The sequence below is a fragment of the Mobula hypostoma genome, chromosome 23 (genome assembly GCF_963921235.1).
Source record: "Mobula hypostoma chromosome 23, sMobHyp1.1, whole genome shotgun sequence".
NCBI lineage: Eukaryota > Metazoa > Chordata > Chondrichthyes > Myliobatiformes > Myliobatidae > Mobula > Mobula hypostoma.
This window is the reverse complement of record NC_086119.1, coordinates 4,142,962-4,262,353: the sequence shown is the minus strand read 5'-3', so window position 1 is coordinate 4,262,353 and position 119,392 is coordinate 4,142,962. Positions and strand designations below refer to the sequence as shown.

Below are 119,392 nucleotides of genomic sequence, written 5' to 3'. Positions count from 1 at the left end.
CCCGCTTCCCTGACCCACAGACAGATAGATAGAGCACTCCGCTACCCACTTCCCTGACCCACAGACAGATAGATAGAGCACTCCGCTACCCGCTTCCCTGACCCACAGACAGATAGATAGAGCACTCCGCTACCCGCTTCCATGACCCACAGATAGATAGATAGAGCACTCCGCTACCCGCTTCCCTGACCCACAGATAGATAGATAGAGCACTCCGCTACCCGCTTCCCTGACCCACAGATAGATAGATAGAGCACTCCGCTACCCGCTTCCCTGACCCACAGATAGATAGATAGACCACTCCGCTACCCGCTTCCCTGACCCCTCAGCTACCCGCTTCCCTGACCCACAGACAGATAGATAGAGCACTCCGCTACCCGCTTCCCTGACCGATAGATAGATAGAGCACTCCGCTACCCGCTTCCCTGACCCACAGATAGATAGATAGAGCACTCCGTTACCCGCTTCCATGACCCACAGACCCTCCCTGACCCACAGATAGATAGACAGAGCACTCCGCTACCCGCTTCCATGATCCACAGATAAAGAGATAGAGCACTCCGCTACCCGCTTCCCTGACCCACAGACAGATAGATAGAGCACTCCGCTACCCGCTTCCCTGACCCACAGACAGATAGATAGAGCACTCCGCTACCCGCTTCTCCTGACCCACAGACAGATAGATAGAGCACTCCGCTACCCGCTTCCCTGACCCACAGACAGATAGATAGAGCACTCCGCTACCCGCTTCCCTGACCCACAGACAGATAGATAGAGCACTCCGCTACCCGCTTCCCTGACCCACAGACAGATAGATAGAGCACTCCGCTACCCACTTCCCTGACCCACAGACAGCTATCTGACCCAGTCTGGTAACTCCGTTTGTTCACACTTGTCCAAGTGTCTGACAGCGGCTACACATCTGGCTAAGCATTCTGCTCCGGATACACGTCTATCGGAGTGTCCCGTATATGCCTCTGGCCGAGTGTCCGGCTGCAGTTACATACCTGGCCTCTTCCGGAGCCCGGCCAACTACTCTGCCTCCCCTTACAGGTGGTACCTCCGGGCCGTTCCGCACTGGTTTTCACTGGAGTGGGCTTCCTGCCCGGATAGATTCGGCGATGATCGGGAAACTCTTCAGGAACCGTAAGCTGATTGAGCGGCACCGCTGGAGGAAGCCGTACTGGCACGGTAGGAAGCTGCGTCGGCGCGGCAGGAAAGGATGGTCGAACGGCTCGCGGTGGAGGTACTCGTCCAGCGACGAAGACGACTCCTACATCTTTATGCCCAGCCAGAGTGTCTACTTCTTCTCCGGAGGTAACGGCTCCACCTCCTCCCCGCGAACTCCCTCCCCCCACTATCTAACACTGGGGCTGCCGCAGATCGATAGACAGTAGTGAACGTAGTCGCCAGCTGGGCGGGGTGCTCGTCACAGCCGGATTCTGGAAGCTGAGGCTTGGCTGACGTTGGAGGAGATTAAAGGGATCAGCAGAACGTCACGGGCAGAAAGGCCTGTGCTGTGTTGCTCTGTGCAACACACACACACAAGGCTGGAGGAACTCAGCAGGCCAGGTCGTATTTATGGAGAGGAATAAACAGCCGACGATTCGGGCCGAGACCCTTCACTAGGACTGGACAGGAAGGGGAAGGAGGTTAGAGGGATGAGTGGAAACGCCAGGCGGGCGGGGGAGGGAAGGGAAGAAGAAGCAATTTGTCAGGGAGGGAGAGTGGACCATGGGGAGGTGGGGGGGGGGCACTAAAGCGTGGATATAGACAGGCAGGTGAAGCGAAGCCGTAAAAAGTGGGGGAATTGAAGAAGAAGGAAGGGGGAGGGGAGAAATTACCATTAGTTTGAGAAATCGATGTTCATGCCATCAGTTCGGAGGCTAACCAGACCGAATATAAAATGTTGTTCCTCCAGCCTGTGAGCGGCCTCATCGTGACAGCCGAGGACGCTATGGACCGACGTAAAGGCCCTGCGAACGCAGCGATCCTGATAAATATGGGTGGAAGGGAGACCCCAATGATCCGCTCATCCGTCCCTGCATTCGTTCGTAGGGTCTAGTGGTTAGATGTGTTGCATTTCCGTGCGAGACGGTCAGGACGCTGTCAGTGACGCGCCTGTACTAAGCAGGGTGTTTCACTGCGATTTCAGGTGACTATTACCGGGTTGACCTGGGGACCAAGATGGTGGCATTTGCTCGGCCCAGGTATCCACGATCCATCGCCAAGTACTGGTTCAAGTGCAAGGACGTTTTCGAGTAACGACGGCCGTGGCAAGCAGCGTCACAGGCTAAGCCGCAGATTCCGGGAACGTAGCGGGGCAAAGGGTAGGCCGCGGAGGCGTGAGGGGCAAGGAGGTTACTAACGAGAAAATAAAATGTGAACTATCCTGTCTCCGTGATGGTCATTATCTCCATCTACCGTATCTCGGGCTCAGTGACCGCTGGAACGGGTAACACGTAAAACCGCACAAACTAGGAGATAATCCGGTGGACGGAGTCAGGGGGTCAGAGGTGGTGACTGACTCACTGAGGTTTCCCAGCGGTTTAAATCTTTAACCACGGCGATGGGGATTCACTATGCTGGGAGCTCTGGAACAGGATTGGGAGACAATATACCAGTGGGTCACAGAACACAGAACAGTACAGCACACGATGTTGTGCTGACCTTTGAACCTACTGTAAGATCAATCTAACCCTCCCCTGCCCCCAAAACGTTTTGTTTTTTCAAATAATCCACGTGGCGGGGAGCGTGACTCTATTACAGTTCGATGCGTTTCTCAGTCCCTCCGCTGTCTGTAAGGAGTTTGTACGTTGTCCCGTGATCACGTGGGTTTCCTCCGGGTGCTCCGGTTTCCTCCTACATTCCAAAGACCTACTGCTCAATCGGTCCTTTGCCCCATGCTATGGATGAAGGAGCTGTGGGCTTTGTGAGAAAGTTTGTAGGTGATACCGAGATAGGTGGGGGGGGGGGCGGGATGGGGGGGACGGGTAGCGTTGAGGAAACAGGGAGTCTGCAGAAGGATTTTGACAGATTGGGAGAATGGGTGAAGAAGGAATATAGTGTAGGGAGGTGAATGGTCATGCACTTTGGTAAAATAATAAAGAAGTAGACTATTTTCTAATGTAACCACGAGAAAATCTGCAGATGCTGGGAATTCAAGCAACACACACAAAGTGCTGGTAGAACACAGCAGGACAGGCAGCATCAATAAGAAGAAGTACAGTCGACGTTTCGGGTCGAGACCCTTCGACTTTCAAATCTCTTACTATCTCTTTTTTCCGTTAGTCCTGACGAAGAATCTCGACCCGAAACGTCGATTGTACCTCTTCCCATTGATGCTGCCTGGCCTGCTGCGTTCCACCAGCATTTTGTGTGTGTTGCTTGACTATTTTCTAAACGTGCAGAAAATTCAGAAATCAGAGTTGCAAATGGTCTTGGGAGTCCTGGTACAGTATTCTCTGAAGGTTAAATTACAGGTTGAGTCAGTCGTAAGGAAGCGTTCATTCTGAGAGAAATAGAACGTGAAAGCAAGGATGTGCTCCCAGTGTTTTAAGGTGTTAGTAAGACTACTGTTAGAATATTGCGAGACGCTGGCCGCTGTTCGAAGGAAGAATGCTCTGACCTCGGAGAGGGTCCGGAGGAGATTCACAAGAATAAAAGGGGAATATTCGCGGGATTAAAATGGGAGAGTTTGATGTCTCCGGGTCTGTAGTCGCTGGAGATCAGAAGAATGATGCGGCAGGGGTCTCATGGAAACCTATCGAATGTTGAAAGGCCTCGATAGAGTGGACGTGAAGAAGATGTTTCCTAAAGTGAGGGAGTCTAGGACCAGAGGGCACAGTCTCAGAATAGCAGGGCACCTCTTTAACACAGAAATGAGGAGGAACGAATTCAGCCAAAGATGGTGAATCGGTGGAGCTCGCTGTGGGAGCCAAGCCAAGGTGGGGACTGTTAGATTTTTGATCGGTAAGGTGGTTAAGGGCTACATGTGGAAGATGAGAGAATGGGACTGAAAACAAAAAGAAAGGCAGCCTGGCGGGGTAGAATCATTGTGTTAAGTGGTCTGATTCTGCTCATTTGACTCGCGGAGTTATGACACCCACGGTCCTGTCGAAGTTGTTAATGACAAACAGGAGATCCCTATAGCACACCACGGTCACAGGCATCCAGGCTGAAAAATCAACCCTCTGCCACCACTCCTGCTCTTACCACCAATTGTATCCGTTTGGCTAGCCCACCTGGATGCCAGCTCAAAGTACCAAGTTGGACCCTGACAGAGACAACATCTACCATATTGCCCTAATGTACCTTCAATCAGATTGGTGAGGACCGATTTCACAAAGCCACGCTGACTCTTACTAATCAGTCATTGCCTCTCCAAATGCAGGTACAGTAGGTCCCATCTATCAGAGTCTGTCCCAATAGCAATAGATGTCGGGCTCAGTGGTCTATTAGTTATTTAAGCCCATCACCCCTGGTGGGACACAGCAGCTCACCCGAGTCCACTGTCCAGCACCCCTACTGGGGCACAGGATACTGACAGCAACTCACCGGAGTCCTCTGTCCATAGAATAGTACAGCACAGTACAGGCCCTTCGGCCCACAATATTGTGCCGACCCTCAAACCCTGCCTCCCATATAACCCCCCACCTTAAATTCCTCCATATACCCGTCTAGTAGTCTCTTAAACTTCACGAGTGTATCTGCCTCCACCACTGACTCAGGCAGTGCATTCCACGCACCAACCACTCTCTGAGTAAAAAAACCTTCCTCTAATATCCCCCTTGAACTTCCCACTCCTTACCTTAAAGCCATGTCCTCTTGTATTGAGCAGTGGTGCCCTGGGGAAGAGGCGCTGGCTATCCACTCTATCTATTCCTCTTATTATCTTGTACACCTCTATCATGTCTCCTCTCATTCTCCTTCTCTCCAAAAAGAAAAGCCCTAGCTCCCTTAATCTCTGATCATCATCCATACTCTCTAAACCAGGCAGCATCCTGATAAATCTCCTCTGTACCCTTTCCAATGCTTCTACATTCTTCCTATAGTGAGGAGACCAGAACTGGACACAGTACTCCAAGTGTGCCCTAACCAGGGTTTTATAGAGCTGCATCATTACCTCGCAACTCTTAAACTCTGTCCCTTGACTTATGAAAGCTAACACCCCATAAGCTTTCTTAACTACCCTATCTACCTGTGAGGCAACTTTCAGGGATCTGTGGACATGTACCCCGAGATCCCTCTGTTCCTCCACACTACCAAGTATCCTGTCATTTACTTTGTACTCTGCCTTGGAGTTTGTCCTTCCAAAGTGAACCACCTCACACTTCTCCGGGTTGAACTCCATCTGCCACTTCTCAGCCCACTTCTGCATCCTATCAATGTCTGTCTGCAATCTTTGACAATCCTCTACACTATCTACAACACCACCAACCTTTGTGTCGTCTGCAAACTTGCCAACCCACCCTTCTACCCCAACATCCAGGTCGTTAATAAAAATCACGAAAAGTAGAGGTCCCAGAACAGATCCTTGTGGGACACCACTAGTCACAATCCTCCAATCCGAATGTTCTCCCTCCACCACGACCCTCTGCCTTCTGCAGGCAAGCCAATTCTGAATCCACCTGGCCAAACTTCCCTGGATCCCATGCCTTCTGACTTTCTGAATAAGCCTACCGTGTGGAACCTCGTCAAATGCCTTACTAAAATCCATATAGATCACATCCACTGCACTACCCTCATCTATATGCCTGGTCACCTCCTCAAAGAACTCTATCAGGCTTGTTAAACACGATCTGCCCTTCACAAAGCCATACTGACTGTCCCTGATCAGACCATGATTCTCTAAATGCCTATAGATCCTATCTCTAAGATAGGATCACCCCTACTGGAGCACAGGCCACCGATAGCCGCTCACCAGAGTCCCCTGTCCTGTGTCAGCCTTTCAAGTTGTCCCCGGTTGTATGCCATTTTTCCTGGTGTCAGCTTCAAGGTCGCGTCGTCAGGAGTTCTTTGGCCGGCTTCTCTTCCGCTTTGCCACGACACCGCGTGCCTGGTGATATTGCTACTTGGCTTTCGGTGAACGTGTTCTACCCATTGTCCCGGATGACGATCGGCCACGTGTCTTTCGGCTTTCACCACACCACTTCGTACGTCTTCTAGGCGAAGATTTTCCCTCGTCCTGGGATGAAGTATTTGGAGCTTCTGTTCCCGTTTCTGTAGCTCTGTGTTTCTTTTACGCAATGGGGTTGCTAGTCCCATGCCGAACCCTCCTCCTCTCGCAGCCGGGCTTGGATCCGTCCATGGTGAACGTAAACTGGTTATTAATTCCTAGGATTTTCCTTGCAGCCTTTCTTAACAAGAGCACAACCGTGGTCCCCGTGTCACCTCACCATGGTTAACGATGATACAAACATCTCCACACGGCGGCCTAGAAAATTCACCAAATCCTCTACTTCCTCAGGAGCGGAAAGAAATGTGGCGTGTCAGTGTCAGAGTTTACCAATTTTTAATCAACGCACCCGAGAGAGCATCCTTTCCAGATGCACGGTCTGGCTCTACCTGTGGTCACAAAATAAAACTGCAGAGTCACAATGACAGCTCAGCGTATCATCGAAACGGGATCCTTCTCCGCCGACTCTGTCTGCACGTCTCCGAGCGGGCGGAATAATCAAACCCCTCCCACCCCGGCTATTTTCACTTCTGCTCTCTCCCTTCAGGCAGGCGATACAAACGCCTGAAAGCACGTCGCACCAGGGTCGAGGGCTTGCGCTGCACTTTTTCGGCAGCCTTCGAGTTCAAGTTTATCGTCATCTGACTGTCAAGCGAGACAACGTTCCTCCGGACCGCGGTGCGCCCACGATACGTTTATCACACACCACATCAACAAAACATTTTCGCAAATAAGTTTATAAAATATAATTCAAGGTACATGTAGTGTACAGCACAAGTAAACAGTTTGCTATCCGAGTGACGAGACCTCGGAGGTGATACGGAAATTTCACAGTGAATTTCATGATCAGTAGCCCAAAATCAATAAGATACACCCAAAAGTATTCGGGAAGCAAAATCTTTATTCTCCAGTGTAATCTGCGTACATTGGCAATGGAGCGAATGGCCCCGCATTTGCCCAGACTGAAATTACGTTGTCAGTGGACAGAACGATTGGGTTCCCCCTGTATTCCGAGTTAACACGAGTGCGGGATCCGCTTTTCGGTTCCGCTTCCAGCAGCGGATTTTTCACCGCATCCAATGACATCATACTGCGGCTGCGCACTCGTTGCGGAGCCTTTGTCCCTGCCGCTGTCCGTGGTTACTGGAGGCAGCCGCTCCCGTCCCTGGGCTGTCCGGAGTCCGGCCGCTGACCCGACAGAATCCACCTTCCAGCCAGGGTTGTCCAAGCTCTCTTCGGGGCTGACTGTCCGGTCCCGGGTGAATGTTAATTCTGACCTGGTCCTTTCGGGTGTCCGTGGATCCCGTCCCGTCCGGTCTCGGTCCTGATCTGGGTTATCAGTGCGTCTTGTCCCGGAGTGTGTGTGTATTCTCTCCGGTCCTCTCCCGGAGTGTCCGTGGGTCCTGCCTCGGGCCTGACCCGGTTTTGTCTCGGGTTTCTACGGCTCCTGCCCCGGACAGGCTGGGTGCTATCCCGCTCCCACGGACCATGCTGAGCCAGAGTCGGCGGAAGAAGCTGGTGAGCCCGCCGGGCCCGGACAGCGGATCGGCGCAGGACCTGCGGGAGGCTCTGTCCGCCCTGCGGAGCGACCGGACGGAGGAGGAAAAGCGCACGCACTTGGCCTACATCCACCATCTGGTGAAGGAGGCCTGGCAACTACCGGGACAGGGCAGGGAAGTGGCCTCAGCCATGTGCCGAGAGATCCGGCTGCAGGGAACCTTGGAGCTGCTGGTGGAGATGATGCAGTCTCGGGGCACTGACACCCGGTATGAGGCGGGCAAACTCCTGGAGCAGGTGCTCATCACGGAGAACCGGTGAGTGGGGCAAGGAAAGGAGTCACAGAGAGAGAGAGAGGTGCTTCCCCTCCCACCCCTCCAATTCCCCCTTCTCCTTCTTCCCTTCACCCACCACCCTTCGCATCGCACTCCGCCGTCCCCATTCCCACATCCCTTCCCCCGCTCACCACCCTTCGCATCCTCTTCCTCTCCGCTCCTTCTTCCTCTCCCCTCTTCCTCTCCCCTCCATTCCCCTCCCCTTCCTCTCCACTTCCCATCCTTCCCTATGTTTTTATGATATGGACCAATACCATTAAACAAGAGGTTTGTGGACCCTAGATTTCCAGGGATATGGGCCAATGTGCAGGGATATGAAATTGCTCAAGTTCATTCTGTCGGGACCTCGGTAGGTACCATTGAAAGTTCAGAGGAGGAACAAAACTTGGGTTGTTTTCACCTGAACTTCGGACGCTGCGGAGACCAGATGGAAGTTTAAAAATCATGACTGGTACAGAGAGGGTAAGCGGTCAGAATCGCTCTCCCAGGGTCGAAATGTCAAAGACGGGATACGAGAGGACGTAAGGGGTGGCACGACAGCGTAGCGGTTAATGTAACACTTCACAGCGCCAGTGACCCAGGTTCCATTCCTCCGCTGTCTGTAAGGAGTTTGTACGTACTCCTTGTGACCGCGTGGGTTTCCTCCCACACTCCAAAGGGTTGAGATTAAGATTATCAGCTTGATTTGTCACATACATACACGTTGAAACATCCAGTGAAATGCAGCAATTGCATCGTCAAATCAGCAAAGGTTTGCTGGGGCAGCCCACAAGTATCCAGGCTTCTGACTCCAACATGGCCTGTCCACACCTCACTAACCCAGGGGTTCCCTGTCCGCAACTCACTGACCCAGGGGTTCCCTGTCCGCAACTCACTGACTCAGGGGTTCCCTGTCCACACCTCACTAACCCAGGGGTTCCCTGTCCGCAACTCACTGACTCAGGGGTTCCCTGTCTGCAACTCACTGACCCAGGGGTTCCCAAAATAGCCTGTCCACACCTCACTAACCCAGGGGTTCCCTGTCCGCAACTCACTGACCCAGGGGTTCCCAAAATAGCCTGTCCACACCTCACTAACCCAGGGGTTCCCTGTCCGCAACTCACTGACCCAGGGGTTCCCAAAATAGCCTGTCCACACCTCACTAACCCAGGGGTTCCCTGTCCGCAACTCACTGACCCAGGGGTTCCCAAAATAGCCTGTCCACACCTCACTAACCCAGGGGTTCCCTGTCCGCAACTCACTGACTCAGGGGTTCCCTGTCTGCAACTCACTGACCCAGGGGTTCCCAACCTTTCTTACGTCATGGACCCCGATCAATAACCAGGGGGTCCGTGAGCAGCAGGTTGGGAACCCCTACTCTAACCCTAAACCATACCACTATGGAATATGTGAGGAAACTGGAGCACCCGGAGAAAACCATGACTAAGGTTACCCATGTTCTTGTAAAGTTGATCAATCTCACAGTGCAGTGTGACCCTCCCCCAGTAACACCCCTCTCACAGTGTGAACCCCTCAGTACCACCCCTCCCACAGTGTGACCCTCCCTCAGTACCACCCCTCCCACAGTGTGACCCTCCCTCAGTAACGCCCCTCCCACAGCGTGACCCTCCCTCGGTACCACCCCCTCACAGTGTGAACCCCTCAGTACCACCCCTCCCACAGTGTGACCCTCCCTCAGTACCACCCCTCCCTCAGTACCACTCCTCCCACAGTGTGACTCTCCCTCAGTACCACCCCTCCCTCGGTACCACACCTCCCACAGTGTGACCCTCCCTCAGTAACGCCCCTCCCACAGTGTGACCCTCCCTCAGTACTACCCCTCCCACAGTGTGACTCTCCCTCAGTACCACCACTCCCTCAGTGTGACCCTCCCTCAGTATCACCCCTCCCACAGTGTGGCCCTTTCTCAGTACTACCCCTCCCACAGCGTGACCCTCTCTCAGTACCACCCCTCCGTCAGTACCACCCCTCCCACAGCGTTACCCTCCCTCAGTATCACCCCCGACGGTGTGACCCTCCCTCAGTACCACCCCTCCCACAGTGTGACTCCCCCCAGTACCACCCCTCCCAAAGTGTGACTCCCCCCAGTACCACCCTTCGCAAAGTGTGACTCTCCCTCAGTACCACCCCTCCCACAGTGTGACCCTCCCTCAGTACCGCCCCTCCCACAGTGTGACCCTCCCTCAGTAACGCCCCTCCCATAGCGTGACTCTCCCTCAGTGTGACCCTCCCTCAGTACCACCCCTCCCAGTGTGACCCTCCCTCAGTATCACCCCTCCCACAGTGTGACCCTCCCTCAGTACCACCCCCCCTACAGTGTGACCCTTCCTCAGTACCACCCCTCCCAGTGTGACCCTCACCCAGTACCACTTCTCCCACAGTGTGACCCTCCCTCAGTACCACCCCTCCCACAGTATGACCCTCCCTCAGTACCACCCCTCACAGTGTGACCCTCCCTCAGTACCACCCCTCCCACAATGTGACTCCCTCCATTACCACCCCTCCCAAAGTGTGACTCTCCCTCAGTACCACCCCTCCCACAGTGTGACCCTCCCTCAATACCACCCCTCCCTCAGTACCACCCCTCCCAGTGTGACCCTCCCCCAGTACCACTTCTCCCACAGTGTGACCCTCCCTCAGTACCACCCCTCCCACAATGTGACCCTCCCTCAATACCACCCCTCCCACAGTGTGACCCTCCCTCAGTACCACCCCCCCCCACAGTGTGACCCTCCCTCAGTACCACCCCTCCCACAGTGTGACCCTCCCTCAGTACCACCCCTCCCACAGCGTGACCCTCCCTCTGTACCACCCCTCACAGTGTGACCCTCCCTCAGTACCACCCCTCCCACAATGTGACTCCCTCCATTACCACCCCTCCCAAAGTGTGACTCTCCCTCAGTACCACCCCTCCCACAGTGTGACCCTCCCTCAATACCACCCCTCCCTCAGTACCACCCCTCCCAGTGTGACCCTCCCCCAGTACCACTTCTCCCACAGTGTGACCCTCCCTCAGTACCACCCCCCCCCACAGTGTGACCCTCCCTCAGTACCACCCCTTCCACAGTGTGACCCTCCCTCAGTACCACCCCTCCCACAGCGTGACCCTCCTTGAATATTGAACCTCCCTCATTATAAGAAGGATGTGGAAGCTTTGGAGAGGGTGCAGATGAGATCGACCAGGATGCTGCCTGGTTTAGAAAGCATGTCTTATGAGGATAGGTTGAGTGAGCCAGGGCTTTTCTCTCTCGAGTGAAGGAGGACGAGAGATGATTTGAGAGAGTTGTACAGGATGGTAAGAGACATATATCAAGTGGACAGCCAGAGCCTTTTTCCTAGGGTAGGAATGACTAATACCTGGGGGGTAATTTTAAGCTGGTTGGAGGAAAGCAGACGGATGACAGAGGTAGTGTTTTTTTGACAGACAGTGATGGCTGTGTGGAGTTTGCTGCAAGGGTAATAGTAGAGGCAGATAGTTTAGGAACTTTTAAGAAACTCTTAGATAGGTACATGAATGAGGGAAAATTGGAGGGCTCTGTAGGAAGGGAGGTTTAGATTGATCTTGCAGTAAGTTAAGACATTGCCACAACATTCATAAGGCATGCTCTCAATACAGATGGCATCTTAAGAATCTCCTCTGCACCCTCTCTAAAGTTTCGACATTCTTCCTACAATGAAGGGATCAGAACTGAGCGCGCTGTGGAGGCCAAGTCTCTGGATGCTTTCAAGAAAGAGATGGATAGAGCTCTTAAAGATAGCGGAATCAAAGGTTATGGGGATAAGGCAGGAACTGGATACTGATTGTGGATGATCAGCCATGATCACAGTGAATGGCGGTGCTGGCTCGAAGGGCCGAATGGCCTACTCCTGCACCTATTGTCTATTGTCTGTTCACCGTAAGGTTCCTCTGTTACTTTGGATCTGCCATTAACCCTGTACTCTGCCTTCAAATTTGGCCTTCCAAAGTATACACCTGACACTTCTCTGGATTGAGCTCCATCAGCCACTTCTTAACCCATCTCTGGGCCTGCCCTGTGTCTTCCAGCACCCCATCCCATGTTTTACATTTGTACCAGCATGTACCACTGTACAAAACCCTCTGGCTGCCCTCCCTCCCCCTTGAGAAATTTCTGCAACCTCTCGGAGACATCTTTGAGCCTGGTGCCTGGGAGTCCACGCACTCTCCTGGCATCTGTTCTGCGGCCACAGTATGTCCTGTCTGACTCCTTCACCCAGTGGCCAGAACCCCACGTCTGCAGATCTCTGGGAATCCACTGGGAAGGTCATAGGCCCAATGTCTGCAAGTCTGTGTCTGATGGCGACTGGAGGCTGAAAATGGCCTGCCTGAACCTGGAGAATGTGTATGGTCTCAGATGGCTGGGAGGGAGAACAAGGGCTTGTTTTGTTGCCTTGCAGCTGCAAAATGCTGAAGGAACTCAGCAGCTCCAGCAGCATTCAAGAAATCAACCAGTTCAAGATCGTTTAATGCCATTTCCAGAACACAGGTGCAAAGGAGAATGAAATAATTTTCTTTCCATAGATGCTGCCTAACCTACTGAGTTGCTCCAACATTTTGTTCAAAGTTCAAGGTAAATTTATTATCAAAGTACTTGTACGTCACCCACAACCCTGAGATGTATTTTCTTGTGGGCATACTCAATAAATCTACAGAATAATAACCACAACAAAATCAATGTAAATCTGCTCGGCTAGGGTATTCGAACTAGAGTCCAGAAGATAACAAACTGTGCAAATACTACCAAAAAGAAAGAAAGAAATATTGAGAACTTGAAATGAAGAATTCTTGAAAGTGAGTCAGTAGGTTGTGAGAACATTTGAATGATGGCACAAGTGAAGTTGAGTGAAGTTATCTCCTCTGGTCACGGGTCCGATGGTTTTGGAGTAATAACTGTTCCTGAACCTGGTGGTATGAGTCCTGAGGCTCCTGCACCTTCTTCCTGATGGCAGCTGTGAAAACAAAGCATGTCCTGGGTGGTGGGGGTCTGTAATGGTGGATGTTGCTTTCTTACGACAGTGTTTCTGTAGATGTGCTCAATGGTGGGAGGGCTTTACCCATGATGGACTAGGCCATATCCACTGACTTTTGTAAGATCTTCCATTCAATGGCATTGGTGTTTGCATAGCAGGCTGTGATGCAGCCAGTCAATATATTGTCCACTACACATCTTTAGAAGTTTGGAGAAGTTTTAGATGTCATACCAAATCTCCCCTAACTCCCAAGGAAGTAGAGGCGTGGTCCTGCTTTCTTTGTAATTGCACTTATTTGTGGGCCCTGGACAGGTCGTCTGAAATAGTAACACCTAGGAATTTAAAGTTGCTTACCCTCTCCTCCTCTGATCCTCTGACAAGAACTGCTCAAGCACCTCTGGTTTTCCTTCTCCTGAAGTCTATGATCAGCTCCATGTGAGTGTTCCTCTGGATTTCCAACTTCTGCACAATTTCTTGTTGTTTGTGTTTGCTGGGCATTGTGGCCGTGCCATGTTGACACTGGAATGTGTGCTGACACATGCACAGCACATCTTTGGGTGTGTTGCTTGTGAACACAGATGAGGCATCTCACTCGATGTTTCAATGTACAGGTGATGAAAACAGTAAATGTGAGTCTTAAATTGCGATTGTGCCTCCAATCACTATCCGTCATGCTGATCCTGATTAGAGATTGCTCTTACTCGATACTGCTTAACTTGCTTTTGTTCAATCAGAACCTGAATTGGTTTAATAATGGGGTCCGAGTCCGTAGGACACTCAAAGCTGCTGCACAGGTTGACTCTGTGGTTAAGAAGGCATATGGTGTATTGGCCTTCATCAATCGTGGGATTGAGTTTAAGAGCTGAGAGGTAATGTTGCAGCTATATAGGACCCTGGTCAGACCCCACTTGGAGTACTGTGCTCAGTTCTGGTCGCCTCACTACAGGAAGGATGTGGAAACCATAGAAAGGGTGCAGAGGAGATTTACAAGGATATTGCCTGGATTGGGGAGCATGCCTTATGAGAACAGGTTGAGTGAACTCTGTCTTTTCTCCTTGGAGTGACCGAGGATGAGGGGTGATCTGATAGAGGTGTATAAGCTGATGAGAGGCATTGATCGTGTGGATAGTCAGAGGCTTTTTCCCAGGGCTGAAATGGCTAGCACGAGAGGGCACAGTTTTAAGGTGCGTGGAAGTAGGTACAGAGGAGATGTCAGGGGTAAGTTTTTTACGCAGAGAGTGGTGAGTGCGTGGAATGGGCTGCCAGCAGCGGTGGTGGAGGCGGATACGATAGGGTCTTTTAAGAGACTCCTGGATAGGTACATGGAGCTTAGAAAAATAGAGGGCTATGGGTAACCCTAGGTAATTTTTAAGGTAAGGGCATGTTTGGCACAGCTTTGTGGGCCGAAGGGCCTGTATTGTGCTGTAGGTTTTCTACGTTTCTTTCACAGGCATATGTTGTGAAATTTGTTTTGTGGCAGCAGTATATTGCAATACATAATAAAAAACTATAAATGACACTGTGTACATACAGTACATATATCCTGTATAAAATTAAATTAAATGAGATAGGCAAAAATAGTGAGTTGGTGTTCATAGACTTACTGCCCATTGGGAAATCAGTTCTATGTTCTGTAAGGAGTTGATTGCCTCCCACAGGGATCGCCTGGCGCGGACTGAGCTGCCCGCCATTTTGCAGCTGGCCATGGAGCGGGAGGACGTCACCCTGGCAGCCATCGTCTCAGGGGTTCTGCAGCACATGTTCAAGCACTCCGAGGTGACCACCCATCTCCTCATCACCAATGGCGGCCTGGACTTCATACTCTTCTGGTGCCGTAGTGCCGATGTCATCGTCCTGCGCCACTGCGCGGCTGCCCTTGCCAACTGTGCCATGCATGGGGGCCACAACAACCAGCGGCTGATGGTGGAGAAGAAGGCGGCAGACTGGCTCTTCCCGCTGGCCTTTGCCACGGACAGGATGGTGCGCTTCCACGCCTGCCTGGCCGTCACTGTCCTGGCCACCAACAAGGAGGTGGAGAAGGAGGTGGAACGGTCGGGAACGTTGGAGCTGGTCGAGCCCTTCGTCGCTTCCTTGCAGCCCGACGAGCTGGTGCAGAGCTGGCTGGATAGCACGGAGCACTCGCAGGGCCGAACGGCCTGTGAGCTGCAGAGGCTGGTTCAGCTGCTGGACAGCTCCCGACTGGAGGCCCAGTGCATGGCAGCCTTCTACCTGTGTGTGGAGGCCGGCGTGAAGGCCCAACAGAATAAGACCCAGGTACCTGGCGGGCAGTGGGGAGGGGCAGGGAGGGGAGGGAACTTGGGCGTTGGAGGAGGGAGGTCAAGAGGGTGGAGAGGGTCTTGGAGTGAACAGGAGTGGGAGGGAGGAGGGAGGGGAAGGGGAGAGGGAATGGGTATCTGAAGAGGGTCTGAGGGGGAACAGGAGTTGGAGGGGGAGGAGGAAAGAGGTCAGAAAGAATGGAGAGGGTGGAATTCTCTCACTGTCTCCATTCCATCCTCTCATCCAGTGAAAAATTCCCTGGATCCGAAGACCGGAGCCGAGGCATCACCCCCCACCAACAAGACATTGTTCCCTCCCCTCCCATTCCAGGGTCTCTGCTTCCCCACCCCTACTTTTCCTTAACTCTGATTAACCCCTCCCTCCCCCTGTGCCTCGATGATCCCCACCACCCTTTTCAATTTAAGTCATCTTCACTCTTCCCTCCGTCTTCACTGGCAGCCATGGTACATCAACCTTGTGAAGGGTCTCAGCCTGAAACATTGATTGTATTCCTCCTGCACAGATGCTGCCTGACCTGCTGAGTTCCTCCTCCTTCGCTTTTCCTCACCCCTCTCTTTTCCCTCAACCCCCTCCTCCCTCCTCGCTCTTCTCCCTCACCACCTGTCCTCCCTCAACTGCCCCATCTCACCTCCCCCTCCTACCTCACCTCCCCTCCTCACTCACCTCCCTCCTCTCTCACTGTCTTCCTCTCCCCTCAGTATTTCTCATGAGAGGGTGGGAAGGATTAAAAGGACATTCTGTACGTCCAGTGAGAGCAGGGGGAGAACAGCACTCAGGGATAAAGGAGAGTGTTTATGCCTGGAGCCGGAGGATGCAGGAGAGGTCCGAAGTGAGTTCTTTGTGCTGATGTTCAGCAGGAGGAGAGTGGTGTGGGGGTGTGATAATGTCCTGAGTTATTTTGAGATCAGGAAGTAGGTGATGCTGGGTCATGGGAGAGCACCAACTTGCGCAAGTCCCCAAGAGCTGATGGGGTCTCTCCCAGGTTGGCCAAGGCATGGGGGGCGGGGGGAGAGATTGCTGGGGCCTTGACCAAGTCTTTGTGTCCTCACTGACAACGGGTGAGGTGCCAGAGGACTGGAGAGTAACAAAGTGAGTTCTTAGAGAGGATTCTTCAGGATTGGACTTCCAAGCATTAGGAAAAACATGATCTGATTAGGGACAGTCACCACAACTTTACGTGGCCAGGTCATGACCTTTAACATGACTGAGATTTTTGAGGAGATGATTGCAGAGAGTAGGGCTGTGAATGTTGTCAACATAGCCTTTTGACAAGGTCTCGCCCGGAAGGCGGATCTGGGGGTGAGGATGCATAAGACTGACAGTGACACTTGGTAGTTTGAATTCAGAAATGCCTTGCCCATTGAAGACAGGGTAGTAGTGCAGGGTGTTATTCTGACTGGAGGCCCATGATCGGTGTGTTCCACAGGGATCAGTACTGGGACCTCTACTATTTGCGATGTATAATAGATGACTTGGACAAAAATGCAGATGGGTGGGTTAGTAAGCCTGCAGATGGTCCAAAGCTTGGTGGATTTGTGGATAGTGTGAAGGACTGCCAAAGGATCTCCCTCATCACTGCATCATCCCCCTCCCCGCCAGTAGGTCTCTCCCCCCTCCCCACCCACCCATCACTCCATCTCTCCCTCCGCCACTACTGGACCCTCTTCCCAGGGCTGGGTGAGACTGGCTGGGGTCAGTGCACTCTGTGATGGGGGTGGTGTGTCTGTCTCCAGGTCCTGCATGAGGTGGGGGCCACACAGAGCCTGAAGCGGATCGTCAGCTACTCGGGCTGCGGCACCGTGTCCGCCCTGGCCAAGAAAGCTCTGTGCTTGCTGGGAGAGGAGGTCCCGCGCAGACTCTCCCCAACCGTCCCGAACTGGAAACCTGTCGAGGTCCAGACCTGGCTGCAGCAGGTCGGATTCGCCGAGTACTGCGAGAGGTTCTGGGTGAGCTGGGGTGCTAGCACAGGGAGAGTGGGCCGAGTGGTCGGTGCCCCGTCTAGCTTGTGTGGAATTCACTCGGGGAACTCGTGAGAAACGGGCAGGAGTCACCTATCTGACCCATCGAGCGTGCTCAGCCATTCAGTAAGATCATGCTGATCCGGCTTGACCGACCTTCCTTTTCCCCAGAATTACTTCCACAGCTGCGCAAAAATCTATCGAACCATTTTAAATGTACTTAATGAGGTAACCTTGACTGCTTCCCTGGACAGAGAATTCCACAGATTCATTACTCTCTGGGAAAAGCAGTTTCCCCTCATCTCTCTCCAAAATCTATTCCCCTGAATCTTGAGGCTGTATTCCCTAGTTTTAACGATAAAGATTAGCCTTATACGATGTTTGCATCAACCGCCAACACAGCCCGAAGATGCACTGGGGTGACCACACTTCTGGCACCAACGTTGCATGCCCACAACATACTAATTCCAAATTCAAAGTACCATTTATGACCAGAGTACATCGGTGCATGTCACCACATACAACCTGGAGATTCTTTTCCTTGTGGACACACTCAGCAAATCTATAGAATAGTAACTGTAAACAGGATCAGCTAATCCTAACTCGTACGTGTTTGAAATGTGGGAGGAACCCACGTGGTCACGGGGAGAACTCTATACACATGGCGGCAGGAATTGAACCCCCATGACAGGTGCTACAAAGCGTAACACTAGCTGTTTGTATTTCAAAACGCAAACACGAGGAAATCTGCAGATGCTGGAATCTCAAGCAACACACATCAAAGTTGCTGGTGAACGCAGCAGGCCAGGCAGTCCTGACGAAGGTTCTCGGCCCGAAACGTCGACTGTACCTCTTCCTAGAGATGCTGCCTGGCCTGCTGCGTTCACCAGCAACTTTGATGTGTGTTGCTAAGCATTTCCCCTGGTTCCAGTTTCACTTATCAGTGGAAATTATGATCCCGTTCATAATTTTATATGCTTCTACAGATTCCAATGAGAAGAACGTCAAACAGAACAACTCCAACCCCTTCCCCTCCACAATTCCAGAATGACTACAACTCCTCTCCCTTCACAAATCTGGAATGTCTGTCCCCCTCTCCACAATTCTGGAACAGCCCCAACTCCTTCCCCTCCACAATTCTAGAATGACATCTTCCCCTCCACCATTGGATTTCTGAACAGCCCATGATCTCATGAACAGAACAATGTTACTACTCCATTTTGAAATTTATAGATTTTATTAGACCATTAGACATGGGAGCAGAATTAAACCATTCGGCCCATCATATTGGCTCCACTATTCTATCATGGCTAATTTATTATCATTCTCTCCGTAATCTTTAACACCCTAACTAATCAAAAACCTATCAATCTGCACTTTAAATAAACCAAATGACTTGGCCTCCACAGCCATCTGTGGCAATGAATTCCACAGATTCACCACCCTCTGGCTAAAGAAATTCCTCCTCATCATTGTTCTAAATGGTCGTCCCTCTATTCTAAGGTTGTCCCCTCTGGTCCTAGAACCCCCACCATAGCAAACATTTTCTCCACTCACTCTCTCTAGGCCTTTCAACATTTGATAGATTTCAATGAGATCCCCTCCCCCCTCATTCTCTTAAATTCCAGTGAGGCCCAGAGCCATCAGTTTCCCCTCCTCCTCAGTCTTTCATTCAGGGCGTCTCCCTCCAATGTCAACACATCCTTTCTTAGATATGGGGCCCAAAACTGCTTTTGATACTCAAGTGCGGTCTGACCAGTACCTGACAAAGTCTCAGCATTATATTCTGTTATTTTGTAGTCCTCTCCAACATTATATTGGCCATCATTACCTCCGTCTTCCTATCGTGACACACCTTTGTTATAGTGTTATGTCTGGACTGACTGTGGTCATGTTACTGTGACGGGCTTCCACCATGCAAATAATTGTGGTTCATGTCAGGGAATTCTGTGTCAACTGCTATGTGTCCACTAAAGCTACTGCTTCAGCCACAGTTGGATCTCTGTCCCCACCAGGACCTGCAAGTTGATGGAGACCTCCTACTGTTGGTGTCTGAATCAGAATTAAAGGAAGACTTGGGAATACAATCCAGCATCACTCGAAGAAGGTTTGAGAATCTTTTTCTTACTTCCTCATTGAACAACCCATTATGTAGAGTAGAGGGAGCTTCACTCTGTCCAACGCCGGGAGTGTGCAATGAGACAGTGTAGAGGGAGCTTCACTCTGTGTCTGACCCTGGGAGTGTGTGATGGGACAGTGTGGAGGGAGATTCACTCTCTCTGACCTTGGGAGTGTGTGATGGGACGATGTGGAGGGAGTTTCACTGTGTCTGACCCCGGGAGTGTGTGATGGGACGGTGTGGAGGGAGATTCACTCTGTGTCTGACCCCGGGAGTGTGTGATGGGACGATGTGGAGGGAGTTTCACTGTGTCTGACCCCGGGAGTGTGTGATGGGACGGTGTGGAGGGAGTTTCACTCTGTGCCTGACCCCGGGAGTGTGTGATGGGACGGTGTGGAGGGAGTTTCACTGTGTCTGACCCCGGGGGTGTGTGATGGGACAGTGAGGAGGGAGTTTCACTCTGTGTCTGACCCCTGGAGTGTGTGATGGGACAGTGTGGAGGGAGCTTCACTCTGTGTCTGACCCCGGGAGTGTGTGATGGGACGGTGTGGAGGGAGCTTCACTCTGTGTCTGACCCCTGGAGTGTGTGATGGGACAGTGAGGAGGGAGCTTCACTCTGTGTCTGACCCCGGGGGTGTGTGATGAGACAGTGTAGAGGGAGCTTCACTCTGTGTCTGACCCTGGGAGTGTGTGATGGGACGGTGTGGAGGGAGATTCACTCTCTCTGACCTTGGGAGTGTGTGATGGACGGTGTGGAGGGAGTTTCACTCTGTGTCTGACCCCGGGAGTGTGTGATGGGACGGTGTGGAGGGAGTTTCACTCGGTCTGATTCTGCTTATGTGAGCGGACGGTACTAAGACTGTGATGTTTTAAACCAGTTCACTGAGGGGTGAATTTGCTTTTCCATAGATTTCTACGGGAACTGCGGGAGTTAAAGATAAATGCCAACTACTCCACCTGCGACCCCGGTAACCTGGCTGACTGGCTGGCCGGCATCGATCTGTACTTCCGACAGTATACCTACCATCTGGTGCACTGCGGGATTGGGAAGGAGACGTTATCCCGAGTGACAGAGGAGCAACTGAGAAGGGATTGTGGGATCGAGAACGGAGTTCACCGGGCCCGGATCTTTGCCGCAGGACAGGGTAAAATGCCGGACACTCACCGGGACATAGGTGAATGCTCTACAGGTGGGGAATCCCCCTCCTCCCTCGGACGTTCCTGTCCTTGTCGGAGTGCTTCTGTCTCAGGCTCCTTCTGTCCTCAGGTTACCGATTTCTCACACGTACACAACATCGAAGCGCGGAGTGAAACACGTCCTTTGCGTTGCCGACCAACACAACCTACCCGTGTGCAGGGGCAGACCGCAAGTGTCGCCACGCTTTCTGGCACCAACATAGCATGCCCACAATATCAGAAACAACAAGATGGAACGCAATAAGGAATAAACAACAAAACAACACAACGAACCCCTCTCCTCCGTCCCGGCCACCCACCCACATACACTGTCCTCTCACCCCAGGACGGGCCGTCTTCTGCAGCCTCCTCGTGACTCGCAGACGCTGGGCCCGACTTCCCCCGTGATTCGACTTCACTTCCGATCGGCTTCCAGGCGTCAATTCGAACCCGCTCTGCCTCCTGTCTCTCTGCCCTTCCCGCTTCCAGTGTCCTGTAGCTGCCGCTTGCCTTTCTGTTTTGCCTCTGGTCAGCTGAGTCCGTCTGCCTTCACCTCTCTACCCAGCCCTGTCAGGCTGCAGGGCAGCCGTTCACCCCCTGCTCTCTCTGACAGACAGTGCACCCCCGCCATAGGCAGGCCCTCCCCTCTGCCCCCTTGGGCTCTGCAAGTATTGGGCATTGCTTGCTCTCCTGCTGATCGATGTGCTCCTACCTCTCCTTGTCTTTTGCTGCTGAGGTTTGGAGGTCTGGGTGTGGCGACGCTGTTGGAGACCGAATCCTTGCCATGGCTGTGCTCAGATTTATAAACTAGGTTTGTGCCCATGGATCGCTACAGCACAGTGCAGGACATTCAGCATGTCATGTTGTGGGATAGTCCAGGCTATTCGGACCATCCTGTTGTGGGATAGTACAGGCTATTCGGCCCACCATGCGGGGCCAACCCGTTTCTCTGCATCTCATCCTCTCCACGTAGAACATAGCACAGTATAGGCCATTCGGCCCACCATGCGGGGCCAACCCGTTTCTCTGCATCTCATCCTCTCCACGTAGAACATAGCACAGTATAGGCCATTCGGCCCACCATGCGGGGCCAACCCGTTTCTCTGCATCTCATCCTCTCCACGTAGAACATAGCACAGTATAGGCTATTCGGCCCACCATGCGGGGCCAACCCGTTTCTCTGCATCTCATCCTCTCCACGTAGAACATAGCACAGTATAGGCCATTCGGCCCACCATGCGGGGCCAACCCGTTTCTCTGCATCTCATCCTCTCCACGTAGAACATAGCACAGTATAGGCCATTCGGCCCACCATGCGGGGCCAACCCGTTTCTCTGCATCTCATCCTCTCCACGTAGAACATAGCACAGTATAGGCCATTCGGCCCACGGTGTTGTGCCGATCTTTTAACCTACTGTCAGAACAATCTAACCTTTCCCTGCCAGATAACCCTCTATTTTACCAACATGCATGTGCCTTCTAAGATTCTCTTAAATGTCCCTAATGTATCTGCCTTTGCCAGCAGCCTGGCAGCATGTTCCACACACTCACCTCTCTGTGTCAAAACCTTCCCCTGACATCTCCCCTACTCTATCCTCCAGTCACGTTAAAATTATGCCCCCTTACATTAGCCATTCTTATTCCTAGGACAGAGTCTCTGACAGTCCACTCTATCTATGCCTCTCATCATCTTGTATACTTCTATCCTCCTTTGCTCCAGAGAGAAAAGCCCAAGCTCACTCAACCTGTTCTCATTTGGCACCCTCTCTAATCCAGGCAGCATCCTGGTAAATCTCCTCTGCACCCTCTCTAATCCAGGCAGCATCCTGGTAAACCTCCTCTGCATCCTCTCTAATCCAGACAGCATCCTGGTAAATCTCCTCTGCACCCTCTCTAATCCAGGCAGCATCCTGGTAAATCTCCTCTGCACCCTCTCCAATCCAAGCAGCATCCTGGTCAATCTCCTCTGCACCCTCTCTAATCCAGGCACATCCTGGTAAATCTCCTCTGCACCCTCTCTAATCCAGGCACATCTGGGCAAATCTCCTCTGCACCCTCTCTAATCCAGGCACATCCTGGTAAATCTCCTCTGCATGCTCTCTAATCCAGGCACATCCTGGTAAATCTCCTCTGCACCCTCTCTATTCCAGGCAGCATCCTGGTAAATCTCCTCTGCACACTCTCTAATCAAGGCAGCATTCTGGTAAATCTCCTCTGCATGCTCTCTAATCCAGGCACATCCTGGTAAATCTCCTCTGCATGCTCTCTAATCCAGGCACATCCTGGTAAATCTCCTCTGCACCCTCTCTATTCCAGGCAGCATCCTGGTAAATCTCCTCTGCACCCTCTCTAATCCAGGCAGCATCCTGGTAAACCTCCTCTGCACCCTCTCTAATCCAGGCACATCCTGGTAAATCTCCTCTGCACCCTCTCTAATCCAGGCAGCATCCTGGTAAATCTCCTCTGCCCCCTCTCCAATCCAGGCAGTATCCTGGTAAATCTCTTCTGCACCCTCTCTAATCCGTGCAGCATTCTGGTGAATCTCCTCACCACCCTCTCTAATCCAGGCAGCATCCTGGTGAATCTCCTCTGCACCCTCTCTAATCCAGGCACATCCTGGTAAATCTCCTCTGCACCCTCTCTAATCCAGGCACATCTGGGTAAATCTCCTCTGCACCCTCTCTAATCCAGACAGCATTCTGGTAAATCTCCTCTGCATGCTCTCTAATCCAGGCACATCCTGGTAAACCTCCTCTGCACCCTCTCCAATCCAAGCAGCATCCTGGTAGATCTCCTCTGCACGCTCTCTAATCCAGGCAGCATCCTGGTAAATCTCCTCTGCACCCTCTCTAATCCAGGCAGCATCCTGGTAAATCTCCTCTGCACCCTCTCTAATCCAAGCAGCATCCTGGTAAATCTCCTCACCACCCTCTCTAATCCAGGCAGCATCCTGGTAAACCTCCTCTGCACCCTCTCTACACTTCCACCACATCCTTCCTGTAATGAGGTGACCAGAACTGAGCACAAAATTCCAAGTGTGGTCCCACACCACCCTGACTTGGGGATCTGTCACATGCCTTTGTTACTGGTTCTAGCTGCTGGAAGATGGTAGGGCAGCAGTTAGCGTGACACAATTACAGCTCGGCATGTCAGAGTTCAGAGTTCACTCTGTAAGTGTGGTCCCCTTGGAATGCATGCACTTCCTCTGGTTGTTACAGTTGCCTTCCGCAGTCCAAAGATGTAGTGGGTAGGTGAACTGTCCTGTGGTTGTGTTAGGGTTAAATTGGGGTTGTTGGGGTTAAAGGCCGGAAGGTCCTATTCTGCAATATATCTCTAAATAAATGAAATGTGTAACTCCTTCCCCAACAGTGGAGTGGGAACTGTCACCATGTGCGCTGGAAGTGTGAGACCCTTAGTGTGGAGGGAAGACAGACTCCGCTGCAGAGATGGTGCCCAGAGTTTATTCATAATCATTCCAACAGAACATCGCTGGCGCGGCCAAGTGATGACGCGAGAGACATCGTATTCTCAAAACTAGGACCCTGCGATTAGTGCTAATCAGTCGTCCACTTAAATAATACAAGTAACGCAGAATCCCAGAGCCTACAGGAGACTGTGTTACACAGAGCAGGTCACTCGAGAAAAACACACAGAACTCCTCAATAATTAACAACTCTCAATTAACCAATCAGGGGCTCTGACAGCCTCGGAGCCCAACACTGTCTGGCTGCCCCACACAGGCCCGAAGAACTCAGTTCAGGGAACAGCTCCACTACAATGATGACATGAGCTCTAGGAGGCAGCCCACCTCTCTGCCACTCCACCGACTCAAGGGGACAGGATATATCAACTAGCAGAGGCCACATCCTGAGCACTGCAGTCCTTGCCTGATGCGAAGGTCTTACTCTCCCCCCCCCCACTCAACCCAGTCCGCTAAAGCTCGTCTTTTCTTGCTTTCCAGATCTGCAGCCCAACCTGCCCTGCGACCTGGTGGAGGCCAAAGACAAAGCTCCCGATGTCTTCATCAGTTACCGCAGATCCACGGGTTCACAGCTGGCCAGGTTTGTGTTCAGTCCGTGAAGCTGAGGACAACTTGTTGAGTGGGCCCAGGGGTAAGGCCGAGGGGTCGATTGTCCCACTGGGGACTGAGGGTCCAGTTGTTCCACTGGGGACTGAGGGTTCGGTTGTCCCACTGGGGACTGAGGGTTCGGTTGTTCCACTGGAGGCTGAGGGTTCGGTTGTCCCACTGGGGACTGAGGGTTCGGTTGTTCCACTGGGGGCCGAGGGTTCGGTTCGGTTGTTCCACTGGGGACTGAGGGCTGTGAGGGAGCTTCCAGTGGAGGCCGAGGGTTGTGAGGGAGGTTCCAGTGGAGGCTGAGGGTTGTGAGGGAGATCCTGCCAGATGAGGGTTGGGCAGGTACATTGAAGTGAAACAAACAGTGAAATGCATGCTTTGTGTCAATGAGGAAAAGAGTCTGAGGATCGTTGCCATGCTTCCAGCGCCAACACCGCATGCCCACAACCGACTGACGAACCCACACACCTTTGATGAAGGAGGGAACTGGGGCACGTGGGGGAAACACACGTGGTCACAAGGGGAACTGAGAGTTCTGGCGCTGTAACGTGCTGCCCACGTTGGGCTGATGGTTGCCCCCTGAGAGTGAACCTGGTGGGAGGGGGGAGCGCGTATTGATTGATATTGAAGATGTTCAGCCGGTGCCCCGCAGCTGGTGCTGATGGGGAAAGGTGTGGGACTCGCTCTGACCCTGCCTGCTCCTTCCTTCTCACACAGCCTTCTGAAGGTCCACCTGCAGCTGCGCGGATTCAGTGTCTTCATCGATGTGGAGAAGCTGGAGGCCGGGATGTTTGAAGACAAACTTCTGCAGAGCGTGAAGAGGGCCAGGAACTTCGTGCTGGTGTTGACAGCCAACGCACTGGACAAATGTATGGGTGACCTAGAGTTAAAGGACTGGGTCCACAAGGTGAGACATTATACAGGCAATAACACAAACAAAAGTCTGGAGGAAGTTAGCAGGACAGGCAGCGTTTATGGAGGGGAATGAACAGTCAGTGTCTTGGACCAAGACCCTTCATCGGGACTGGAAAGGAAGGGGAAAGAAGCCGGAGTAAGGGAGGTTGGAGATGGGAGGAGGTGTACAAACTGGCAGGTGATAGGTGGAGTGGGTAGATAGGTGGGTGTGAGAGGGGGAAACGAAGTGAGAAACTCAGAGGTGATAGGTGGAAAAGTTAAAGGGCTGAAGAAGGAATTGGATCGGAGAGGAGAGTGGACCATTGGAGAAAGAGAAGGAAGAGGGACACCCTAGGGAGGTGATAGGCAGGTGAGGAGTAGGGAAAGGCAGAGAGGGAAAAGGAATGGGGAGTGGAAAACAAGAGAAGGGACATTAATCTGGGTATTGGTCACCTGCACCAAGGAACAGTAAAGACCTTTGTTCTGTATGTGGTCTATACACTTCATTACACAGTGCAGTGAGGTAGTACAAGGTAAAACAGTAACAATATGCAAAAAATAGGTACGACAGTTACAGAGAACGTGCAGTACAGGCAGACAGGTGCAAAGCCATGGGTAGATAGAGGTCAAGGGTCCATTATGTCATACATTCAACAGTTTTATAACAGCAGTTATAGGATCCTTGAGCCTGGTGGTAGGTGCCTTCAGGCTTTTGTACCTTCTGCCTGATTGTGAGAGGGGAGGGGGAGAATGTCCGGGCTGCGGTGGGATCTTTGATACTGCTGGCTGCTTTACTGAGGCAGTGGGATATGTAGAGCCCATGGAGGGGAGGCTTTTTCCCGTGATGTGTTCTCCGTGTCCAAACTCTCTGTGGTTCTCTTGCTGTGACGGGCAGAGCAGTTGCCGTCCTGATGAATCCAGATCGGACGCTTCCTCTGGTGCGTCAACAAAAATTGCTGAGGATCAAAGGGGACGTGCTAAATTTGTTTTGCCTCCTGGGGAAGTAGAGGCATTGGGGAGCTCTTGGTCATCACCAGGACACTGATAATGTTCACTCCCAGGAACCTGATGCTCTCAACCGTTGCAACCTCAACACCATTGATATAGACAGGAGCCTTTAAAGGAAGGAGGGAAGCAGCAGAAAGGAAACTATAGACCAGTTAGCCTGACCTCAGTGGTTGGAAAGATGTTGAAGTCAATTGTTAAGGATGAAGTTATGGAGTACTTGGCGACATAGGACAAGATAGGACAAAGTCAGCATGGTTTCCTGAAGGGAAAATCCTGCCTGACGAACCTGCTGTAATTCTTTGAGGAGATTACAAGTAGGATAGATAAAGGGGATGTAGTGGGGATGTTGTATATTGGACTTTCAGAAGGTCTTTGACAAGGTGCCACACACGAGGCTGCTTACCAAGTTAAGAACCCATGGTATTACAGGAAAGTTACTGGCATGGTTAGAGCACTGGCTGATTGGTAGGAGGGAGTGAGTGGAAATAAAAGGATACCTTTTTGGTTGGCTGCCAGTGACTAGTGATGTTCTGCAGGGGTCAGTGTTGGGACCACTTCTTTTTATGCTGTATATAAGTTATTTAGATGATGGAGTAGATGGCTTTGTTGCCAAGTTTGTAGATGATACGAAGAATCGTGGAGGAACAGATAGTACTGAGGAAACGTAGGATGCAGAAGGACATTAGGAGAATGGGCAAGAGAGTGGCAAATTAAATACAAAGTTGTAAAATGCATGCTCCTACGCTTTGGTAGAAGAAATAAATGTGCGGACTATTTTCTAGATGGGGAGACAATCCAGAAATCTGAGATGCAAAGGGACTTGGGAGTCCTTGTGCAGAACACCCTTAAAGGTTAACTTGCAGGTAGAGTCGGTGGTGAGGAAGGCAAATGCAATGTTAGTATTCATTTCAAGAGGTCTAGTATACAAGAGCAGGGCTGTGATGCTGAGGGATAAGGCACTGGTGAGGCTTCACCTTGAGTATTGTGAACAGTTTTGGGCTCCCTATCTAAGAAAAGATGTACAGGCATTGGAGAGGGTTCGGAGGAGGTTCACAAGGGTGATTCCAGGAATGAAAGGGTTATCATACGAGGAACGTTTGATGGCTCTGGGTCTGTACTCGCTGGAATTCAGAAGGATGAGGGGGAATCTCATTGAAATCTTTTAAAAGTTGAAAGGCTTCTTAGACAGAGTAGATGTGGAAAGGATGTTTCCCATGGTGGGGGAGTCTAGGACAAGAGGGCACAGCCTTAGGATAGAAGGGTGTCCATTTAAAACAGATGCGGATAAATTTCTTTAGCCAGAGGGTGGTGAATTTGTGGAATTTGTTACCACAGGCAGCTGTGGAGGCCAGGTCATTGGGTGTATTTAAGGCAGAGATTGGTAGATTCTTGATTGGACACAATATCAAAGGTTACAGGGAGGAGGCTGGGGAGGGGAGAAGGATCAGCCATGATTGAATGGCAGAGCAGAATTGATGAGCCAAATGGCCGAATTCTGCTCCTATGTCTTATGTGAACCCTTCCTGAAAACAATAACCTGCTCAGTTGTTTTACTGAACTGAGGGAGAGGTTGTAGTCACAGCACCGTGTGAGCGAGGGAAAAAGGCTCCTCCTTCATCAGAGGCTGACCCCACAGGTTCACTGTCCCTCCTACATCTCCGCACTCCCTCTGCATCGGTGGGGTTGAGGTAATCGGATGAATCAGGGCAGCACCTTAAGAAGACCCAGTAGAGACCTCTCCTCCCACAAGGAATTACAGGGGGAGGGGTGCTGAGCGATATAGAAGGGGGAATTGCACGGTTTGGAGAAGTAGGGGAATGGATGGGGTGGAGGGGGTAGTAGGTGAGGGAGTAGACTGAATCAGTCTGCAATTTTAGAATTTGTGTGGACACAGAATGACTCTCCTGAGAGCTGGGGATCGGCACCAGAGAATTGTTGCTTTTCATTTCCTGAACACTGAGCGGTGACCAGTGGGGAGGGTGGGGGTGATGTCTGTGACCTAGGGTCTAGGCATAATTCCCATCTTAACCAGGGCAGAGACAGGAAGAGCCCAACCAAAACGGGGAAACAGCCTTGAGCTGCACAGAGCAGCTTCCGCCGGCAGGGGGCAGCGTTGAGCAACAGAGCTCCCGATGACACCCAACTCTCACCCGTCTCTGTGTGTGAGAGAGATCCGAACCCCAGTGAGAAGGGGTGAGGGTGTGTGTGTGTGTGAGAGAGAGAGAGAGAGAGAGAGAGAGAGACCGAGGCAGACAGATCCGACCCCCAGTGAGAAGGGGTGAGGGTGTGTGTGTGTGTGTGTGTGTGTGAGAGAGAGAGAGAGAGACCGAGGCAGACAGATCCGAACCCCAGTGAGAAGGGGTGTGGGTGGGTGTGGGTGTGGGTGTGTGTGTGTGTGTGTGTGTGTGTGTGTGTGTGTGTGTGAGAGAGAGAGAGAGAGAGAGAGAGAGAGACCGAGACAGACAGATATGACCCCCAGTGAGAAGGGGTGTGGGTGGGTGTGGGTGTGTGTGTGTGTGTGTGTGTGAGAGAGAGAGAGCGAGAGAGAGAGAGAGAGAGCGAGAGAGAGAGAGATCTGACCCCCAGTGAGAGGGTGTGTGTGTGTGTGTGTGTGTGTGTGTGTGTGATGGAGAGAGAGAGAGAGAGACCGAGACAGAGAGATATGACCCCCAGTGAGAAGGGGGGTGTGGGTGTGTCAGTGTGTGAGTGAGAGAGAGAGAAGAGAGAGAGAGAGAGACCGAGACAGACAGATCTGACCCCCAGTGAGAAGGGGGGTGTGGGTGTGGGTGTGTGAGTCTGTCGGTGTGTGAGTGAGAGAGAGAGAGAGAGAGAGAGAGAGAGAGAGAGAGAGAGAGAGATCCGACCCCCAGTGAGGGTTGGCATGGGTGGGTGGGTGTGTGGCACGAAGGGAATGTTACTGGCCATTTCAGGGAAGGTTTATGGTTAACTGTCCCTTCTTAGGACAGGGACTATGGACACTCACCTCCTGACAGCTTCCACAGTCAGGACGGTGGGAAACGGAGATTGCTGTGAAAGGGGACCTGTTTCAGCTGAGGTTGGTCGAAGGCTGCAACAGGACCAACCCCGCCTGATGCTTTTGTGTGACCGTCTGACCGTCCGCTCCTCTGCCTCTGTTCCAGGAGATCGTCATTGCCATGTCGTACAAGAAGAACATCGTCCCCATCATCGACCAGTTCTGCTGGCCGGACCCCAACCTCCTCCCAGAGGATATGAGAGGCATTCTTGAGTTCAACGGTGTACAGTAAGTGGGGTTCCTGTGGCTGGTGGCAAGGAGGTGGGCAGCCCTGGCTAGCTGGCCAGTCTGTCGGGGACTCGGCGAACTCTCCTGGATGCTTGGGGGGCCTTTCAGGTGGATCCAGCACTTGAAAGCTCTGTCCTGGTTACGTGAGAGAGACTGCCCTCCTGAATACACATTCCCCTTCTCTGGGTCTCAGGCTGTCCGGCATCGACCTTGCGTCTACCTATCTGTGGGCAGTAAGTCAGTGGGTAATGAGAACACCAGAGCTACCATGGAGGTTGATAGGGTGTTAAGAAGCCGTACGGTGTGTTGACCTGAATGGTTTTGGGGACTGAGTACCTTGGGGCACGGTGGCATAGCGGTTAGCGTCTTGCTATCACAGCGTCAGCGACCCCGGTTCACAATCCTCCACTGCCTTGTAAGCAGTACGGACCTTCTCCCCGTGACGGTGTGCATTTCCTCCAGGTGCTCTGGTTTCCTCCCACATTCCCATAGGGTTACTGAGTTGTGGGCAACACTTGCAGGCAGCCCAGCACGATCCTCGCTGATCCGATTTGTATTCCTTACATAGGAGCAGAATTAGGCCATTTGCCCTTTTCAGTTTGCCCCATTCTTTTATCATGCTGATTTATTTTCCCGCCCAACTCCATCCTCCTGATTTCTTCCTTACTCATCTAGAACCTGCTTTAAATATGCCCAGTGACTTGGGTCTCCACAGCCGTCTCTGCCAATGAATTCCACAGCTTCATCAGCCTCTAACTGAAGAAATTCCTCCTCATCTCTATTTTTGTAAGATGCTGTGCCCTCCCTCCGACTCCCCCGCTATAGGAAACATCCATTCTATCTCAGCCTTTCAATATTTGATAGGTTTCAATGAGATTCCTTCCTTATTCTTCTCAACTCCATTGAGTACAGGTCCAGAGCCAACAAGCACTCCTTATATGTTAACCCTTTCATTTCCTCTGGGATCATGAACCTCCTCTCGTCTTTTTGTAATGACATAGGACATAGAAATCTACAGCACATTACAGGCCCTTTGGCCCCCAGTGTTGTGTCGACCATGTAACCTACTCCAGAAACTGCCTAGAATTTCCCTAGTGCACAGCCCTCTATTTTTCTAACCTCCATGTTCCTATCCAAGAGGCTCTTAAAAGACCCTATTTTATCCGCTTCCACCACCGCCACTGGTAGTGAATTCTACGCATCCACCACTCTCTGTGTGAAAAACTTACCCCTGACATTCCCTCTGTACTTATTTCCAAGCGACTTAAAACTATTCCCCCTTGTGCTAGCCATTTCAGCCCTGGGTAAGAGCCTCTGGCTATCCACACGATCAAAACCTCTCATCATACACGCCTCTATCAGGTCACCTCTCATCCTCAGTCACTGCAAAGAGAAAAGGCCAAGTTCCCTCAACCTGTTCTCATAAGGTACGCCCTCCAATCCAGGCAACATCCTTGTAAATCTCCTCTGCACTCTCTCTAGAGTACCCACACCCTTCCTGTAGTGAGGTGACCAGAACTGAACATGGTACTCCAAGTGGGGTCTGATAAAAGTCTTATATAGCTGTAACATTACGTCATGGCTCTTGAACCCATTCCCACGGTTGATGAATGCCAACACACCATACACCTTCTTACACAGTAGCTTTGAGTGTCCTATGGACATGCACCCCAAGATCTCTCAGATCCTCCTCACTGTCAAGAGTCTTACCATTAATATTATATTCTGTCTTCAAATTTGATCTAGCAAAATGAACCACTTCACACTAACCTGGGTTGAACTCCATTTGCCACTTCTCAGCCCAGTTTTGCATCCTATCGATGTCCCGCTGTAACCTCTGACAACCCTCCAGACGATCCACAACACCCCCAACCTCTGTGTCATCAGCAACTGCCTAACCCACCCTTCTCCTTCTTCATCCAGGTCATTTATAAAAATTACCAACAGGAGGGGTTCCAGAACTGATCCCTGCAGAACACCACTGGTCACCAACCTCCATGCAGAATACAAACCATCTACAGCCACCCTTTGCCTTCTGTGGGCAAGCCAATTCTGGATCTACAAGGGTCTCCTTGAATCCCATGCTTCCTTACCTTCTGAAGGAGCCTTGCATGGGGAACCTTATCAAATGCCTTACTGAAATCCATAAACACTACATCCATTCCTCTATCTTCATCAATGTGTTTTGTTACATCCTCAAAGAATTCAATCGGGCTCGTAAGGCACGACCTGCCCTTGACAAAGCCATGCTGACTATCCCTAATCAGATTATGTCTCTCCAAATGCTCATAAATCCTGCCTTTCAGGATCTTCGCCAACAACTTGCCCACCACTGAAGTCAGACACTTATCTATAATTTCCTGTGTTATCTCTACTCCCTTTTTTGAACAAGGGAACAACATTTGCAACCCTCCAATCCTCCAGTACTTCTCCCATCCCTATTGATGATGCAAAGATCATCGCCAGAGGCTCAGCAATCTCCTCCCTCGCTTTCCACAGTAGCCTGGGGTACATCTCATCTGGTCCTGGTGACTTATCTAACTTGATGCTTTTTAAAAGCTCCAGCACATCCTCTTTTTTAATTTCTATATGCTCAAGTGTTTCAATCCATGTAAGTCATTGCCACGATTGCCAAGGTCTTTTTCCCTAGTGAATATTGAAGCAAAGTATTCATTAAGTACCTCCGCTACCTCCTCTGACTCCATGCACATTTCCACTATCGCACCTGATTGTCCTATTCTCACATGGCTCATCCTTTTGCTCTTCACATACTTGTAGAATGTCTTGGGGTTTCCTCAATTTTGCTCACCAAGACCTTCTCATGGCCCCTTTTGGCTCTCCTAATTCCATTCTTAAGCTCCTTCCTAGCAACTGTAATTTTCTAGAGCTCTAACAGTACATAGTTTCTTGAACCTTTTATAAGCTTTTCTTTTCTTCTTAACTAGATTTTCTACATCCTTTTGTACACCATGGTTCCTTTAACCTACCATTCTTTCCCTGCCTCAATGGAACATACCTATGCAGATCACCATGCAAATGTTCCCCGAACATTTGCCATATTTCTGCTGTGCATTTCCCCGAGAACATCTGCTCCCAAGTTCCTGTCCAATAGCATCATATTTCCCCCTTCTCCAATTACAGTAAATGTTTTCCCCAATTGTCTGCTCCTATCCCTCTCCAGTGCTATGATGAAGGAGATAGAGTTCTGGTCACTACCTCCGAAATGCTCTCCCACTGAGAGATCTGACACCTGACCAGGTTCATTTCCTAATACCAGATCAAGAACAACCTCTCCTCTAGTTGGCTTATCTACATATTGTGTCAGGAAACCTTCCTGAACACACCTAAGAAATGCCACCCTGTCTAAACACCTTGCACTAAGGAAATACCAATCGGTATTAGGAAAGTTAAAATCTCCCATCACAACCACCCTGTTACTACTGCACTGTTCTAGAATCTTCCTCCCTAGCCGCTGCTCGATATCCCTGTTACTATTGGGGGGTCTATAAAAACACCCAGAATTATTGCCCCTTTCCTGTTTCTGTCTTCCACCCACACTGACTCAATGACTTCCTCCTTTTCTGCAGCCGTGACACTATCCCAATTTAGCAATGCCATTCCCCACCTCTCTGTTCTGGAGATCAGGACGGTGTGTGTTGCTGGCATGGTTTCCTTGGGGCTGATTTTACTGCCTTGCATCTGCTCTGAATTTGCCCACGGTGTGGCCGTCAGTCACTGTTTGCTCCCTTTCACAGGTGGGTCCATGAGTATCAGGATGCCAGCATGGAGAAGATCCTGCGGTTCCTGCTGACACAGAATGGCTGCCCGTTGCCAGCCGGCACGGATTCAGAGAGGCATGCCTAGCCTTCACCTCGACGCTGTGCCTGCCCTTCACCCCCATAGAGAACCCATGGACTCCTGTTGTGCACGATCGCTACGAGCAGCGGATGTCGGTGCTGATAATGTGGAGGGTGGATGGGCGGGGTCCGTGCTGGACACTGGTGGTCTTACGAGGAAGAGGGTGACCCGAGGCCCTCTGCTGGCAGTATGTGGTGGGTAGGAAGGGGCCTCTTCTGGCAGTGGGACCCTCAGTCTGATCACTGAGACCCTCAGGGTCACTGGGGCAGTAACGTGGGTTCATTTAGGGAGCTGGGCACACATGAGACACGCCAACATGCACTCCCAGCAACACACAATTAACCACACTCACAGCTAACCACTAACTTGCAAGTACACACATCTAACACACTCACTTCTACTTACTCATACCTATCCACACTCCCCCTTGATAGCTCACATCTGTACATAACTAACCCACTAACTCACACCCACACACTCACCTGCACTTACAACTATGCAACCTAACACATACTAACTCACAGCTACACATATCTATCCATAAGTAAGTAAGTAAGTAAAGTAAAGTAAAGCCATTCGCTAGTCTTGCGAGACCATGGATCTGCGCCTGGACAGTCTTCACTCTCCAGGGCACAGGCCTGGGCAAGGTTGTATGGAAGACCGGCAGTTCCCCATGCTGCAAGTCTCCCCTCTCCACGACACCAATGTTGTCCAAGGGAAGGGCATTAGGACCCATACAGCTTGGCACCGGTGTTGTTGCAGAGCAATGTGTGGTTAAGTGCCTTACACAAGGACACAACATGTTGCCTCGGCTGGGGCTCGAACTCACGACCTTCAAGTCGCTAGTCCAATGCCTTAACCACTTGGCCACGTGCCCATAAGGCCATAAGATATAGGAGTAGAATCGATCCATCGAGTCTGCTCTGCCATTTCATCATGGCTGATCCATTTTCTCTCTCAGCCCCAATCTCCTGCCTTCTCCCTCTATTCCTCCAAGCCCTGACCAATCAAGAATCTATCACCCTCTGCCTTAAATATACCCAATGACTTGGCCTCCACAGCCACTTGCGGCAATGAATTCCAGATTCATCACTCTCTGGCTAAAGAAATTCCTCTGTTCTAAAAGAACGTGCATCTATTTTGAGGCTGTGTCTTCTGGTCCCAGATTTCCCCACAACAGGAAACATCCTCTCCACATCCACTCTATCTGTGTCCTCTGGTCCCAGATTCCCCCACAACAGGAAACATCCTCTCCACATCCACTCTATCTGTGTCCTCTGGTCCCAGATTCCCCCACAACAGGAAACATCCTCTCCACATCCACTCTATCTGTGTCCTCTGGTCCCAGATGCCCCCACAATAGGAAACATCCTCTCCACATCCACTCTATCTGTGTCCTCTGGTCCCAGATTCCCCCACAACAGGAAACATCCTCTCCACATCCACTTTATCTGTGTCCTCTGGTCCCAGATTCCCCCACAACAGGAAACATCCTCTCCACATCCACTCTATCTGTGTCCTCTGGTCCCAGATTCCCCCACAACAGGAAACATCCTCTCCACATCCACTCTATCTGTGTCCTCTGGTCCCAGATTCCCCCACAACAGGAAACATCCTCTCCACACCCACTCTATCTGTGTCCTCTGGTCCCAGATTCCCCCACAACAGGAAACATCCTCTCCACATCCACTCTATCTGTGTCCTCTGGTCCCAGATTCCCCCACAACAGGAAACATCCTCTCCACACCCACTCTATCTGTGTCCTCTGGTCCCAGATTCCCCCACAACAGGAAACATCCTCTCCACACCCACTCTATCTGTGTCCTCTGGTCCCAGATTCCCCCACAACAGGAAACATCCTCTCCACACCCACTCTATCTGTGTCCTCTGGTCCCAGATTCCCCCACAACAGGAAACATCCTCTCCACATCCACTCTATCTGTGTCCTCTGGTCCCAGATTCCCCCACAACAGGAAACATCCTCTCCACATCCACTCTATCTGTGTCCTCTGGTCCCAGATTCCCCCACAACAGGAAACATCCTCTCCACATCCACTCTATCTGTGTCCTCTGGTCCCAGATTCCCCCACAACAGGAAACATCCTCTCCACACCCACTCTATCTGTGTCCTCTGGTCCCAGATTCCCCCACAACAGGAAACATCCTTTCCACACCCACTCTATCTGTGTCCTCTGGTCCCAGATTCCCCCACAACAGGAAACATCCTCTCCACATCCACTCTATCTGTGTCCTCTGGTCCCAGATTCCCCCACAACAGGAAACATCCTCTCCACACTCACTCTATCTGTGTCCTCTGGTCCCAGATTCCCCCACAACAGGAAACATCCTCTCCACATCCACTCTATCTGTGTCCTCTGGTCCCAGATTCCCCCACAACAGGAAACATCCTCTCCACATCCACTCTATCTGTGTCCTCTGGTCCCAGATTCCCCCACAACAGGAAACATCCTCTCCACACCCACTCTACCTGTGTCCTCTGGTCCCAGATTCCCCCACAACAGGAAACATCCTTTCCACACCCACTCTATCTGTATCCTCTGGTCCCAGATTCCCCCACAACAGGAAACATCCTCTCCACACCCACTCTATCTGTGTCCTCTAGTCCCAGATTCCCCCACAACAGGAAACATCCTCTCCACATCCACTCTATCTGTGTCCTCTGGTGCCAGATTCCCCCACAACAGGAAACATCCTCTCCACACTCACTCTATCTGTGTCCTCTGGTCCCAGATTCCCCCACAACAGGAAACATCCTCTCCACATCCACTCTATCTGTGTCCTCTGGTCCCAGATTCCCCCACAACAGGAAACATCCTCTCCACATCCACTCTATCTGTGTCCTCTGGTCCCAGATTCCCCCACAACAGGAAACATCCTCTCCACATCCACTCTATCTGTGTCCTCTGGTCCCAGATTCCCCCACAACAGGAAACATCCTCTCCACATCCACTCTATCTGTGTCCTCTGGTCCCAGATTCCCCCACAACAGGAAACATCCTCTCCACATCCACTCTATCTGTGTCCTCTGGTCCCAGATTCCCCCACAACAGGAAACATCCTCTCCACACCCACTCTATCTGTGTCCTCTGGTCCCAGATTCCCCCACAACAGGAAACATCCTCTCCACATCCACTCTATCTGTGTCCTCTGGTCCCAGATTCCCCCACAACAGGAAACATCCTCTCCACACCCACTCTATCTGTGTCCTCTGGTCCCAGATTCCCCCACAACAGGAAACATCCTCTCCACACCCACTCTATCTGTGTCCTCTGGTCCCAGATTCCCCCACAACAGGAAACATCCTCTCCACACCCACTCTATCTGTGTCCTCTGGTCCCAGATTCCCCCACAACAGGAAACATCCTCTCCACATCCACTCTATCTGTGTCCTCTGGTCCCAGATTCCCCCACAACAGGAAACATCCTCTCCACATCCACTCTATCTGTGTCCTCTGGTCCCAGATTCCCCCACAACAGGAAACATCCTCTCCACATCCACTCTATCTGTGTCCTCTGGTCCCAGATTCCCCCACAACAGGAAACATCCTCTCCACACCCACTCTATCTGTGTCCTCTGGTCCCAGATTCCCCCACAACAGGAAACATCCTTTCCACACCCACTCTATCTGTGTCCTCTGGTCCCAGATTCCCCCACAACAGGAAACATCCTCTCCACATCCACTCTATCTGTGTCCTCTGGTCCCAGATTCCCCCACAACAGGAAACATCCTCTCCACACTCACTCTATCTGTGTCCTCTGGTCCCAGATTCCCCCACAACAGGAAACATCCTCTCCACATCCACTCTATCTGTGTCCTCTGGTCCCAGATTCCCCCACAACAGGAAACATCCTCTCCACATCCACTCTATCTGTGTCCTCTGGTCCCAGATTCCCCCACAACAGGAAACATCCTCTCCACACCCACTCTACCTGTGTCCTCTGGTCCCAGATTCCCCCACAACAGGAAACATCCTTTCCACACCCACTCTATCTGTATCCTCTGGTCCCAGATTCCCCCACAACAGGAAACATCCTCTCCACACCCACTCTATCTGTGTCCTCTAGTCCCAGATTCCCCCACAACAGGAAACATCCTCTCCACATCCACTCTATCTGTGTCCTCTGGTGCCAGATTCCCCCACAACAGGAAACATCCTCTCCACACTCACTCTATCTGTGTCCTCTGGTCCCAGATTCCCCCACAACAGGAAACATCCTCTCCACATCCACTCTATCTGTGTCCTCTGGTCCCAGATTCCCCCACAACAGGAAACATCCTCTCCACATCCACTCTATCTGTGTCCTCTGGTCCCAGATTCCCCCACAACAGGAAACATCCTCTCCACATCCACTCTATCTGTGTCCTCTGGTCCCAGATTCCCCCACAACAGGAAACATCCTCTCCACATCCACTCTATCTGTGTCCTCTGGTCCCAGATTCCCCCACAACAGGAAACATCCTCTCCACATCCACTCTATCTGTGTCCTCTGGTCCCAGATTCCCCCACAACAGGAAACATCCTCTCCACATCCACTCTATCTGTGTCCTCTGGTCCCAGATTCCCCCACAACAGGAAACATCCTCTCCACATCCACTCTATCTGTGTCCTCTGGTCCCAGATTCCCCCACAACAGGAAACATCCTCTCCACACCCACTCTATCTGTGTCCTCTGGTCCCAGATTCCCCCACAACAGGAAACATCCTCTCCACACCCACTCTATCTGTGTCCTCTGGTCCCAGATTCCCCCACAACAGGAAACATCCTCTCCACATCCACTCTATCTGTGTCCTCTGGTCCCAGATTCCCCCACAACAGGAAACATCCTCTCCACATCCACTCTATCTGTGTCCTCTGGTCCCAGATTCCCCCACAACAGGAAACATCCTCTCCACACCCACTCTATCTGTGTCCTCTGGTCCCAGATTCCCCCACAACAGGAAACATCCTCTCCACATCCACTCTATCTGTGTCCTCTGGTCCCAGATTCCCCCACAACAGGAAACATCCTCTGCACATCCACTCTACCTGTGTCCTCTGGTCCCAGATTCCCCCACAACAGGAAACATCCTCTGCACATCCACTCTACCTGTGTCCTCTGGTCCCAGATTCCCCCACAACAGGAAACATCCTCTGCACATCCACTCTACCTGTGTCCTCTGGTCCCAGATTCCCCCACAACAGGAAACATCCTCTGCACATCCACTCCATTGAGGCCTTTCAACATTCGATCGGTTTCAACGCAGTCACCCCTCATTCTTCTGAATTCCACTGAGAAGAGGCCCAGAGCATCAAGCGCTCCTCATATGACAAACCATTCAATCCTGGAATCATTTTTGTGAACCTCCTTTGAACCCTCTCCAATGTCAGCACATCCTTTCTTAGATAAGGAGTCTGAAATTGCTCACAATACTCCAAGTGAGGCATTGCCAGTGATTTATAAAGCCTCCACATTACATCCTTGCTTTTCTATTCTTGTCCTCTCAAAATTAATACTAACATTACATTTGCCTTCCTTACCAGACTCAACCCGCAAATCAACCTTTAGGGAATCCCGCACAAGGACCCCCAAGTCCCTTTGTGCCTTAGATTTTTGAATTTTCTCTCCATTTAGAAGTCTTCCCTTTTATTTCTTCTGCCAAAGGGCATGACCATACACTTCCTGACACTGTATTCCATCTGCCAGTTTTTTGCCCATTCTCCTAATCTGTCTGAGTCCTTCTGTAGGCTCTCTACTTCCTCTAAAAATCTGCCCCTCCACCTACCTCTGTATCGTTCGCAAACTTGGCCACAAAGCTATCAATTCTGTCATCCAAATCATTGACATATGATGTAAAAAGAAGTGACAGACCTCTGTGGAACAGCACTTGTCACAGGCAGACAACCAGACAACCAGAGAAAGCTCCCTTTATTCCCAATCTCTGCCTCCTGTCAATCAGCCAGTGCTCTATCCGTGGTCGTACCTTTCCCGTGATATCATGGACTCTTGTTAAGCAGCCTCATGTGCGGCACCTTATCAAAGGCCTTCTGAGATTCCAAGTGCTCAACTTCCACTGATTCTCCTTTGTCTATTCTGCTTGTTATATCTTCAAAGATTTCCAAGATTTGTCAGGCAAGATTTTTCCTTGAGGAAGCTGACTATGCCTATTTTATCATGTGTCTCCGAGTCCCTGAAACCTCATCCTTAACAATCAACTCTAACATCTTCCCGAAACTGAGATGACAAAGTTATCTACGCCCTGTAGCTCCTATCACCTCCTCATTCTCCTGTATGAGCTGCAGCTCCAGTTCCTTAATACGTTCTCTGAGGAGCTGCAGCTCAGTACACCTTGTGCAGATGTTGTTACCGGGAGTCTAGAGGTCTCCCAGAATTACATCTTACACACAGAAAAACACTGCCCCCGGAGCCATTCTCACTGTATTACAGACAAGGAATGAAGAATTAAGAAAAAGAGTAACTCACCAGATGCTTACCTCGCCCAAGCCACTCCAAATACTGACCCACTCACACAATAGCCGCTCCACTTGAGCTTGCATTATTTTTATTTGCCCGTTCGAATGAATCTTGCTCAGCGATTGGTCGCTGTCCAACTTCTAGAAGCTGCTGTGAGGGCAGAGCTGATCAAAAAGATAGCTCTCCTCATACTCCCACTTAGCAACTGGTTGCTGTCCAACTCCTAGACACTGTCACACAGTCCACACTCACACCTAACTACAATGCCACACTGTCCACACACACCTAACTACAATGCCACACTGTCCACACTCACCTAACTACAATGCCACGCTGTCCACACACACCTAACTACAATGCCACGCTGTCCACACACACCTAACTACAATGCCACACTGTCCACACTCACACCTAACTACAATGGCTCGGACCAACACAGCCACACACACATAACACACTGAATTAGGCTCAGACCCTACACTCAGCTACAACTACTTATCCACACTCACCAGCACCAACACAACTACACACATCTAACACTTGCATGTAACACGCACTAACTCACAGCTACCCACACTCTATACACACGCTAACACATGTGAAAACACTCGGACACACTGCAGACATATACCCATACAGACCCACAGCCCAGTCTACTGTGTGCCAGATCACAGCCTGTCTACTGATGGCCACCCCAACAAGCTCAGCCCTGTGGCATTTACCTACACAGGTGATGCCCGCCTCTACTGGTGTTCCTTTGTGCCTTTACCTTCCCTCCAGGGGTAACACCAGCCCCTTGAACACCACTGAATACCTCCCCTAATTCCCATTCACCAGGCCCAGGCCTTGGATGGGTAGATTATTGTTAGAATCTCAAGTAATGCATACTCAGCTAATAACTCTGTGCTTTAGGATCAGGAAATCTTTGCAGATTGTAGAAAGACTTTGTCACAACTCATTAAAAATATTTCCCATGAGACTGTGAAACTTTGTCCTTCAATTTACTGCTCTGGACAGAGCACTGCGATACAACACTACGTGATGGTTTAGGCTATCAGGAGGAGCGTGGTGGGGGAGTGGGAGATATAAACAGAATAAGTGAATGGGCAAGGACATGAATATTATTCAGCAGAATAAGACTTCAGCCACTGGGAAAAATAGACACAGATGTTTTAAAGGTGAGGGGCTGGCAGGGACACTGGTGTCACTGAAGTTAATCTGCAGGTCCTGTGCGCTGGCATTCGTTGACAGAAGATTTGTTCACAAGAGCAGAGAGTTCTTGCTCTGAGTACAGGGCTAATGGCAGGGCTCTTAGCAGTGTGCAGGAACAGAGGGATCTTGGCATCCACGTCCATAGACCTCTCAAAGTTGAAGAAAAAGTGGACAGGGTGGTTAAGAAGGTTTTGGCCTTCACTAGTCAGGGGATTGAGTTCTAGAGCCGCAGGGTAATATTAAGCTCTGTAAAACCCTGGATAGACCACACTTGGACGACTGTGTTCGGTTCTGGTCACCTCGTTATAGGAAGGCTGTGGAAGCTTTGGAGAGGGTGTGGTCGACGTTTACCAGGATGCTGTCTGCATTAGAGAACATGTCTTATGAGGAAAGATTAAGCAAGCTCGGGTGATACTGAGGGAGGGTCACACTGTGGGGGTGGGGGTGGTACTGAGGGAGGGTCACACTGTGGGGGTGGGGGTGGTACTGAGGGAGGGTCACACTGTGGGAGGGGTGGTACTGAGGGAGGGTCACACTGTGGGAGGGGTGGTACTGAGGGGGGGTCACACTGCGGGGGTTGGTACTGAGGGAGGGTCACACTGCGGGGGGTTCTATTATTGGAGAGTCACACTGTGGGAGGGGTGGTACTGAGGGAGAGTCACTGTGGGAGGGGGTAGTACTGAGGGACGGTCACACTGTGGGAGGGGTGGTACTGAGGGAGGGTCACACTGTGAGAGGGGTGGTACTGAGGGGGGGTCACACTGTGGGGGGGTGGTACTGAGGGAGGGTCACACTGTGGGAGGGGGTGGTACTGAGGGAGGGTCACACTGGGAGGGGTGGTACTGAGGGAGGGTCACACTGTGGGAGGGGTGGTACTGAGGGAAGGTCACACTGTGGGGGGGTGGTACCGAGGGAGGGTCACACCATGGGAGGGGTGGTAATGAGGGAAGGTCACACTGGGAGGGGTGGTACTGAGGGAAAGTCACACTGTGGGAGGGGTGATACTGAGGGAGGATCACACTGCGGGGGGTTCTATTATTGGAGAGTCACACTGTGGGAGAGGTGATACTGAGGGAGAGTCACACTGTGGGAGGGGTGGTACCGAGGGAGGGTCACACCATGGGAGGGGTGGTAATGAGGGAAGGTCACACTGCGAGGGGTGGTACTGAGGGAGGGTCACACTGTGGGAGGGGTGATACTGAGGGAGGGTCACACTGCGGGAGGGGTGGTAATGAGGGAAGGTCACACTGGGAGGGGTGGTACTGAGGGAGGGTCACACTGTGGAAGGGGTGGTATTGAAGGAGGGTCACACTGTGGGAGGGGTGGTACTGAGCGAGGGTCATACTGTGGGAGTAGTATTGAGGGAGGGTCACATTATGGGAGGGGTGGTATTGAGGGAGGGTCACACTGTGGGAGGGGTGGTACCGAGGGTGGGTCACACTGTGGGGTGTGGTACTGAGGGAGTATCACACTGTGGGAGGGGTGGTACTGAGGGAGGGCCACACTGTGGAAGGGGTGGTATTGAAGGAGGGTCACACTGTGGGAGGGGTGGTACTGAGCGAGGGTCACACTGTGGGAGTAGTATTGAGGGAGGGTCACATTATGGGAGGGGTGGTATTGAGGGAGGGTCACACTGTGGGAGGGGTGGTACCGAGGGTGGGTCACACTGTGGGGTGTGGTACTGAGGGAGTATCACACTGTGGGAGAGGTGATACTGAGGGAGAGTCACACTGTGGGAGGGGTGGAACCGAGGGAGGGTCACACCATGGGAGGGGTGGTAATGAGGGAAGGTCACACTGTGGGAGTAGTATTGAGGGAGGGTCACATTGTGGGAGGGGTGGTACCGAGGGTGGGTCACACTGTGGGGTGTGGTACTGAGGGAGCATCACACTGTGGGAGGGGTGGTACTGAGGGAGGGTCACACTGTGGGAGGGGTGGTACTGAGGGAGGGTCACACTGTGAGGGGTTGTACTGAGGGAGGGTCACACTGTGGGAGGGGTGGTATTGAGGGAGGGTCACACTGTGGGAGGTGTGGTATTGAGGGAGGGTCACACTGTGGGAGGGGTGGTACTGAGGGAGGGTCACACTGTGGGAAGGGTGGTATTGAGGGAGGGTCACACTGTGGGAGGGGTGGTACTGAGGGAGGGTCACACTGTGGGAGGGGTGGTACTGAGGGAGGGTCACACTGTGGTGGGGGTGGTACTGAGGGAGGGTCACACTGTGGGAGGGGTGGTACTGAGGGAGGGTCACACTGTGGGAGGGGTGGTACTGAGGGAGGGTCACACTGTGGGAGGGGTGGTATTGAGGGAGGGTCACACTGTGGGAGGTGTGGTACTGAGGGAGGGTCACACTGTGGGAGGGGTGGTACTGAGGGAGGGTCACACTGTGGGAGGGGTGGTATTGAGGGAGGGTCACACTGTGGGAGGTGTGGTACTGAGGGAGGGTCACACTGTGGGAGGGGCGGTACTGAGGGAGGGGCGGTACTGAGGGAGGGTCACACTGTGGGAGGGGCGGTACTGAGGGAGGGTCACACTGTGGGAGGTGTGGTACTGAGGGAGGGTCACACTGTGGGAGGGGTGGTATTGAGGGAGGGTCACACTGTGGGAGGGGTGGTACTGAGGGAGGGTCACACTGTGGGAGGTGTGGTACTGAGGGAGGGTCACACTGTGGGAGGTGTGGTACTGAGGGAGGGTCACACTGTGGGAGGGGTGGTACTGAGGGAGGGTCACACTGTGGGAGGTGTGGTACTGAGGGAGGGGTGGTATTGAGGGAGCACTCTCAGTAACTCCCTGCTAGCAGTGCTGTGCTCTCTCAGTACTGTGTGCTGACTGGGCTGTGTTCCCTCAGCACTGCCCCACTGACCGTGTTTCCATCGCTATCACTGCAGAATTAAGTACATCGCCATGCATTGAAGTCAACATCTTGGGGGTGGACTTAAACCCACGACTTCGTACCGGAGTGTGGGAGAGGTTGCTGATCACGTGACTCCTGCACCTTCACAAGAGGATGACGCTGCAGGCTGGAGGTTCCCTCTGCCCCGCTATCAACCGGACTCCACCGTACAAACGGACCACCGTACAAACGGCTGCAGGGCAGCAGAGCTGAGTTTATTCACAGCACTTGTCCTTAAAACATGTTAACATCTTCCTTTCCTTGTACATGACAAGAAAACCACCACAGCAAGTATGTCTGTCCTGCTTTGTCCAACATGGGAAAAGTATAATCAAGTAAAAGTCCTGGAAAATTATGATCTTGTGATAGCACCGGGTCTGTGTGGGTCTCTTCTGGGTTCTCCCGTTTCATCCCACGTTCTACACATGTACGGGTTACGGTTAGTGAGTTGGGTGCACATTATGTCTGTGCCAGAAGCATAGCACCATGTGTGGGCTCCCCCACCCCCAGCACCTCCTCAGACTCTGTTGGTCATTTACAAAAACACATTTCACTGTATGTTTCCATGTACACGGTGACAAATAAAACTAATCTAATCCATAAAATAAATGGTGCATGAACTCAGCAGATCAGGCAGCATCTATGGAGGGGTATATACCCTCAACATTTTGGAGTGAGGCCCTTCATCAAGCCCTGACATTGACTCTTTATTCCTCACCATACACGCTGCCTGACCTGCTGAGTTCCTCCAGCAGTCAGTGTGTGTTGCTCTGAATGTCCAGCATCTGCAGAGTCTCTGGTGTTTAGGATCCTGTAGTACTTAATTTTTTTTTGGTCATTTCTGAAATTTAACTAATTTCATTGGTAATACATTTCAAGGTGCATAACCATTCCAGGGAGAGAAGGGTATAAAGAACATCGGAAAGGGCAGAGCAGGGAGACTATAGAGTAACTCTGACTGACAGCCAGTAAGGGGTGGACGGACTGAAAAGCCTCCCTCTGTGCTGAATGATTCTCCAGTCCTCGGAGTACCAGCTGTCACCATCAGAGATCGGGGGTAGACTTAGTGGAATCTGACGAGCTGGTGGCTCAGGGCCACCATTTGGATAAAAACTGGATGGGTGACAATGGGAGACATCGCGGGAAGTTCACTCATTCACAATGGAGGAGGCGTCACAACCACTGCTCAGGGGGTCATCTCGGGGGGAGTCTCCAAAACGGCGATATTGCAACTCCGTCCCTCTGCACCCCAGGATCCTTAAAGACAAAAGCATATCAATAACATCAGACATCCAGAGACTGTGACAGAAGTATCTAATCCATGGCGTCCCAGCCCTGGGAGCAAGTGACTGGAGAGTATAGGGAGAGCTTTCATCTAATTCTGTGCCCTGCGAGTGTGTGATCAGATGGTGTAGAGCAGGGTTCCATACCTGGGGTCCAAAGACTCCTCAGTTAATGGCAGAAGTCCATTGTATAAAGAACGTTGGGAACCCATGGTGTGGAGGGAGCTTCACTCTGTGTCTGACCCCAGGAGCGTGTGATGGGACGGTGTAGAGGGAGCTTCACTCTGTGTCTGACCCCAGGAGTGTATGATGGGACAGTGTGGAGGGAGTTTCACTCTGTGTCTGACCCCGGGAGCGTGTGATGGGACAGTGTGGAGGGAGTTTCACTCTGTGTCTGACCCCGGGAGTGTATGATGGGACGGTGTGGAGGGAGATTCACTCTGTGTCTGACTCCGGGAGTGTGTGATGGGATGGTGTGGAGGGAGATTCACTCTGTGTCTGACCCCGGGAGTGTGTGATGGGATGGTGTAGAGGGAGTTTCAATCTGTGTCCGACCCCGGGAGTGTGTGATGGGACAGTGTGGAGGGAGTTTCACTCTGTGTCTGACCCCGGGAGCGTGTGATGGGACAGTGTGGAGGGAGTTTCACTCTGTGTCTGACCCCGGGAGTGTGTGATGGGACGGTGTAGAGGGAGCTTCACTCTGTGTCTGACCCCGGGAGTGTATGATGGGACGGTGCGGAGGGAGATTCACTCTGTGTCTGACTCCGGGAGTGTGTGATGGGATGGTGTAGAGGGAGTTTCAATCTGTGTCCGACCCCGGGAGTGTGTGATGGGACGGTGTGGAGGGAGTCTCACTCTGTGTCTGACCCCGGGAGTGTGTGATGGGACGGTGTAGAGGGAGCTTCACTCTGTGTCTGACCCCGGGATTGTGTGATGGGACGGTGTAGAGGGAGTTTCAATCTGTGTTTTTCCTTTTTTGTTTTGAAGAGCTAACTCCTTCACTGTCTCCCTCTCTTTTTTTTTGCCAACTCTCTCTCTCTGCATTTCCCCCTCTTCATTCCCCTCCTTCCTTCCTCTTTCCCTCACTCTCTCCCTCTCTTTCTTCCATTCTCTCTCTCTTACTCCCACTCTCTCTCTCGCTATCACCCAGTCTCTCCCTCTCTCTTATTCCCACTCTTTCCCCCACTCTCCCACTCATTCCCCACTCTCTCTCACTATACCCCTCTCACTCTCTCTGTCCCTCTATCCCCACTCACTCCCAGTCTCCCACCTATATTCCCAGGCAGAGTGCATTCATACTGACTGGCCCACCTCGTTGCACTGTATTCCCCCTCCCGTGCCCGGTGCTGGGGCTGTGAATGGGTGCGGCTCCTCCAGGTCACTTGGAGGAAGGCCGATACCGATTGCTGACAACACTGTTCTATTCTCGGATTGCTCTTGCTCTTGATAACACAGCCTCATCGGCATTAAAACTGCTGATGGATGATTCTTATCAGGGCACTGATAACGCATTTCCTGCACACTCAGCCCGAGCTGTGGAACTGGGCAGGTAATGCAACTAACAATGGAATCACACAGATGGAATACAAGGATGTCACTTTACAACGGAGAGGAGGGGGAATTTCTTTGGCCACAGAGCAGTGAATCTGTGGAATTCATTGGCACAGATGGCTGTGGAGGCCAAGACATTGGGTATTTACAGTGGCAGATGGTAGAGTCTTGATCAGTCAGAACATCAAAGGTTACGGGAGAAGGCCGGAGAATGGGGACTGAATCAGCAGACTCAATCGGCTGAATTCCAAAATTCTGCACCTATGTTTTATGGTTTTATACTGGGTAACAATTTAACAGCACTTTGGGGACACACAAGCAAAGCATGTCAAAAGCAGAGATAACCCAGAGAAAAGCACTCTGTTTACCTAATAATCCAAATGACAAACCACTTTTACCCCATGAAAAACTCTTTACCCTAAAGCCCAGTGAAGAAATGTCTTCCCAATCACTTAATGAAGAATTTTGTTTGTTCAATAACACAATTAAGAATCATTTTTACCTAATAACTCACTCCTGAAACATTTCCCCGAAAGCTCTATAAATACTGTTTACCCACTAAAGCAATGAAGAACTGTTTATGGAGTAAGCCAAATGAAGAACTGTGTTTGCCCACTGAAGTTTTCCTGACAATCCACCACACAAGAGAGCTGCCTTACCAGATAATCCCTGCTGGAATGAGGAGGAGAGCAGCACCGAAGAGAAACGAGAATCCCTTCATGAAGTAGAGTGTTGCAGGATACAGGGAGCTGAAGACCACTGTCGATACTAGAGAGCAGGCGTTTTCCACACAAGCCACTGAGGCAAACAGGGCTCCTGGTGGGAGAGAGGAGAGCCATCTCAGACAGACCACCTTCTGACTGCCTCCCTGAAGGCACTGGCGAGGATTCCACCTCACGCGTAGGAGCTACTCAACCTGCAGAGCTGTGTAAGGGTCTGCAGGGTCATAAATCCAGATTATGGAGCACCGGTTCAAATTAGAACACAGATCAGACTTTCGGCCCATAAATTGTGCCAACCTTTAAACTCGGCTTGATTACATTAGCTTTCCTCCAAGACGACCACAACTGTGTTGTGGTTTGGAGACTTGTGAGCCTCAATAACCTGGAGAGCTCTACTGGCTGGTGTCAGGGCTTTTCTGCTTTGGCTCTTGGTAGGGCCGCCCATGCCAAACAGGTCAAAGGGTAGAGGCCAGACTAAGAATGGTCGGTCCATCGGTCCTCCAGGTTCAGGGGGTTCAGCTCAGGGCTAACAACCCTGACTGGTCAGAGCAAAACTGTTAGTGAAACAGCAATGAAGAATGCTTCTACATCTGGGAGGCCAAGGACAGACATGGAGGAGCTTCATTGCTGCCCTAACACCGCTGGCAAACGGGCAGTAAATCAGCCGAGCCTAATGTGCCACACATACATTGAAACACGAGTGAAAAGGTGACACTTGTGCTGACAAGTGCAAGCTGCGCTGGGGGTAGCCTGAAAGCATCTGTTCTGCACTGTATTGTGAAACACTATCACAGCTCGAGGAGTCGCAGTTCGCAGTTCAATGCCGGTGCCATCTGTAAGGAGGTCGTACGTCCTTCCCGTGAGACCGCGTGGGTTTCCTGCCACCTTCTGGAGACGTACCTGTTACTAGGTTAATTGGTCATTGTAAATTGTTCTGTGATTAGGCTACCATCAAATTGGTGGCACGGCCTGTTGGGTTGGAAAGGCCTTGTCCATGGTGCTTCTTGAAATATATAAATAATTTATGGTCATCCCTGTGACTGCGTGGTTTTCTTCTGGGCGCTCCAGTTTGCTCTACAGCCCAGACATATGGGTTAGTGTTGGTAAGTTGTGGGCATGTAATGAAGCATGGTGACACTTGTGGGCTGCCCCCAGAATATCCTGGGACTGTGTCGGTCGTTGACACAAATAATACATTTCACTGCGTATATGTGACAAGTAAAACTAATCTTTAATCTTTAAAGGTCTGGAAATCCAGAGCAACACACACAAAATGCTGCAGGAACTCAGATGGTCAGGCGGTATCTATGGAGAGGAACAAACAGTCGATGTTTTGGACCGAGACCCTTCATCAGGACCGGAAAGGAAGGGGGGAGAATTCAGAGTAAGAAGGTGGGGGGGGGGATTTGAAGTAAGATTCTGGGAGGTGATAGGTGGAAAATGTAAAGGGCTGGAGAATAAGGAATCAGATAGGAGAAGAGGTAAAGGGGGGGGGGGACCAGAGTGGAGAATTGAAGGGGGGGAGGGGGAAATACTACCATACGTTTGATAAATCGGTGTTCATGCCATCAGATTGGAGGCTACCCAGATGGAATATGAGGTGTGGCTCTTCCAACCTGACAGTGGCCTCATAGAGGAGGCCATGGACCCACACAATGAAATGGGAATAGGGATTGGAATTAAAATGGCTGGCCACTGGGAAATCCTGGTTTTTGCGAATGGAGCGAAAGTGCTCGACAAAGCAATACATTTCACCGTATGTTTCGATGTGCATGTGACAAATAAAGGTAACCTTTAAAAATCTTCATCTTTCTTCTGCCTCACACTGTGAATGAGCACAGCTCAGTGCTGTCACTGCACAGGGGACTGAATAGCGTCCCAGTTCCTGAGCAAACTGACTAATCCCACTAGCGTTGACAATCACCTCTCTCCAGTCCACACCCTTCAGGGAACTGCTGATATTCTCCACAGATCTGTGTTTTATGAGTTCCCTATCGATCAGAACAAGGTCAAAACTGTAAAAACAAATAACCTTCGCTCATTCAATATCAATTAGGAATTTTATTTTAGCGTTTTACAGCTGAGGATAACAATGATGCAGGGACCATAGACATTCAGGAAATCGCCCTCCCAAAGGAAGGCAATAATGATCACTCAGCTCACAACAGCTCTAGTATTTACCTTTGATCTGAGAACACAGTTTGCAGCAATTGCTCATCTCACTGATGGTGATCTGCTGAGTGGACAAGATGGGGGAAGGATGTGGAAGCTGCACCAAAACAAGGGTTAATGTCATGTCCAGGCAACCACAGTCAACAGCAGGGCTCCATAGGTTAAAAAGCCCCTGGTTTACAGATGGTGTGCAATCAGCCCACGAAAGACAGACCTCGGAAGAGCAGAGGTTTCCTACGCACAGCAGGTGACCAGAGCCATTTGGCACATAGGGACAAGATTCACTGTGGCTTTTCAATGATTCTATTGTGTTTCTTTGTATTTACCATGAATGCCTGCAAGAAAATGAACCTCAGGGTTGTATATGGTGACAGAGTTAAAAATACACGTGGACTAAAATGTTAACTGTCCTGTGCTATCACCAGCGGGATCATCAGTTGATCTGCCACCTGTCTTCAGGAGCTTCAGCCCACTTATGATCAAGACTCCCTCGAGGTGGTGGGCCAGCAGTGCTAAAGCATCACCTCCCACTGGTGAGCTTAAAAACTTGGCATCTGCCTCTATCAGAGATGTTGGTGGCTTCCATCCAACAGATAGTCTGCTCTTCATGTGTCTATGCAACTACTGAAGGGTTTGCAAGATATGTATACACTGTCTGACTATCTGCCCCTCTGGACATACTTGGTCCATACCCATGCTGATCCTTTCTCTGCTGCCTCAGCTACAGCCCTGCTGGTTGACTTGATCTCTCTTCTAGTGAAGCCAAGGCCACGCAGCCACTTCTGGAAAGTGAACGCAATAAACCCACGGCAGCCTACTTCGAATGGATAGCATGAGACCTTCCACCCTCTGTCTCTGCACTCTGATCTTAATTCTGCATACTTGGTTAACTTGCGCTCATGGGCTTCATCGATGTTGTCTTCCCAGGGGACTGTGAGTTCACCAGTAACCACTTCCCTACTGGTGTCAGACCATACGATTATATCTGGGCGCAATGTGGTGACAGTTATTTGCTCCGGGAAACTGCCTTTCCTGTCCAGGTTGGCCTTGACACACCAATCATTGGCTGAAGAAAGTATGCTTGATTGCGAGCCTGCGCTGTACACCCTTGACTTGGAGCCTTCTTTCACAAATGATTTGCGATGTTCTGTGCAGCATGGCGCATGAGATAAGTTGTATTTTAATAATTTACTTTGAACTTCCTGAACTCTGAAGGTAAGGATGCAAACAAAGGATTGTAGGGTCACACTTACTATTGGTCAGTTACTTTACTAATTCTAAAGTATTATTGGCCATAAACATGCAGATTCTATTGGCTATAATACCTGTTTGTTGTAGTGTGATTGGTGATTGATCAGCCAGTAAGGAATTTGAACATCCAGTTGGCCAGTATCTGTATCCAACTGGTTTACTCTGTATAAAGATGCCATTTCTTTGTTCAAACTTTAGAACAGATTGGTGACAGGGGCTGGGTTGTTCTCCTTGCACGCAGATAAATAAAGTCAGATTGAGGAACGAGTGTGAGTTTTCCGAGTCCAGTTAATCGGTGGCGATAGGGAAGGGAGACCTGGAACAGCAGATGGCCTCACTTCCGCCACCGTCCAAGATTACGGAACAAGCTGGGAATCTGTAGGTCAAAGACATTGGTGGGTACACCATGACGTCAGATCCACACCTCTGAGATCATTAGATAAGGTTTTCAGCTGAGTAATAGCAGCATTTTGTGTTCCATTTCGAGATACAGCACGGTAACAAGCCCTTCTGGCCCCATTATCTCCACGTGACCAATTAACCGACTAACCCGTTTGTCTTTGGCCTGTGGGAGGAAACTGGAGCACTGGGAAGAAACCCCACAATCATGCAGAGAACATAGAAACCCCTTGTGGAGAGCAGCGGGAGCTAAACCTGGGCTGCTGGCACTACATTAGCATTATGCTGCAGTGCGGCCTCAAACTTTTAACTTCAGAGCTTCTGCAGCTTTTGCATTTTTATTCTTGGTCACTGAATCAAACCACAAGCCGCTGTGTCCACCTGAACTTACCTTGTTGTGTCACCTCCACTAACTTTGACATCTTGGCTCTAAGCACGGGAGTTGTGGTCATAGCAAGAAATCGCAGCACGTATCCTGGGAAAGAGCAAAGGGAACTTGTTAACAAAACGTGGTACCACTTGAAACAACCCCTCTACACCTGCTGGAACACAGCCATGGGTCTCTATTTGAAACTTTCATCATTGTTGACAAGGAAAACCAACCTACCAATGACGAATAGCAGAGCAGACTCGATGGGCCAAATGGTCTTGTGGTCTTACTGAGCTCCTCTAAAAGGAATATAATGCTGAGGCTTTATAAGGCCTCGGTCAGACCACACCTCAAGTACTGTGAGCAGTTTTGATCCCCTTATCTAAGGAAGGATATGCTGGCATTGGACAGAATCCAGAGGAGGTTCACGAGCAATGATTCTGGGAATGAAAGGGTTAATGTACGAGGAGTATTTGATGGCTCTGGGCCTGTACTCACCGGAGTTCAGAAGAACGAGGGGGGATCTTATTGAAACCTGCTGAACATTGAAAGGATGAGATAGGGTGGACATGGAGAAGGTGCTTCCAGTAGTTGGAGTCGGACCAAAGGCATAGCCTCAGAATAGAAGGACAACTGACAATGGGATCGCACAGATGAGAATACAAGGACAACCCTTGAGAACAGAGATGAGGAGGAATTTTTTTAGCCAGAGGTTGGTGAATCTGTGGAATTCATCGCCACAGATGGCTGCGGAGGCCACATCATCGGGTATATTTGAGGTAGATAGGCTCTTGATTAGTCAGGGTATCAAAGGTAATGGGGAGAGGCAGAAGAAGGATTGAGAGGGATAATAAATCAGCTATAATGGAATGGCAGAACAGACCTGATGGGCCAAATGGCCTAATTCTGCTCCTATGTCTTATGGTCTTATAACATTGAAGTTGTATGCGATGATGTTGAGACCAAGTCTGGAGCATTGTCTGTAGTTCTGATCAGCTGCCTACAGGAAATATATCAATAAGAGAAAATTTACGTGGTTGTTGCTGGGACTTGAGGACCGACGTTATACAGTGTAGAATTTTTGGGGATGAACATCATCGAGGAACTCTTCTGGTCTGTCAACACAAACTCAGTAGTAGGGAAGGCACAACAGAGACTATATCACCTGAGTGAATTGCTGGCCAACTTTTATCGAATTGACTATATTACTTACATCCTTACACGAGGAGTAAAAATGTTTACGCTATGTCTCCATCTAAATGTGTAATTAATAGTAATTTATAATAAATAGTATGTACAACAGGACAGTTAATATAACATAGAAATACAGTTGTGTCAGCATGAATTAATCAGTCTGATGGCCTGGTGGAAGAAGCTGTCCCGGAGCGTGTTGGTTCTGGCTTTTATGCTGCGGTACTGTTTCCCGGATGGTAGCAGCTGGAACAGTCTGTGGTTGGGGTGACTCACGTCCCCAATGATCCTTCAGGCCCTTTTTACACACCTGTCTTTGTAAATGTCCTGAATAGTGGGAAGTTCACATCTACAGATGTGCTGGGCTGTCTGCACCACTCTCTGCAGAATCCTGTGATTGAGAGAAGTACAGTTCCCATACCAGGCAGTGATGCAGCCAGTCAGGATAGACACAGAGAGCATACTGACATACGGAATGACAGTGTGGGACTCTAGCTGCAGCAAGACGGATCACAAAGTCCTCCAACGGCTGATTGGGACAGCTCAGCACATCATTGGGACTCAACTACCGGACCTGGAGACAATCTACAACTCTCGATGCCTACGGCGTGCTCGTAACATTATTAAAGCCCCATCCCGTCCCGGACACTGTCTGTTCAATCTCCTGCCATCCGGTAGGAGATACAGAAACATCTTGGCCAAGACAGTGAGACTGAAAGCAGCTTCTTCCCGAGGGCTGTTGTGCAGCTGAGTGATGCTATGCTCCAGCTTGCCGATGGCCTTTGAGTGTTATGGAGCATCGAAGTCATTTGTTGCATGTAAGTATGTTTTTTTTAAATTAAGCCATACCGCATGCATTGTAGATATATGTTTTGCACAGACTGGAGTAGCACTGTAATCTCATTGTCTTGAGCAATGACAATAAAGTTCTGTTTTATGGAAAGGCTGAATCAGTTGGGACTTTATTCCTAAGAACATAGGAGAATGAGGGGAGGTTTGATAGAGGAATACAAAATTATGAGGAGTATAGATAGGGTAAATGCAAGTAGGCATTTTCCACCAAGGTTGGGTGAGACTAGAACTAGAGGTCATAGGTTAAGGGTGAAGGGTAAAATGTTCAAAGAGAACATCTCCGCTCGGAGGGTGGTGAGAGTGTGGAACAAGCTGCCAGCGGAAGTGGTGGATACGAGGTTGATTGTACATTTAAGAGTAGTTTGGATAGGTACGTGTGTGGGAGGGTGTATGGAGAGCTCTGGTCTAGGTGCAGATTAATGGGACTAAGCAGCATAACAGTTTGGGCACTGACTAGGGCCTATTTTATGTGATCACAGGGAGAAGGAACATACCTGTGAACATGAGAGAGCTGGTGGCAGCCACTGAAAACAACACCAAGCCTGCCATGTTGGACAAGAGGCCGATCCCTGCGATGGCACTGTCTCCGGAGCACAGCTTCATCACCTTCAGTCCCAAGAGGCTACTCAGGTAGGTCAGGTGCTCCATTGCCAAGCCGTACCCAACCAAATCAGACTGCCAGCACAAGGGCGAGCTCAGCTCGAAGAGAATCAGGACGTCCTTCACTCCGAAGTGCACTGTTACCACTATGAAAAGGGAGAGGGCGTACAGCCAAAGGCCCAGCCTGCCGCTCGAGTACAGGCGGTACACCGACCTGTAGTGTTCGACTGTGAAGAGCCTGGCCGGTTGCTTTGTGGACACAGACTCCCGGACGAAGGCAAAGCTATAGGCCGCAGTGGCCAGGTTCAGTGCCAGCACCAGCCAGAACGGATTGGTGAAACCCTGAGCCTTGCTCCACTGCCCCCCGATAATGCTGCCAACCATCCCCGCAATGCCCAGGCACGACTCCAGCACAGCCACGCGGATGGTGCGCGATGACCTGTCAGTGATGTCAGCAATGTAGGAGAAGCAGCCGGCCAGGATGATACTGAAATCCCCCAGCAGCGCACTGAGTAGGCGGCCGATCAGAAAGTACACAACTGGCAGCTCCTGGTACATTACGATGAGGTACAGGGCTGACTGCAGAGCCAAGCCCAGGGCCGGCACAATCAGGATCGGTCTGCGTCCGACACGGTCACTCCACGGTCCAAGCAGGGTCACAGAGAAAAGTCCCACAGCAAAGCCCCCCACGTTGATGTACAGATTCCAGTGTGAGGTTATTGTCTCTACCTCCTGTAAGGCAAATCACAAAATAACTGTCAGCATCTCCCTCCAGCACATTCACATTCAGATTTAGTTATCACGCTTTGGAACTCTGGGTAGTCAAATTCAGGCCTCCTCTTTTGTCAGTCAGGCCACTCTCAGGCTGGTGGAGCAACATCTCATATTCCGTCTGCGTAGCCTCCAACCTGATGGCATGAATATCGATTTCTCCAACTTCCGGTAACTATTCCCCAGCCTTCCCTCTTCAATTCCCCACTCAGGCCTTACACCTCTTCTCCTCACCTGCCTATCACCTCCCTCTGTTGCCCCTCCTCCTTCCCTTTCTCCCATGGTCCACTCTCCTCTCCTAGAAGATTCCTTCTTCTCCAGCCCTTTACCTTTCCCACCTATCACCTCCCAGCTTCTTGCTTCATCCCCCCTTATCAGCTGACACCTCCTAGCTTGTCCTCCTTCTCTCCCCCACCTCCTTATTCTGGCATCCTTCACCTTCTTTCCGGGCCTGATGAAGGGTCTCGGCCCGAAATGTTGACCGGTTATTCATTTCCACAGTTGCTGCCTGACCTCCAGCATTTTGTGTGTGTTGCTCTGGATTTCGTGTTCCGATTCACACTCCATTTATTTATCATATGCACATCAAACCAGACATCGTCATGTCATTTGTGTCAGCCACCATCTAAACCTGAGGATGTGCTGGGGGCAGCCTGCGAGTGTCACCACACATTCCAGCGCCAACGCAGCGCGTCCACAATGTTTAGCAGAACAACACAAATGACGAGGATAAAACAAGCCCCTCCCCCCCCCCCACCTCACCAACTGACCCACTCTCACACACAAACAGGACTCCGGCCTCCCATTCCTGGCTCCAGCCTCTCAGACTCAGACACCAAGCCCTCAGCCTCCAGGCTTGCAGACGTTAGGGCTTAGCCAAACCCAATTTCCCTAACTGTACACACCGCTCCATCAAATCCTCACACCACCCAAATTCTGAAACCAAACAGGTGCTGTCACATTCAGCGAGGATGAACAGAAATCACCCCGGGATCTCCACCACTTGGGTAAGCGGGCCAAGGAATGGCAAATGGAGTTTAATGCAGATAAATGTGAGGTGCTGCATTTTGGGATGGCAAGTCAGGGTGGGATTTTCATAGTGAACAGCCACACCCTGGGGCGTGTTGCGGAACAGGGGGGCCTTGGAGGGTAAATATTAACTGTCCTGAAAGTGGCATCACAGGTAGACAGGGTGGTGAAGGAGATTTCTGGGACACTGACCTTCATCAGTCAGGGTACTGAATACAGAAGCTGGGATGCTAGGTTCCATTGGGTGGGAATACTGCATTCAGTTTTGGTCACCATGCTAAAAGAAGGATGCCAATAAACTGGAAGAGTACAGTGAAGATTATGGGAATGTTGCTGGGACTCAGGAGACTGGGTTACAGGAAGAAGCTGAGCGGGTTCCGACTTTACTTAGATGATAGGATACTTGGTAGTGTGGAGGAGCAGAGGGATCTGGGGGTACATGTCCACAGATCCCTGAAAGTTGCCTCACAGGTGGATAGGGTAGTTAAGAAAGCTTATGGGGTGTTAGCTTTCATAAGTCGAGGGATAGAGTTTAAGAGTCGCGGGGTAATGATGCAGCTCTATAAAACTCTGGTTAGGCCACACTTGGAGTACTGTGTCCAGTTCTGGTCGCCTCACTATAGGAAGGATGTGGAAGCATTGGAAAGGGTACAGAGGAGATTTACCAGGATGCTGCCTGGTTTAGAGAGTATGCATTATGATCAGAGATTAAGGGAGCTAGGGCTTTACTCTTTGGAGAGAAGGAGGATAAGAGGGGACATGATAGAGGTGTACAAGATAATAAGAGGAATAGATAGACTGGATAGCCAGCGCCTCTTCCCCAGGGCACCACTGCTCAATACAAAAGGACATGGCTTTAAGGTAAGGGGTGGGAAGTTCAAGGGGGATATTAGAGGAAGATTTTTTATTCAGAGAGTGGTTGGTGCGTGGAATGCACTGCCTGAGTCAGTGGTGGAGGCAGATACACTAGTGAAGTTTAAGAGACTACTAGACAGGTATATGGAGGAATTTAAGGTGGGGGCTTATATGGGAGGCAGGGTTTGAGGGCCGGCACAACATTGTGGGCCGAAGGGCCTGTACTGTGCTGTACTATTCTATGTTCTATATCAGAGAAGTGTAAAAAATCATGAGGAGCAAACTTTTTCCTGTGGTCACGGAATCAAGAACTAGAGGGGATAACTTTAAGATGAGAGGCAAGAGATTTAAAAGGACCCTGGGAGGCAATTCCTGCACAAAGAGGGTGGTCAGCATACGGAACGAGCTGTTGGAGGAATCACTTTAATACCACCGGAGCATGTCCTGAAATTTCATGTTTTGTGGCAGCAGTACAATGTAGTATATAATTTTAAAAACCTACAAATTATAATAAGAAATAATATTTTACATATCTATATAGAAAGTAAATTAGTGCAAAAAAGAGAGGAAGAAAATAAGTGAGATAGTGTTCATGGGTTCATTGTCCATCCAGAAATCGGATGGCGGAGGGGAAGAAGCTGTTCCTAAATTGCTGAGTGTGTGCCTTCAGGCTCCCGTATCTCCTCCTTGAGAAGAGGCCATGTCCTGGGTGACGGAAGCCATCTTTTTGAGGCATCACCTTTAGAAGGTGTCCTGGATGCTGGGGAGGCTGGTGCCCATGATGGAACTGGCCGAGGTTGCAAATGTCTGCAGCTTTTCACGGTGAGTAGGTACAGTATATTAACACATTTAAAAGACGGCTAGACAGGTACATGGATAGGGAAGGTGAAGCGAGGTAAGAGCCAAATGCAGTTCGATGGAACCAGCTCAGACGGAAAGCTTGGCCAGCAGGGACCAGATGGGCCGAGCAGCCTATTTCCATGCTGTATCACTTTATGCCTCTGTCACTAGGACCAGATTGCCAAGTGAACAAAGGAAACAATTCAGGGATCTGCTCCAAGACTCCGAGTGGAAGTGGAATATTGGCTATCAGCTCCTGGGAATATTTGGCCCACCACCATTCCCAATGGAGATGGAAAAATTTGGGATAGCAAAACTTTGATCCACCACTTTGTTATTATTAATACTGTTCTACCAATTTGTGGTGGCCAGTGCTATCATGTTTGCTGTTGTGTGCTGGGGCAGCAGGCTGAGGGTAGCAGACACCAACAGAATCAACAAACTCATTTGTAAGGCCAGTGATGTTGTGGGGATGGAACTGGACTCTCTCACGGTGGTGTCTGAAAAGAGGATGCTGTCCAAGTTGCATGCCATCTTGGACAATGTCTCCCATCCACTACATAATGTACTGGTTGGGCACAGGAGTACATTCAGCCAGAGAGTCATTCCACCGAGATGCAACACAGAGCGTCATAGGAAGTCATTCCTGCCTGTGGCCATCAAACTTTACAACTCCTCCCTTGGAGGGTCAGACACCCTGAGTCAATAGGCTGGTCCTGGACTTATTTCCTGGCATAATTTACATATTACTATTTAACTATTTATGGTTTTATTACTATTATTTATGGTGCAACTGTAACGAAAACCAATTTCCCCTGGGATCAATAAAGTATGACTATGACTTAATTCTCCGCAGATGACAAACACACATGAAACCCGGCTGTTATTTTGTTTGGAAACCCTTTGCAAAGTATTACAAATACATGCGCTAACAGATAACTGTTACTACTTGTTTGTTTTTATATTCTACAATTATTGATGACTGTGTTGTTTATAGATATTGCATAATCAATATTATGTGTTTATTCAGAACTTAATCTTCATTTTGATCTTTGTAATCTCCTTTGTTTACGCGATTTTATTATCTGACCAGACAGAGGATGTTTTTATCTGGGAGAGGTGGGGGGGGGGGAAGAGAAGTTTTTCTGGAGCACCATATTGGTGTAAATCTATGTGCAGGATGGGGTGGGGTGATCTGTAGTGGGGGTTGTACAGGACCGTACGTGAGCTCAAAGACGTAACTTCCCTACTTTGTGTAGCTTTTGTTCATCTCTTTTGTATCTGGATGTGTGTGTGTGTGGGGGGGGGGCGGGGTAGGCTTAAATTAACAGGGAACAGCCCTTTTCTCAATGCTCTAATGTTATAGATCCAATCAGTATTTTTAGGTCTGGTCATTGGGTTAGTTTTGACCATTTGGGGAGCAGGTTTTGTTTTATGGCTTAGTTCTAGAGTCTAGCAGATTCCAGCTTTGACCACCGATTATTCTGTGAAATTAATGATGGATCATCCCGTGAAATCCGTTTGCTAAATCTGTTTTAAATATTGACGCCCTGAGCAATCTGTTATCTTGTGTACTCGGTTTCGAATGCTGATTATTCTGGTTTGAAGACGTATTATCCCAAGTAACTGGTTATTGATGGTCAATCCTCCAGAGTAACCGGTTGCTGATGATGGATTATCCCTTGTAACCGGTACTGATGATCGGTCCTCACGAGTAACCGGCTACTGGTGATCGCTTATCCCCAGTAGCCAGTTACTGACGGTCGGCCCTGAATAGCCGGCTACTAGTGTTCGAGTAAGCGGTCAGCGACGAGCAGCGGCTGCCTCACCCTCTCCAGCTGGGCCTCGGGCCCCCGCGACCTGTTGCAACCTCGGCTCCGGTTGCCGCTGAATCCGAGCTCGGCGCTCACCCTCTGGAAGATGTACTGCGTGGTGAGCGGGACCTGCAGCACCAGGGCCAGCATGGCCATCAGCAGCACGGGCTCTACCGTCACGCAGCAGCAGTAGCTCCGCAGCCGAGCCCCCAGGCCCGGTGCTCGAGCCGGCCCCACGGCGGGGGACGGGGACGGCAGCGGCGAGGGCTCGGGCTCGGGCTCGGGCTCGGCCTCGACTTCGACAGCCGCCATCTCGCCACTCGGGGGCGGGGCGAAGACCTGTCAGTCTCCGCTCTCCCCGTGGTAAGCCCCGCCCCAACCAGCTCCGCCCACGGAGTTACGTCACGCCATAGCCTTTGCCACGCCCATGCTGGTTTCCCGTTCGCCGCCGGTACAGTAGACTAATTTCTCCTAGCCCCGCTCCATGATACAGTATTTCTCTTTGTTCCACACCATGTTACTTTTTCCTTTGCCATGCCCCTGTTAAATTTACCCTTGTCCCACCCCAAGCTAATTCCATTTGCCACCCTATGCTAATTTCCATTTGCCCCACTCAATGCTTATTCGCATTTGCCCTGTCCAAAGTTAATTTCCCTTTGCTCTGCCCCATGCCAAATTCTATTTGCCTTGCCCCTTCATAAAACCGGAAGATACAGGAGCAGAAGTAGGCCATTCGGCCAAGTCTGCGCCACCATTCAATCATGGGTTGATCCAATTCTTCCAGTCATCCCCTGCTTTCTCCCCCATACCCTTTGATGCCCTGGCTAATCAAGACCCTATCTATCTCTGCTTTAAATACACCCAATGACTTAGCCTCCACAGCCTCTCATGGCAACAAATTCCACAGATTTACCACCCTCTGATTAAAGTAATTACTATTTAATTACTGTATTTATGGTTTATTACTATTTATTTATGGTGCAATTGTAAGGAAAACCAATTTCCCCCCGAATCAATAAAGTATGACTATGACTATTTCAGCGCATCTCAGTTCTAAATGGACGTCCTTTAATCCTGAAGTCATGTGCTCTTGTCCTAGAATCCCCTACCATGGGAAGTAACTTTCATAATTTTCCCTTTGTTGCAACCTCATGCTAATTTTTACCATTTGTCCCACTCCTGCTAATTTTTGCCCTTTACCTCCACCCCACGCTAATTTTTGTTAATTGACCCACCTCCTTCCTGATTTCTGCCCTTCCCCACCCCAATGTCCTTTTGATAATTTCTGCCCTCCTCACCCCCATCCCATGGTAATTGCTGTCTATTGCCCCAACCTCATGCTAATTTTGGCAAATTACTACCCTGCTCCCCTACCAATTTGGCTCTTTGCCCCAGCTCCTATGCATAGTTGTCCCTTCTGCCTCCCGTTCTAATTTCTGTCTTTGCTCCACCCTTTGTAATTTCTATGCCATCTCTTTGCTAACACATAGCTTTCCGCGAACACTTGTCAATCAACACCAACCCATTTTCCCACCCTCTTGCCAGTTTTCACTATTTTCTTCATTCCATTCTTTGCTTGAAATAACCTCTGGTAATCCGTCAGGCTCTGAACAGTTCTAAAACAGTAGATTACCATGGGTATTACAGTATTCACTGTTCTAGAACAGTTCTCACCCTGATAGATTACCAGGGGTATTATTCACTGGGCAGAATCATTCTCATCCTGATAAATTAATAGTAATAGGCATCTGTTAGTCTCGTGAGACCATGGATTTGCGCCTTGGAAGGTTTCCAGGGCGCAGGCCTGGGCAAGGTTGTACGGCAGTTGCCCATGCTGCAAGTCTCCCCTCTCCACGCCACCAATGTTGTCCAAGGGAAGGGCATTAGGACCCATACAGCTTGGCACTGGTGTTGTTGCAGAGCAACATGTGGTTAAGTGCCTTGCTCAAGGACACAACACGCTACCTCAGCAAAGGCTTGAACTAGCGACCTTCAGATCACTAGACGAATGCCTTAACCACTTGGCCACGCGCCAACACAGATTACATATTACCAGGGGCATTATTCACTGTCCAGAGCAGTTCTCTCCCTGAAAGATCACCAGGGGTATTATTCCCTGTCCAGAGCAGTTTTCTCCCTGATAGATTACCAGGGGTATTATTCACAGGTCCAGAAGTGTTCTGAGGTGGGGATTTCAGGAAAGGGAAGTTGAGGGAACACACACCAGTCCTCATTGAGGGGCCAGCAGTTGAAAGGGTGAGTAGTTTCAAGTTCATGCGTGTCAACATATCAGAGGATTGATCCTAGACCCGACATATTGATGCAGTCATGAAGAAGGCACAACAGCGGCTATATGTCATTTGGAGTTTCAGCAGATTTCAAGTTCAAGTTTACTGTCATCTGACTGTGCATATATACAACCAAATGAAACAGCATTCCTCTGGACCATGGTGTACCCACACAACATATATCACACACAGCACATAAACCAAAATATTACCATAAATGACTTAATACAATATATAATTCAGAATGCATGCAGCACAGGTGAACAGTAAGCAGTACAGTGAACAGTAAACAGCTCGCTGGCCTAGTGATGAGACCTCGGTGGTGGCAGGGTAATCATTAATCTCACACCCTGGGGAAGAAGCTGTTACCCAGTCTGACAGTCCGAGTCCTGATGCTCCTGTACCTCCTTCCTGGCGGTAGTGGGTCAGAGAGATTGTGGGATGGGTGGTAGGGATCCTCAACAGTGGCTTGGGCCCTTCACCTGCAATGTTCCCAGGTGGTTTATTCTACCCTCTGTAGGTCTTGCGGTCTGATGCCTTGCAGCTTCCGTACCACACAATGATGCAGCCAGACAGGACACTCTCCATGGTGCTCCTGTAGAAGGTTGTTAGAGTGGGGGCAGGAGGCCTTGCACACCTCAATCTCCCCAGAAAGTGTAGACACTGCTGTGTCTTCTTGACCAGCGAGGAGGTGAGGTGGATCCGGGTTAGAGTGTCCATTATGTGCTCTTCACTCTCTCCGCAGCAGAGCCATTGATGTGCAATGGAGAGTGGTCACCCTGAACCTTCCTGAAGATCACTATCGTCTCTTGTCTTCTCCACGCTGAGACTCGGGTTGTTGTTCTCAGGCCGTCTGAGCATCTTCTCCACCTCCTCTCTGTACGCTGACTCATCGTCGTTGCTGATGAGGCCAACCAGCGTTGTATCATCGGTCAACCTGATGGTGCGGTTCGAACTGAGTCTGGCAGTGCAGTGGTGAGTCAGCAGTGTGAGCAACCGGGAGGTATGTCACCAATGACTCGGCACGTTTCTACAGATGTGCCGCGGAAAGCATTCTGACCGATCACATCACCGTCTGGTAAGGGAGCACCGATACACAGAATCAAAATTAGCTGCAGGAAGTTGTAAACTCAGTCAGCTCCATCATGGGCACCAGTCTCCCCAGCATCCAGGACATCTTCAAAAGGAGATGCCTCGAGAAGGAGCCATTCATCACGAAGGACCCCCATCACCCAGGACAAACCGTCTCCTCATTGCTACCATCAAGGAGGAGGCACAAGAGCCTGAAGACCCACACTCAATATTTTATAGACAGTTTCTTCCTCTCGGCCATCAGACTTCTGACTGGTCCATGAGTCTATGAACACTACCTCACTGACTCGGCTGGCAGAGGTGACTAACCTGGGGTCCATGGACCCCTTGCTTCATGATATTTGTTCATAGCACAGTAAAGGTTGGGAACCCCTGCCTTACGGCACACCACAGATTAAACACATCTGAAAAGTAAACTGCTTGCCGAAGGTTGCTGCAAAGTGGCCCCTGTAAATCAGGATCAGAATCGGATCACTGAGTTATAACAAGAAGTATTAAACAAATTAATAGTGCAATGTCCACTGTATCCAATGATGACAGGAAACCTGTGCGGGGGAGTTTTTAAAGTGGAAAGGCCATCACACTGAGGCAGTTCCACTCTCTCAACCCTAGAAGTCCAGGTCCTGAGGGACAAGTAGCCGTTACAGCTGTGGTCTTCCTTGGTTGGAGTGGATGCCCATGGACATCGTCTGTGCCTTGCATTGTTCCTCGCTCTCTACGGAACACTGCAGGACCACCTTCCTGACTGTAGATCTCATTCGCCTACTCTGCTGGGGCTGACCTCACATGCTAGGACAGGCGAGTCCCTATCTCACCGGGGTATGAGATCGGCTGGCTACCCTCGCCTGGTTTAGCCGGCCTGTCAAAACGTGTACCAGGCTGTGGCCGCTGTCACGTGCAAACAGCTACTTGGAGCCACAGGTGGGAGCTGGGTGTCCAGTCGGGACCAAAGGTGAGTCAGCTGCCCTGGAGCCGACACCATCTAGTCAAAACATTTTTTTTTTGCCCTTGTGCTTTTCAGTTGTTTTAACTGCCTGACATCATTTACTTATGTTCTGACTAGTGGGTTGTGTTTGTTTCAAGTGTATATCCCAAAAGAAACATCTAACATGCTGCCCAGTTTTCAGGCCATGTAAAACTTTTCTGCTCAGAGCAAAGGTTGGTCAGTGCAGTTGTCAAAAAAAAAATCGAGGGAATTTTGCTCCTCTCCTCTTGTCTACATAGAATATGTGTGTCCAACAAACACCACAATCACCAGAAGCCATCATATTAGTAAAACAAGAGCAAGGGATTTTTGGGGCGATAGGGAATACATGTTAAACCTGCACCAAACCTTGTGTAGACCTTGCTCAGTGAGCTGTACATCAGGTCGAAGTGGTGTTTATCCATTTGCACGTGAATGAAAAGGCACTGCATGACAATAGTCTCACTGTTTTTAAAGGATTGTAATGGAACAGTCCTGAGAGTCAGGACTGGAGATCCCTGCTGGCAGAAGGCAAGAGGGCTATTAGACAGTTCAGCAGGTCACAGGATTGGAGATCCATGCAAGTTCAGAGTTCAAAGTCTGTGATTGGCAAGTCCTGGGTGTCAATATCGAAGCCCGAAGCCCGAAGCCTGAAGTTGGCATGTCCGGAAGTCGGAGGCCCAGGGTCTGTGAGTCTGCAAGTCCGGGCCAGGGACTGGAGGCTGGAGGCCTGGAGGTGACCTTTCCTGGGCTTGGAGGCCTCCCTGTGTGTTTGAGTGGGTGTGTGGGTGACAGCGTGGGAAAGGGGCTTGTTTTACTGCTCTTGCTTTGCTGCTTGTTGTGTTATGTGTTGTTCCGCCAAGATGATGGGTATGCTGAACATATGCTGATGCTTGCGGGCGGCCCCCAGCACATCCTCAGATTGTGTTGGTTATTAACGCATTTCACTGTATGTTTTGATGCATGTGTACATGTGATAAATAACTGAATCTGAATCTGACCACCAAGAGTTCCAAAAGGTATTTGAAGAAGGCAAGACAGGGTTTATGCTTTATTAGGAGTTTGAAGAGATTTGGCATGTCAACAAATACACTGAAAAACTTCTACAGATGTACTGTGGGGAGCATTCTGACAGGCTGCATCACTGTCTGGTATGGAGGGGCTACTGCACAGGACCGAAAGAAGCTGCAGAAGGTTGTAAATCTAGTCAGCTCCATCTTGGGCACTAGCCTACAAAGTACCCAGGACATCTTTAGGGAGCGGTGTCTCAGAAAGGCAGCGTCCATTATTAAGGACCTCCAGCACACAGGGCATGCCCTTTTCTCACTGTTACCATCAGGTAGGAGATACAGAAGCCTGAAGGCACACACTCAGCGATTCAGGAACAGCTTCTTCCCCTCTGCCATTCAATTCCTAAATGGACATTGAAGCTTTGGATACTACCTCACTTTTTTAATATACAATATTTCTGTTTTTGCACATTTAAAAAAATCTTTTCAATATATGTAATTGATTTACTTGTTTATTTATTGTTTTATTTTGTTTATTATTTCTCTCTCTCTCTCTCTCTCTCTCTGCTAGATTATGTATCGCATTGAACTGCTGTTGCTAAGTTAACAAATTTCACGTCACATGCCAGTGATAATATACCTGATTCTGATTATGTGTAAACCTCTAACAGAGGATAAAGTAAGACAGGCTTAAGGCTGTTGGGCTGGTGAATCTGTAATAAATGCTCTGATCTGTATTCCTACTTCCACAATGATCATTTTTTATTGAACATAACTAAGTTGTTAAGTTTTATCACATACTGTAGATTCAAGGTTAAACTCCAAAGACTCTTCCCATCAAGAACAATCATCCTCTCTACAGCACTAGTCAGCATAATTTCTGTGGTCAGACCTTTGTTCCATGGTCTCTTGACAGGCTCCTATCTTCTTGTCTCTAAAAAAACATCAGCTCACTCAGCTCTGATCTCAATGTCCAGGCTCCATCTGAGTCTCACCACCCTGTGCTCTCCAACCTCCACAGGCTCCCACTCCGCACCTCAAAATCTCACCCTCCCTCCCTAAACCAAAGACTCTAGCAAATTATTACAGATGTACTTTGGGTGGGGAGGTGGAGATATGTCTCTCAAAGGAGGTGTAAGGCACTTGTTATTTTCACTTGCCTGCAGGTCACCCATGGGCAAGGTGTATCACCTACTTAGCCCAGAATCAGGATCACCTGAAACCAGGAGAGCATATGGTGGATGGTTTTATGTGCAGTTGGTGCATATCACAAATCCTGGTTAAGTAACCACTGACGCTTTTCATACAACCTTTGAAGAGTATTAACAATGACTGAGGTCACCCGTCTTGTAAAAACCACTTCTGTAGAAAAATCTGTCAAGAACAATCATGGTCATGCAAAGACCGTGATCGCCCACGTCATACGACACAGCACATAACGAACAAATGGACTTTGAAGAGCATGTTGACTGGTTACATCAAATTCAAGTTCAGGTTCAGGTTTTGTCATTGAACTGTACACACATATACAAGACAACATTCCTCCGGACCAACACAGTACATGTAACTTACACACAACCATACACATGTACAGTTTACCACCAAACAAAACAATGTTCCTCTGGGCCAACACAGTACGTATAACTCACACACAATTGTACAAATCTATACTGCCAAATGTTCTTCTGGACCAAGGTGCACACACACACACACACACACACACCCCCAGTGCATATAACTCACACACAACTGTACACATGTATACCACCAAACGAAACAACATTCCTCTGGGCCAATGTGTACAACAAGGTATATATAACACACACGACACATAAAGTAATGTTACTGGAAATAACAAAAGGTTCATTTACGACAAAAGTTAAAAAGGAAACGGTATAACAATGCTGGTACTTCATATCTGATGAGGCCCGGGTGGTGTCAGGGAGTTCAGTAGCCTCATGGCCTGGGGGAAGAAGCTGTTTCCCATCCTAACAGTCCTTGACTTAATGCTGTAGTACTCCTTGCCTTATGGTAGGGGTCAGAAGTCGTTGGACAAAGCTAAGGGCCCTGAGTTTCATCATTTGATATGGAGGTATCACTGCACTGGATTGGGAAAAGCTGCAGAAAGTTGTAACCTCAGTCAGCTCCATCATGGGCACCAGCCTCCCCAGCATCGAGGACATCTTCAAAAGCTGATGAGTGAAGAAGGTGGCATCCATCATTAAGGACCCTCACTGTCCACGACGTGCCCTCTTATGATTACCACCATCAGGGAGGAAGTCCAGGAGCCTGAAGACACGCACTCAACATTTTAGGAACAGCTTCTTCCCCTCCGCCTTCAGATTTCTGAATGGACAATGAACACTACCTCACTGTTTTGTTCTGGTTTTCAACTTTGTTCAATATATTCTTATTGTAATTATAGCAGTTTTTATGATTCGCAAGGTATTGCTGCTACAAAACAACCAATTTCATGACCCATGTCAGTGTTAATAAGCCTCATTCTAACCCTGATTGTGATTTTGGGAGCGTTGAAGAATTTTCTAGCCTTTAATGTTTTAGTGAAGTATGTGGAGTGTTCCCAGGCATCATTTGTCACATCCGTGGACTTGTGCCAGCTTTGCGCTCACCAGTGCAAAGTGCTTGGCAAACTTCGGTAGCCAATAACTCGTAAAAAAATCATTAACTAGCACACCGATCAACTTCCTCATCATAAAGTGGATGATGTCGATTGTTTGAGTTATAAATAGATGGGAAGAGATCAGGGAATTTAATTGCCAGATTGCTTGCTGTTTCAGCTCAGCACGAAGGTCCCAAACATTGAAAAGAGGCATCGGAGATGGGTCCTGGGTCCTGAAGAATGTTTACATTCTGTGAGATTCCTTACAACTGTATCCTGAATTTTTTAAAAATCTCATTTGAACTTAAAACTCATAATTCCCTTTTCCTACCTATGTTATTGGTACCTATATGTACCACGACCGCTGGCTCCTCACCCTCCCACTTCAGGATATCTTGGACGCAATCAGAAACATCCCGGACCCTGGCACCAGGGAGGCAAACTACCATCCGGGTCTCTGGACTGCATCCACAGAATCGCCTATCTGACCCCCTAACTATCGAGTCCCCTATTACTACTGCCCTCCTCTTCCTTTCACTACCCTTCTGAGCTACAGGGCCGGACTCTGTGCCAGAGGCATGGCCACTGTTACTTCCCCCAGCTAAGCTGTCCCTCAAACAGGAGTACCTATTGTCGAGGGGCACAGCCACCAGGGTACTCTCTATTACCTGACTCTTCCCCTTCCCCCTCCTAACCGTGACCCACTTGTCTGCTTCCTGTGGCCCCGATGTGACCACCTGCCTGTAAATCCTGTCTATCAACTCCTCGCTCTCCCTAACCAGACGAAGGTCATCGAGCTGCAGCTCCAGTTCCCTATCGCGGTCCCTTAGGAGCTGCATCTCGGTGCACCTGGCGCAGATGTGGACGTCCGGGAGACTGGGAGACTCCAGGGCCTCCCACATCCGGCACCGAGAACAACAAGCTGCCCTCATACTCATACTTCCCCTTTCCTCAAATAACAGGGAAAATTGAAAACCAAACCTACTTTGCCTCGCCCGTTTCTGCCTAAGCCCGTTGAACCAAAGCCCTTAAGCCTTCGCTCTGCTCCCGGCTCACTCTGCTGCCTGCTGTATACGGCTGTGTTCCTTTTAAATCTTCCGCACTTCACTGCCCGATGTCACACGCCAGCGCAGTTCCGCCTCTCTTAACTCCGATGAGAAGAAGAAAAAATCAAGATGGTTCCCGCCGCACTCCTGCTCCGATTCTCAGACTACAAGTCCACCCTGCTCGTCAACGACTGTGACGCTCTCTTCCTGATAGGCTGAATGTCCTTTATGCTCAGTTTGACACACAGAACCATGTTCGGGTGAGGAAGGACCCCCTCCCCCCAAGGAGCGGGCACTCCGTCTGGTCACAGCTAATGTGACGAAGACTCTAAGCAGGGTCAACTCATGTAAAACTGTGGGGTGCGATAACATACCTGGTCGGGTGCTGAGGGTCTGTGTAGCCCAGATCACAGAGGTTCTAACAGACATCTTCAACATCTCTCTGGAACACGGTGACCACCATCATCCCGGTGCCCAAAAGGACGACAGCCTGCCTCAGTGACTACGGTCCAGTAGCACTGACCCCAACAACAATAAAGTGCTTTCAGCAGCTGGTTATGGATTGAATTAAATCTGATCTCCCTGCTACATTGGACCCTTTCCAGTTCCCTTTTCACTCACATTGGTAAATCCATGATGCCAGAGCCTCTGCACTCCACACCACCCTGTCCCACCTGGAAAATGGTGCCTCACGCGCCAGGACGCTGTTCATCGAGCAGCTCACTATTTAATATAATCACCCCTCAGAAGCGGGTGGGTGGACGGTCCTCGTTGGGTCTCAGCACCTTTCTATGTGACTGGATCCTGCACGTCTGACAGAAAGACCACAGTGTTGGCAGAATCATCTCCAGATCTATCACGCTGAACACCATTTACCCACCAGCTCCCCAGGGCTGCGTGCTCAACCCATGGCTGTTCACCCTGCTGACACGTGACTATACCAATGGATCCAGTTCAAACCCAATCATCAAGATCACTGACGACCCAACTGTGGTTAGCCTCATCAACAACGACCAGGAGCTGGGGCAGAGAGAGAGGCATCAGAGCAGCCTGCAGAATGGTGTGAGACCAACAACTTGAGTCTCACTGTGGACAAGACCGAGGAGATGATTGTGGACGTTAGGAAACTGTCGGCCGACCACTCCTCACTGCACATACACGGCTCCTCTGAGGAGAGGGTTAGGAGCAACGAGTTTCTGGGATTGCACAGAATGGTTGATATCACCTGGTCCCTCAACTGCACCACTTTGGTCAAGAAAGCACAGCAGCATCTCCCCTTCCTGAGGAGTTGAGGCTCCCTCCTCCACCTCCACTCAAGCCCCAGCCTTTTCAACCAATCCTTACAGGAGCATCATTGACAGTGTCCTGACCAGCTGCATCACCATCTGGAATAGGAATTGCAAGGCACCTGACTGCAGGACACTACAAAGAATTGTGAGGACCTCTGACGGGATCACCAGGGTCTCTCTTCCACACATCCAAGATAATTATCTGGAGCGATGCATACACAGGGCCCTTAGTGTTGTCAAGGATCCCTCTCATACATCCCACAATCTCCTTGACTCCCCATCAACAGGCAGGATGTACTGCAGCATATATATATATATATATATATATATACGTGACCATGTGGTTAAGGCGTCAGTCTAAAGATCTGAAGGTCGCTAGTTCGAGCCTCAGCTGAGGAAGCGTGTTGTGTCCTTGAGCAAGGCACTTAACCACACATTGCTCTGTGACAACACTGGTGCCAAGCTGTATTGGCCCTAGTGCCCTTCCCTTGGACAACATCGGTGGCGTGGAGAGGGAAGACTTGCAGCATGGGCAACTGCTGGTCTTCCATATAACCTTGCCCAGGCCTGTGACCTGGAAACCTTCCAAGGCTGCGAGGAAGCGATATGATTTGGTGATAGGAGTCAGCTGCACCTTTCCTCATTCCCTGTCACGGCCACTGTTGAGCTTGAACGCACACGAGGTCATTACCCGGGCGTCATCCATGTCAGCGCGGGAAGGAGATCAACTCCTCGAGCTTGCAAATGACGGCGGGCTGAAAAGTATGTTTGACATAACATCTCTGCCGGCATTCCGGATCAAAGTCAAGGCTAAATATCCTGAGATAGACACGGAAGAACTGAAAACGTTGCTTCCATTTCCAACAACATCTCTGCAATGAATGCAACGAAAACTAAATTGCGTAATAAACCGGACATAAGGAACCCCGTTCGAGTATCATTGTCTCCCATCACCCCTCAATAGGACCGTCTTGTTGCAGGAAAACAAGCCCAGGGCTCCCAGTGATTCAGCGATATTGCTGTGTTGCAATGATTTTATATGTTCATACGGGGAAAATATGTGCTGTGTGTTTAATATCCAAACATTACTTAAAATATTACGATGCTATTGACTTATAAGTGACTTATATAACCATATAACAATTACAGCACGGAAACAGGCCATCTCTGCCCTTCTAGTCCGTGCCGAATGCTACTCTCACCTACTGACCTGCACTCAGCCCATAACTATCCATTCCTTTCCTGTCCATATATCTATCCAATTTTTCTTTAAATGATAATATCGAACCTGCTCTATCACTTCTAATGGAAGTTCTTTCAACACTTACTTCAAGCTCCCCTGTCCTCCCCTGATAATTGACTTATTACTATATTCATGCGAGGAAAATATGCGCTGTGTGTGTTTAATATTAAATTCGTTAGATAAACCCTTTTAGAAACGAAATTGAGTGTATTAGCCACTTATGTCCTATATTCTGGTCATGATTAACACCCCCCCCTCCGCCGAACAGAATCGCCAAAAACGATTTGTGGAGAGGAAAAAAAAAATCGGCATGTACACGCATGCGCACTGGTGCCCGCGCAAGGCTTCATGGTCATTGTAGTCTTTCTTGGGATAAACACAACGTATATGACTGCTACTCTTGTCCGTTGGCAACCCTACCCACACCCCCAGGTCGGCCGGTCCGCAAGAACATTGTCGATAATAAACCGGACTGTGTTGCAAAAAAGGTTGGGGACCCCTGCGCTAAGACAATCTGAACACCTGTCTCTCCGACTAAGTTTATTTCTGTTACAGTCGGCTGAATGTGGAGGAGCATTCTGCTGCTATCCATCACTTTTGGAAACTGTACCAGCGCCTGTTGGCAGAACCAATGGGCTGTTTGGGGAGGCCAGAGTCCATGATGGAACTGACTGAGTTCACAACTTTCTGCAGCTTTCTCTTATCCTGTTGCCCTTCCATACCAGATGGTGATGCTCTCCACAGTATATCTGTAGAAATTCGCTAGTCTTTGATAACATACAAAATCTCCTCAAACGCCTAATGAAATATAGCCGCAGTTGTGCCTTCCTTGTCACTGCATTGATATGTTGGGCCCAGGATAGATTCTCTGATACGTTGCACCCAGGAACTTGAACATGTTCACTCTTCCCACTGCTGATCCCGCGATGAGAACTGTTGTGTGTTCCCTCGACTTCCCCTTCCTGAAGTTCACAATCATTTCTGTGGTCTTGATGATACTGAGCACAAGGATCTTGTTGCAACGCCACTCCACCAGCTGATCTATCTCCCTCTTGTATATCTCCCTGTCTTCTCCCATTCCAATTCTTAACACAGTGCACAGCTGGTGGGTTCCAAATGCGTCATGTCTACATCTCAGCAAGGTAATACACAACGTTATTGTGTTCGTACATAAAGCACGGCAAGTATCGAAGGAAGGTGCAAGTACAGAATCTTCACCTAGAAGTGTTGAACCAGGCTTTACCTGTGCTAAAGTTACCAGACTGGATGCATTCAGGTTTTCTGACTGAGAATAAACAGGTGACCACACGAGCTCTAATCATCCCAGTGCTGTCCTGACCCCGGGAGTGTGTGATGGGACGGTGTGGAGGGAGCTTCACTCTGTGTCTGACCCCGGGAGTGTGTGATGGGACCGTGTGGAGGGAGTTTCACTTTGTGTCTGACCCCGGGAGTGTGTGATGGGACTGTGTGGAGGGAGCTTCACTCTGTGTCTGACCCCGGGAGTGTGTGATGGGACAGTGTGGAGGGAGATTCACTCTGTGTCTGACCCCGGGAGTGTGTGATGGGACAGTGTGGAGGGAGATTCACTCTGTGTCTGACCCCGGGAGTGTGTGATGGGACAGTGTGGAGGGAGATTCACTCTGTGTCTGACCCCGGGAGTGTGTGATGGGACAGTGTGGAGGGAGCTTTACTCTGTGTCTGACCCCAGGAGTGTGTAATGGGATGGTGTGGAGAGAGCTTCACTATGTGTCTGACCCTGGGAGTGTGTGATGGGATGGTGTGGAGAGAGCTTCACTCTGTGTCTGACCCCGGGAGTGTGTGATGGGACGGTGTGCAGGGAGTTTCACCCTGTGACTATCTCTTCCCCTGCTCTGAGAGTGTGTGACACAACATTCTGACTGTGTTCCTGTCTCAGATTCTGCCCCTGCTGCACACTGGGCCAACTGTTGATCTCGGGGGTCAATGTCCACGATATCTGCACTCGTGTCTGGGCATAAGAATTGGCAAGAAAATTCTTCTGGGCCGTTAGTAAACATTCCTAACCAACCCATACTCATTAACAACTACCTTTGGTTTCAAATCTTTTTTGATGGTGATAATAATGTTGATACTGAAAATCTGAAAGAAAGAAGAGGAGACAGAGGGAGAGAGGAAGTGACAGAGAGGGAAAGAGAGAGAGATAGACAGATAAATAGAGAGGTGGGAGAGAGAGATAGAGAGAGAGAATAGAGAGAGGGTGGGTGAGAGATATAGAGAGGGAGAGAGTGATAGGGATAGAGAGGTGGCGAGAGAAAGAAGGAGAGAGATAGAGAGAAATAGAGAGAGGGGAGAGAGAGACAAATCGGTAAGACAGATACAGAGAGATATTGAGATCAGTCTTCCTCAGTGACCGAGGAAATCTCTGCAACCACTGACACGTGGAGTTATTTGTTTACACTAAACTCGGGGTGGGTTGGGCAGGTAGTTTCGTTGAATCACAAAGGGAACCTGCTGAAAATTTTTATTTCCCCCAGATAACATGTCTCCTGTTGAGAATGTATCATTTGTCGAACTGGTCTCACATCTCAGACACTGGAATGTGTCCCTCCGTAATTATGTTTAATCACGTCATAGAATAGTTACAGCACAGAAGAGGCCACTTGGCCCTTTGGTTAGTTGCCAGCTATCCGGCCCTTCCTCCACAGCCTTGCTAACTTTTCTTCACCGGATTGACTTGCCCTAGCCTCATTGTACAAACTGCCTGCAAACGCAGCACATGAAATGTTTTTTTCAGTTTTTGCTTTACTCTACAGGAGTCATCTCTAGTCCTCAACTCTTCCACCAACAGGAACATCTCCCACCTCCCTCTCAGTCCAGAACCCTCATTTTATACCCTTTCCCTCAGCTATCTCTTCTCCAAACAGTCCCAGCCCCGCTACTCTGCCTTTGGAACTGCTGTTCCCCTCATCCCAGGAACCAATCTCTGATAATCCCCTCTGGACCTTTTCTGTTGCCCTCGCACCTTGCACTCTTCCTATAATGGTTTGCTCCAAGGGTCAGTGCTGGGTCCATTGTTATTTGTCATCTATATCAATGATTCGGATGAAAGTACATGAGGCGTGAGTACGTTTGCAGATTATAATGAAATGGGTGATGTCATCAGACCATAAGATGGAAGAGCACAATTAGGCCATTTGGCCCATCGAGTCTGCTCCCCCATTTCATCACAGCTGATCCATTGTTCCTCCCAGTCCCAATCTCCCCATATCCCTTCATGCCCTGACTAATCAAGAATCTATCAACTTCTGTGATGGTCCAGTCTGTTGATTACGCATTTCCCTTTAATTTCCTTTTCCTCGTGTTCCACTGGGCTCCTTGATTAGGGCACCTGATCCTCATTCGAACTGGCAGCATAAAACTCCAGTTTACATCTACTCGCCACTGGATCGTCACCGTAGCCAGCGTGGCTGTGCTCGTTCCGGGGCAGCCGAGAATCGTGGACTCTAAGTTGCTTTGGTGCCCGTGGCTGCTTAGTGAATTCAGTTGCTTTCATGTCCAGCTGAGTTGCTGGCTGTTTTGCCGCTACTCCGAGCTAAGATGCAAATTCTGTCATTTTCATGTTCGGCTGAGATTTGCTGGCCAATTGTCACCACTCCGAGCCGCCAAGAATAAGGGACCGTCTTCTGAGCTGCCAAGAACAAGGGACCGTCTTCATGAGCTTCTCCATGTCTAGATACAAATGGACTATCATTGTTTGGTTTCTGTTGTCTCGTTTCCAGCTGAATAGGTCCAGCGGTTTGCCACTACTCCAAGTTGGGAATTCTGTCTCTTCGTTTCCAGCTAAGTGATTGTTGGCCGTTTGCTGCTTCATGAGCTACTCCATGTCAAGATTCGTATTGTCAGTTGTTGATTGGTTTAGTCGTCTGGTTCCCAGCTGAGTAGGTCCGGCTGTTTGCTGCTACTCTGAGCCAAGATATGAATCATCTATCTTTGTTTAGTGTTGTCGTCTACGTGTTCCAGTTCCAGGCTCCGAGTTCAGTCCAGGTCAAGGCTCTGAGTCCAAGTCAAGTCAAGTTCCAGGCTCTGAGTACAAGTCCAGTTCCGAGTCCAAGTCATGTCCAAATCCGTCTCTGTGTCAAATCTCCGTGCCTGTGTCCTGCACCTGGGTTCTCCTCAGTCGCTCCGTGCAACAACTTCTGCCTTAAATATATGTAAAGACTTGGCCTCCACAGCCACCTGTGGTGATGAATTCCACAGATGCACCACTCTCTGCTTAAAGAAGTTACCTCCATTCTGAAAGGACACCCCTTCTATTCTGAGAATATGTCCTCTGCAGTTATATTGTATAAAATTTCTCTGACATTAAATGTACCTTTGGATCCTTTGGCCTTAGACTCTCTCACCATTGGAAAACATCGTCTCCACATCCACTCTGTCAAGGCCTTTCACCATTCAGTATGTTCTAATGAGGTCACCCCTCATTCTTCTGAATTGCAGAGGGTACAGGCCCAGAGCCAGCACACGCTGGCCTAAAGAACAAGCACAGAATGTTCTGCAGAGTGTTGTAGAACACAGGGATCTTGGAGTACAAGTGCATGGTGCATTGTGGGTGGAAGTGAAGTGAGACAGGGTGATGAAGGAAGCTTCATTAATCAAGGCACGGAGTAAAGTTCATGATTTGCTTTACGAGGAATGATTGATAAGTTCATGGCCTAAGGTAGAAGGAGTCAATTTTAGAAAACCTAGCACATTTATTTTTCAACATAGTCCCCTCCTACATTTACACACTTAGTCCAGCGGTCAAGGAGCATATGGATCTTGGACCTGCAGAAAGTGTCCACAACAGGGGTCATTGATAAGTTCGTGGCCTAAGGTAGAAAGAGATGTTATTAACTTCAAACTTTCTGCATAATCACTCAAAGCATTGAACCCAAGTGCATGTAACGAGAGCCATATAACTCATCTCCTTCCACCTTAAGCCACGAGCTTATCAATCACCCCTGCTGTGGACACTTTCTGCAGGTCCGAGATCCGTATGCTCCACGACCGCTGGACTAAGTGTGTAAATGTAGGAGCGGACTATGTTGAAAAATAAATGTGCTAGGTTTTCTGAAATTGACTCCTTCTACCTTAAGCCACGAAATTATCAATCACCCCTCGAATGTGCATTGAACCATTGAAACATAGAATGACATTTATTGTTTGCATCAATGGCCCACACAGTCCAAAGATGCATGGCCACAGTTACTAACCTTATCCTGTACATTTTTGGGATATGGTAGGCAACCGGAGAAACACTCCTGACTTTTCCCCAGAACCTTGCCTTCTGTCACCCTGGACAGGTAAACCAGCCAAAGAATAGCTGAGATGTGTATCTTGGTTAGCAGTGAACACTTGGGTCATTGGACCTGTTTCTGTGTCGAGCGACTCTGTGAAACTTCTGCTGGAGGGAACTCAGCACTTTCTCTGCTGGAGGCTTCCCTAAAACCTCAACCAAGTTCATTGCGGCTGTGTTACTGTACCGTGGTCACAGCCCCCTGCCCCTTATCCCTTAACCCCTGTCCCTGTCCCCTGCCCCATCCCCACCATCACTTTGCCTGCTCTCCCATGCCTATTAATCACTTTCACAGCGACACAGCTCCCAACCCTAACCCCATTTGCAAACACAACCTCATTCCGAATGCCAACCTCAATCCCAATCCCAATCTCAACTCTAATCCCCAGTCCCAATCCCAACCCTACCCCTATTCCCAACCTCACCACTAGCTCCATTCCCAACCACAACCTCAATCCCAGAATCCCAGCCCGATTCCCAGTCCCAACCCTAACCCCAACCACAACCAAATCCTAATCGCAATCCCAACCGCAGCCCCAATCTCAACAATCCCATCCTCAATCCCAACCCCAACCCCAATCCCGACCCCAGTCCCAAACCCAACTTCAATCCAAACCCAGGCTTTGAAGAGCGAAACCTCCAACTGGTGAACAGGAACCGTCAGCGCGCCCCCGACACAAATACACACACACACACACACACGTGGGATCGTAGCCACCGCCGCTGCAGGGACCCCATGTCCGAACCCAACAGTCCCGCAGTTCTTTATCGGAAGCCAGTGTGTGTATGAGACACCGCCCCTCCTTTCCCCATCACCCTTACTGGGACAACATCTCCCGTCAATCAAAGAGGCGAGTTAATCTTTAATTGCCTTTTCTTTTATATACAAGTCCCCGCCGTTCGCGAGTCCAAACTCTCAGTGCGACTCTCTCTCTCTCTTTCACACTCGAGGCCAGAATGAACTCTCACTGGAAAACGGTGTGGGCTTTCAAGAACGAGCTGATCATTGTTCTGGCGCTCCTGTTGTTCCTGCCGCTGCCCTTGGTTATTCCCACCAAGGTAAGGAGACCGACGCGGCGATGAGCCGCAGGACGAACTGACTGAAGCTCCGAACTCAGGCAGACTTGCGTGGGCGGGCGCCGCGCTCCCACGCCAGAGGGCACGGACCTTGGGAGAGGGTTGTGCTCAGATTCGGCTTGGCGACCCGGTTACTGTCTCCGACCCTAAGCCAGTCACTACTTCGATTACACTTACTGTTATCGGAGAGTGCAGATTGTGACTGAGGAAAACAGAGGGTCGGCGTGACTCTGTGTCTGACCCCGGAGTGTGTGATGGGACGGTGTGGAGGAAGTTTCACTCCGTGTCTGACCCCGGGAGTGTGTGATGGGACGGCGAGGAGGGAGTTTCACTCCGTGTCTGTTCCCGGGAGTGTGTGATGGGACGGTGAGGAGGGAGCTACACTCTATGTCTGTTCCCGGGAGTGTGTGATGGGACAGTGAGGAGGGAACTTCCCTATGTGTCTGTCCCCCGGGAGTGTGTGATGGGATGGTGAGGAGGGAGCTACACTCTATGTCTGTCCCCGAGAGGGTGTGATGGGACGGTGTGGGTGATGTTACCCTGACTGTGAGAGTGTGTGACGGGACGGTGTTGACTGGGAGAAGTGAGGTTTCGTACAAGGAAACGTCTACATTCCTCGCCTCTACGGCCCGGTGACACGGAGTCCTGGAATCTGAACAATCAGATCTGATCCATTCAGTTAATCAACTCTGGAAAAATATTTTACTATTGGCAGAAAAGCGAAGTTTTTGTTACTGACAAGTAACTGAGGTCACAGGTTCCAGGTATTTTGCATTTTGTCTGACTGATAAATCGTTGCAATCAGCAGAAGGCTCCTTAGTTAACAAAGTGTAAATTCCTTTCACAGTGTTCTGCAAAACAGCACTCACTGATAACAAACCTGTGAGCCCAAGGGGATACACTGAGCCCTGGGTCATAACTGTAAGGGTCAGAGACAGAGTGAATCTCCCATCACACACTCCTGAAACTCCATCCACTCCATCCTATCGCATATATTTGGAGTTCGTGACAGAGTGAAACTCCCTCTACATTGTCCCATCAGACACTCCTAGGGTCAGACACAGAGTGAAGTTCTCTCTATACTGTCCTATCACATACTACTGGGGTCAGACACAGAGTGAAGCTCTCTCTATACTGCCCTATCAGACACTTCTAGAGTCAGACACAGAGTGAAGTTCCCTCTACACTGTCCTATCAGACACTCCTAGGGTCAGACTCAGAGTGAAGTTCTCTCTATACTGTCCTATCACATACTACTGGGGTCAGACAAAAACTAGTGGACACAGCACTGCCCATCTTGGGTAAAGTCCTCCCCATCATTGAGCTCATCTACATGGAGTGCTGTCACAGAAAAGCAGCATCCATCATCAGGGACCTCCACCATCCAGGCCATGCTCTCTTCTCGCTCCTATCATCAAGAAAGTAGAGGAGCCACAGGACTCACCCACCAGGTCCAGGAACAGTCATTACCCCTCAACCATCAGGCTCTTGAACCAGAGGAGATAACTTCAATTGCCCTATCATTGAAATGTTCCCGGTCCCAATTATTTTTTACACAAGAAACTCATCTTCGTAAATGTGATAATTTACACCTCTTCGGTCGTTGGAAAGGACTTGAATTTCATTCCTCCTTTCAGAATAAGTCCAGGGGAGTTTCAATTTTTATAGATAATACAGTTTCTTTTGTTCAACATAAAGTAGTGTCTGATACCAATGGGCATTTTGTTATAGTATCAGGAAAATTAGATAATAAATTAATAGTATTTGCTAACTTGTATGCACCGAATATAGATGATCCAGGGTTCTTTGAGCATTTTTTTCTACTTTTGCCAGATTTAAGTCTTTACTCACTGGTTTTGGGCGGAGATTTTAACTGTTGCTTAGACCTAGTTTCAGATCGGCCATCTGCTAAACCAGTGACACTTAGTAAATCAGCCTTGTTTATTCAATCTTTTCTAATGTGATATTGTTGATGTCTGGCGTTTCTTACATCCAATAGATAAGAAGTACTCATTTTTTCCCCATGTCCATTATATGTATTCTAGGATTGATTTTTTTTTTATTGATAGCCAAATGATTCCACTAGTTCGATCCTGTGAATATAAAGAGATTGCTGTCTCAGATCATGCTCCTGTGTTTTTATCTTTAAATCTCCCTGGTCTCCCTCAAATAAACAGATTTTGGCATTTTAATCCAACTTTGCTATCAGATAAGGATTTTAAAAAAAATTTGGAGAGACAAATTACTCTTTTCTTTGAAAAGAATACGCAGGAAGAGACTTCTAGTCTTATGATATGGGATACCTTTAAGGCTTATGTCAGAGGAGAAATTATTTCTTATACTGCAAATGTTAAGAAAAAAGCTAATAAAGAGAGAATTGAACTAGCTAATCAGTTGAAACAATTAGATCAAAAATATGCCTTGGCTCCAGAACCTGCTTTATTTAAAAGGCGTGTTGAAATTAAAACTAAATATGATCTTCTTTTAACATATCCAATTGAAACTCAACTTCTAAAAGATAAAGGTCAATTTTATATTCATGGAGACAAAACAGGTAAATTACTGGCTAAACAATTAGAAACCTTTATAGTTAAATAGCAAATTAAAGAAATTTGTAAAGCTAATGGTAGTAGGACAACTGACCAAAGCTAAATGATACTTTTAGAGAATTTTATTCTAAACTTTATTGTTCCGATCCTCCTAAAGATAATACTGAAATGAATAATTTCTTAGACCAATTAAACGTTCCTGCACTTTCTGATGATAACCGAAAACAGTTGGATCAACCTGTTTCTTATGAGGAAATTGCCGAGGCTGTACGTTCATTGCACTCGGGGAAGGCTCCAGGTCCTGATGGATTTTCTGGAGAATTTTATAAGGCTTTTTCCTCATTGCTTATACCTGATTTATATTCAGTCCTTTCAGATTCCTTTAAGTTGGGTAGATTGCCACAATCTTTTTATGAAGCTTCTATTTCGCTTATTCTTAAAAAGAATAAGAATCCCACTGAATGCTCTTCATATAGACCTATCTCCTTACTTAATGTTGACACTAGGGGAACGTTGACTCAGACCATGAGAGGCCTGTGTCGGGCATTTTCATCCCTTACAAGGCGCAGATTGGAAGTCTGTGTGGGGCACCACTCCTCGCACAGACACTAGAGCAATGTGTGATTAAGTGCCTCGCTCAAGGACACAAACACGCTGCCACAGCTGAGGCTCGAACTAGCGACCTTGAGATCACTAGATGAACGCCTTAACCACTTGGCCATGTGCCCACACAAAAATCCTATCTGAAGTTCAGGCTCGTAGGATTGAAAATATTTTACCTTCTATCATTTCTGATGATCAGATTGGATTTATTAAACATCGATATTCCCATTTTGATATTCGTCATTTATTAAATGTTATTTATTCTCCTTCTAAAGAGATATCAGAATGTTGATATCCTTAGATGCTGAGAAAGCTGTTGATCAGGTTGAATGGAATTATTTATTTAAAACCTTAGAAAAGTTTAATTTGGGCCCCATTTTATTCAATGGATTAAATTACTTTATTTATCTCCTTCTGTTCAGGTTCTTACTAACTCTCAGAATTCCAAACCATTTAAACTTCAATGTGGAACTAGATAAAGTTGTCCTTTGAGCCCTTTGCTTTTTGAGTTTGGCCTTGGAACGCTTAGCTATTGCTTTTCGAGAATCTAATGATCTCACTGGTATTTTAAGGAGAGGTATTATTCACAAAGTTTTGCTTTATGCTGATGAATTATTGCTTTATATTTCTAATGTTGAGACTTCAGTACCTTCTGTACTTTCTTTACTCTCCTGCTTTAGTCAGTTTTCAGGATATAAACTATATTTTCATAAGAGTGAACTTTTTTCCTTTGAATAATTTGGTATCAATTAATACTAACCTTCCTTTTAAAATTGTAAGAAATCAATTTACTTATTTGGGTGTAACAATTACTAAGAATTATAAACGCTTATTTAAAGAATTTTTTTACCCTATTGAGTTATGTAAAGGGCACTATCAAAATGATCGCCCCTTTCATTATCGTTGATTGGCCGAATTAATTCTTTAAAATGAATATCTTGCCTAAATTTTTATACCTTTTTCAGGCCTACCCATTTTTATTCCTAAATCCTTTTTTGATTCTCTTGATTCTATCATATCTTCATATATATGGAAAAACAAACTAAATAAAGTTCATTTTCGAAAACCTAAAAAGAATGGAGGTTTAGTTTTACCAAATTTTAGGTTTTATTACTGGGCAGTCAATATACGGAATCTCACGTTTTGGTTATATTATATTAACTGAGAGGACTGTCCAGTTTGGGTTTCTTCAGAAGCTAACTCTGTTTTTAAATTTTCTATTATCTCTCTGCTGGGATCCTCAATTCCTTCATTTTTAAGTAAACTAACTGATAGTTTTGTAGTTAAACATACTTTGAGGATTTGGGTTCAATTTAGAAAATAATTTGATTTATTGAGATTTTCTCTTTCAAGTCCTATTTTTCTAACTATTTTTTAAACCTTCTATGACTGATGTAGTTTTTAAAGATTGGGATAGACTGGGTATTAAATACTTCCAGGATTTGTTTGTGGAGGAAATCTCTTTTCATTGAGCAGATGTCAGCTAAATATAGCTTACCAAAAACCCACTTTTTTCGATATTTACAAATTAGAGACTTTCTGTGATCTCAATTACATACATTTCCCAGAAGTCCCAATAAGAATTTATTAGATGTAATTTTTAATTTGAAACCTTTTCATAATGGATCAATATCTAATATTTATTCTATGTTGTTGGGGATGATAAACGTTCCTTCAGACAAAATTAAAAATCTCTGGGAACAAGACTTACAGACTTCAATTTCTGAGGAAACTTGGAATGAAATTTTTTAATTGGTTAATAGCTCATCGTTATGTGCCCGTCACTCCCTCCTACAATTTAAAGTGGTCCGTAGGGCCCACATGACTAAAGATAAGCTGTCTCGTTTTTATACGGATATATCTCCCTATTGTGACAGATGTAATAATGGAGAAGCTTCACAAATTCATATGTTTTGGACTTGTCTGAGTCTTGAAAAATATTGGAAGAAAGTATTCCAAACTTTTTCTGTACTTTTTAAAGTAAATTTTAAACCTAATCCTTTGACTGCCTTATTTGGTATTGTTGGAGGAAAAGATATTATTTTGGAGACACCTGATCTACACATTTTGGCCTTTATTTCTCTTATAGCTAGGAGGTCACTGTTGTTCAGGTGGAAGGATATTGCTCCGCCTACTCATGCTCAATGGTTACATGATGTTATGTCGTGCTTAAATCTAGAGAAGATTCGTTGTTCAATTTCTGAATCAAGACAAGACTTTCTAACATTGTGGGGTCCATTTTTGAATTATTTTCAAAATCTTTGATTCGTTATTAAGTACGGATGTTGGCGAATAATATGTTTCACTACATGTTAAGGATTTTTTCCTTTTTCTTTCTTTACCAAATGGCATTTTTTGGCAGTGGGTTTAGATTTTGTTTTGTATAATAAAATTATTATTTTTCAATATTATGATTCAATTTAATTTACATGAATATGAAGTTTTGAGACTATAAGTGTGATTCTAATATATTGTATTCTGTACTCTGTGTTCTTCTTTTATGTAAGAAATCAATAAAAATATTGAAAGAGAAATGTTCCCGCACCCTATGGACCCACGTTGAAGGACACTTATCTCCCTATTTATTTATTTATCACTGTTTTTGCACAGTCTGTGTCTTTTGTACATTGGTTGTTTGCATGTACTGTTCAGCATGTTCTTTCATTGATCCTATTGTGTTTCTTGGAATTGCTGTGCACCCCCACGAGGAGACAAATCTCAGGGATGGATATGGTGACAAATATGCACACACATTGATATTAACTTTACTTTGAGCTTTGAACTTGGCAGGCACAGGGTCTATGGGTGGGTTTCTAGGGCTTAATGAATTTCCATTCTGTGGGATGACAGAAGGAGCTGGGGTCCTTAAAGCAGAGAAGGTAAAGTTGGCAGCTGTGAGTTGTTAGAAGGGGGTAATTCTCCTGTGGTCTGCTTGTATGGGTGGGGCCAGAAAGCGTGATGGACAATGTAGGATTGAATGGGAGCTTTCAGTAAAGAACTGGATAAATACAATTACCAGAGGTGAGAGGGCATCTTTCAAAGGAGATGTGTGCTGCAAATCTTTTACCCAGAGCGTGGTGGGTGCCTGGGATGTGCTGCCCGGGGTGGTGGTAGAGGTAAATTGGATCGTGGCATTCAGAAGGCGCAAAGTCAGACACAGATGGGTATGCAGAGAAAGGAGAGATGGATGTTGTGGCAGCAGAAGAGATGAGTCTAATTAGTGCTTAATTACTCATTGAATTACTTCGGCGTGACATTGCAGTGTGAAGCACCTGTTACTGTGCTGCACTGTACAGGGCATAGAACAGTAGAACACTGTACAGAGCATAGACCAGTAGAACACTGTACAGGGCATAGAACAGTAGAACCCTGTACAGGGCATAGACCAGTAGAATACTGTACGGGCCCTTCAGCCCACAGTGTGGTGCTGACCTTTTCACCAAGTTCAATATCAATCTAAACCCTTCCTCCTACATAGCCCTTCATTTCTTTTCACCCATGAGACTCATTACGTGTCTCTTAAATACCCCTAAAGTATTTGCCTCTACCACCACCCCTGGCAGCATGTTCCGCACAGCCACCAGTCTGTATGTAAAGAAATCTTACCTCTCACATCCCCGTTGTTCTTTCCTCCGATCACCTTAAGCCCCCTTGTGTTAGCCATTTCTGCCTTGGGGAAACGTCTCTGGTTGGCTGTTCAATCTATGGACAGGAATGAGCTAAACCATGAAATTACACACCACTGAGTCTGACATCAGTTGTGGGAAAGTTATTGGAAGGTATTCTAAGGGACTGGATATATGACTATTTAGATAGACACAGACTGATTAAGGATTGTCACCATGGTTTCATGCATGGTAGGTCATGTCTAACCAACCTTAAGGAGTCTTTCGAGGAAGTTGCCAGGAAAGCTGATGAAGGCAAAGTAGTGGATGTTGTCTACATGGACATTTGACAAGGTCCCACATGGGAGGCTGGTCAAGGAGATTCAGTTGCTCAGCATTCAAGATGAGGTAGTAAATTGGATTAGACATTAGCTTTGTGGGAGAAGCCAGGGAGTGGTAGTAGAGAGTTGCCTCTCTGACTGGAGGCCTGTGACTAGTGATGTGCCGCAGGGATTGTGTTGGGACTGTTGTTGTTGGTCATTCATATCAACGATCTGGATGACAATATGGTTAACTGGATCAGCAAATTTGCAATGACACTAAGATTGGGGGCGTAGTGGACAGTGAGGAAGGACATCATGGCTTGCAGCGGGATCTGGACCAGCTGGAAAAATGGCAGGTGGAATTTAATGCAGACAAGTGTGGTATAGCAATTCGGTCGGTCTTACTCTGTGAACGGTCGGGCACTGAGGAGTGTGGTAGAACAAAGAGATCTGGGAATACAGATTCAAAATTCATTGAAAGTGCTGTCACAGGTAGAGAGGATCGTAAAGAAAAGTTTTGGTACATTGGCCTTCATAAATCAAAGTATTGAGTACAGGAGATGGAATGCTATGTTGAAGTTGTATACGACATTGGTGAGGTCTAATTTGGAGTATTGTGTGCAGTTTTGGCCACCTACCTGCAAGAAACCTGTAAATAAGGATGAAAGAGTACAGAGGACATTTAGAAGGATGTTGCTGAATCTGGAGGACCCGAGTTTTAAGGAAAGAACGAATAGATTAGGACTTCATTCCTTGGAATATAGAAGATTAAGAGGAGATTTGATAGAGCTATACAAAATTATGAGGGGTATAGATAGGGTAAATAGAAGCAGGCTTTTTCCACTGAGGTTGGGTGGGACTACAACCAGAGGTCATGGGTTAAGGGTGAAAGGTGAAAAGTTTAAGGGAATATGAGGGGAAACTTCTCACTGAGAGGGCTGTGAGAGTGTGGAATGAGCTGCCAGAACCACTGGTGCCTACGAGCTCAATTTCAATATTTGGCAGAAGTTTGGATAAGTACATGGATGGCAGGGGTATGGAGGGCTATGGTCCAGTGCAGGTCAAGGGGAGTAGGCACTTTAAATGCTTTCAGCATGGATAGATGGGCTGAAGGGCCTGTTTCTGTCTGTACTTCTCTATGATTCTATGCCTCTTATCATCATGTACACCTCTATCAATTCACCTCTCATCCTCCTTCGCTCCAAAGAGAAAAGCCCTAGATACTCATAAACCATGCTCTCTGATCCAGGCAGCATCCTGGTAAATCTCTTTTGCACCCTCTCTAAAGTTTTCACATTCTTCCTGTAATGAGGCAACCAGAACGGAACACAATATTTCAAACGTGATCTAACTGGGGTTTTATAGAGCTGCAACATGACCTCATGACTCTTGTCCTCAATCCACTGACTAATGAAGGCCAACACACTGTACGGCTTCTTTACCTTCCTGTCAAATTGCAAGGCAACTTCGAGAGATGTATGGATGTTCATTGCTGTACCTCCACACTGTTAAGAATTCTGCCAGTATTGTTCTATGTTCTTTATTTATTTTTGTTATTATTTATTTTCATCCTTATTTATCTTTTATTTTTAATTTAGAGATACAGCACAGAGTAGTCTCTACAGGCCTTTCGAGTCACACCACCCAGAAACCCACCTATTTAACCCTTGCCTAATCGTAGGACAATTTACAATGACCAAATGACTTACTAACTGGTACATCTTTGGACTGTCGGAAAAACCAGAGCACCTGGAGGAAACCCACACGGTCACGGGTCATGACGAGTACATACAAACTCCTTACAGATGGTGTCTAAATTGAACTCTGAACTCTGGGAACCCCCCCAACCCCTGAGCTCCCGAGCTGACCGCTATGCCACTGTGGTGCGCCCCATGGTCCATCTACTACACTGATGTTCCATGTAAAAGTTTGTAGGGGAGATCTCACTGAGGAAGAGTTTAGATCTACAGACATCTATATAACCATATAACAATTACAGCATGGAAACAGGCCATCTCGGCCCTTCTAGTCCGTGCTGAACTCTTACTCTCACCTAGTCCCACCGACCTGCACTCAGCCCATAACCCTCCATTCCTTTCCTGTCCATATAGCTATCTAATTTAACTTTAAATGACAATATCAAACCTGCCTCAACCATTTCTGCTGGAAGTTCGTTCCACACAGCTACCACTCTCTGAGTAAAGAAGTTCTCCCTCATGTTACCCCTAAACTTTTGCTCTTTAACTCTCAACTCATGTCCTCTTGTTTGAATCTCCCCTACTCTTAATGGAAAAAGCCTATATACGTCAACTCTATCTATCCCCCTCATAATTTTAAATACCTCTATCAAGTCCCCCCTCAACCTTCTACGCTCCAAGGAATGAAAACCCAACTTGTTCAACCTTTCTCTGTAACTTAGGTGATGAAACCCAGGTAACATTCTAGTAAACCTTCTCTGTACTCTCTCTATTTTATTGACATCTTTCCTATAATTTGGTGACCAGAACTGGACACAATACTCCAAATTTGGCCTTAACAATGCCTTGTACAATTTTAACATTACATCTCAATTCCTATACTCAATGCTCTGATTTATAAAGACCAGCATACCAAAAGCTTTCTTCACCACCCTATCCACATGAGATTCCACCTTCAGGGAACTATGCACCATCATTCCTAGGTCCCTCTGTTCTACTGCATTCTTCAAAGCCCTACCATTTACCGTGTATGTCCTATTTTGATTAGTCCTACCAAAACATAGCACCTCACGTTTATCAGAATTAAACTCCATCTGCCATCTTTCAGCCCACTCTTCTAACTGGCCTAAATCTCTCTGCAAGCTTTGAAAACCTACTTCACTATCCACAACTCCACCTATCTTAGTATCATCTGCATACTTACTAATCCAATTTACCACCCCATCATCCCGATCATTAATGTATATGATAAACAACATTGGACCGAGTACAGATCCCTGAGGCACACCACTAGTCACCGGCCTCCAATCTGACACACAGTTATCCACCACTACTCTCTGGTGTCTCCCATCCAGCCACTGCTGAATCCATTTTACTACTTCAATATTAATACCTAACGATTGAAGCTACCTAACTAACCTTCCATGTGGAACCTTGTCAAAGGCCTTACTGAAGTCCATATAGACAACATCCACCGCTTTACCCTCATCAATTTTCCTAGTAACCTCTTCAAAAATTTAATAAGATTTGTCAAACATGACCTTCCACGCACAAATCCATGTTGACTGTTCCTAATCAGACTCTGTCTATCCAGATAATTATATATACCATCTCTAAGAATACTTTCCATCAATTTACCCACCACTGATGTCAAACTCACAGCCGATAATTGCTAGGATTACTTTTAGAACCCTTTTAAAACAATGGAACAACATGAGCAATACGCCAATCCTCCGGCACCATCCCCGTTTCTAATGACATTTGAAATATTTCTGTCAGAGACCCTGCTATTTCCACACTAACTTCCCTCAGGGTCCTAGGGAATATCCTGTCAGGACCCAGAGACTTATCCACTTTTATATTCCTTAAAAGCACCAGTACTTCCTCTTCTTTAACCATCATAGTTTCCATAACTTCCCTACCTTACACAATTCAATGTCCTTCTCCTTAGTGAATACCGAAGAAAATATATTATTCAAAATCTCCCCCATCTCTTTTGGCTCCACACATAGCTGTTCACTCTGATTCTCTAAGGGACAAATTTTATCCCTCACTATCCTTTTACTGTTAATATAACTGTAGAAACCCTTTGGATTTATTTTCACCTTACTTGCCAAAGCAACCTCATATCTTCATTTAGCTTTTCTAATTTCTTTCTTAAGATTCTTTTTACATTCTTTATATTCCTCAAGCACCTCATTTACTCCATGCTGCCTATATTTATTATAGATATCTCTCTTTTTCTGAACCAAGTTTCCAATATCTCTTGAAAACCATGGCTCCCTCAAACTTTTAACCTTTCCTTTCAACCTAACAGGAACATGAAGATCCTGTACCATCAAACTTTCACCTTTAAATGACCTCCATTTCTCTATTACATCTTTCCCATAAAACAAATTGTTCCAATTCACTCCTTCTAAATCCTTTCGCATCACCTTAAAGTTAGCCTTTCTCCAATCAAAAATCTCAACCCTGGGTCCAGACCTATCCTTCTCCATAATTATATTGAAACTAATGGCATTGTGATCACTGGTCCCTAAGTGCTCCCCAACACAAACCTCTGTCACCTGACCTATCTCATTCCCTGACAGGAGATCCAACACTGCCCCTTCTCTAGTTGGTACCTCTATGTATTGCTGCAAAAAGCTATCCTGCACACATTTTACAAACTCCAAACCATCCAGCCCTTTTACAGTATGGGCTTCCCAGTCTACGTGTGCAAAATTAAAATCTCCCACAATCACAACCTTGTGCTTACTACAAATATCTGCTATCTCCTTACAAATTTGCTCCTCCAATTCTCGCTCCCCATTTGGTGGTCTATAATGCACCCCTATAAGTGTTACTACACCTTTCCCATTCCTCAATTCCACCCAAATAGCCTCCCTAGATGAGCCCTCTAATCTATCCTGCCAGAGCACCGCTGTAATATTTTCTCTGACAAGCAATGCAACACCTCCCCCTCTTGTCCCTCTGATTCTATCACACCTGAAGCAATTAAATCCAGGAATACTTAGTTGCCAATCACACCCCTCCTGTAACCATGTTTCACTAATAGCTACCACATCATACTTCCAGGTATCAATCCATGCTTTAAGCTCATCCACCTTTGTTATAATGCTCCTAGCATTAAAATAAATGCATTTAAGAAATTTTCCACCCCTTACTCTCTGGAATGAAGTGGGTGAACCTTTGGAATGAAGTGTTACTGAATTACTCCCCTCTTGTTGTTTAGGAAGCCCGATGTGGATTCACGATCCTGATCATGGCTGTGTACTGGTGCACAGAGGCACTGCCGCTCGCTGTCACTGCCTTGATCCCTGTCCTCTTCTTCCCGATGTTTGGAATCATGGAATCCTCGGAGGTAGGTTGTCAGGATCAGAATCGGGTGTATTATCACCGGCATGCGTCGCGGAATTTGTCGGCGTTTGTGGCTCAGCTTTACTCAGTGAGGGGCAGGCGGGCACTGCTCACCAGACTGAGCAGGGTGGTGTTTGTAGATGAAGCCTCCTCACTAACTCAAGCTGGAAAATTCCCGTGGGCTGCTCCAGAAGGTACGGCGGGGGGTTCCTGACGAGAGGTTGCTGGAACTCGAGGGATTGCGTTATAGGGAGAGGCTGGATAGGCTGAGACTGTTGAAGGCGGCTCGGGGGTGACCTTCTAGAGGTTTATAAAAGCAGAAGGGGCTGACGGCGTTGCTGGGGTAACGGCGGTATGGGGGTATCAAAACTAGCAGCGGCAAGGAGAGCTATGCAGTGGGTCGGGTGGCAGAGAGTCAGTCCTGAAACCAGGCGGCTAGAGGGATAACTCTCCTCTCCACACCCTCAATACCCTCCAGTCAGTTGTTACTCACTCCCGCCGCAGACCCCAGAGCGTAAGGCCAGTGGTAAGAAATGGAATATTCCAGAAGATGAGCTGGCCATCGGAAATAAAGGCAAGCTGGAACAAGTGAAGCCACTTTGACGGATGAAGCTCACAGCAGTCGGACAGGAAGTGGCCCAACGGCTTTCACGGTAGAGCGAACAAATACAGCGCAATTAGTGAAAGACTACACGCAGAAAGAAATAATAATAATAAATATCGAGAAAACAAGACGAAAAGTCCTTAAAAATGAGCCCATTGTTTCTGGGAATAGTTCAGTGCTGGCAAGTGAAGTTATCCCCTCTGTTATCTCCTCAAGAGCCTGATGGTTGCGCAGATTGTTGTCTTCTGCACGCTGGTAGAATGCTCGAGTTAGTGCGGTCTTTCATTGATTCTGTTATGGTTATTCTATGGATTTATTGAATATGACCACAAGAAACCAAATCTCAGGGTTGTATAGGGTGACATTAAGGTACTTTGAACTTTAAACTTTGAATGATGTCGATGGACAGTCTTTTTAAGGCCAATTTTATATGCCCACGTACATCAAAGCGTTCAGTGCAATGCGTTAGGTTGACTTAGCGAATGTTGTGGTTGGCAGCCCGCAAGAGTCACCATATTTGACTCACTAACCTTAACCGCAGGAAGAAAATGGAGCCCGCAGAGGAAACATACACGGTCCTGCAGAGAATGTACAAGCTCCCTACCAGCAGCGGCAGGAATTGATCGCTGGCTGGCTCTGTAAAATAATCTGCTAATTGATCACACTACCGTGCCGCCCGGCCGGGGGTGGGGGGGGGGGTTCTAAATGAAAGCACATAGCTTTAAGGTGAGAGGGGGGAGGTTTAAAGGGGACCTGAGTGGCAGGTTTTTAACGCAGAAGGTGACAGACGTATGCGACAAGCTGCCAGAGGAGGTGTTTGGGGTAGCTACAATTATATTTACAAGACAGGTATGTGGATTGGGAAGGTTTAGAGAGGAAAGTGGGTCAAATGCAGGAAAATTGAGGCTGCTTAGGTAGATATCCAAGTGGGGATGAATGAGTTGGGCAGAGGGGCCTGTTTCCATCCCATGTGACCCGAAGAATTTGTACAACTCTTCTCCTTTTACCAAGCCCAACACATAAGAACATAAGAAACAGGAGGGGGGGGGGGTTCACCATCTGGCCCGTCGAGCCTGCTCCACCATACAGACGATCATGGCTCACCTGACCATGGACTCATCTCCACCCACCTGCTTTTTCCCCATAACCCTTAATTCCCCTACTATGCAAAAATCTATCCAACCTTGTCTTAAATATATTTACTGAGGCAGCCTCCACTGCTTCATTGGACAGAGAGTTCCACAAATTCACCACTCTCTGGGGAAAGCAGTTCCTCCTCATCTCTCTCTCTCTCTCTCACACACACACACACACACACACCCACACACACACACACCCACACACACACACCAGTACAGTTGGTGAAACAAAAGTTTAACATGTCTGTCGATCTATCCTGGCCCAACTCCATGATGCAATCACGAAGAAGGCATATCACTGGCTGTACATCACTAGAGTTTGAGGAGACTTGGTCTGTCACCAAAGACTCTGGCAAATTTCTACAGATGTACCATGGAGAGCATTCTGACTGACTGCATCACCGTCTGGTGTGGAGGGGCCACTGCACAGGATTGGAAAGAGCTGCAGAGAGTTGTAAACTCAGCCAGCTCCATCATGGCTACTAGCCTCCCCAGCATCAACAACATCTTCAAACAGCGATACCTCAAAAATGCAGCATCCATCATTAAGGACCACCCAGGACATGCCCTCTTCTCTTTGCTACTGTCTTTTTGCAATACTTATTTTAAAATATATTTTTATTTATAGTAATTTTTAAGGTATTGCAGTGTGCTGTCGTCACAAAACAACAAATTTCATGACATATGTCAGCGTTGATAAACCTGATTCTGATACTGAAAAAAATGCAGGTGCTGGAAATCTGAAATATAAAGAACAGAGATCTGAGAATATTCGACAGGTCAGTCAGCATCAGTGAAGAGGGAAACAGAGCCAGTGTTTCAGTTCAGAGACTGTTTATTAGAAGGGGATGTCTGAAAGGGTCAAATCTAAATCACATTTATTGTTGCTGATGTATAGCGTGAAATGTGTTTTCTGGGGGCCACAGTAGAGCACAATACATAAAAGTTATTACCAGTTACACAAATAAGTATAGAGTGCAAATGAGAAATTATGAGGCAGTGAACACAGGTTAGTGAACCATTCCAAGATTTGACAGCCGATAGGAAGAAGCTGTTCCTAAAACACTGAGTGTAGGAAAAAGTTTTTTCTTTGGAACAGAGCGATGGATGTCTGGAATGTAGTGCCAGGGGTGATGGTGGAGGCAGATACAATATAGAGGCACTCAGACAGTTTCCTGGAAAGTTCTAGAGCAGTATCGTTAGTATTCTGGCTACTCAGGCAGTATCCAAACGTTCTACAATAATGTGCTTTGTGTTCCAGTTGCTCAGACAGTAGCTGGAATGTTCTACACCAGTGTATTTTGTGTACTAGGAGTTCAGCTAGTATCTAAACAGATATACTTTGTTCCAGGTGTGTATGCAGTATCTGAAGGACACCAACATGTTGCTGGTTGGAGGTCTGGTCGTGGCGATCGCGGTGGAGCATTGGAATCTACACAAACGCATCGCACTCAGGGTGCTACTGATAGTTGGAGTCAGGCCGTCCCTGTAAGGCTCCATTATCCATTGGCTTACTGTCCCGAGGTGGGCACTGGTTGGCTATGTTCTCTTTAGCCCCACTGAGCTGCCCAGTAGTTTTATTGGTACTTGCGGTTCCAAATCCTGATCTGGGAAGAACTCAGAGAGCCTATCTGATCCCATTGTACAGCAGAGGTTCTCTGGGACAAGTGTCAACATGCTCTTCCCATTCCCATTCTAACAACTCGCTCCATAGCCTCCTCTACTGCCACAGTGTGGTTGGAGGAGCAACACCTCATATTCCATCTGGGTAGCCTCCAACCTGGTGGCAGGAACATCCATTTCTCCAACTTTTAGTAATTTCTCTCTTCCCTATTTTTCTCTTTGTCCATGAGACCATAGACCATAGACATAGACATAGACCATAGACATAGACATAGACATAGACATAGACCATAGACATAGACATAGACAATAGACGTAGACATAGACATAGACCATAGACATAGATATAGACCATAGACATAGACCATAGACATAGACATAGACCATAGACATAGACCATAGACATAGACATAGACATAGACATAGACATAGACCATAGATGTAGACGTGGACCATAGACATAGACCATAGACATAGACATAGACCATAGACATAGACATAGACCATAGACGTAGACCATAGACGTAGACATAGACCATAGACATAGACATAGACCATAGACATAGACCATAGACCATAGACATAGACATAGACATAGACCATAGACATAGACATAGACCATAGACCATAAACATAGACCATAGACATAGACATAGACCATAGACATAGACATAGACCATAGACCATAGACATAGACATAGACCATAGACCATAGACATGGACCATAGACATAGACCATAGACATAGACATAGACATAGACCATAGACATAGACCATAGACCATAGACATAGACATAGACATAGACCATAGACCATAGACCATAGACATAGACATAGACCATAGACATAGACCATAGACATAGACATAGACATAGACATAGACCATAGACATAGACCATAGACCATAGACATAGACATAGACATAGACATAGACATAGACCATAGACATAGACCATAGACATAGACATAGACATAGACCATAGACATAGACCATAGACCATAGACATAGACATAGACCATAGACATAGACATAGACCATAGACCATAGACATAGACATAGACCATAGACATAGACATAGACATAGACATAGACCATAGACATAGACCATAGACATAGACATAGACCATAGACATAGACCATAGACAGACATAGACCATAGACATAGACCATAGACATAGACATAGACATAGACCATAGACATAGACATAGACCAAAGACCATAGACATAGATATAGACATAGACCATAGACATAGACATAGACATAGACCATAGACATAGACCATAGACATAGACATAGACATAGACCGTAGACATAGACGTAGATGTAGACATAGACATAGGCTATAGATGTAGACGTAGATGTAGACCATAGATGAAGACATAGACCATAGATGTAGATGTAGATGATAGACGTAGACATAGACATAGACTATAGACATAGATGCAGACATAGACGTAGACCATAGATGCAGACCATAGTCTAGACCATAGACACAGACGTAGATGTAGACATAGACATAGGCATAGACGAAGAATGAGGCCATTCAGCCTGTTTGTCTGCTCTGCCATTTGATCATGACTGTTTTATTACCCCTCTCTTCCTGTCTTCCTGTCTTCTCCCCATAACCTTTGATACCCTGAATTAATCAAGAACCTATCAGCCTCTACTTTAAATATATCCAATGACAACCTCCACAGCCATCTATGGCAATGAATTCCACAGATTCACCAGTCTCTGGCTAAAGAAACTCCCCCTCATCTTGGTTGTGAAGGGATGGCCTTCCAAGCCCCATTCCATTTCCCCTCTCACCGCTTCTCTTCCCCTCACCTCCCTCTGATTCCCCTTGTCCTTCTCTTTCTCCCACGGTCCACTATCCTCTTCTGTCAGATTCCTTCTTCTTCAGCCCTTTTCCACCAGTCACCTCCCTCCCCCGCCCACCCACCTTCCCCTCACCTGGTCTCACCTGTCACCTGCCAGCTTGTTCTCCCCCTCCCTCTCCTTTCCAGTCATGATGAAGACTCTCCAGCCTGAAATGCCGACAATTCGTTCCCCTTCCACTCTGGTTCTCCTTTCAACAACAACTATCTACACTTCTATAGCTAGCAGACTGATACACAATTTTTCACGGGTATTAGAGCAATAATTTTGCTGAGCCATTTAAGGGGACTCAGAGAAAATAGGTGCAGGAGTAGGCCATTCGGCCCTTTGAGCCTGCACCGCCATTCAGTATGATCACGGCTGATCATCCAACTCAGAACCCTGTACCAGCCTTCTCTCCATTCTCCCCTCCCCGATCCCTTTAGCCACAAGGGCCATATCTAACTCGCTCTTAAATATAGCCAATGAACTTGCCTCAACTGTTTCCTGTGGCAGAGAATTCCACAGATCCACCACTCTCTGTGTGAAGAAGTTTTTCCTCATCTCGGTCCTAAAAGGCTTCCCCTTTATCCTTAAACTGTGACCCCCCCCCCATCCTGGACTTCCCCAACATCGGGAACAATCTTCCTGCATCTAGCCTGTCCAATCCCTTTAGGATTTTATACATTTCAATAAGATCCCCCCTCAATCTTCTAAATTCCAAGGAATATAAGCCTAGTCAATCCAGTCTTTCTTCATATGAAAGTCCTGCCATCCCAGGAATCAATCTGGTGAACCTTCTTTGTACTCCCTCTATGGCAAGAATGTCTTTCCTCAAATTAGGGGACCAAAACTGCACACAATACTCCAGGTGTGGTCTCACCAAGGCCTTGTACAACTGCAGTAGTACCTCCCTGCTCCTGTACTCGAATCCTCTCGCTATGAATGCCAGAGAAGTGTTTAAGGAGCAGCAGGGTGGAGAGAGGCTGGAAAGGTTTGAAAGAGGTTGGTTGGCGTGGTTGGCACAGACCTGATATCCCTCCCCTCCTCCTGTTCCATAGTGCCCTCCTCTCATCCCTGCCAAACAGGGGACGAGCAAAGAGCTCGGGAAATGCCGACGTGATGGGAGGGGTGGCGGTGGTGGTGGGTCCAACAGGGTTACAGGTGCTAGAGTGACCCTAACATGTGTTGTGGTGCCAGGCTGATGATGGGTTTCATGGGCACGACCGCCTTCCTCTCCATGTGGATCAGTAACACAGCGACCACTGCCATGATGGTGCCCATTGCCCAGGCCGTGCTGGACCAACTCAACGCGGCCGAGTCTGAGAACATCGAGCTGGAAAGCGTCTTCGAGAACCAGATGGCGCTGGAGGGCGAGGTGACGAAAAGTGACAACTGTGTTACCAAGGACCCCGAGAAACTCCAGACGATGGATGGCATGGAAAAAGGCAGGGACGCCACTGAGAAATGTAAGGAAACAGGAGCCGTTTATTTGCCACACCAAACTGTATATCCTGGCAACATGAAAGGAGGCTATTCAGCCCACTGAATCGAGGCTAGCCTGCAGAGTAATGCCATTCTCCAACTCCTTTTCCTGGGCTGGTTTTTCATTACCCCATGCTTTCCCCAGGGGAGCTCCAATCCTGTAAAACTGGATAGGTTTTCAATGTCTCCAATGATCTTTAAATAGCCCGTGTTCCATGTCAGTGCTCTTGCCAGCTGAGGCAGTGGGTGGAGACCTAGTGTGTTTTAGAACATAGAATATTACAGCACTGTACAGGCCCTTCGGCCCATAATGTTGTACTGACCTTCTAACCTACTTGAAGATCAATTTAACCCTTCCCTCCTACATATGCTTCCTTTTTAATGATAAAGGTTAAAGATGAGCTTTATTTGAAACACAGAATGAAAGGTGCTGTTTGTGTCAAGGAGTGCCACTGTCCAAGGGTGTGCTGGGGGCAGCTCGCAAGTGTCGCCACACTTCTGGCGCCAACAAAGCATGCCCACAACTCACTAACCCCAACCCGAATGTCTGGAATGTGGGAGGTCTCAGAGGAAACCCATGCGGCCACAGGGAGAACATACAAATTCCTTAGTTAGCGCAGGAGAGTTGAATGCCGATCAGTGATCATAGGGCTGTAAAGCATTGCTCTAACCCCTTTAAGCTCTCCTCCCCACAATCCCAGTTCCAAACTTACATTCCTTAATTTTGTTCAACTTGTGTAAAACCTTCTCTCACCACAGTCAGAGATCTGCTCTCACAATGCACAGTCGTGGAGGTACTGGCAAATTTCAGATGAAGGTTCACTGGGATGATATCACATAGAACACAGGACATAGGACTAAAGACATAGGACATAGAACACAGAAGATAGGACATAGAACTTAGAACATAGGACATAGAACATAGAACATAGGGCATAGAACATAGAAGATGGAAGTTAGGACATAAAACATAAAACATAGGACATAGAACATAGAACATAGAAGTTAGGACATAAAACATAAAACATAGGACATAGAACATAGAACATAGAACAGAGGGCATAGGACATAGGACATAGGACATAGGGCAGCGAACATAGAAGATAGGACATAAAACATAAAACATAGGACATAGAACATAGAACATAGAACAGAGGGCATAGGACATAGGACATAGGACATAGGGCAGCGAACATAGAAGATAGGACATAGGATACAGAGCATAGGACATAAATCATAAAACATAGAACAGAGGACATAGGACATAGGACATGGAATACAGGACAGTGCTGTTCAGTTCAGGCCTTTCGTTAGTGGGACGTGCCTTCAGACTTTTGAACCTTCTGCCCAATGGGAGGAGGGAGAAGAGAGAACATCCCAGATGGGTGGGGTCTTTGATTATGCTGGTTGCTTTACTGAAGTGTAGACAGAGTCCATGGAGGGGAGTGGAGGCTGGTTTCTGTGATGTTCTGGGATGCAGTTTCTTGTGGTCACGGGCAGAGCAGTTGCCGTGATCATCCAGATAGGATGCTTTCAATGGTGCATCGATGGAGACATTCAGAATTTCTTTCACCTCCTGAGGAAGGTTTGGAGCTGGGTGAGCTTCCTTGGCCATGTGTTTGGTCCAAGATAGACTATTGGTGATATACATTAAAACCCCACCATCTCCGTCCAGGACACTCTCCGCACTACCTGCAGGTCCTGGAAGCCTTCTAAAAGCCAGTGGACAGTTTGTGGACACCTGGACATGATCGTATCCTCAGAAAAGGGGCAGGACAAAAGCCTGAACAGCTTTCAGCCAGACTGGGGAGCAGACGGACGAGGAGGTCCCTGACTGACACTCCTCCCTGTGTGCTATATGGCCTGTGTTCTACACCCTGGCCTGGAGGGACACGAGTTTGTTTAGCTGTGTGAATGTGTATGGTTGAATGACAATTGAATTTGAACTTTGTTCGGGTATAGTTTATCAGTGACTTTGCTTTGAATGTAAAACTCTTTGTTGTTCACCATCCAGCCAATGGACATCTCCAGCAGCCCGAAGGCACGGCAGAGGTAGACGAGGTAGCAAGAATGAAGTTGCAGAGGCACCAGAAGCTGTCGAAGGGAATGAGTCTGAGTGTCTGCTACGCAGCCAGTATCGGGGGCACGGCCACTCTCACCGGGACCACCCCAAACCTCATCATGAAGGGCCAGATTGACGAGTGAGTCCTGTTACAACCACCCAAGGATCCTCCACCCTGTGTACCCAACTCCCACCCACAGTGTCTGAATAACTTTAGAGCAACACACACAAAACACCGGAGGAACTCAGCAGGTCAGGCGGCGTCTATGGAGAGGAGGACCTTCATCAGGGTTCAGCCTGGAATCTCAGCCAGTTCCTGGTGTACACAACCTCTCTTTGTAACTCAGGTGCCTGAATCCAGGCAACATCCTGGCAAATCGCTTCTGCACTCTCTCTAGCTTCGTGACTTTTCTCCTCAAACAAGGTGGCTCCTTTGACAAGGGATACGTTTTGATGGTGCATTTAAGGATGGGACATTGTGAAGCGGTTTCCACTGCTGTCTTGTAGCTCCAGGTCCCAGGTTAAACGCAGACAAGTTCACTCTCCTGGTGATGAGATCTCAGTGGTGACAGGGTATTCATTAGTCTCACAGCCTGGGGGAAGAAGCTGTTACCCAGTCTGACAGTCCGAGTCCTGATGCTCCTGTACCTCCTCCCTGGTGGCAGTGGGTCAGAGAGATTGTGGGTTGGGTGGTAGAGATCCTCAACAATACTTTGCAATGTATACAGTTGTCAGAGTTGGGGTGGGAAGCCTTGCTCGCCTCAACCTCCTCAGGAAGTGTAGACGCTGCTGTGCCTTCTGGACTAATGAGGAGGTCAAACCAGTGTAGACTTACACAGTGAGTGGTAGGGCACTGAGGAACAGAGGGATCTGAGATTACAGATCCATAATCATTGAATGTGGCTTCATGGGTAGATGGGGTCATAAATAAAGCTTTTGGCACATTGGCCTCTGTAAGTCGAAGTACTGAGTACGGGGATTGGGATGTTATGTTGAAGTTGTATAGACTTCGATGAGGCCTAATTTAGAGTATTGTGTCGAGTTTTGGTCACCTACATGCAGGAAAGATGCAAGTAAGGTTGAGAGTGCAGGGAAAATTTACAAGGATGTTGCCAGGACTGGAGATGCTGGGTTACAGGGAAAGATTGAATATGGAGAACTTTATTCCTGGAGCGTAAGACAATAAAGGAAGAGTTGATTGAGTTATACAAAATTATGAGGGGTATAGATAGGGTAATGCAAGCAGGCTTTTTCCATTGAAGTTGGGTGAGACTAGAACTGGAGGTCATAGGTTAAGGGTGAAAGCTAAAATATTTAAGGGGAACTCGAGGGGAAATTTCTTCATTCAGAGGTTGGTGAGAGTGAAGAATGAGCTGCCAGTGGATGTGGGTTTGCTTTCAACATTTAAGAGAAGTTTGGATAGGTATATGGATGGGAGGGGTTCGGAGGGCTTTGGTACGGGTGCAAGCCAATGGGACTGGGCAGAATAATAGTTTGGCATGGACTAGAGGGGCTGAAGGGCCTATTTCTGTGTTGTAGTTCTCTATGACTCTGTAAATGATGGTTGAGGCAGGTACATCAGTCACATTTCAAACCCATATGGATGAGTACATGGATTGGAGAAGTTTGGGCCAAATGCCAGAAGGTGGGACTAGCTCACTGGGAAACATAATCAACATGGACCTGTTGGGTAGAGAGGTTTGTTTTCCTGCTGTGCAGTTCTATCTATGTACAAACAAGCAGTTTACCCTTCAGCTATCAGGCTCCTGAACCGGTGTGGATAACTTCACTCACCTCAACTCTGAACTGATCACTGAACATAACCTTTGGACTTACTTTCAAGGACTCTACAACTCAATGTTCTCAGCTTTACAGTATGTATCTATCTTTCTATCTATCTATATCTCTCTATGTATCTCTGTCTCTCTCTATCTCTCTCTCTCTCTCTCTATCTATCCATCTCTGTCTCTCTCTATTTATCTCTATCTGTCTATCTCTTTCTCAGTCTCTCGCTACCTCTCTATCAATCTATTTCTATCTATCGTTATCTCTCCCTCTCTCTCACTATCTATCTATCTCTCTATTTATTCAGTTAGTTTGTTTCTATATAAGTATATGTATTTGCACAGTTTGTCTTTTGTACATTGCTTGCTTGTCAGTGTTTGTGTGAAGTTTTTCAATGATTCTAATGTATTTCTTTGTTCTACTGTGAATGCCTGAAAGAAAATGAACCTCGGGCTAGTATAAGGTGACAGATATGTAATTTGATAATAAATTTGCTTGAACTTTGATAGTTCATGTTAAATGAGATCAGTGGAGTTTAATCTCATCACAAGGTCCACACAAATGTATAACACTGAAGTTCTCTTGCTTTCAGCCTCTTCCCGAACAACGGAGATGTGATCAACTTTGCAACTTGGTTTGGGTTTTCCTTCCCCTGCATGTTTATCATGTTGATCTTGACATGGATTTGGCTGCAGATTTTATTCCTGGGATTTAAGTAAGTGTTGCTGTTGTCTTTGATGAGTTTTATTTCCATCCCACCGAGTATCTCTGCATTTCACTTGTTGGGGCTGGTGCTATTGGTCCAGATGTTTTTCAGAAGGGAAGAATGACGGTTAAATCTTAGTGCTTATGGCTATTTTATTAAGCATTACCAGAACAAAGTATGAATAAGGAAAAGGCAAAGAACAAAAAGGTTGTGGCTGTCCTATACTAAAATGGCAGGGAAGTGCAGCTGTTGGTTTAATGCATAATCCAGCCAGCATCCTGGTGAAACTCTCCTGTGCCCTCTCCAAAGCTTCCACAATCTTCCTGTCAGAACTGTACACAATACTTCAAATACGGCCCAATCAAAGTGGAATACAGCTTCACTTTGTAATGTAGTGCTTTACAGCACCAGCGATCGGCATTCAATTCCCACCACTGTCTGCAAGGAGTTTGCATGTTCTCTCCGTGACCATGTGGGTTTCCACCGGATGCTCCCGTTTCCTCCCACATTCCAAGGACGCACGGGTTAGGGTTAGTGAGTTGTGGGCACGCTATGTTAGCGCAGGAAGCATGGCGACCCTTGTGGGCTGCCCCCAGCTCGTCCTCGTCGTGTTGGTCATTGACGCAAATCACGCATTTCACTGTGAGTCTCCATGTTTCGATGGGCACCTGACAAATAAAGCTGATCTTTCAATGTTTAAAACTAGCTCAGACTAGAGAGTTAACAGGACATTCCAGTGATAAGGAATAACCTATGAAATGAACAGGTACAATGCCATGGCACAGGCTGCAGAGAAACTTCAAAAAACCCAGAATCCGTTGTACTCCAATTACTGAAAATTCACACAGGTGATTATATAAAATTATAAATAAGTATGGGAAAGTTAAACTACATGAAAAATACAATTTTTAAAAATTTATGTATTTAGCAATTCAACATGGAACACACAGGCCCTTTGGCCCAACGAGCAACCCACCTATTTAAGGACAATTTACAAAGACCAATTGCCGTAACCTACTAACCGGTAGGTCTTTGGACTGCGGGAGGAAACCGGAGACCGTCTCACAGATGGCTCTGGAATTGAACTCTGAACTCTGGTGCTCCGAGCTGTTGCACTAACCTCTCCAACAAAGTGTAAAGGGAACCTTGCCCCGAGGTATTCTTGGGACTCATCCGTCTACATCAAAGTTAAAGTGGAAGTCGAGTTTATTGTCACGCATAAGTCCATGTCGGCACAGGAGCAATGAAAATCTCACTCGCAGCAGCATCACAGGCTCAGAGCATCAGACACAACATTCACAAGAAAAACATACATTAAACACAAATTATACGCCAGTTTTACAAGAAAAAAAAGACAATTAGAACAAAAACGAACATTATTTCAGTGCGAAATGATCGAAGCGGTCATACTATTGTTGAATTGCAGTGATTTGGGTTGTGCCGAATGGCTGAAGGGAAGTAGCTGTTCCCGAACCTGTGGGACTTCAGGCTCCTGTACCTCCTGTGGAGTGGGGAGATGGCCTGGCCCGGAAGGTGGGGATCTTTGATGATGGACGCCGCAATCTTGGACAGCGTCTCCTGTAGATACCCCGATGGTGAGAAGGGACGTGTCCGCGTTGGACTGGGCACAGTCCACTACTCTCTCCAGTTTCTTTAAGTTCCTGCGCATTCGAATAGCCGTACCAGACCGTGATGCAGCCAGTCAGGATACTTTCAACAATACTTCAGTGTAAGTTTGTTAGAGTATTCGGAGAAATGCTAAACCCTTTTAAGAAAGTAGACCCTCGCGCATTCCTCATGACTGCAGTAGGGTGCTGCTCCCCCAAGTGGTGACTGTGGGGATAGGCAGCGGTCCCACTCTGATCTCCCAGAATTGCCTCGACCTCATACAGCGCCAGTACTTGGGATTTAACAATTACAGGATTTGATTTCACGGGGTTGGGGGGGCCAGCAATTCTGAAATAAATTGGCTGAAAACTCCTACAATTTCTCATTAAGAATGTGATAACAAACCAGTTGGAAAATGTATACTGTAAACACAAAGATTCTGCCCGATGCTGGAAGTCCAGAGCAACGCACACAAGAATTCCGGAGGATCTCAGCAGGTCAGGCAGCGTCTGTGGAGATGAACAAACAGTCGATGTTTTCGGCCGAGACCCTTCACCAGGACTGGAAAGGAAGGGGGAAGGTGACAGAATAAGAAGATGGTGGGGGGCTTGAGGGTGGGAAGGGAAGGAGAATAGCTAGATGGTGATAGGTGAAGCCAGGTGGGTGGAAAGGTCAAGGGCTGGAGAGGAAGGAATCTGATAGGAGAGGAGAGTGAACCATAGGAGAAAGGGAAGGAGGAGGGGACCCAGGAGGAGATGATAGGCAGGTGAGAAAAGATCGAAAAAGAGGAGGGGGGACAATTTTTTTTACCGGAAGGTGAAATCGATGTTCATGCCATCAGTTTGGAGGGTACTCAGACGGAATATAAGGTGTTGCTGCTCCACCGTGAGGGTGGCCTCATCGTGGCTCAAAAGGAGGCCAGGGACCGACATGTCAGAACGGGAACGGGAATCAAAATGTTGGGCCAACGGGAAGTTTCACTTCTGGCGGATGGAGGCGAGGAAAATTGGAAAATTGGGAATTCGGTTTGAAAAAATATTCCTTCCAATCTGTATTTGTTAAGAGTTGTAAACTCAGCCAGTTCTGTGATGGGCACCAGTCACTCCTCCATCGAGGACATCTTCAGAAGATGATGTCTCAGACTCAGCTAGGTCCACCATGGGCCGTGGTCTCTCCACCATTGAGGACGCCTTCCAAAGGTGATGCCTCAAGAAGGTGGTGTCCATCATTGAGGACCCTCGGACCCTCACCATCCAGGGAAAGCCCTCTTCTCATTAGTACCATCAGGGAGGAGTCCAGGAGCCTGAAGACACTCACTCATCATCTCAGGAACAGTTTCTTCCCCTCCACCATCAGATTTTCGAAAGGTCTACAAACCCATGAACACTAGCTCACTATCTTTGCTCTCTTTTCACACTAGTTATTTAATTATTAAAATATAGTTTAATTGTAATTTATAGTATATTTCATGTATTGTATTGCACCACTGTCACAAAAGAACAAACTTCACGACATATCTCACTGATAAAAATCCTGATTCTGATTATAATGTGAGGCAAAACCACAGAGTTCTGTATACACAAACTCTGATAGGGAGAAATCATGCTTGTTAAATCTAACCCACTACAGAGTGGATGGAAATGGAAGGGCGGGTAATGAATGTGATATATCTGGATTTTTAAAAGAATGTGTTAATATTCTACACAAACAGTCCCAATTTTTTAAAACATGGAATAATATATGAACCATTTATTATGTATAATCCTGGTCACCCCATTACAGAAGAATGTGGAGGCTTTGGACAGGGTGCAGACAAAGTTCACCAGGATGCTGCCTAGATTAAAGAGTATGAGCTATTATGAAAGCAACACACATCAAAGTTGCTGGTGAACGCAGCAGGCCAGGCAGCATCTCTAGGAAGAGGTACAGTCGACGTTTCAGGCGGAGACCCTTCGTCAGGACTGACTGAAGGAAGAGCTAGTAAGAGATTTGAAAGTGGGAGGGGGAGGGGGAGATCCAAAATGATGGGAGAAGACAGGAGGGGGAGGGATGGAGCCAAGAGCTGGACAGGTGATTGACAAAAGGGATATGACAGAATCATGGGACAGGAGACCTAGGGAGAAAGAAAAGGGGGAGGGGGGAAACCCAGAGGATGGGCAAGGGGTATAGTCAGAGGGACAGAGGGAGAAAAAGGAGAGAGAGAAAAAGAATGTGTGCATATAAATAAATGATGGTTGGGGGCAGAATTCCTCATGTTTCAGCTATAATGAAAGGTTTGGATAAAGGCATTCTTCAATTATGTGAAGAAAAAAAGGATGACAGGAGTGAAGGTAGGACCAATTAGAGATAAAGGTGGGAAGATGTGCCTGGAGGCTGTGGAAGTGAGCGAGGTCCTCAATGAATACTTCTCTTCAGTATTCACCAATGAGAGGGAACTTGATGATGGTGAGGACAATATGAGTGAGGTTGATGTTCTGGAGCATGCTGATGTTAAAATACATTGACAGATAAGTCCCCGGGACCTGAGGGAATATTCCACAGGCTGCTCCACGAGGCGAGGGAAGAGATTGCTGAGCCTCTGGCTAGGATCTTTATGTCCTCGTTGTCCACGGGAATGGTACCGGAGGATTGGAGGGAGGCGAATGTTGTTCCCTTGTTCAAAAAAGGTAGTAGGATAGTCCGGTTAATTATAGACCAGTGAGCCTTACGTCTGTGGTGGGAAAGCTGTTGGAAAAGATTCTCAGAGACAGGATCTGTAGGCATTTAGAGAATCATGGTCTGATCAGGGACAGTCAGCATGGCTTTGTGAAGGGCAGATCATGTCTAACAAGCCTGATTGAGTTCTTTGAGGAGGTGACCAGGCATATAGATGAGGGTAGTGCAGTGGATGTGATCTATATGGATTTTAGTAAGGCATTTGACAAGGTTCCACACGGTAGGCTGATTCAGAAAGTTAGAAGGCATGGGATCCAGGGAAGTTTGGCCAGGTGGATTCAGAATTGGCTTGCCTGCAGAAGGCAGAGGGTGGTGGTGGAGGGAGTACATTCAGATTGGAGGATTGTGACTAGTGGTGTCCCACAAGGATCTGTTCTGGGACCTCTACTTTTTGTGATTTTTATTAACGACCTGGATGTTGGGGTAGAAGGGTGGGTTGGCAAGTTTGCAGACGACACAAAGGTTGGTGGTGTTGTAGATAGTGTAGAGGATTGTCAAAGATTGCAGAGAGACATTGATAGGATGCAGAAGTGGGCTGAGAAGTGGCAGATGGAGTTCAACCCGGAGAAGTGTGAGGTGGTACACTTTGGAAGGACAAACTCCAAACTCAGAGAGTGGTTGGTGCGTGGAATGCACTGCCTGAGTCAGTGGTGGAGGCAGATACACTAGTGAAGTTTAAGAGACTACTAGACAGGTATATGGAGGAATCTAAGGTGGGGGCTTATATGGGAGGCAGGGTTTGAGGGTCGGCACAACATTGTGGGCCGAAGGGCCTGTACTGTGCTGTACTGTTCTATGTTCTATGTTCTAAACATCGTTGTTTTCTCTGGAGCAGCAGAAGCTGAGTGGAAGACAGGACTTACTAAAGCCGTTCTAAGCCAGGATCTCTCTGATTATCTGTATCTACCCCATGACTAATTTAGTAAACATTTACCAGTCTTCCCTCATCCCCCGATGGAGGTAGAGGCAGATACATCAGGGACATTTAAGAGACTCTTAGACAGGCACATGGATGAAAGAAAAATGGAGAGCGATATAGGAGGGAAGGTTAGATTGATTTTCGAGTAGGTTAAAAGGTTGGCACAACATTGTGGGCTGTACTGTTCTATGCTCTGTGATTCATGTTCTGTGTTCTACAATACTGCTGCCAAAAAAAGAATCATGACATATGTGAGTGACGATAAACCTGATTCTGATATGGGTCTCCATTGTGGACTGAGAGTGGGAAGGGGGCGGGGAGAGGGGAGGGATTGGGAAGCACGGGAGACAGATTCTGTAATGATCAATAAACCGATTGTTTGGAATCTAATGAATCCGGGCTGGGTGAGTCTGCACCCACCCCCACCAGCCCCCGTCCCCGCACTCCTTCTCTGTCACCTGTCCTGCACCCCTCTCATGGCACTCCACCCTCGCCATTCCCACTGTCCTTCGCTCCTGCCAGATTTTCAAACTTGCTCTCTGCTCCACGTTGACAAATACAGCACCGAGCAAAAGTCTAAGGCAGCCTAGCTATAAACGTGCCTAAGACTTTTGCACAGTACTGTATGTTCTGTGAAATTTTCTGTGTTTTATGTTCAATTGCCAACGCGAGCTGTCTCTCTCTCTCTCTGTCACGCAGCTTCAAGGAGAACTTTGGCTGCCAGGCCCGCAAATCACAGAAGGATATCTCTGCGTACCAGGTGATCAAGGAGGAGATGATAAATCTGGGCCCGATGACGTTTGCAGAGACGGCCGTGTTGATCCTTTTCATCCTGCTGGTCGTGCTTTGGTTCACCCGTGACCCTGGCTTTGTTGACGGGTGGGCCACTGTCATCTTCAACAAAGGAGGCAAAGAGTAAGTAATGCCCTTTCACTCTCCCCTCGCCCTCCACCCCCGTTTCCTGTCTGTGCTCCTCTCCTCCTCCAACACTTGTCCTCTGCTTCCCTCCAGCTATGTCACCGACGCCACAGTCGTCATCTTCATCTCGGTCATATTGTTTATATTCCCGTCAGACAAGCCCCGGTTGCCCTGTTGGGATAGAAGCGGGAGAGATGAGGAGCAGAGTGAAGCAGGTACGGCCGTCCCTCTGACGTTACAGTCAGTATTGTCCATGTCAGAAAAAGACAGCACACCTCCGCGGCGATGAACGGGGTTGATGGGTCCAACTGGCATAAGTGTTTATTACTGTCGTTGCTGGGACAGAATCAGATTGTCCTACCTTCACTGGATGGTTTTGATGAGTTGAATTTGTAGACCATAAGACAGAGGAGAAGAATTAGGCTATTCAGCCCATCAAGTCTGTTCTATCATTCCATCACGGCTGATTTATTATCCCTCTCAACCCCATTCTCCTACCTTCTCCCCGTAACCTTTGACGACCTTACTAATCAAGAACCTATCAACCTTAAATTTAAATGTACTCGATGATCTGGCCCTCAACAGCCATCTGTGGCAACGATTCCCACAATTTCCCACCCTCTGGCTCTCGGGAGATATTAACGGATTTCCATCGGGCTCTCAGGGCACTGGGGACTGTCGTACGACAGAGGGATGTTGGAATAGCAGAACGTGGCTCTCTGAAACTGAAACCACAGGTAGACAGGGCAGGAACAGGCCTTTTTTTGCTGAGTATAGCAGTTGAGATGTTATGGAATGTTGTACAGGATGCTGGTGTGGCTGCACTAGGGTAGCGTGTTCAATCTTGACCGCCCTTCTGAACAAAAGATGTTATCAACCAGGAAACAGTGCAGAAAAGACTTTCAAGGATGTTTCCAGGACTTGAGGGACTGAGTTATAGGGAGAGGTCGGACAGGCTAAGACTCCATTCCCTGGATTATAGAGGTGTATAAAATCACGAGGGGGCATAGATAGCGTGACTGCACTCAGTGTTTCCTCCGAGGATGGGAAATCAAGAATCATAGAGCACGGGTTTAAGGTGAAAGGAGAAAAATTTAGCATGAATCTAGGGAACAACTTTTTCACCCAGAGTGTGGTTTGTAGATGGAATGAGCTGCCAGAGGAAGTGACTGAGGTAGGTACGTTAATGACATTTAAAAAGAACTTGGACAGTCACATGGATAGGAAATGCTCAGAGGGTTGTGGCCTAAATATAAACAGATTGGGCTAACTTAGATGGGAATGTTGGTCAGCATGGACCAAAGGACCTGCTTGCACACTGTGTGATGCAGAGCGGGGTTGAGAAGTGGCAGGCGGAGTTCAATTTGGAAAAGTGTGAAGTGGTTTATTTTGGAAGGTGGAAGGCGGGATACCAGGGTTAATGGCAGGATTCTTAGTGGTGTGGTTTAGCAGAGGGGTCTTGTTGGGCTGACATCCATGGATCCCTCAGAGTTGCCATGCAAATTGACAGGCAGGTTAGGAAGGCGTTTGGTGCATTGGCCTTCATTAGACGGGAGTTTGAGTTCAAGAGCCACAAGGTGACGCTGTAAAACCCTGGTTGGACCACAGTTGGAATATTATGTTCGGCTCTGGGTGCCTCATTATAGGAAGGATGTGGAAGCTTTAGAGAGGGTGCAGAGGAGATTTTCCAGGATGCTGCCTGGGTTACCGAGCATGTCTTCTGAGGATAGGTTGAATGAGCTAAGGCTTTTCACTTTGGAGCGAAGGAGGGTGAGAGGTGATTTGATGAAGGTGTACACCATGGAAAGAGGCAAAGGTAGAGTGGAACCAGAGTCTTTTTCCCAAGGTGGAAACGGCTAACATGAGGAGGCATAACTGTAATGCGATTGCAGGAAAGTATCGGGGAGGATGTCAGAGGTAAGCTCTTTACACAGAGACGGTGGGTGTGTGGAACTCCCTGCCCGGGGTGGTGGTAAAGGCAGATCCATTAGAAACATTTAACAGACTCTTAGATTGGAACATGGGTGATAGAGAATGAAGTGTGATCTGGGAGGGAAGGGTTAGATTGACCTCGGCGTCGATTAAAAGGTTGGCAAAACATTGTGGGCTGAAGGGTCTGTATTCTATGTTCTGAGACACTCTGTGTCCTGTGTCCCTACAACAGAGTTGTTCAAAGAGGCGATGGGGGCAGGTTGAGGTGGAGGCCTCCCGACTGCAGTGGAGTAAAAGTTTTTTATCTTCCAGGTAACAGGCTCAGGTATGGCCGCGCTCCGCCCCTGCTCAACTGGCCAGTGGTCCAGCAGAAGATGGCTTGGAATGTGGTGCTGCTTTTGGGAGGGGGCTTTGCCCTGGCGAGGGGCAGTGAGGTAATAGAAATGCTTCCAATTGGAGAGCTTCCCTCGCTCCTGGGCCTGGAATTCAAGGTCATTTCTGTTTCTTGCAGAGGTCCGGCCTCTCCACCTGGCTCGGGGGCCAGCTCACACCGCTGGAGGCCATTCCGCCATGGGCCATTGTCATCCTGCTGTGCCTGCTGATTGCCATCTTCACCGAGTGTGCCAGCAACGTGGCGACCACCTCACTCTTCCTGCCCATCCTGTCGGCAATGGTGAGTTGGCTCAGTGCCTCCTCCCCCCCCACTGGGTCCTTGGGGGCCTCCCTCCCCCACCTCACTGGCCCCTTGGCGCAATGGGTCCGTACAGAACTCAACCACCTGATTTTCCGGGTCTCCCACAGGGAGGGTGTTTCCCCTACAGCACCCCCATCTCTCCCCGACTCTGTTCAACAGCTGTTTAATCTGAGTCCTGATCCAGTAACAAGAGGTCAAAGTTCAAAGTAAATTTATTATCGAAGTTCGTATCCCAGTGGAGCAGGATCTCCCAGCCGTTCTGATGCCACGGACCAATACCGTTAGGCAAGCAGTCCATCGACCCCAGGCTGCGAACCTCTCAGTTAGAGCACCAGTGGGTAACTGATTCAACCTGTAACTTCACTGAGAACTCCACCAGGGACAGTCCCAATCCCAGCTGTGAAAGGAGAGGGGTTGGATATGGAGTTAACAATCCCATCCCGTAGAAACCCAGTGAATAATTCCACCATGGACAGTCCCAATCCTGGCGGTGAAAGGAGAGGGGTTGGATATGGGGTTAACAATCCCATCCCGTAGAAACCCAGTGAATAATTCCACCATGGACAGTCCCAATCCCGGCTGTGAAAGGAGGAATGTTGGGTGTGGGATTAACAATCTCATCCCGTAGAAACCCAGTGAATAATTCCACTATCGATGGACCCAATCCCGGCTGTGAAAGGAGAGGGGTTGGGATGGGGCTAGCAATTCCATCCCGTAAAGACCCAGCGCAACAGAAATGCTAGCAGAAGTTCCAAGGACCTCACTCCTGAGAGAGGCGAGATCGTCGATGGGATACGCCTGGGAACAACTTGAAAGGCTGATCCCGGACATGAGGGGTGTTGATAGGGTAAATGCAAACAGGCTTTTTCCATTGAGGCTGGGTGAGAATAGAAATAAAGGCCATGGGTTAATGGTGAAGGGTGAAGTGTTTAGGGGGAACATGTGGAGAAACCTCTTCACACAGAGGGTGGTGAGAGTGGGGAAATTGCTGAAATTGCATGTGATGGAAGGGCGGGTCAATTTCAGCATTTAAGAGAAATTTGTGTAGATACATCGATTGGAGGGGTTTGGAGAGCTATGGTCCCAGTGCAGGTCGAAGGGTTAATGGATCGACACACACTAAACACTGAAATTATTTAAAACATGGAACCTAGAGCATGGAACAGAAAACATACAACATGGAACACGGAATATAGAACATACAACATGGAACATTGAACATGGAACAGTACAGCACAGTACAGGGCCTTCAGCTCATGATGTTTTGCTAACCCATTAACCGACTCTAAGATCAATCTACTCCTCCCTTCCCACATAACCCTCCATTTGTCTATCATCATATGCCTGTCAAAGATTTCTTAAAAGTCCCAAATGGACCACCCAGGCAGCTTATTGCACACACCCACCACATTCTGCATAAGGAATCTTCTCTGACATCCCCCATATACTTTCCTACAATAAAATTATGCCCCTTGTATTAGCCATTTCTGCTCTGGGAGGATGTCTCTGGCTGTCCATTCTATCTCTGCCTGTTATCACCTTGTACACCTCTATCAAGTCACCTTCCTTCGCTCCAGTGAGAAAAGCCCTGGCTTGCACACCCTGTCCTCATAAGACATGCCCTCTAATCCCGACAGCATCCTGGTAAGTCTCCTCTACACCCTCTCTAAAGTTTCCACATCCTTCCTATAATGAGGCAACCAGAACTGGGCACAATATTCCAGTGTGGTCCAACCAGGGTCTTACAGAGCTGCAACATTACCTCATTGCTCTTGAACTCAATCCCTAACTAATGAAGGCCAGTACGCCGTTCACCTTCTTACCCTCCCTATCAACTTGTGCGGCAGCTTGGAGGGATCTCTGGGTATGAACCCCAAGATCCCTTTGTACCTCCACACTGATCTAAACCCAGCCCTGCCACTCACCCTGTACTCTCCTTCAAGCTGGGGCTTCCAAAGTGAATTTGATCCTTTTATGGTCACTATTCTACAGATTTATCGCGAATGCCCACAGGAAAATGAATGTCAGGGCTGTATATGATGACATAGTTATATTTTGATAAAATTTACTTTGAACTTTTGAATCACTTCATACTTCTTCAGAATGAACTCCACCTGCCATTTCTCAGCGCAGGTCTACATCCTGTTGTGACCTAGAACAACCTTCTTACTATCTACAACGCCTCCACCCTTGGTGTCATCTGCTGTGTGTTGTGTTTGGATTCACAGGCCCTGAGGATTAACATCAACCCACTCTACATCATGCTGCCCTGCACCCTCTGTGCATCCTTCGCATTCATGTTGCCGGTGGCAACCCCACCAAACTCAATCGTTTTCTCCTACGGCTACCTGAAGGTGTCAGACATGGTAGGTCATTGCCAGCAGGGACCAAGGATGGCCAACATCCAGAGCGTGATGAAGAGGGTAACCCTAGGAGAGTGTGATGGGATGGTGTGGAGGGAGCTTCACTCTGTGTCTGACCCCGGGAATGTGTGATGGGACGGTGTGGAGGGAGTTTCACTCTGTGTCTGACCCCGGGAGTGTGTGATAGGACGGTGTGGAGGGAGTTTCACTCTGTGTCTGACCCCGGGAGTGTGTGATGGGACAGTGTGGAGGGAGATTCACTCTGTGTCTGACCCCGGGAGTGTGTGATCGGTCCACTCTCTGTCTGACCCTGAGAGTGTGTGATGGGACGTGAGGAGGGAGCTCCACTCTGTGTCTGACCCCGGGAGTGTGTGATGGGACAGTATGGAGGGAGATTCACTCTGTGTCTGACCCCGGGAGTGTGTGATGGGACGGTGCGGAGGGAGTTTCACTCTCTGTCTGACCCTGAGAGTGTGTGATGGGACGTGAGGAGGGAGCTTCACTCTGTGTCTGACCCCGGGAGTGTGTGATGGGACGGTGCGGAGGAAGTTTCACTCTGTGTCTGACCCCGGGAGTGTGTTATGGGACGGTGTGGAGGGAGTTTCACCCTGTGTCTGACCCCGGGAGTGTGTGATGGGATGGTCTGGAGGGAGTTTCACTCTGTGTCTGACCCCGGGAGTGTGTGATGGGATGGTGTGGAGGGAGTTTCACTCTGTGTCTGACCCCGGGAGTATGTGATGGGACGGTGCGGAGGGAGTTTCACTCTGTGTCTGACCCCGGGAGTGTGTGATGGCACGGTGTGGAGGGAGTTTCACCCTGTGTCTGACCCCGGGAGTGTCTGATCGGACGGTGTGGAGGGGAGCTCCACTCTCTGTCTGACCCTGAGAGTGTGTGATGGGACGTGAGGAGGGAGCTTCACTCTGTGTCTGACCCCGGGAGTGTGTGATTGGACGGTGCAGAGGGAGTTTCACTCTGTGTCTGACCCCAGGAGTGTGTGATGGGACGGTGTGGAGGGAGTGTCACTCTGTGTCTGACCCCGGGAGTGTGTGATGGGATGGTGTGGAGGGAGCTTCACCCTGGTCTGACCCCGGGAATGTGTGATGGGATGGTGTGGAGGGAGTTTCATTCTGTGTCTGACCCCGAGAGTGTGTGATGGGACGGTGTGGAGGGAGTTTCACCCTGTGTCTGACCCCGGGAGTATGTGATGGGATGGTGTGGAGGGAGTTTCACCCTGTGTCTGACCCCGGGAGTGTAGCGGGAGTTTCACTGACCTCTCACATTGACCTCACACGCTTTTTCCCCCCTCCGTTTCTCTGATATCTGTCAGGTGAGAGCTGGATTCATCGTCAACCTGATTGGCGTGCTGGTAATCTCGCTGGCAGTGAACACTTGGGGAATGCTGATGTTTGACCTGGGTAATATCCCCAGCTGGGTAAACAGCACCGCCCAGCCTTGAGTCAGGGCCTGGATCAAGCAGCCCCTGCAGTGACCCAGCTTGCAGTCTGCCTCTCCACCGGTAACCCCGCTCTCATTGATCACGAACAGCCGCCCCGCTGCCACCAAATCTAGTCACGCAAGTGTCACATTAGCCTGGACATCCTGAGCCCTGGCACAAAGACTTTGTTACTGCCGCTGCCGCTGGTCAGCTGACTGGACACATGGACACCTTGACCTTGTCGTCAACTCTGTCGATTCGCCTCACCTCGTCACCGGCTGCACGGTTTGCACACGCCCACCGGCGTCCGCTGGGGTCGGAGACTCCGAGCCGCAGACCTGGACCCGAGCACCAGCCGGCCTGATACATCGACTGTTTATACCTCTCCATAGATGCTGCCCGACCTGCTGAGGTGCTGCAGCATTTTGAATGTCTTCCTCTGAATTTCCAGCGTCTGCAGAATCTCAGTGTTTATCATCGGATTGCACCCGGACTCCCAAACTTCTGCGAGAATTCCAAGTGTTCATTGGCACTTTACCACATGCGTTTATCGATATGGGTGTGAGTACGCGTGTACGGGCACACTTATGCTTCTGAATACACGTGTATGTACATATAAATTACACACACGCACACCCATCAACACGCGTGTGACATGTGTGCACGTGTATCTGTGCATATTTGTGCTTTGTCTGAATGTGAGTGTGAATGTGTGGGTGTGCTTCCGCGTGTGTGTGTGTGTGTGTGTGTGTGTGTGTGTGTGTCTGTGTCTGTGTCTGTGTGTGTGTGTCTGTGTGAGTCCGTGTCTGTGTGTGTGTGTGTGTTTGTCTGTCTGTCTGTCTGTCTCCATGTAGGTGAAACCTGGGAGTTTGAATTTAGTTGAACTGGAGATCATAGAAACATTAAATGAAAAGTATCCTGACATTCTGTGACCTGTTTGTTGTCTGAGGGGGTGGGAGGCTGAGAAAGGAGAGTGTGTATCTGCTCTCCCTGAGCAGAGGAGATAAAGAGATGATGGTGACGGTCGGTGGGGGCGGGGGGGGGGAGCGGTGGGTGCGGTAGAAATTGAAAAGAAGTGTGCAAAGGGCAGAGAACAGGAGACCTTGCCCCATCAGAAGACAGAGTTAGGGTCGGAGAGAAGTGAAATGTAGGAATCCAAGAGAGACTCCTTCACCCGGAGAGTGGAGAGTGGTGTGTACCGAGGGAGATTTCTTCACCTGGAGTGTGCTGACTACCTGGAAAAGAGTGGTGAAAGCTGAGTCACTGACAGCAGTGAGAATTTCTGAAGATGACAGTTGATCCCCCCGAGCATGAGAGGGTCTGGGCCAAGTTCTGGCAGAGGGATTAATATGGATGGGTGCACTCTGGTCAGCATGGAAGAGGAGGGCTGAATGGCCTGTTTCTGTGCTTCTCTCCACTGATTCAACCTTGCACCCGCCTCATTACAGGAGCGTGCTTCAGTGAAAGCACCCCCACCTTCCTCCCCGCCCTTTCACTGCAGCCATATTTGGTTCCATCTCCATGTAACATCCCAGAGATAACCATAGATCAGGAATTTGCAGCCAGCAAGGGGCAGGAGAACAGTAACCACCAAATCCCTGGAGTCAACAAATCCCAGGGTCCTTGCAGATTTCATCCACCAGTTGAGTTCAGGAGATTTATTTCAATATTTTAGTAATAAAGGAAAAGTCAAGGAGGAAGTTCAGCATTTTAGGAACAATAATGGGGTGTTAAATTATGCAGAGAAGGATGTAGCATACTCCTAACTCATATTTTGTCAAAATATTCACCTGTGGAGATGTTAGTAAGTGTAGAGAAAAATAAGGTTGTTTTAAGTGACATAGAGATCTTAGAAAGTGAGGTTCTGCTTCAGCTGAAAAGAATGAAAGTTAATAAATCTCCAGGGCCAGACAACATGTACCCAATGGAACTCAAAGAGCTCTGTAATTATATATACAAACCCCTAACGTGTACTTGTCAAAAGTCAGTGACAACTGGTGAAGTCCCAAGGACTGGTAATGGGCTGACATTGTCCCAGTATATATGAAGGGTGACCACACTGACACTGGTAACTATAGACCAGTATCTCAGGCAAGATATTGGAAACGTTAATAAAGAATGAGGTGGGAAAGCAGCTGATAAGAACAGGCATGTTAGCAGAAAGCCAGCATGGGTCCAGAAAAGAGAAATCATGCTGGAGTTCAATGAAGAGGCAACTTATGATAACAATAGAGAGGTTGATATCATTTACTTGGACTTTCAGAAGGTTTTTGAGAAGGTACCCCACAAGAGGCTAATAATAAAATTACAGGAGGTGGGGATTCAGGGTAAGGTGTGTGAGTGGGTACAGAATTGGCTCAGAAAGAGAGTTATGAGGATGGGATCATTTTCACACCCAGATGTTCCAGAGGGATCGGTTTTGGGGCCGTTGCTGTTTCTAATTTATGTTAATTATTTGGATAAGCACACAACAAATAAACTAGTAAAGTTTGCCGATGACACAAAATTACGGGTACAGGCTGATAACATTTCAGGCAGTAGAATCAATACAGTGAGATCGAAGCAAAATCCAGATGTGGGCAGATAAATGGCAGATGAAATTTAATGTAAGTATATATAAAGTATTACAAACAGGAAGTAGAAATATTAGATATGAATCTATAATGTTGGGTCTTGCGTTAGAAAGTGCTCTGTATGAGAAGGATTTGGGCGTCCTGGTAAACTCGTCTCTATCAACATCTGGACAATGCACAGAAGCGATCAGGAAGACCAATAGAATGTTGGGCTCAGTGGAGTTCAAGTCAAGAAATGTTCTCCTTGAGCTGTATACTGTATTTCTGAGGCCACACCCTGAGTACGATGTACAATTCTGGTCCCCGTGTTGTAGGAGCGATGTGATGACACTGGAGAGAGTCTGGAGCAGGGTGACTAGACTCATTCCAGATCTGTGGGGAATGAAGCTATGAAGAAAGATTGAAAGACTTAAATCTTTTTAGCCTAAGTAGATGTAGAACGAGAGGAGACATGATATAACTGTTCAAAAATGTTAAGGGTACAAGTAAGGTGGTCATCAGCTGCTCCTTCAAAACTAATCCATCATCAAGGACACGGGGCCATAGGTGGAGGCTGGTTAAGGGGAGATTTCAGACTAAGATCAGGAAGCATTTCTTTACACAGCGAGTTGTAGACACGTGGAACAAACTACCTGGTTGTGTGATTGAGAGAAGTACCTTAGAGACTTCCAAATCTAAACTCGATAGTTATTTCAACACACTATGTGAATAGGAGTTTGGCAAGCTTTGTTTGGCCGAATGGCCTGTTCTTGTCAAAAACTTTCTGATGTTCTCTAAAGTTCAAGTTTATCGTCCTTCAACCGTACGCATGTATACAGAAACGAAACAATGGTCCTCAGGGACCAGGATGTAAAACCACGGAACATATATCACATACTGCACATAGAATAACTCCACTATGGACAGTCCCAGGCCTGGCTGTGAAAGGGGAGGGGTTGGGTGTGGGGTTAGCAGCCCCATCCCGTGAAAACCCAGAGGTACAGAAGCTCCAAAGACCCCACCCCTGGGAGAGGGAGGATCTTTGCCGAGAAGACAGTTGAAGTTGTGCGGTGAAGGCAGAACCCAGGGAGTTCGATCAACCTTTGGCCCAGGACAGAGGATCCAGGTGAGCTGCCGTCCACAGCCTGTGCCCCAGTAGAGGTGACGGCCTTAAGTAGAAGCACATAAAATGATATTAACAGATAATAAAAAATCTTCTGTGGGTGTACAAGTTGATATAAAGTTCAAGTATGCCACGTAGTTACACATACGATAGTATAATTCTGTCAGTGCTGCCAAAAATAATGTGTGCTGGGTGGTAGCCGCGTTTTCAAGAGGAAGTGGCTGATCAGACAAGAGCTCCTGCAGATGCTGGAAATCCAGGGCAACACAGACTAGATGGGCCGAAGGGCCGATGCCCTTCATCAGAATTCAGCCTGAGACATCAGCCAGCTCTGGGCTGGAATGTCGTCTGTTTCGGCCTGACTTGCCGGGTTCCTCCAGCAGACCGTGCGCTCTGCTCGGGATTGCCAGCATGTACGGGATGCCAACGTCTTGTGCCAGTGCGAGTTCTGGACTGACCACAGCCTGGCGCTGTCTGTGTGCAGTTCACCCACTCTCTCTCTGTGACTGCCGGAGCTGTTCCGGGTGCTCCAGGTCGGATAAGAGAAGGGGTGAGGGGGAAGGCAGAATGGAGAATGGAAAAAGAAGGGGGGAGGGGAGAAAGGAAGGGGGAGCCCTCTTCTTTCCAGCCCTGACGAAGGATCTCGGTTCAAAGCATTGACTGTTCATCCCCCTCCATAGATCCTCCAGCAGTTTGTGTGTGTTACACACCTGACATATTGTGTTTTATTTTCCAAACTTACCTAGGCTCAGAGGAGAAAGGGTTAGATTGGGAAATACCCATTGTAGCTCCGTTAGTTGAAGCCATGAAACGGCCCAGCATTAAAATCACCTTCTGTCCCAGGGAAAGCATTAGAAGACATTCTTAGGGATGTGATAGCATCTTGCCGAAAGATTCACAGTAATTAGGTGACGTCCATGTGGCTTAGAGAAAGACAGGTGATGTTTGACAATTTGATTGGAGCTCTTTCAAGAAGTCCAAAGTTTAAAGTAAATTTATTATTAAAGTTTGTTTATGTCACCATACACTACCCTGAGATTCATTTTATCTGTTCACTGAGCTACAATGCGGAACAGACCCTAACCCAGAAATCCCCGATTTAATCCCAGCCTAATCACGGGACAATTTAGAATGACAATTAACCTACTAACCGGTACGTGTTTGGACTGTGGGAGGAAACCAGAGCACCCGGAGGAAACCCATGCGGTCACGGGATGAATGTACAAACTCCTTGCAGACAACAGCAGGAATTGAACTCAAGTCACCTGTACTGTAAAGCGTTGTTCTAAACACTACTCTATGAATCCGTCCCACAGTAGGACAAAGAAATATAAATGGTCCATAATAAAATATAATAGCATAACAATTATAGTCATTAGAATAGAATCAAAAATAGAAACAGAAGTGGCGTGGGCCAGGAGACGTGAGGCATCAAGCCGAGTGTGGAAAATAAAGACAGGCAGTGAGGTGGAAACATGTTGCCTGGTGAATAGACTCACCGGGAATGCATCTTTATCCAGCTTGCAAGATGTAACAGGTTGGTGTGTCGCAGGGACTGGTGCGGGGCACTGAGCCTCTGACTTGCTATTGTTTACTATTGCTGCATGTACCAAGTTACCGTGAAAAACCTGTCCTGCATAATGTTCAGACAGATTTCTGGCATCTGCAGGAGTTTCTAGCGTGTTGGAAGGAGTTCTGATGTTTACTGGAGTGGTACCTGAAGCAGGAACCCCACGGGCTATCTGTCAGGCCTGTCCGGGCTTGAACCCAGTCTCCAGCATGGCAGTCCAGAACTCTACCCCAGGGGGTGAGTGGGTGAGAATTGAGCTCAGGAGTAGAACTCACAGGAGCCCAGAATGAAT

At 48.4% G+C, this 119,392-nt stretch overlaps 4 protein-coding genes across 7 annotated transcripts in view; 3 read left to right on the top strand and 1 right to left on the bottom strand.

Annotated features, from left to right (window-relative positions):
• The window catches only part of LOC134337010 (vitronectin-like), a 13,691-nt gene extending 11,294 nt beyond the window's left edge, over positions 1-2,397 (top strand). For both annotated transcript variants that reach the window (XM_063031753.1, XM_063031752.1), the window contains exons 7-8: positions 1,054-1,317; positions 2,156-2,397. In XM_063031753.1, the coding sequence (XP_062887823.1) occupies positions 1,054-1,317; positions 2,156-2,265 (374 nt within the window). In that variant the 3' untranslated portion in view covers positions 2,266-2,397. The remainder of the gene's footprint in view (positions 1-1,053; positions 1,318-2,155) is intronic.
• A 4,904-nt stretch (positions 2,398-7,301) lies between these two features.
• Positions 7,302-35,296, top strand: sarm1 (sterile alpha and TIR motif containing 1). 3 transcript variants are annotated; one of them, XM_063031976.1, is made up of 9 exons: positions 7,302-7,992; positions 14,658-15,273; positions 17,031-17,243; positions 19,271-19,362; positions 20,284-20,549; positions 24,512-24,611; positions 25,343-25,532; positions 29,668-29,789; positions 33,545-35,296. In XM_063031976.1, the coding sequence occupies exons 1-9, from the start codon at positions 7,442-7,444 to the stop codon at positions 33,651-33,653; spliced, it is 2,259 nt and encodes a 752-aa protein (XP_062888046.1). In that variant the 5' UTR covers positions 7,302-7,441; the 3' UTR covers positions 33,654-35,296. The 3 variants fall into 3 exon arrangements, with proteins under 3 accessions (XP_062888046.1, XP_062888045.1, XP_062888047.1); XM_063031975.1 differs by having other exon boundaries at positions 20,284-20,564; XM_063031977.1 differs by lacking the exons at positions 25,343-25,532; positions 29,668-29,789; positions 33,545-35,296 and having other exon boundaries at positions 20,284-20,564; positions 24,512-24,856.
• Positions 35,297-44,404: 9,108 nt separating this feature from the next.
• slc46a1 (solute carrier family 46 member 1) lies at positions 44,405-60,272 on the bottom strand. Its single transcript, XM_063031228.1, has 5 exons — positions 59,943-60,272; positions 54,513-55,350; positions 51,997-52,080; positions 47,721-47,877; positions 44,405-45,484 (listed from the first exon to the last, which is right to left on the bottom strand). The coding sequence occupies exons 1-5, from the start codon at positions 60,237-60,239 to the stop codon at positions 45,376-45,378; spliced, it is 1,485 nt and encodes a 494-aa protein (XP_062887298.1). The 5' UTR covers positions 60,240-60,272; the 3' UTR covers positions 44,405-45,375.
• Positions 60,273-77,694: 17,422 nt separating this feature from the next.
• On the top strand, positions 77,695-114,802 carry LOC134336937 (solute carrier family 13 member 2-like). Its single transcript, XM_063031628.1, has 12 exons — positions 77,695-77,852; positions 89,883-90,011; positions 93,102-93,238; positions 96,434-96,702; positions 98,733-98,919; positions 101,158-101,280; positions 107,213-107,428; positions 107,525-107,646; positions 109,676-109,797; positions 109,875-110,036; positions 112,286-112,423; positions 113,748-114,802. The coding sequence occupies exons 1-12, from the start codon at positions 77,751-77,753 to the stop codon at positions 113,874-113,876; spliced, it is 1,836 nt and encodes a 611-aa protein (XP_062887698.1). The 5' UTR covers positions 77,695-77,750; the 3' UTR covers positions 113,877-114,802.
• Positions 114,803-119,392: the final 4,590 nt, after the last annotated feature.

Excerpts from the sequence above, each read along its gene's own strand:
- LOC134336937 (XM_063031628.1), top strand. The coding sequence starts at position 77,751 with ATGAACTCTCACTGGAAAACGGTGTGGGCTTTCAAGAACGAGCTGATC. Across the intron at positions 77,853-89,882 it reads CCTTGGTTATTCCCACCAAG|GAAGCCCGATGTGGATTCAC; the intron begins GTAAGGAGACCG and ends CTTGTTGTTTAG. Across the intron at positions 112,424-113,747 it reads ACCTGAAGGTGTCAGACATG|GTGAGAGCTGGATTCATCGT; the intron begins GTAGGTCATTGC and ends GATATCTGTCAG.
- sarm1 (XM_063031975.1), top strand. The coding sequence starts at position 7,442 with ATGTTAATTCTGACCTGGTCCTTTCGGGTGTCCGTGGATCCCGTCCCG. Across the intron at positions 15,274-17,030 it reads CCCAACAGAATAAGACCCAG|GTCCTGCATGAGGTGGGGGC; the intron begins GTACCTGGCGGG and ends GTCTGTCTCCAG. Across the intron at positions 19,363-20,283 it reads TCCAGCATCACTCGAAGAAG|ATTTCTACGGGAACTGCGGG; the intron begins GTTTGAGAATCT and ends GCTTTTCCATAG.
- slc46a1 (XM_063031228.1), bottom strand. The coding sequence starts at position 60,239 with ATGGCGGCTGTCGAAGTCGAGGCCGAGCCCGAGCCCGAGCCCGAGCCC. Across the intron at positions 52,081-54,512 it reads CAGCTCTCTCATGTTCACAG|GATACGTGCTGCGATTTCTT; the intron begins GTATGTTCCTTC and ends GCTCTTTCCCAG. Across the intron at positions 47,878-51,996 it reads AGTGGAGGTGACACAACAAG|GAGCCCTGTTTGCCTCAGTG; the intron begins GTAAGTTCAGGT and ends CTCTCCCACCAG.